Here is a 143,720-nt window from a genome sequence, read left to right on the forward strand (position 1 = left end):
TGTCCACTTGTATGCGTGTTTTTTTTTTCAATAGCAAGTATTACATACTTCATGATCCCCAGTGTGTTGAATCTGCGGATGCGGAATAGCGGGTATAGAGGACCTGCTCATGCGGAGGAGTAATCATGGATGCCAAGGAACCGCGAGTGCAGGGAAACCACGAATACCGAGGAACTGCAGGTACAAGGGGATGGCTGTAAGTAATATTGAGTTTTGTTGTTGTTGTTGTTCTGTTTTATTTCATCGTGCGGAAGGTCGGTGCTCCTGACCCAGGTGTTGTTCAAGGGTCAACTATACTTTTCTGTAATCTCCTAACATTTCTACAACGAGTTGGTATGACTTGTTGGCAGAAGCTGCTAACAAAGGCACTTTGGAATATGTTGCTCATGCACCATTAGAGCTCCACGGAGACCCATACCTGGAGGTGTCTCTTACCTCTCAATCCTCTAGGGGTTTACAGACACACTTTGCTGCCAGCTGTACCTGGAGCAAAAAGTTTTAGTTTCTTTGTTCAGTGTAACTCAGTTACATTGAAGTGCACGTAAGTATTTATCTTTCCAAGGATAATTGTTTTATCAGCCCAAAAGTGTATATATATAATGTAAAGTATCCATATACAAAATAAAATAGAAGTGATAATCCTGAAATCAGGAGGAAAGAAGACAAGGATTTCTAGTACTACTTTAAGCTTTAAGTACATCAGTAATTTCTTTGAAATTTACACCTGGAAAAGCCTGTGGATTTAGTGTTTTCTTCTCCTTCAATCTATGCAATATTACTATCTAACAACTTTAATTTTTTTGAAGAGGTTTTTATTATGAAAAATGGAAAAAGAAAAACCTCGCATCCTCATGGATACTAGTGGGGTGTGTAAACCACTGAGCCACAATGGGAACTCCGAAACATAATTGTATTTTATTTATTTATTTTTTCTTTTGTCTTTTTCAGGGCTGCACCCATGGCACATGAAGGTTCCCAGGCTAGGGGTCTAATCAGAGCTGTAGCCTCTGGCCTACACCACAGCCACAGCAATGCAGGATCCGAGCCACATCTGCGACCTACACCACAGCTCACAGCCACCCACTGAGCAAGGCCAGGGATCAAACCCGCAACCTCATGGTTCCTAGTCGGATTTGTTAACCACTGAGCCACGATGGGAACTCCCCAAACATAATTTAAAATAATTCTATTATTAAACATGAAGCAACACTTGTAAAAGACATGTCTCATTATCCTGCTAATCTCTAGTTAATCAAGGCCTTATTCAGTATCCAGTATGGACTCAGCACCCCCAAAATAGTTTTTAATGATATACAAAACCAGATTCAGTTAAGGCTTTGTTTTGATTGTTACATGTTATACTGCTATACTGTTATGTTATTTTTTCAGAGCTATATGGATGCATATTAGCTCAATATTTCTGTCTCACTTGATGGAAAATAAAAGTTCACTCATCTATGAAAAGGAAGAGGCAAAAGACAAAAATTAAAAAAGAGACATTTAGCACTGATCAAGACATGAGTCTCAAGGAGTTGACCTGTATGGCTCAGCAGGTTAAGGCTCAGCATTGTCACTGTGTTGGATTGGGTCACTGCTACAGCACAGATTCATCCCTGGCCCAGGAACTTTCACATGGGGTGGGCATGGCCAAAAAAATAGACATGAATCTCAGAACCTCTTTTTCAGAAAAATAGCAGTGGAAATTAGCAAGAATGGAAATGAAAGGATAAGAAAATTGATATTAAAACAATTCCTAAAAAGTAAGTTAATCAAAGGCAGCTTTAAAAGGTGTTTGTTTTCGGGGGGGTATAGTTGATTTACAATGTTGTGTTAGTTTTAGGTATACAGCAAAGTGATTCAGTTATATATTGACATATATCCATTTTTTTCAGATTCTTTTCTCATATAGGTTATTATAGAATATTGAGTTGAGTTCCCTGTGGTATAGCAGGTCCCTGTGCTATAGTAGGTCCTTGTTGATTATCTATTCTCTATATAGTAATGTATAGTATATACATTAATCCCAAACTCCTAATTTATCTCTCTCCTACCCCTCTTCTCCTTGGATAACCATAAATTTGTTGAAGCCAGCTTTAAAAAGTGGTGGAGTTCTTTGGTGACCTATCAGTTAAGGGTCCAGTGTTGTCACTGCTGTGGCACAAGTTTAATCCCTAGCCTTCAAACTTCCACATGCCACAGGCACAGCCAAAAAAAGGTGGTGAATGGATTAATACCAAGAACCAGCCCAACCCCTTCCCCACACTGGCCACCCATAGCTGAGCTACTTCCTACTGTCCAGCACTCAGCTCTCCCCAGGACATCCCATGCTTCCACTCCTCCTGCCTCTTCCATCCCCTCCTCAGGCTTCCTCAGCAGGGAAACAGTATGATTAAATATCTCACCCTAACTGGTGAAACACTGGTGGATAGGCTTAATCCCTCTTGCTACACATTAGCGCCAGATAGGTTATTCACTATAAGGAATGGCTTCCTCCATCTACATTCCTCTCTCTCTCAAAGAACAGGAAACTGAGACGTCTGGGACATTCAGGAGGAAGCAGGGTTCCAGGGATGTCTTTTGGATTCTCCACATCTGACTCCCAACTGCTTTCTTCTCTAAAGCACTTTTATCATTGAGCAGAGGATGCTGTGCTGGGCTGTCACTGCAGATTCAGCATCATCCCTCCTCCTCTCCCAGAAGGGGAAATACACACTGTCCTATAATCCACGGCCAGTGGGATCTGATTATGAGTCCCCAGTGAGTGGCACCTGCCTGAGTTTCGGAGGCAGGAGAGAATCAGCAGCCATCATTCACCTCTGGACAGAAGGGTGGGCATTCCGGGGGTGGCGGTTGCTTGTTATTCCTGCACTGGAATGTGAGTTTCAGGGAGCCCCTGCCACTCTCTTACTTGGTGCCATTGACTTCGTGGCTTCCTGAGATTCTCTCACTTCCAGATTTCTCCAAAGCCAGCAGGGGTGTTCCTTGACCTTCACCTCCCCAGCCTTTCAAATGATGGTGGAAGCACATGCTCCCTCCCTGCTTTCTGTTTCCCTGATGGAACTCTGCCCGTTAGAGACCCTTTTGCTGACATGCTCATTCTCTGCTGTCAGTTGTTTAGTTTTCTAACCAAGAATGCCATGCAGTGATGACTCAGGACATGCTTCAAATTTGTAATAAAGAACACTTCTTGGTATTTCCTAGTCACTTTATACACTTTTTTGGGAACTCTCCCATCTCTCTCCCAGAAAAACTCAACAAAACAAACAAAAGCACCATCATTATTCTTTAAATGTTTTCTTTTATCATAGCTGCTATTCTTGTCATCGTATCTTGCTTTATACCAGAATTATGACAAAGGGCAATTAGTTTTAGAGAAAGTGAAGAAAGGTAGGAAGGTTGCTTTAATTTTTCCCAAACGTGGCTGGAGGGGAAATTCACACATCCTTCCAGTTTGTTAAACAGGCGTCGGATCTTTATTAAGCTGGCCAACAGAAGAAGGTCATCTCCATTCAGGTATCGGAGTGCTGGAATCTCCTTAGGGTTCAGCAGCTTTTCAGCAAAGAGAAAGAGAAGGGAAGCTCAGGGTCTAGTGGTGGAAGTGGTGACCGTGGAACCAGGAGGTGGGAGGGGGTGAGAGGTGGCACTAATTTGAGGTTGGATTCTCTTTTGAGTCTAATTACCTATAAACAGTCGTGTTAATCCTAATCTGAACAGAAAGGAGCTGAGATGCTGTGGAGATTTGAGAGACTAGGGCAGGCCAGACAGACCAAACAGAATTTGGATTATTTCTTTCAAATACTTACAATTTATTCAAGTCACTTACCAGCATGAAATGAGATGCTGCAGGCTCCCCCTTCCTGGGAGCGTGGCCCAGATGCTAGTAAGGTCCCTAGGGGCAGCCTTCCTCAGAGAAGCCAGCACCTGAGCTGGACTTTCCAGAAGGAAATGTCTAAAACATTTGATTAAAACTCCTTTCCGGAGTTCCCATCGTGGCTCAGTGGTTAACGAATCCGACTAGGAACCATGAGGTTGCGCGTTCGATCCCTGCCCTTCCTCAGTGGGTGAAGGATCCGGCGTTGCCTTGAGCTGTGGTGTAGGTTGCAGACGCGGCTCGGATCCCGCGTTGCTGTGGCTCTGGCGTAGGCGGGAGGCTACAGCTCCGACTGGACCCCTAGGCTGGGAACCTCCATATGCCGCGGGAGCGGCCCTAGAAAAGGCAAAAAGACAAAACAACAAAAACAAAACTCCTTTCCCTCTCCTAAAGTGTGCCACTACCTCCAGGATGCTGGTCCAATTAACCGCCCCATAACCCTTCCTTGCCTTTTGCGCTACCTGCTTCCTCACAGCCTCTGGCGATGTAGGCCGAGGTCTCCTCGCAGCCTCAGGAGGGTGAAAGGTCTGTTAGGCCAGCCTTTCCTAAGGTGTTTCCAGGCTGCGGCTTCAAGACCAGCCCAGGAGGGGGCGTGGCCTCAGAGGGGCGAGCTAAATGCAAGCCCGACTGCTACCTTATGGCCGCAGAGTGACCACTTACCTGCCAAAGACCTGAAAACTTCCAGTATCTTTCTGCATTTTCATCCCTCCCTGCGTGGGAAGGAAGGAAGGAAGGAGGGAAGGGGGAAGGAGGATGAGATGGCTGGGAAATGAAGAATGGATTGCCGTTTTTAGTGTTCCTTCAATCCCAAATCCCATAAAACGGCAGAAAACGTTTTCAGAGAGTAAATCAATAATGGTTCTAGGAAATAGGAAAGATTTTTATCAGCAGGAATAATCCCAAGGAATTCCTAAAAACCAAGAAGCACCTGGGACTGCATCCATAGAGAGATAAATAACCAAATGGAACCACTAATCTAAAACATGCATATTCTGAGCTCAAAGTCCATAGCAATGGAAGAAGTTGGGAGGCGGCCCCTCCCCTCCCCTCCGTGTTCAGGCTGGTGCCCACAGGCTGAGACTGGAAGCCTGGTGCTGGGGCTCTCCTTCCACCCCTCAATGGCACATGCCTCTCTCCTCCACAGTTAGCAGAAGCACACTTCAGTAAGCAGAACATGCAGGAAAACAGGGATTCTCAAAGACAGGCACCAGTTCACCAATCAGAGATGCTAATACTCAAAGGAAACAGAATTAGTAGCCAGAAAAGGACCTTAGAATGTATATAGTCTATATATAGACTTGAGAAAATTATTTTTGTCAAGGAAAATAATTAACTAGAGGACTTGGAACTTAGTTCTATGCATACGGAAAAGACATTGTAACAATTTTAGAATAACCAGTAAAATATAACGTATTAAAAGATCGAGTCTTTTAGGTTGAGGAAAAACAAAACCCACTTTATTCTGTTTGCCAGAGACACAGCTAACTCAAAACTACGGAAAACGGTTGAAAATTAAGGATGAAAAAAAAAATGAAGCCAATGCTAACTAAAAGAAAGCAGATGTAGCAATTAAATATCATATAGATTTAAGGCAAAGACCACTAGGAGGAAAACTGAAAATAATACATATTGATGATTTAAAAAATTTTTCAGAATAAAAACAAAACCCTCACTGATAACACTGACTCACGTGATGGGCACAGCTGAAGGGCAAATAAGGGAGTGGGATAAATGGAAGGATTATTAGCAAGCAGATGGTATACCAGGACCGGAGACTAATGAAATCACCTAGGGAGGGAGTGTAGATAGAGAAAAGATGTGCCCAAGACAAGCCCCAGAGCCCCTCAGTATTTAGAAAAGGGGGAGGTGAAGAAAATTAGCAAAGAAAAGTGAAGAGTAACCCCTGAGGTGGAAGTAAAAGCAAGGGAGAGCAGGTCTTGGAAGTTGGGGAGGAAATTCCTCCAGGAGAAGGAATTAAGTAACTGTGTCTACTGCCACTGAAAGGGCAGTAGATTCAGCATAAATAAACTACAATAGATATGAAATGTTATGTGACAATTAAAATAGAGTAGACAAATATGCTTGGAAATGTAGACATGGAGAAACCTTTAATACTTGTAAGTTAAGTGGAAAACAAAAACAGAACAAGCCTAACAATATATTCAGTATAGTCTGATCCCATTTTTATGTAAAAAAGATGTATGTGAAAAGAAGAGAAACACACACCAAATTTTCAGTGGTGATTACCTTTGGGAAGAGAATTAGAAAAGAAGAAAGGATTGAAGGGGGAAGCTCATTTTTGACTCTCTGTATTTCTGTTTCATTTGAATCTTCAAAATAAGAGAAGGTATTCATATGTCGCTTTTGTAATATTAAAAACTGAAAGAAAGGGCGATGATGAGAATGAGAAAAGCAAATATTTTTTGACATCAAATTCTTCCTTTTGTGTCAAAATGACTTTTTCTGATTATTGCAAAAGAGGATAGTGAGGAGAAAAAGGGAGAGCATTTTTTTTTAATATTTCTGTTAAGAATGCATTTATCATTAAGTGTAATATAACAAAAAGAGGCTATGCTGTAAATTTATAACCAAGAAAGAAGCTTGTTTGGAGCCTTACAGCTGATTGCAGTAGCTAGACTGACTGGAAGAAGCTCAAAGAGAGCTGAGCATGTTGTAGACCCTCACTCTGTGTTGGCTGAAGTCTCAGTTTGGTTTGGTGTTTATGAGATATTCCTGTTTGTGCAGATCCCTGAGGTCATATGGCCACTTACTTAAACCATTAGACTTTAGAGGCTGAAGACATCTTTAAAGTTTGGAGCACTTTCTTCCTTTAATAATTGATGAAACAAGGTCCTCAGAGTTTAGGGAGCTTACTCAAAGTCACATGCTGTATATGCTCAATATGTATACATAGATCTCTGTCTGTCTACATGTGCACATATATTTCAGCTTTACTGAGGCATAATTGACAAATTCTACATCTCTATTGATCTATCATTTACCTAGTTCTTAGTCAGTCCCAAGCACCAAGCTAAGTACTTTGCATTTTCATTACATCTTCAGAGCCACCTATGAGAGAAGCCACCAAAATGGGATTCATCATCCCCATTTTGCAGATGAGGAATCGAAGTTCAAGTTTACCCACTTAGCCAGGTAGCAGAGCTGAGGTTTGAAACTATGTCTTGGTGTTCCCATAATGGTTCAGTGGAAATGAATCTGACTGACATCCATTAGAATGCAGTTCGATCCCTGGCCCGCTCAGTGGGTTAAGGATCTGGCGTTGCTGTGAGCCGTGGTGTAGGTTGCAGGAAGAACAGACAATAAGGGCTGCCTCAGTTCCATTTGAAATTTTCACTATTTGTTTTTTCATTGAATTCCAAAATTCACAGGAGTACACGGATTACATGCAAGTATGATCTATCAGTAACAACACTAACAAGCATTATTTTACTCTTATTATTCCAAATGCTTTAAACTGCTTCTAAAAATGTACCTACCTTCACTTTGGTTCCAACACTGATTCTTGCCTGTTGGCCCATTGCTAGAAAAGTGATTGAAATCTTGTCTTGTTCTAAGATGCGGATTCCAACATGATGGTTCAAAGCCAGAAAGACAGGTTTAAATGAAACAAAGGGTGAGGAAGTGATGGAACTTGACCAATTCCAAGCCCTTATTCTGTTGCCAGCTTGATCTGAATATTGACCACCCAAGATATTGATGTATACCCTGGGCAGAAGGGAAAGTAAAAATCATAAACAGTAACATTATAATTCAACCTTGAAAGTAGCCCTGCCACTTGCTAACCATGGGGAGTAGCAGTTTATACTGGCCAATAGCATATGAATGGTGGAAAACCTCAGGTAATCTTAGGAGTGGTTATACTGTGACTGAATTCTATACTAATTTGATGTACTGGGTATAATTTAAGACTTACTGATAAACCAAAATGGGTCCAAAGAGTGAAACCAGGATGGTAAAGGGATCTGGAAGTTAGGTGCTGGGGAGGCTGAAGAGGGGGCAGGGAAGGTTTTCTCTGGACGAGAAGAAATACAGGTGAGCAGTCTCTGCCCGGAACATTATTATCTAAAGACCACTAATTTAAATACATCATCTTAAATCCATTTTTGTCATTTAAAAGCAAAGAACAGGGAGTTCTGTTGTAGTGTGGTGAAAACGAATCTGACTAGTATCCGCGAGGATGTGGGTTTGATCCCTGGCCTTGCTCAGTGGGTCTGTGAGCTGTGGTGTAGGTTGCAGGTGCAGCTTAGATCCCATGTTGCTGTGGCTGTAGTGTAGGCCCTCAACGGTAGCTCTGAATGGACCCCTAGCCTGGGAACTTCCATATGTGGTGGGTATAGCCCTAAAAAGAAAAAAAAAAAAAAAAAGCAAATAAAACTTAATAAAACTTTTGGTTATAAGATTAATAAGTTCTGGAGATCTAATGTGTAACAGTGACTATAGTTAATACTTTATTATATACTTACGAGTTGCTAAGAGAGTATATCTTAAATGTTTTCAACACAAAAAAGAAACGGCAATGATGTGACATGATGCAAGTGTTAGCTAATGCTATGGTGAGAATCATTTTGCACCATATAATTGTATCAAGTCAACACTTTGTACACTTTTAACCGACACAGTAAATGTCAATTATATCTCAATAAAGTTAAAAAATAAAAGGAAAAGTTGAATTCTACAAAACCCAAAAAACTAAATGGAAGCAGAAAGCCTACCAGACATTTCCATTGGGGTGATAGCAGGAACTTCTTCCAGAAGAATCTAGCACTGCCAGGATTGCGGGGTTAGTGGGCACATCTTCTTGGACTATACACGTGAAACCATTTATCTTGTTGGGCACTCGGATGATGGCTAGGTTTCCAGATGGATAGCTGAGATCAGATAAGGTCATTTGAGTTGTTCTAATTTTTTTAAACTATTCTAGGAATAAATTCAATTTATGGTAGAGATCTTTGAAACTATAAAGCATTCTGAAAGTGGGAGGTATTGTTATTACAAAATAATTTTATGCTTTTTATGGTGATCAAAATATATCTATAAGACACAAAAATCCTCAACAAAATACTAGCAAATGGAATCTAGCAACACACAGAAAAGATTATGTACCATGACAAAGTTGGGTTTATCCCAGGAATGCAAGGTTGGTTTACCATCTAAAAATAAATTAATTAAACATACTATATTGATAGAATAAAGAGCAAAAAAATAAATAATCATCTCAATAGACACAGAAAAGGCATCTGATGAAATCCAATACCTTTTCATGATAAATGACTCAGTGAACTAGGAATAAAAGGGAAGTTTCTCAACCTGATAAAGAATTTCTAACAGAGGAGTTCCCGTCATGGCTTAGTGGTTAATGAATCTGACTAGTATCCATGAGGATGCAGGTTAGATTCCTGGCCTTGATCAGTGGATTAAGTATTCAGCATTGCTGTGAGCTGTGGTGTAGGTCACCGATGTGGCTCAGATCCTGTGTTGCTGTGGCTGTGGCATAGGCCAGAAGCTACAGCTCTGATTTGACCCCTAGCCTGGGAACCTCCATGTGCTGTGGGTGTGGCCCTAAAAAAACAAAACAAAACAAAAAAACAAAACAAAAAAGTGTGTCTAAGAGAGTCCCACAGCAGCTAACATCATAATTGATGATGAAAGACTAGATGTTTTCCCTAAGATTAGGAACTAAACAAAATGTCCATTCTTTCCACTTCCATTCAACATCATGCTAGAGGTTCCGGCCAGGAAAATTTTATGAAAGAAAAAGAAAGGAAGACATCCTGGTTGGAAATGGAAGATGTAAACTATCTCTATTTGCAGATGACACACTCTTGTATATAGAAAATCCTAAGGAATTCACAAAACATGTATTAGAAACAACAAAAGAGTTCAGTAGGATTGAAGGCTAAAAGATCAATATATAAAAGTAAATTGTATTTCTATACACTAGCAGTGAACATTTTGAAAATGAAATTAAGAAAATAATTCCACTATAACAGCATCAAAAAGAATAAAATATATTGAGGATATATTCACTATTAATATTCAGTCCTATCTATCTAAAGTCCAGAGGTAAATACAAAATTGATTCTGAAATCATTTTGAAAATCAGGTGTAGCCTTCAAGGGAGTGAAAAGGGATTAAAGCCAAGACAGGAAATGATAGCTAATAGTACAAGTTGGGGAAGTTATTTAAAATTTATTAATATAGGGAGTTCCCGTCGTAGCGCAGTGGTTAACGAATCCGACTAGGAACCATGAGGTTGCGGGTTCGATCCCTGCCCTTGCTCAGTGGGTTAACGATCCGGCGTTGCCGTGAGCTGTGGTGTAGGTTGCAGACGCGGCTCGGATCCTGCGTTGCTGTGGCTCTGGTGTAGGCCAGCAGCTACAGCTCCGATTCGACCCCTAGCCTGGGAACCTCCATATGCCGCGGGAGCAGCCCAAAGAAATAGCAAAAAGACAAAAAAAAAAAAAAAAAAAAAAAAAATTATTAATATAATTAAAACAAAAATATACACTCCTTCTAGGGCCTGGGGAATTAAAACTTCATTACACTACCCATGCCACTAGAGTCATTTTTCTGGTTTATTACTGGGATTTGACTAAATGTTTAGGCAACTATGACTAAAAATGATTTTCTCTTACAAAGTCAGGCCCTTGGTTCACCAGAAGTTGTCCTCATTTCATTGTTTTGTTTTGTTTTACTTTCCTGGAGATAGTAAGTGGCCTTTATGTCGAGATAGCAAATGCCTGGCCATCAGGCAGAAGTTCAAGTGATCAATAATTTAGTGTTCCATAAAATGGATATTGAACTTTTGTATTAAAAAAAACATGCTGCTCAGGGATGTGTAAACTGGCACACAGTTTCTGGGGGGGCAAAATCTATTAAAGCTTTAAAAAGTCCATAATTTCTTACCCAGAATTTCTCTTCCTTGGTATTTATTTCAAGGAAATAAGTGATAAGTATGCAGCAAAGTATGCAGAAAACTGTTTAGCTGTTGTATATAACAGCCGAAAATTGCGAAACCACCTTTGATCAGTATTAGGGGATATGCTAAATGAATTATAGCTCTTCCCTATGATGGAATAGCCTGTGGTTATAAAAATGGCATCCTATCTCTGTATTTATTACATATTATATACTCACGAGTATTTATTGTATGATATTATGTAAAGGAGGCAGGTCACAAAACATTGAATAACTAGTTGAAGAGAATTAACTTTTAAATAATTATATATTCTCTCATAGAAAAAAGTATGGAAAGACATGTACAATGATGTTAATAGTTTTTCTCTGGGTGGTAAGATTAGGTAGTATCTATTTTTTTTCCTTCATATATTTCTGTCTTTTTTTTTTTTTTTTTTTTTTGTCTTTTTAGGGCCACACTGGCAGCATATGGAGGTTCCCAGGCTAGGGGTCGAATTGGAGCTGTAGCTGCTGACCATAGCAATGCCAGATCTGAGCCACGTCTGTGACCTACACCACAGCTCAGGGCAATGCCAGATCCTTAACCCACTGAGTGAGGCCAGGGATCAAACCTGTGTCCTTATGGATGCCAGTCGGATTCGTTTCTACTGAACCACTATGGGAACGCCTATCTATTTTTTCTTTATTCTTCTTTCTGTGAAGAAATAAAGCTAACGATAATAAGTTGTTGAAAGAAAGGATACAATATTTGCGTTGTCCCATCTGGAAATGAAGTCAGAAACTTGCTCCCATGTTTGTAGTGCTTTTCAAAGAGCTCATTCGTCATGATCTATACACCATAGAAAACAAAAGGACAGTTTTATGATGACCACAGACTTCCTTTGCTTGCTAGACAGTGATATGAACCATTTCTTCATATAAGTGTTTGGTCCTGCATCAATAACAGGGAACAATCCTTAGGAGTCATTATAGATTTTTTCTAACTCCTGCAGATAACTTGATGAAACCTTTCTAGCAGGAATCTAACATTACATATCTGTTTGAAGGGTGTTTTTTTGTTTTTGTTTATTCATTTTAAAATTTATTTTTAATAGGACAAGTTGGAAGAGAGTGTGCAGGCTTCAGTCAGGATTTTATTTTATTTTTATTTTTAGAGCCACATCTGTGGCATATGGAGGTTCCCAGTCTAGGGGAAGAATCGGAGCTACAGCTGCTGGCCTACAGCACAGGCACAGCAAAGAGGGATCCAAGCTGTGTTTGCAGCCTACACCACAGCTCACGGCAACACCAGATCCTTAACCCACTGAGTGAAGCCAAGGATCAAACCTGCAGCCTCATGGTTCCTAGTTGGATTCGCTTCCACTGCGCCATGACAGGAACTCCCCAGGATTATATTTTAACTCATCATCATCACCATATCAAATACTTAAAAAGAACTTATCATATGGTAGGTATTTTTAAAAATTGAAGTTAGTCAATATACAATATTATATGTTTCAGGCAAGTAACAGTGATTTGCAATTTTTAAAAGTTATACTTCATTTATAGTTACTATAAAGTATCAGCTATATTCCCTTTGCTGAACAACATATCGTTGTATCTTATTTATTTTATACATAGTACTTTGAATCTCTTAATCCTCTACCTTTACTGTGCTCCTCCCTGCTTCCCTTTCTCCACTAGAAACTACTAGTTTGTTCTCTATGTCTGTTTTCTTTTTTGTTTTATTTACTGGTTTTTTTTATCTTTTATATTCCACATATAAAGTGCTATAATACAGTATTTGCCTTTCTTAGTTTGGCTTGTTTCACTTAGCAAAATACCCTCCCATCCATGTTGTTACAAATGGGAAAATTTCATTCTTTTTTATGGCTGAGTATTATTTCATCATACATCTGTACCACATCTTCTTTATCCATTCTTTTATCTGTTAATGGATACTTAGGTTGCTTCCATTTCTCAGCTATTTTAAATGATGTTGCTATGAATATGGGGGCGCATGTATCTTTCTGAATAAGTGTTTTCATTTTTTTTCAGATATATTCCCAGGAGTGGATTTGCTGAGTCACATGATAGTTCTATTTTTAGTTTTTTGAGGAACCTCCACACTGTTTTCCTTCAAATCTGAATGAGAGCCTTGCTGGGTAAAGTAATCTTGGTTGGAGGTTTTTTCCTTTCATCATATTAAGTATATCATGCCACTCCCTTCTGGCCTGCAGAGTTTCTGCTGAAAAATCTGCCGATAACCTTGTCGGGTTTCCTTGTACGTTATTTGTTTCTTTTCCCTAGCTGCTTTCAAGATTTTCTCTTTGTCTTTAATTTTGGTCAGTTTGATTAATATGTCTCGGGGTGTTCCTCCTTGGGTTTATTTTATATGGTACTCGTTGTGCTTCCTGGATTTGAGTGAGTGGTTCCTTTCCTATGTTAGGGAAGTTTTCGGCTATTATCTCTTGGAATATTTTTTCTGTCCCCTTCTCTCTCTCTTCTCCTTCTGGCACCCTTATAATACGGATGTTGATGCCTTTAATGTTGTCCCAGAGTTCTCTGAGACGCTCTTCATTTGTTTTCAGTCTTTTTTCTCTTTTCTGTTCCACATCTGTAATTTCTACTAATCTGTCTTCCATCTTGCTTATTCATTCTTCTGCCTCCTGTATTCTGCTGTTTGCTGCTTATAGTGAATTTTTTATTTCAGTGCATCTCTTCTTGTTTTTTATATCTTGTATCTCTTTGCTCAGCGTTTCCTGTAAGTTATCAATCTTTGCCTCCAGTTTATTTTTGATGTCTTGCATCATCTTCAGTATCAACCATCTAAAGTCTTTTTCCTGCAGGCTGAGACTCTCCTGATCACTTAGCTGATTTTTTGGGTTTTTTCTTTCTACCTCATCTGAGTTATAGTTCTTTGTCTTTGCATTTTTATAGGTTTTTGGCATGGTGACCTTTTTACAGATAATAGAGTTGTAGCCTCTCTAACTTCTGGTGTCTTCCCCCTTGTGACTGAAGTCAGTATGGGGGCTTGCTGGAGACTTCCTGATGGGAGGGGCTGATGCCTGCCCACTGGTAGGTGGAGCTGATTCCTATCCCTCTGGTGGGTGGGGCTTTGTCTCTGGGTGGGATTAGAGGTGGCTGTGTGCTTGGGGGGTCTTTAGGCAGCCTCTTTACTGATGGACGGGGCTGTAAAGCCACCTGGATTGCTGTTTGCCCTGGGGCTTCTCAACACTGATGGGTGGGGCCAGATTTTCCCAAAATGCCACCTCCAGAGATAGGCACCCACTGATGAATATTCCCAAGAGCCTTGCTTCCAGTGTCGTTCCCCCACAACAAGCCACATTCACCCCTGTTTTCCCAGGAGATCTTCCGAGAACTGCAGTCAGGTTTGACCCAGATTCCTATACAGACTTTGCTTTGCCCTGGGACCCAGTGCACATGAAAGTCTGTGTGCGCCTTTTAAGAATGGGGTCTCCATTTCCCCCAGTCCCATGGAGCTCCTGCTCACAAGCCCCACTGGCCTTCAATGCCAGATGCTCTGGGGCTCTTTCTCCCAGTGCCAGATCCCCACACATGGGAGTTTGATGTGGGGCTCAGAACTCTCCCTCCTGTAGGTGAGTCTCTGTAAACCAGTTACTTTCCAGTCTGTGGGGCTTCCCACCCAGGAGGTATGGGGTTGCTTATATCACGTAATCACCCCTCCTACCTCTTGATGTGGCCTCCTCTTTGTCTTCTGGAGTAGGATATTTTTTTGAAGGTTTCCAGTCCATTTGGTTGAAGATTGCTCACCATTTAGTTGTAAATTTTGTTGTTTTTAGGAGAGAAGTTGAGCTCCAGTCCTTTTATTCTGCCATCTTAATCCCATCTCCAGAAACTCCTTAACAGACAGGTCTCTTAACTGTGGCAACTTAAGTGGTGATGAGCTTAATGCTGAGTGCTCTCCAACAATTATAAAGTGATATGAAAACATCTCTGATGACTGTTGCTGAGAAAGTCACAGGTACTGCTAAGATTCTTGGGATCTGTATTCATGCATTAAAATTCGTAATGAAAAATGCTAGATTTCAGTTAGTTTTCAGTCCCACGGCCTGCAGACTGCAAATAGAACCTGCGCCAAGGGTCAGCTCAGGTTGACCTCCCTTTGGCAGGTCAACCACATTCCCGATCCAGCCCAGTGCCTTCCAGACCTGTTCGCCCTCAGGGGAGAGAGGGCACACTTATTAAAAGGGGATGGGGTGGGTTTAGTTGTGAGAGCATGTAAAGTGTTCCTGGGGACAAATGGTTAAGAGCATTGTGCCCAGCTCCCCACAGAGCTACACGCTAGGCTCCAGCCAGCCTGGACCCCCAGCATCTCTGCCTCGCTTGCATAGCCACAGGCCCTCCATATTGTTTTCCATACTGGCCGCACCAATTTACTTTCCCACCAACAGTGTAGGCAGGTTTCCTTTTTCTCCACACCTTCTCCAGATTTTTTTTTGTTTTTGTTTTTGTTTTGTCTTTTTGCCTTTTCTAGGGCCACTTCCGTGGCATATGGAGGTTCCCAGTCTGGGGGTCAAATCGGAGCTGTAGCCACTGGCCTACGCCACAGCCACAGCAATAAGGGATCCGAGCCGAGTCTGCGACCTACACCACAGCTCACGGCAAGGCTGGATCCTTAACCCACTGAGCAAGGTCAGGGATCGAACCCTCAACCTCATGGTTCCTAGTCAGATTCATTAACCACTGAGCCACGACGGGAACTCTCAGCATTTATTATTTGTACACTTTTCAGTAATGGCCGTTCTGACCAATATGAAGTGGTACTTCATTGTAATTTTGATTTACATTTTGGTAATAATTAGTAATGATAACTTTCATATGCCTTTTGGCCATCTGTATGTCTTCTTTGAAAAAATATCTATTCAGGTCTTCTGTTCATTTTTCAATCAGGTTTTTTTTTTTTAATTTACTTCTACTTTATATACATATTACTACACAAACAAAAGAAGATTAAAAAAAAAACAAGCCCTAACACAATGGGGATAATCTATATCCTGATTGTAGTGGTGATTACTAAAAGTCAAAATTATAGAGATGTATATCTGAAAAAGGTGAGTTTTGGAGTTCCCCGTGGGGTGCAGTAGGTTAAGAATCCAACTGCAGGAGTTCCCGTCGTGGCGCAGTGGTTAACGAATCCGACTAGGAACCATGAGGTTGCGGGTTCGGTCCCAGCCCTTGCTCAGTGGGTTAACGATCTGGCGTTGCCGTGAGCTGTGGTGTAGGTCGTAGACGCGGCTCGGATCCCACGTTGCTGTGGCTCTGGCGTAGGCTGGTGGCTACAGCTCCGATTCAACCCCTAGCCTGGGAACCTCCATATGCCGCGGGAGCGGCCCAAGAAATAGCAACAACAACAACAACAACAAAAAGAGAAAAGACAAAAAAAAAAAAAGAATCCAACTGCAGTGGCTCAGGTTGCAGCCATGGCTTGGATTGAATTTCTGGCCCAGGAGCTTTCTATGGTGCAGCCTTAAAAAAAATTAAAAAGATTAGTTTTGCTATAAATTATAAATTGCCTTTACACCAGTATAAGTTGCAGCATCTGGTGTCTTTTCAAGGTTGCTCTTAAATTTTATTTGAGCAAAACACTAGTGGAGTACAGGAAGATGAAGAAAGAAAAACAGAGATATTTCTTATTATATGTCTTAGCTTAGCTATTTGATTTTCTATGTAATACTCAATAGGGAAATGTATTATTTGTACCCAAAAATAAACTGAAGATTCAGTTTAGTTCTATTTCTTCCTAATCTTGAATTGTAATAAAATAGATAAAAGAAATCCTTGGGCTAAACAATGAAACAATCTAAATTTTCATGTAAATGTTGCCATTTATTTGGAAAGATAATACATTATTTTCACTCTTATGAAATACATTCAGATAAGTGCTAAAATATGCTGTTTTGTTAATGAGTAATTATGAAGTGAACAGCCATATTATCACCATCTGGGTCAAGAAACAGAACAGTGCTGATACTCTAGAAGTCTCCTGTGTGTCTATCCCAAAGTCAATGTTCTGCTGTCCTAGACATAATAACCACTAGTCTGATTTCATAGTAATTGTTTTCACTTTTATAATCTCTAAACAGTATAGTTTAATTTTTCCCATTTTGTATTTTACGTAAATGGCATCATCCATTGTGAACTTTGAATATTTAGTGTTTTTTTTTTTTTTTTTTACTTTTTAGGGCCGTACCTGTGGCATATGGAAATTCCCAGGCTAGGGATCAAGTTGGAGGTGCAGCTGCTGTATGTCATAACCACAGCAATGCCAGATCCAAGCCATGTCTGTGACCTATACCACAGCCCACGGCAATGCCAGATTGGATCCTTAACCCACTGAGTGGGGCTAAAGATTGAACCTGCAACCTCATGGATGCTAGTTGGATTCGTTACTGCTGAGCCACAATGGGAACTCCTAATATTTAGTTTCTTTTGTCAACATTATGTTTTAAGATTCATACATTTCCCAGTGTGTATCTGTAGTCCAGTAACTTCCATTTGTGTATAGTAGTCTATTTGTATGACTTCATCATTATTTTTTCATCTACTCTACTCTTTTTTTTTTTAATTAAAAATTTTTTTTTGTCTTTTGTTTTTTAGGGCCATACCCAAGGCATATGGAGGTTCCCAGGCCAGGGGTCTAATCGGAGCTACAGCTGCCGGCTTATGCTAGAGCCACAGCAGTGGCAGATCTGAGCTGCATCTGTGACCTACACCACAGCTCATGGCAATGACAGATCCTTAACCCACTGAATGAGGCCAGGGAATGAACCTGAAACCTCATGGTTCCTAGTCGGATTCATTTCTGCTGCGCTACGACGGGAACTCCTTCATCCATTCTACTCTTAATGGATATTGTGTTGTTCCAATGGATATTGGTTGTTCCAATGGATATTGGGTTGGCTTATGTAACAGTGATACTCTGAACAGTCTTATGCATGTATGCTGATACCCAGTTCCTGTCAGACCTTATACCCAGAGGTAGATTGCTGAATCCCAATATATGCCTGTCTTTCACTTTATGAGATACTGCTAAAACTGTTTTCAAGTTGTTATACCAATATGTATTCCCACTAGAGGCAAATAATAGTGACTTTTTCTGTATCCTTTCCAACACTTAAATATTAACAAATGTTACAGTTTTTTTTTTTTTTTTTGCCGATATGATAGGTATGCACTGATCTCTAATTGTGGTTTCAATTTTCTTCTCCTAGGTTATTAATGAGATTGAGTGCCTTTTCATATGTTTATTGATGATTTGAATTTTCTCCTTTGAGAAGTGGCCAAGTTTTTTTTCTTTTGGTCCATTTTTTTTTTCCCTATTAGATTGTTTTTTTCATGTCGATTTATCAAAATTCTTTTTTTTTTTTTTTTGGTCTTTTTAGGGCCACACCCACAGCATATGGAGGTTCCCAGGCTAGGGGTCGAATTGGAGCTGTAGTCGCCAGCCTATGCCACAGCCAAAGCAACAAAGGATCTGAGCCATGTCTTTGACCTACACCACAGCTCACGGCAATGCCGGATCCTTAACCCACTGAGTGAGGCCAGGGATCGAACCTGCAACCTCATGGTTCCTAGTCAGATTCGTTTCCGCTGTGCCGCACTGGAAACTCTGATTTATCAAATTATTAATGCATTTAAGATAAAAGCCCACTGTATGTTATATATGCTGCAGAATGTCTTCCTTCTTGGCTTGTCTTTCAAATTTTAATTTTAATTTTTCAAATCCTTTATGGATACTGCTTTTTAAAATCGGTTAGTAAATCTTTCTCTAGCCTGAAGTAATAAAATTATTCTGTTTAAAAAAAGCTTGTCATTTGCATTTCACATTTAGGTCTTTGATCTATTGAGAATGATTTTTATTTATTTATTTGTATTTATTTATTTATTTATTTTTGTCTTTTGTCCTTTTTAGGGCCACACCCATGGCATATGGAAGTTCCCAGGCTAGGGGTCTAATTGGAGCTGTTGTTGCCAGCTTACACCACAGGCACAGAAATGCCAGATCTGAGCTGGGTCTGTGACCTACACCACAGCTCACGGCAACGCCAGATCCTTAACCCACTGAGTGAGGCCAGGGATCAAACCCTCACCCTCATGGTTCCTGGTCGGATTCATTTCTGCTGGGCCATGACAGGAACTCCTGGAAATGATTTTTATATGATGTGAGGTATGGTTCCAATTTCATTAAAAAATATGGAAATCCAGGGAGTTCCTTTGTGGCTCAATGGATTAAGGACCTGGCGTTGTCACTGCAGTGGTTTTGGTCGCTGCTATGGTATGGGTTTGCTCCCTGGCCTGGGAACTTTCATATGCTGTGGGCTCAGCCAAAAAAATTATATGGATATCCAATCGTCCCAGCACTATGTATTGAAAAGATTTTCCTTCCTCCATTACCGTGCAGTGCCAATGCTGTCATAAATCAGGTGTCTATGTTTGCATAAGTCTGATTACGAAGTATTCTGTATCAAGGATTTCTTTGTTAAATCAGGTATCTATGTTTGCGTAAGTCTGATTATGAAGTATTCTATATCAAGGATTTCTTTGTTTCTCCTTCCCTGACACCACTCTGTCTTTATTACCATATTTTGTAATAGATCTTATTATCTGATAGAGCATGTTCTCCTCCCTTCCAGGCTTCTTCTTCAAGGAAGTCTTGGCTCATCTAGGTTCTTTATATTTCCATGTAAATCTTAGCATCAACTTGTCAAGACCTCCCTTCCCCCAACACACACCAATATCTAATCTTTATGATTTACAATTTGAGTTTGCAACTTCATTGGGTCTATAGATCAATTTGGGAAGAATATCATCTTTAAAATATTTAATCCAGGATTTGCTCTTGTGGCTCAGTGGTTACGAACCCAACTAGTATCCATGAGGACACGGGTTTAATCCCTGGTCCCGCTCAGTGGGTTAAGGATCTGGTGTTGCTTTGACTGTGGCATAGGCTGGCAGCTACAGCTCAGATTCAACGCCTAGCCTTGGAACTTCTATATGCCACACATGCAGCCTTAAACAAGACAAAAAAAAATTTAATCCATAATTCCAATCTATGTACATTAGGTCAAATATGTTAAATGGGTTGTTCAAATATTCTATTGTATTACTGCCTCTCTTTTCCAGTCTAATAGTCCTCTCAATTATTGAGAGAAGAAGGCTAAAAATATCTCATTATGGTTATGGATTAAAATTTTTTTTCCTTTTACTTCTGTGAAATTTTTTTTTTAATATTTGCTGAGGCTGTGTTAATATGGGAAAAATATTTTGTAACATTATACCTTCCTGGTGGATTGAAACTTCTATCACTATGACAGAAGTGGTCCCCTATCTTTAGTGATATTCTTTAGTGTTTTCATGATACATCATTTTTGTTTATTTATATTTAACCTTTTTGTATCCTAATGTTTTAGATATGCCTCTTTTGTTTTTTTTTTTTTTCATTTTTTTAATTGTTATTTCCCCCATACAGTTTTTTTCTTACTGTACAGCATGGTGACCCAGTAACACGTACATGTATACATTCTTTTTTCTCACATTATCATGTTCCATCATAAGTGACCAGACATAGTTCCCAGTGCTACAGAGCAGGATCTCATTGCTTATCCATTTCAAAGCCAATAGTTTGCATCTATTAACCCCAAGCTCCCAATCCATCCCATTACCTCCCCCTTGGCAACCACAAGTCTATTCTCCAAGTCCATGATTTTCTTTTCTGTGGAAAGTTAAATTTGTGCCGTATATTAGATTCCAGATATAAGTGATATCATATGGTATTTGTCTTTCTCTTTCTGACTTACTTCACTCAGTATGAGAGCCTCTAGTTCCATCCATGTTGCTGCAAATGGCATTATTTTGTTCTTTTTTATGGCTGAGTAGTATTCCATTGTGTTTATATACCACTTCTTCCTAATCCAGTCATCTGGCAATGGACATTTGGGTTGTTTCCAGCTCTTGGCTATTGTGAATAGTGTGGCAATGAACATGTGGGTGCATGTGTCTTTTTCAAGGAAAGTTTTGTCTGGATATATGCCCAAGAGTGGGATTGCTGGGTCATATGGTAGTTCTATATATAGTTTTCTAAGGTACCTCCATACTGTTCTCCACAGTGGCTTTACCAGCTTACATTCCCACCAGCAGTTTAGGAGGGTTCTCTTTTCTCCACACGCCCTCCAGCATTTATTATTTGTGGACTTATTAATGATGACCATTCTGACTGGTGTGAGGTGGTATTTCATGGTAGTTTTGATTTACATTTCTCTAATAATCAGGGATGTTGATTTCTCCTGTGCCTGTTGGCCATCTATACATCTTCTTTGGAGAAGTGTCTATTCAGGTCTTTTGCCCATTTTTCTATTGGGTTGTTGGCTTTTTTGCTGTTGAGTTGTATAAGTTGCTTGTATATTCTAGAGATTAAGCCCTTGTCCATTGCATCATTTGAAACTATTTTCTCCCATTCTGTAAGTTGTCTTTTTGTTTTCTTTTTGGTTTCCTTTGCTGTGCAAAAGCTTGTCAGTTTGATTAGGTCCCATTGCTCTAATCAAATTTGCTTTTATTTCTGTTGCTTTGGGAGACTGACCTGAGAAAACATTTGTAAGGCTGATGTCAGAGAATGTTTTGCCTATGTTCTCCTCCAGGAGTTTGATGGTGTCTTGTCTTATATTTAAGTCTTTAAGCCATTTTGAGTTTATTTTGGTGCATGGTGTGAGAGTGTGTTCTAGTTTCATTGATTTGCATGCAGCTGTCCAGGTTTCCCTTGCTGAAAAGACTGTCTTTTTCCAGTTTTATCCTCTTGCCTCCTTTATCAGAGATTAATTGACCATAGGTGTCAGGGTTTATTTCTGTGTTCTCTATTCTGTTCCATTGGTCTATATGTAGGTATGCGTCTTGTAATGAGTATACGGTTGGAATTTTTCATTTAAAAATTGTCTGAGTCTTTGATTATTAACTGAAGTATTTACTCTGTTTATATGTAACTACTGACATTCCTTGATATGTTCTGTTTGTCCCATTGTATGTGTTTTCTTTTCCCTTTTACTTTCTTGTCTTTTGGGAAATATTAAGATATTCTTTTTTTTTTTTTGCTCTACCTCTGATAGCTTGGAAGTTATACTCTCTGCTTATATTATTTTTCTGGCTCTCACAGAAATTTCATCAAGCAAACTTAATTTGTCAAAGTCAAGTAAGCTATGTATTTGCCCTTCTCCCAAATGAAGGACTTTTTAGAACACAGTAACTACATTTAGCCTTCTTCCCAAATCATGTGCTATTTTTATTCTATATTATTTCTTGAAACTCCATGAGCATTGTTATTGTTTTATTAGCCAACTTTTTAGTTTTATCCATATATCCCATTAACGCTTTTCTTTGCTCTGCATCTTTCTTGAATCTCAGACCATGCAACTATACAAATTTTTTAGAATTCTCTTTAGTGAGAGGCTACTAGTGACAGTTTTGCCAGTCCCTGTCTTTTGGGGGCACATTTTCTTGAACAATATTTTAACTGTGTATAAGGCTTCTAGATTGACTGTAATTTCCTTCTGGCACACTGAAGACATTCTACTGGCTTCCATTGTTGCTGCTGGGACCTTATCTGATTTCTAACTGTTCTCTTTTCAATGTAAACAGAACTTCTTTTTCTCTGCTGATTTTTAGATTTTCTTTTCATCTTTGGTGTTCTATGGTTTCACTATGATTTGTCTAGGATTTTTTTAAAATTCATTCTGCTTGGAATTCACTGGGATTCCAAAATCTTTGAATTGGTCTTTTTTTATCAGTTTTAGAAAATTATCATCCATTATCTCTTCAAATACTGCCTCTGACTGATTATCTTTTTCTTCTCCTTCTGAGGTCTTGAACAAATACATTTGGACCCTCATTCTATTTTCATATTCTATGTACTCTTCTGTGTTCCTTACCTTTTTCTTTTGTCCTCGTGGTAAATTTTGCTAGTTTTTTATTTGTTTGTTTTTTGTTTTTGTTTTTATTTTTTGTCTTTTTGCCATTTCTTGGGCCGCTCCCACGGCATATGGAGGTTCCCAGGCTAGGGGTCGAATGGGAGCTATAGCCGCTGGCCTACACCAGAGCCACAACAATGCAGGATCTGAGCCGTGTCTGCAACCTACACCACAGCTCATGGAAACGCCGGATCCTTAACCCACTGAGTGAGGCCAGGGATTGAACCTGCAACCTCCTGGTTCCTAGTTGGATTCATTAACCACTGCGCCACGACGGGAACTCCTTGCTAGTTTTTTTTTTTTTTTAAAGCCTTTCTTTCAGGTCATTAGTTTTCTCTTTAATTGGATCTAACCTGTGTTTAACTCTCATCTTTTAGGTTTTTAATTTCAGTTGTATTTTTTTCATTTCTATAAATTCATTTTTTCTTTTCAAATGTGTTATGTCACATTACAGTTTTCTGTTCCCTCCATCCGTCTTCAAGCTGATCTTTTGTTATTATAAACAGATTATTTCAATTTTTGAAGTTTTTGTAGGTCTTTTCCTATTGGACAGTAATCCTCTGGGTTTTCAGTTTGGTACTGAGTTTCCTTGTGTTCATAATTATTTCTCACTGTGTGCTGGTAATTGAACTTGAAAGATAACTTGTAGGAGTAATTTGAGGGCTGCATAGGTGACCTTCCTTCAGACAGGATTTGGATTTGATTCTGTCAGGCACCTCAGTTCATTGCCATCCCCTAAATTCGGTATCCCCCAAGAGAAATAAAACTGGTTCCAGGCATTTAATTTCTAAGGATCTATTCTGGGAACTCTACTTATATAAAAATAAATTTATACACAAACATATTCAAAGCAATATTATTTAGTATAGCAAAAGAAATGTTAATGACCTTTATGTCCAATACCAGTGGGATAGTTACATAAACTGTATGAAAAAGCACAAAAGAGCACATAGATATTAAAATGATGTTAATATAAGCTAAATGATATCATGAAAAATGGTTAATAATTAAGTTAAAAAGAGATAAAAATTACATAGTTATATAATTATAAATGTCCTAACAAAAACTTATGCTTAAAAACTGTGGAACAGTGTTATCTAATGGAACTTTTAGTAACCATAATATTTTTCTATATCTTGGGAGTTCCCATCATGGCTCAGCAGTTAACAAATGAGACTCGTATCCATGAGGACGTAGATTTGATCCACTTGTTCAGCGGGTTAAGGATCTGGTGTTGCTGTGAGCTGTGGTGTAGGTTGTAGACGTGGCTCAGATCCTGTGTTGCTGTGGCTGTGGCGTAGGCCAGCAGCTACAGCTCTGATTGGACCTCTAGCCTGGGGACCTACATATGCCGTGGGTACGGCTATAAAAAGACATAAAAAAAAATTTCTGTATCTGTCCTACAATATGGTTGCCATTAGTCACACACAGCTGTTTAGCTCTTGAAATGTGGCTAGTGTGACTGAATAATTATATTTAAAATTTTAATTTTAATTTTAATTTTGGATAGCCATGTGGAGTATTTGTTGCCATATTGAACAGTTCAGATCTAGATAATATTGAAATACTAATAATAAATTTGGGGACATGGAAATCTGGTGATTTTCTCCCATTCTTTTTAGTTTTCTAAAGGTTTCCAAATGTTCCTTACTATACAGAGATCACATTTTAAAGTAAAAAGGCTTTAGTCAAAATAGCCCTGCATAAAACATATGTAAAACATTGTCATAAAGTCTAGTAGAAGTTAAAAGACCAAGTCTATACCAGATCTTTTTTTCTAAAATCATCAAATATGCCATGTAGCCAAGCTGCTGTATTCATCATCACAGTTTTTAAAACTGATTTTTAAAGAGTAGCAAATAAAAATATTACAAGCTGGAGTTCCCGCTGTGGCACAATAGGATCAACTGTGTCTCTGCAGTTCCAGGATGCAGGTGTGATTCCTAGCCCAAGACAGTGGGTTAAAGGATCCAGCATTGATGGAGCTCAGGTCTGATCCCTGGCCCCCGAACTCCATATGCTAGAGGGCAGACAGAAAAAAAAAAATTACAAGTTGATTACCTTTCCACATGCTATCCTGGAATCACAACAAACAATGGATACATTTTTTTTGTCTAGTTGAGAATCAGCTAGTTCTTCCTTATGTGACTCTTCTTTTGGAATATCCACAGAAAGTTGATAAGAAATTGTTTTATAGTGTTTTGCATCTAACGGGAAAAGAAGCACATGAAAGTACATATATGTTTAAAATTTTCTAAAACCTCTCTTCTAAAATGAAATTTCAAAACTCGCTTACAAATGCATTGATACATCAGACTTTTTTTTTTAATACAAGAAAAATGAGAAGTTCCCATTGTAGCTCAGTGGTAATGAACTTGATAGTATCCATGAGGATGCAGGTTCAATCCCTGGCCTTGCTCAGTGGGATAACGATCTGGCCTTGCTGTGAGCTATGGTGTAGCTCGCAGACGTGGCTGCACTTTGACGCCTAGCCTGGGAACTTCCATGTTCCTTTGGTGCAGTCCTAAAAAGCAAAGAAAAAAAGAGAGAGAGAGAGAGAGAATATCCCTTTGTTGAAAGAACAAAAATGATGATTTTCATTACATGGAATTTTCTGGCATACGTTTAGTAGGAAGAAGTTGACTACTAAGGAACATTATATTAGGGATTTAATTAAAAAAAAACTTCTCTAAGTATCTTTTCAATAGTGAGAGGAGGAGCCTGATGCTCCAGAAGATTAATTTACCCCCAGTTAGACAGCCTACGAGGAGAAGAACAAGGTTATAAATCCTGAAGTTCTGATGCTCCCTCAGTTGAGGCAGTATCACAGCTACACTGGCCAGCTGACTGATAGGGCCTGTCTGTAAGGAAAGAATCTGATTTATGTTTGACAGATTTTCCATATCCAAGCTTGAAGACAAAATGGAATGCATGCTTGATTAAATGAGAGACCTTGCACTCAAAAGCTCTTTCTGTAAAGTGCTCCAGAGATGTCGCTGATTTATTTCAATCGATAACAACAGTGGGTTGAAGCCTAAAAACAGCGAGTTGAAACCAGACAATGGAAAGGCCAGATTTTCTGAGCCATTTTGACTAGTGCATTGAGTGAAATGAAAATTTTAAATGTGTGGGGTTTTTTTGTTTTTTTTTTTTTGTTTGTTGTGTTTTTTTTTTTTTTTTTTTAGGGCCACACCTGCAGCATCTGGAGGTTTCCAGGCTAGGGGTCGAATTGGAGATGCAGCTGCTGGCCTATGCCACAGCCACAGCAACGCAGGATCTGAGCTGTGTCTGCTACCTATACCATAGCTCACGGTAATGCTGGATCCTTAACCCACTGAGGAAGGCCAGGGATCGAACCTGCATCCTCATGGATACTAGACAGATCCATTTCTGCTGAGCCACAATGGGAACTCCTCTTAAATGTTACTCTTTATGCCAATTTTAGCTCAAACATGTGAGCTTTCTGATGTGTAATTTTCTGATCTACAACATCAGTGTTGATGAACTTACCTTCTTCAGAAAAACTAGTTTGTTCTTTTGTTAATATTTCATAGTGCTTGGCCATTTGTCGCTCCTGTTTTCTGCAAAATCAAAAAAATATGATGCATAAGTCTGAAATGTGTTTGAAGGTTAATATATAGTATATTATAAATTTTTACGGTTTTAAATGCCATTCCTTGTTCTACTGTTATTACTTGTGAATCTAGTCATTTGATCAGTGCACATGTGTTTCTACTCTGTTTAGTGGACAAATATCTCCAATATAGGAATTCTGAATTGCCCTGAGTATCAGAAATCTTTTGGCTCTCATCTAGCAGGAATTGCAGTAGGTTTGCTTTGGCCAATTTTAATTTCTTCACTGGAAGCATATCTTGAAAATTATCTATTTTGAGAAAACAAGGTTCATTTTACAAAAAGATCTCTAATTAGGTGGGCCTCGCTGAGTTTCAATATCAAAGACTCAATATTACCTCTGCAAAGCTTTTTCCTTTGCTTTGAGTCTGTCAGCTTCACTGCCATGGGCAGCATGAGGGTCAATACAGATTAATTCAGCTTTAGAGCTTTGGGTTTTTTGTTTTTCCTCATAGATGTAGTCAATCAGATTTTGGAAATAACTACAACAGTAGGTCTGAAAAACAAAGAGGTCATTTTTATCTCATCAGTCCTAGAGGAAAATAATTACAGGAGGGAAAAATTAAAAAAAAATGGCTAATGGGGTTTTGGATAACAATCTAGCATAGCATTTTTGGTAACAGTTTTATTGAGATATAATTCGCATATCTTATAATTCACCCATTGGAAGTGTACAATCAATGGTTTTTAACATATTCACAGAAGATCAATTTTAGAACATGAAACCTGTGCCCATTAACAGTTACTCCTTATCCTCAGCCCCTGGCAATCACTGCTCTATTTGTTGTCACTATGGATTGCCTATTCTGGACAGTTCGTATAAATGGAATCACATAACATGTGATCCTTTATGGCTGGCTTCTTTCATTTAGCATAATGTTTTCACTTATGCTATAGCATGTATAAGTACTTCATTTGTTTTTTATGGCAGAATAATATTCCACTGTATAGAACAGATACTCCACATTTATTTGCCCATTCATCAGTTGATAGACATCCAGACTGTTTTCAGTTTTTGGCTGTTACAAATTGTGCTGCTATGAACATTTGTATACAAGTTTCTGTGTGGACATATATTGTCCATTTTCTTGGCTATATAAGGAGGAATGGAATTGTTTGTTGGGTTATATGTTAATTGCATGTTTCATTTTTGAGGGATTGCCAGACTATTTTCCAAAGTGGCTGAATTACTTTATATTCCCCCTCATCAGTGTATGAGGATCCCAGTTTTTCTACATCCTTGCCAACACCTGCTATTATCTGTCTTTTTGGTTATAGCCATCCCAGTAGTTGTGAAATAGTATCCCATAGTGATTATGATTTGTATTGCCCCGACTGCTAACACATAACTCTTTTAAGAATGGTATTGCAGTGGAAAGATGCAGAAGCAAATACTACTTGTGTTTAAAAGAATGGCCTTGCATGGAAAGATGCAGAAGCAAATACTACTTGTGTTAAAAAGAGTTCCCACTTTGGCTCAGCAGGTTAGGAACCCAACACAGTGTCCATGAGGATACAAGTTCAATCCCTGACCTCACTCAGTGGGTTAAGGATCCTGAGTTGCTGTGAGCTGTGGTATAAGTCACAGATGCAGCTCTGATCTGACATTGCTGTGGTTGTGGTATAGGCTGGTAGCAGCAGCTCCAATTTCAACCCCTAGCCTGGGAATTTCCATACACTGTGGATGCGACTGTTAAAAGAAAAAAATAAACATACATACATTCATAAATAAAAGTAGTGTCTAAAAATAACACTGTTTCCTCAGTAAACTCTCTTTAGGACTTACATGTTCCATGAGGTCAGAGGTGCTGTAGTCAGAGGAGACATCCATGTTGGAGAGGAATGTTCTTAGGTCACTGCCACAGAATTCACACTTGGGTGAAATCTCCTCCTCTTCTTCCTTTGGAGAGGAGAAAAAAAATGAAGACATGCCTACAGGGAAGCCCAGAGCCTCTCAGAACAGGAGGAGTCAGGGCCCTGGGCAGGGCCAGCGAATGTCCGGTCAGACAACAGGGGTGAGGAGGGGGGCTGGTACGTTCTGAGGAGACTGAGGTGGGGCTTGGGGTGTTCTGTCTGGTGCAGTTCATCGGGGTCAGCTGAGCCCATCAGGAGCTCTGTGGGTCCTTGAGATGCTTCCCAGTGTAAGAAGAAAGATGCAGACATGACTACTGTGGACATCAGAGTCCCTTGTTGAGGAGGGGATGTATAGTGTGTGACTGGATGCGAGGGACACAGGATAACACGTACTTGCTTTTGTGTAAGTGGTCTAAGGTGCTGGAATGCCATAAGCTCTTTCAAGAAGTATTGGCTGGAAGTTCCCGTTGTGGCGCAGTGGTTAACAAATCTGACTAAGAACCATGAGGTTGTGGGTTCCATCCCTGGCCTTGCCCAGTGGGTTGGGGATCTGCCGTGCTGTGAGCTGTGGTGTAGGTTCCAGACGCGGCTCAGATCCCGCGTTGCTGGGCTCTGACATAGGCTGGTGGCTACAGCTCTGATTCGACCCCTAGCCTGGGAACCTCCATATGCCATGGGAGCGGCCCAAGAAATGGCAAAAAAAAAAAAAGAAGGATTGGCTAAGAAAAAGTTTTAACATTACTATGTAGGCCACTATTTACAATGATCAACCTTCTAAAATAGAGTCATTTCTCAAGGAAAGCCCTGAATTCCTTGTCTGTTGTGAAGGTAATCCTGTGGGGAGAGGGGGGCTGGGGGAAGCAAGAGGAGACTGGGAGTTAGGGGTCAGGTGACTCGGTGAGGGGTGGACGCATTATGTCCCTATTAGTGATCCGAGAGCATGGCTGTGACTGCAGAGGCTCCTGTGCAGGTGAGCAGCCAAGCCTCAGCACAGGCCTCCAGAAAAAGACCCAGATCATGACTTGCAGGTCATGAAGCTACCCGGGCATCTGTAGTTGCAAAGGAAACCACTCTCTGGGCCTGGCAAAATAGCTGCCATGGGGTCAGAGGGTGACTGAGAAGGATGGTACAGCCAGGGATCCTAAAGTCTAATATCTTTAGACCACTGAAAGTAGCCAATAATAAATACTGCACATCGCTAAAAGCAGAACACTTGAGAGGAAAGTCTTGTACTAGAGAGATGGTGATAACAAATCTAGGACACCTACCAAGTGATGGAATGGGCAGAGAGAGTGCGGCAATGCCAGGCCAGCTACAGCCTGTTACATGCCAGTGTTTTTGTAGTGAACTCCTCAGCCTGTGGCCCCTTCACCTGAGGGCAAAGCAAGTAGAGATGCTTCAGAAGACCATGAGTGGGGTTGGACTCTGCACCTCAAGGGGGTGTGTCTGAAATGGGGAGCTGGCCAACCAGGTGCTGCCGCCCTCGAACTAGACCAGTGTCAAGGCCCATTTTAGACAACTGGAAAGGTCTGCTGGGGATGTAGGCAGAGCCGGCCCTGCCTAGGGGCCAGTGCAGGGAAAGCTCTGTGCATGGGAGGCCACAAGGCCCTCCTCATGTGCAGGCTCATCTCTGGGTGTCAGAGGAGGAAAGCTCAAGAAACTTTCTGGATATAAGCCATAGTGCTTCAGAAAAAGAAGGATGCTGTGTTAAAGAAAGAATTTGTAAGAGTCTATATGGTGAGGGAGTTCCCTTTGTGGTGCAGTGGAAACGAATCCAATTAGAATCCATGAGGATGTGGGTTTGATCTCTGGCCTTACTCAGTGGGTCAAGGATCCAGCATTGGCATGAGCTGTGGTGTAGGTTGTAGATGAGGCTTGGATCTGGCATTGCTGTGGCTGTGGTGTAGGCCAGTGGCTACAGCTCCAATTCGACCCCTAGCCTGGAAACTTCCATATGCCACAGGAGCACCCCCCCAAAAAAAAAGAGTCTATGTGGTGAGCATAATATTTTGAAACCTGGACAAATATAAACAACAAAGTTTGACTCATATTACATCACATGATGTATTTAACATGTCACAGTGCATTACAATTGCATAGTTCAAGGTGCTGCACAAAATGGTAGTGATCACCAGCCACATTCATGCATCCATACAGCATGCCCATCAACTCCTACACACACCTGTGCTGCCCTGTCTCACATGACTGGTGTCTCTTATTTTCAGTGAACAAGCCTGCACTTTAGTGTGCACAGAAAAAATAACCAAAGAGGTTCCAGGCTGGGCCCACCTGGCAGTGCCGCCCAAGTTTGGAAATAATCGTGCTATCAGTCAGTCCCTCACCTCTCTGGTGAGGTGGGGTGGTGTTCATCCTTTGGAATTACTAAGATGATCTCTCTCTTGCCCATAGAACGCTGCTGTTAATCGGTCACTCAATGTGATCAAATACAGCTAATGTTCACCTATGCTTCCAGGCCTTATGGCCACTCTTAGGGGTTGAATTGCATTCCCCACAAGGCTATGTTGAATTTCTAGCCCCTGGTACCTGTGAATGTGGCCTTACTTAGAAATGGGATCTCTGCAGATGTAATCAAGATGAAGTCATTAGGGTGGGCACTAATCTGGTATGACTGATGTCCTTGGAGAAGAGGGACATTTGGACAGAGACATGGAGAGCACACTGGGACAACGGAGGCAGAGACTGGAGTGATGCAGCTGCAAGCCAAAGGATGCCAAGGATAGATGGCCACCACCAGAAGCTTGGAAGAGGCAGGAAGGGATGCTTCTCTCCAGGCTGGACTTGCTGACACCTTGGTTTTGGACTTCTAGCCTTCAAAACTGGGAGACAATACTTTTCTGTCACTGTCAGCTACCTCGTTTGTGGAACTTTGTTACAGAAGCCCTAGGAAGTGAATACAGCCCCTAAGTGCTCTTCCAAGTAAATGAGCCTTTTTTTTTTTTAAAAAAAGAATGCTCATGCTATAAAATTGGGTTGTGAGGATCGTTGTACAGCTATAAATGTAATAAAATTCACTGAATAATTAAAAAAATAAAAGCGAGTGACAGTAAAAAAAAAAAAGAATGTTTACTGTCTTTTGTGCAAATCACTGTATGGCTTTTTACACCATTTATTACCATAAAAATAAAAAATAGTATGAATGAAAATCACCTTGAATGTAATGCCTAAATTGGAACTCTCCTGTTTGAATGTCAGAATGGATGGCGGCCCGATGCTGGGTAGTGTTCTCAGAGATGGTTCAAAGAGTGTTATGAAGTCTTCCTTAAACTAAATTTTAAAGAGAAAGAAAGAAAAAAAAAATCGAAGATTCAATAAGTGATTTTTACCATGAATACAGTATGCTAGTTGGACTGATAAACATGTCTTACCTCCAGCTCACATAAAATACTTAGTTTTGGCTCGTCTGGATTAATTATCCATTTTTCTAAAGAGAAAAGGATAGGTTTAGAAGGAAAGTTTACACTTGTGCAGTCTATTCTATTGTCTCTAGTTTGAAAACCCTAGCCCCCCAATTCCCCTCCCCACCCTGCCCCATCTAAGTGCCCAGAAACCCTGCCTTCACCACCTTCTTGCATATATTCTTAGGGGGGATTGGGCAGTTCCCCATGGGCAGTTTGCCTTTGCCAGCAGAGGGGATGATGCTAAACATCCAGTTACCTCTCAGCTTAGAAGCTAGATTTTCAGGTTCATCTTCCTTCTTTACAGAGGGCATTCCCTTCTCTGCAAAAAGAGTGTACATTTGTCATTAACTCTGACAGAGGAAAGAAAAGAAGCTCAATAGAAAATAAAATATGCCTCTTGGAAAAGTAAGTGCCCTGATTGTGTGTTTTATCTTTTAATTTTTGGCCTTTTCCCAAATAACATTTTATCAACAGTAAGTAATGAACAGAAGAGACTCACTACTAATGTATCACATTAAAAAAATACTTCTAGGGGAGTTCCTGTCATGGTGCAGCAGAAACGAATCTGACTACGAACCATGAGGTTCAATCCCTGGCCTCGTTGAGTGTGTTAAGAATCCATCATTGCTGTGAACTGTGGTGTAGGTCGAAGACTCAGTTTGGATCCTGCGTTGATGTGGCTGTGGTGTAGGCCAGCAGCTGTAGCTCTGATTTGACCCCTGACCTGGGAACCTCCATATGCCGCACTGCGACCCTAAAAAGAAAAAAACACCTGAGAGTTCCCTGATGCCTCAGGGGGTTAAGGATCTGGCATTGTGACTGCTGAGGCTCCGGTCACTGCTGTGGTGCAGGTTTTATCCCTGGCTTGGGAACTTCAGCATGTCATGGACATGGCAAAAAAAAAAAAAAAAAAAAAAAGAAAATTCCTAGCTGCTTTCTGGTCTTAGAATGCAACACAAATGCATGTTTTGCTTGATTATAATCATGGTTTGCAGACTCTTTCATGTTCTGCCTTTTAAAATTACTGTTCTGGGGAGTTCCCATTGTGGTTCAGTGGTAATGAACCTAACTAGTATCCATGAGGACTCGGGTTCAATCCCTGGCTTCACTCAGTGGGCTAAGGATCTGGCATTGCCATGAGCTATGGTGTAGGCCGCAGACATGGCTTGGATCTGGCATGGCTGTGGCTGTGGCTGTGGTGTAGGCTGGCAGCTACAGCTCTGATTTGATCCCTAGCCTGGGAACTTACATATGTGGTAGGTGTGGCCCTAAAAAGACAAAATAAATAAATAAAAGTACTATTCTGTCTTATTTATGACTATTATTCTGTAAAAGATTTTTCAAGGAGTCTTGGGGGAGAGGGACAGTTACCAGTTCAAGACAGTGAATTAAACCCCCAGAATAGAGGGGATTAAGATGGCGGAATAGAAGGACTGGAGCTCAACTTCTCTCCTAAAAATAACAAAATTCACAACTAAAGGCTGAACAATCTTCAACCAAATGGACCGGAAACCTTTAAAAAGCTATCCTACTCCAGAAGACAAAGAGGAGGCCACATCAAGAGCTTCTTCCTGAAACATGAACATGGACACCAGCTATTCTTGTAAGGACCCAACCTCCAAAATCTGCTTGACTGCTTAGGATTTGACTTTTTTGGAATGAGAAAGATACCCTCAGGAATTAAAGACTGTGTTTGCTGCTAAACTCCAGGAAGTTCTGAGTGAGTGAAGTTTTGACAAACCACATAAAGCTAACTCTGTCTTCCTTGTGCTTAGGGCTACTGATCCTGCTTGCAGCGGGGGTGGGGGGGGTGGGGGGTAGGGGGAGGGGTCTGACAGAGGCAATCAGTCCCTTCACAGCCTTTCATCTGTATGTGAGATATTAAATATCACAACCCAGTTCCAACTTCACTACCAGGAAAAAAAAATCTATGTTACTATTACATGATTAGACTCAACCATTCACTCTTCCTTTCTAAAAAACCTGAAACCACCTGGCATTACAGATATTTAACTGCAACATACATGAGTTGCTAATATCTATGTATGGTTTATGCATAGTATATGTAGCTAGTATCTATGTATAAATTCTCTATGAAAGATTTAGGTGTAAATAAATAAATAAATAAACCCCCAGAATAATTCCCTCTGCAGATTCCAGGGCAGTAATGAAAATAGGGAAGGCATGAGCCACTTTGTCTAGAAGGTAAAGCAGATAAGATTGGAATGACGAAAAAACAATCAGAATAACCTAAAATGGGACAGAGGTAAAGGAAAGGGGCATACCCATTTTCCCAGCAGAGCCAGGGCTGCTGCTGGAGAGACAAGCTTTAGATGACAAACTTCCTGGAGTTCCTGTTGTGGCAAAACAGAAATGAATCCAACTTGAGGATGTGGGTTCTATCCCTGTCCTCGACCAGTGGGTCGAAGATCTGGTGTTGCTATGGCTGTGGTGTAGGCTGGCAGCTGTAGCTTCAATTCGACCCCTAGCCTGGGAACTTCCATATGCCACGACTGTGGCCTTAAAAAGCAAAAAAACAAAAAACAAACAAAAAACTTCCTATGTGGAATAGCCAAACAATTTCAAAATATGTTTTAGGCATTTTGTCCAACAGAAATGCCAGCAGAGATATAAAAAAAAATGAATGAACAAAGATTTTTCATTGAGGCATTATTCCATTATTCATTACAGAGAAGAGGTCAAGACACAAAACCAACCCAAACCAAACAACTCTGAAACATCTCACAACCAGATGTATTACATAAGTCACAGTAACTATATGTATGTAAGGGAATACTATTCAGTCATGTCAAAAAATTAGATCAATCTTTCCTAACCTGGAAGGATGTCCATGATACACTGCTATGTAAAAAAGTTTAAAGAAAAAACTGCTGTTATTCCCAAGAAATGTCATTATCCAGTAGACTTTCAACTGATAAACTATTAGAATGAGAAAGTTCAGCAGTGTGGGGAGGTCAGATACAAGATACATACATTGAAATCAGTAGTTTTCCTAAACATTGACAATAACCAGTTAGAAAATGTAATAGGATGGAGTTCCCTTGTAGCTCAGTGGGTTAAGGATCTGACGTTGTCACTGTTGTGGCTCAAGTTTGAAACCTGGCCCAGGAATTTCTGTATGCTGTGGGCATGGCCAAAAAAAGGGCAGAAAATGTGACAGAAAAAAGATTCCAATTGTTACATTAATAAAGGACAACTATAAAATATCTAGAAATAAACTAATAGGAACTGCATATGAGTTCTCTATTTTAAAAAACCATAACTATGAAAGAAGATCTGAAAAAATTGAAAAGGTATGTCAGGTTCCTGCTGTTCAAGTAATCAAATAAGGGGGCTCTAATGCCTGGGTAGCCAATCATAAGCAAAGTGAAACCTAAGCCAGAATCAATTCCTCAAGGTTAATGCCTTAGGGTTAAGACCAGCCAATTACAAACAGCCAACAGGGCTTTCCCAAACAATGCAAAAGCAACAGCCAATCAAATAAACTTCTTTGTTCTGCTCCCACATCTCTTGAAAAACTTCTCCTTAAGAAAAGACAGCCTGTTCAACAAGTGGTGCTGGGAAAAACTGGACAGCCACATGGAAAAGAATGAAATGAGAACACTCCCTAACACCATGCACAAAAATAAACTCAAAATGGATTAAAGACCTAGATATAAGACCAGACACTATAAAACTCTTAGAGGAAACCAGAGGCCAAACACTCTCCAACATAAATGACAACAACATCTTCTCAGATCCACCTCTTAGAGTAATGACAGTAAAAATAAAAATAAACAAATGGGACTTAGTTATACTTAAAAGTTTCTGCACAGCAAAGGAAACCCTAAACAAAATGAAAAGGCAACCCACAGGATGGGAGAAAATATTTGCAAATGAATTGACTGACAAAGGATTAATTTCCAAAATTTATAAACCGCCTCCTACCATTCAATACCAAAAAAACAAACAAGCCCATCAAAAAATGGGCAGAAGATCTAAACAGACGATTCTCTGAAGAAGACAAATAGATGGCCAAAAAACACGTGAAAAGATGTTCAACATCACTCGTTATTAGAGAAATGCAATTCAAACCCACTATGAGGTACCACCTGACACCAGCCAGAATGGCCATCATCAAAAAGTCTACAAAGAATAAGTGCTAGAGAGGGTGTAGAGAAAAAGGAACCCTATTACACTGTTGGTGGGATTGAAAATTTGTGCAACCACTGTCGAAAACAGTATGGAGATTCCTCAGAAAACTAAAAATAGAACTACCATTTGATCCAGCAGTCCCACTCCTGGGCATCTATCCAGAGAAAACCATGACTTGCAAAGACACATGTACTCCAATATTCATTTCAGCACTATTTGCAATAGTCAAGACATGGAATCAACCTAAATGTCCATCGACAGAGGAGTGGATCGAGAAGATGTGGTACATATGTACAATGGAATATTACTCAGCCATTAAAAGGTACAAAATACCAGCATTTTTAGCAACATGGATGGACCTAGAAATGATCATGCTAAGTGAAGTCAGCCATACAATGAGATACCAACATCAAATGCTTTCACTGACACGTGGAATCTGAAAAAAGGGCACAATGAACTTCTTTGCAGAACAGATCCTAACTGACAGACTTTGAAAAACTTGTGGTTTGCAAAGGAGGCAGTTTTGGGGGGGATGTGCTGGGGTTGTGGGATGGAAATCCTATAAAATTGGATTGTGATGATCATTGTACAACTATAAATGTAATAAATTCATTGAGTAAAAAACAAACAACAACAAAAAAACTTCTCCTTGGATCTTGTCTGTGGAGTGCTCCTAACCACTTCCAGTTTGGCTCTGCCAGATTCCAAGCCTTGTCTGCCCAAATAAACTCTTAAAAATTTGAATATGTCTCAATTTATCTTATTATTTTTTTTATGGGCCACACCCGAGGCTTAATGGAGGTTCCCAGGCTAAGGGTCAAATCAGAGCTACAGCTGCTGGCCTACACCATAGCCATGGAGGATCCAAGCCATGTCTGTGACCTACACCACAGCTCACAGCAACACTGGATCCTTAACCCACTGAATGAGGCCAAGGATCGAACCCGAAACCTCATGGTCACCAGTCAGATTCGTTTCCCCTGCACCACAATGGGAACTCCCTCAGCTTATCTTTTAATAATGCAAAGCAAGACCAGAGTCAACATGTCAAATTCCATTGAAAAACCTCATCACAACTACATTGACTGTGTAGATTAATTTGGGAATAGTTAGCACTTTTTAATGTTAGATTTAATATTAATATTAATTATAAATTTAATTTAACATTTTTATGTTCAACTATGTGCAGACCCTCCAGTGACTTCCCATTTCATTCCCACTGAATGAGATTTGGTCCTCATTGTCTCTCTGACTTTATCCCATAGGATTCACCTCATTATTTACTCCACCACAGCCACACGGGCCTTGTTCTAAAAGGAAGCACTTGGAGTTCCCATCGTGGCACAGCGGAAACGAATCCGACTAGGTCCCATGAGGTTGCGGGTTTGATTCCTGGCCTCGTGCAGTGGGTTAAGGATCCGGTGTTGCTATGACGGCTTGGATCTCTCATTGCTGTGGCTCTGGTGTAGGCCGGTGGCTACAGCTCTGATTAGACCCCTAGCCTGGGAACTTCATCCCCAGAGAAAATCATCACTCACCTCCTTGAGGTCTTTAATTCAGATATTTCAGCTTTTCAGTAAAGATTTCCCTGAGCATCCTGTGTATGCTTGCACCTGGCTGCCCAACATTTCCCATCCCTCTCTCTGCTTTATTTTTCTTTCTTAGCACTTACATCATCTAAGGCATAATATATTTACTTATTTTGTGTATTATTTATCTCACTATCCCCTCTGCCTCCCACAATTTAATTGAAGGCCACTGAGGCAGGGTTTGTCTGCTTTGTTCATTGCTGTTTCCCCAGAGCAGGAAACTGACCAATGACAGGTGTTTGGATGTATGTGCTCAGTAAATATCTGATGAATAAGTGATGCAACATAAAGCATACAGTAAAGTTGAAAAGAAAGGCTGTCCATAGTGATGACTTCTGAGGGATATATTGGGATAAGTTAAGAATTTCATGTTTCTATTATATTTCTCTTAATGGTCTGACATTTTAAAAACAGCATGTCTGTTACTGTATAATAAAAAAAGATATGTATCAAAATGTGATGGCAGATTATTTCTTGATGTCAACACAAATGCTACCATTTATGAAAGACTCATTGCCAAGGAGTCTAAATATGGAATCTCATTTTGATCTTCATAACAGTCCTGTGACAGAAGGATTATCATGGCCAACAGAGGAAGAGAGTCAGCGAGGGGGCTAAGTGACTTGCCCAGTCATTGCAGTAGTTTGTGCTGAGGCTAGGGTTCAGTCCTAACTGTTCTCCTGGATGCCTACACCAGTGCTCTGTCTGGCGTGCGATTCCCATCTCCCAGCAAAAGCTGTAAAAACAAAATACTCACTCAGTTGCTGCATGCCAGACAATTCTTGTAGCCAGCTTTCTTCTGTTTGTACTGATATTGGAATTCTTGGATGCAGATTTTGATAGATAGCTCTGAAATTTAGACAAAATGTTAGTTTTGTCTAAATATACCTATATAGTTGTTAGCAGTTCTTTTAAATATAGTATATATATATATATTTTTGTCTTTTTGCCTTTTGAGGTCCACTCCCGTGGCATATGGAGGTTCCCAGGCTAGGGGTTGAATCGGAGCTGTAGCCGCCGGCCTACGCCAGAGCCACAGCAACTCAGGACCCGAGCCATGTCTGCAACCTACACCACAGCTCATGGCACTGCCAGATCCTTAACCCACTGAGCAAGGCCAGGGATTGAACCCTCAACCTCATGGTTCCTAGTTGGATTCGTTAACCACCGAGCCATGACAGGAACTCTTAAATATAGTATATTTTAACAAACAAATAACAGCTGTTCCTAGAAGATCCTGATTTCTTTTTTCTTCGAAATATTTTCTTACATTCTTATGTCTTCAGTAACGAAGGGCGCAGTATATTTGCCACGTGTCTGTTTTTTGCAAAGTACTCCTTTCGCAATCCTGGAGGCTCCCAATACTGTATTACTTCCCCCAGGAGTAAATTACTACCTCTGTATCTGTGCATGTGTGTTGGTAGTGGTAGCGGTGATAATGGTATGCGCGTTTAAACATTTATTTGAATTTAAATTCGAATGTAGTGTTCATTTTAAAATAGCTTTAAAAATAATCCCACCTCTTTTTAAAGAGTTGAAGTTAAATTCATTGTAATTAAGCAATCTGTATTCTTTCCACAAGTAATCACTTATTATTGACATGATAGGAAGCAGGAATTTACTGACTTTTACTAGCTAAAATGACTGTTATGGTAACAAGTACGTAATAACTATTGCTTTTCAAGTTCCTTTGGCTCTTTGAATTTCAGTTTTTTGCCATAATTTGCTGGCTCTTCTAAAATTATGAAGCAATTTTTTTCCAAGTAACTTAGCCAGCTTTAGGATTGTCACTTTTTCACTTTGCTCAGTCCTGTTTGTCTGACCTCCCAGGGAAAGTGATGGGACCAAAAATAAATCCCTAAACAACATTTTACATTTGAGTTTTTTTCCCCAATTCAACAGTTAACAAAATTACTCCTAAACTCATTAACATTACTCGTCTAAATCTCTTTGCTTTCCTTAAATCAACAAAGACTTCTTTTTAAATTCTTTGTGAATACGGCAGATGACTGAGGATAGGAACAGAATTAACATTTCCTGAAAGCTTACTGTGTAGCAGTATATACATAGTAGTTGCTTTACTCACATTATTTCACTTAATCTTTACAAAAACCAATCAAGGTAGGAATCAGTATGCCCTTTCTACAGGCAAGGAAATCGAGGCTCTAGGGAGTCCTCTCAAAATCATGCAGATGGGGCCCAGACCTGTTTGGCTGCAGTAACTGTGTTTCTTTGTATTCAGCTGCCTCCTAAAGTTTGCTCCATTTTCAATCAGAATAGTAACAGGGCAATTAAAAGTAGAAGCTGAACCAATATTTGTTGCCATTTTTGTGACTTTTCAGGACAGATTTTCTTAAATACACAATTTCCTCAGATTCACCAGAGAATGCTTTGAAGTATAAAATAGGTATCTTCTTGGAAAGATTTATGAGCAGAAATTAAGAATTAGATCTAGGAAAGCGAGGTTCACCTATAGTTGAAAGTCCAGGTCAAGATGGCACTTGAACACACAACTCTCCCCTCATTTCCTTCCCAAGATCTTGCAGAGCTAACAAACACTTAAGAACACAGACAGGCGGTAGCCCTGGAAAATAAGAAAGGTCACCAGTAGACAAGTACTATTGAAGAAGTCCTTAAAAGAAAGAAAGTTAATGGCCTCAGGTTGATGGAAAACTAGGGTAGAGACCACCACAGCTCAAGATGAAAGAGGTAAGTAAAGTTATTCTGAAGGGAACTCCTAAGACTCTCCCGGCTCAGACTCGACCAGAAGCAGAGAGGAGGGGGCTGGGGACTGTCCTCAGTGCAGTTCAGGGAGTGAACACAGAACAGGTGGCCAACAGGCCCCTTCCTTCCTTCTTACACAGGGCAGTTGGCATCAGTCGTTTCTATTTCCAGATGACGCTCAAAGCACTGCTTTCTAAAAAGGGTGGTCAGTCTGCCTGGGGAGGCTTTAGGTCTGAAAGTGAAGCAAGGGCAGGATGAGGTCACTCAGGAGCTGCCCAACAGGCTTGGGTGAGAAAGGAGGAAGGGAAAGTCACCCAGGGAAGAAGTGCATGAGGAACTCCAGCCACATAGTAAAGTGGACTTGTTCTAACTCTAGAAATTGGGCTTATCCAGCTGGATGCTCCACAGGAAGCTGGCAGTGACATGCTCCACCCACCCACTCAGGACTCCCAGTCAACCTTCCTCTGCCAGCCCCAGTAGGAAACAGAACTCTCAGCTGCAGAAGGACCCCATTTGAGGTACCTACCCATAATTCATTGATATATACACATGGATAATGAAGGATTACCAGTCACTTAAGGTCAATAAGTATCACAGAGAGTTCCCGTCATGGCACAGTGGAAATGAATCTAACTAGGAACCATGAGGTTGCGGGTTCCATCCCTGGCCTCACTCAGTGGGTTAAGGATCTGGTGTTGCTGTGAGCTGCAGTGAAGGCTGGCGCCTGTAGCTCTGCCTGGACCCTTAGCTTGGGAACCTCCATATGCCGCGGGTGTGGTCCTTAAAAGACAAAAGACAAAAAAATAAAAATTAAAAAATTAAAAATTAAAAAAAATAAGTAGCATGGAATAGATGGAACAAGATGAACAGAACAACTGATCTTGAAAGAAAAAAGAAGAAATTGGTTATTGGTTTTCAATTTTTAGAATCAATCTCTGAAGCACTAAGAGCTAATTATAAATTACGAAACATACACATAATAAAGCTTGGCAGCATAACATGACTATATGATGTATATTGTGATAAAATTTGTTATATAATTTGTTGTTAATTGGGTGAGGAAAAGGTGAGAGGAGAAAGAAAAAGAAGTAGAAGTGCATTAAGATACTAATTTTTCAAAATAGAATTAATAATCACTAATATTAATAAATCAAGACGTAGAGTAGGACTTAAAGTCCTAAAGATTAAAAAACTAAAAATAATCTAACTACCAAAAATGGAGAAGAGGAGAAGTGGTATGAGTTACATTCCTCAACTTTCATGGTGGGAAAGCAGTAGCTATGTCAAAAATTAATAAATCAAGGGATAAAAATATGCTATTTAAATTATGCTGGAAACAAAGCAAAATGCTAAAGTTTGGTGAGTGGGAGTGGGGAGCGGAGAAGGGTACGGAGATTTTAGACTTTATACTTTTGAGTAGTTTAATATTTTAACCATATACACATCTTTTATTAAAATGCTGAAGTAAAAGGATAAATAAAAACATGTAAGTGGAATAGAATAATTCTCCTGCTTAAAAAATTGAAAGTTTCTTATAAAAGCAAAACTTAGGTGAACAATAATGTGAGATTGTGGACTCATGTTTGCTTTGAGATTTCAGTGAAGATTTATAAAGATGCCCTAAAAGGTGTTTTTCTGGTGTCTTCCTATTATAGTTAAGAGTGCTTGAAGGCTAATAGCAAGAACAGCCACAAAAAGAAAAGATTGTACTTTTCGACTCTCCTCCATGAGTGTCCCTGACCACTCTTGAATTTAGCCAAAATAGACTTATGTCCTAAAGTTTCATAGCACTTACTATTGTGCACATGACATTCAGTTACGATTTCATGTTATACATGAAAACAGACATGTCATCTCTACAGGTAGATAAACTGGAGATGGGCAGGGACACTGTCTCTTTCTCCAAAGTGTCTAACAGTGTAGATCACCAAAAAAAGAACACTTTTTGAATAAATTACTTGTAAATGCCTTGGATGATTTTTACTCTACTTCTTGATATGTTTATCCAAAAAGTAAACATCATCAGCTTTAAAAAATAATATAAAAACTGAAAACATCTTACCTATCTAAACTCATATCAGACGTGTCTTTCCTAAATGTCTGAAATATCTTAGGAAAAGCTGTTGAATGAAGCAGTAAACAATTTAGTCATTCCCTTTAAGTCAGTGGTTCTCAAAAGGACAGTTTTGCCCTCCAGGACATATTGGGCAATGTCTAAAGACATTTTTGATTGTCACTAGCCCGGTAGGGACCAGTGGCATGGTCAGAAGTAGAGGCCAGGGATGCTGCTAAACATGTTGTAATGCAGAGGACAGCCGTGTCCCCCTGCCCTCAACACGTGGTCGCCCCAACAAAGAATTATCCTGACCAAAATGAGATGGATAAATCTACTCTAAATAACTGTTCTGCCTCTGTTTTTAAGGAAGTGGCTGGGGTGGTTTCAGTATAGGAAGTTAAGCATGAAAGTGAATTCTTTTTTGCAGGGCTGTCTCATTAGCAGAGCACCCTTAAGGCAGTACTCCTTCAGTGGTGTGTGTGTGTGCGTGTGTGTGTGTGTGTGTGTGTGTGTGTGTGTGAGTGAGAGAGAGAGAGAGAGAGAGAGAGAAGGGAGAGAGAATGAATATGAGAGGACGCAGTCATTGAATGCACGCGGAAGCGTTATAAGATGAACATTCGGTACAGCTCTGCCTGCTTCCAGTTTTGTGATGCTTTCCCTCTTTATCCTAAGTTGTGAACCATCACCGTTCAGCCAAGATTTTAGTGTTTTTGACAGAAGGGACCGAGATAGGGCTATGTGTGAAGTGAGGTCTGTATTTGGAAAGAGACACCCGGGTAGACGAAGACTCTAAAATAGTTGGATCAGCTCTCCCCCGGACAAGGAAGGCTTAGAGGAAGGGGAGGGGGGTGGGCGGTACTTTTCTGGGAGGAGGTGCTGGACGATGTGCTCTCGCTCTGCTCCGGCGGTGTCTGGCTCCACGTCAGACTCGGCGTCCCGCTGAGCGGCGGTGTCGGGCTCAGACTGGGGCTGACGATGCTGGTAAAGCGGGGGCGAAAGATTTTCGATTCGTCCTCATCGCCATCACTGAAGTCCAGAAGGTCCCACAAGTACTCTTCGCTGAACCTCGCATGGACCTCCAGTTTCTTCTCCGCTTCCGCGTCCTCCTCCATCTCCCTTTCCTCTTCCTCCATCACCTCTATCTCCTCCTCTACTTCCTCCTCCATCTCCACTTCGTCTTCCTCCTCGTCCTCCTGTCCCCGCTCCTTCTCCAGCTTTCTGATGCTGCGACGCGAGTGCATGGTGGTTGTGGCGGAGGAGAAGCGAGATCACAGCTAAGGCAGGGGACACTGGCGGGTCCAGGCTTGCGGCGCGCGCCCTCTAGTGCGTCCGTCTCCCGGGGCAACGGGCAGCCTCGCGGCCCCACAGTCTGGACTTTAACGCCGCAGGACCCCTCAAATGGGAGGACTGGCGCTGGCAGGAGAGGGGCGGAGGGGCAGGCAGCGGCCAAGGGCACCACTGCAAGCTCTTTTTGCACCTGCTCCCGGAGTCTTAGAGAACCCAATCGGTCTACCTCGAACGGATCTCCCTTTCCAATTTTTCTTAGCTCCTTTGGAGCCAGACTTCTAAAATATTTTTTTTAATTTAAATATAGTTGACTTACTATATTAAGTTGTTTCTGGTATATAGTATAATGATTCAAAATTTTGTAGATCTTACTCCATTTAAATTTATTATAAAATATGATGGAGCTAGTTTTTTGCTTTTGTTTTGTTGTTTTCAGTGAGGGAGGGTGAGTGGCTGCTAGCGATAGACACCTATAAGGCCACTTGGTTTTGCCAATGCCAGAGTTTGGTTTTGGAGTGGACAGATGCTTGTTGGAGCTTACGATAAAATTTTATTTACAAAAGCTGGCACCAGTCCGTGGTCATAGTTCGCTGGTCTGAGTTTTTAAAATATTGCCATAAATGCTATTTATCTCGTTTAGTTAGATTTTTGGCGCTCCACACATTTTGCACTCAAGACAGCTGCCTTGCTCTAGTCTGGGGCCTGACTCTGTTCCCTCCATCTACCCATCCTGGAGATGGAAAAGACCTGAGGCATCTGGCCACTAAGGCATAACCCGTGTCTTTCTGGAACCTTGTTTTAGCTCATCATACTTGTTACCAGCCTGAGCAGGAAATGAACTCAGATTCAGCAGCTTGTGGCTCAAAAGTCAATTTTGGAGAGACGAGGTTTGGTGGAAAAAGGAAGATGTTTTATTCAGGGAGTGGCAAACTGGGGAGATGGTGAACCAAAGCCATCTCCCAGTTGCCAAATCAGAGGGCAAGAGTTTTTAAAGGATGTGTGGGAGGTGGGTTGGGGGGTGGTGGTGGTGGTGATGGTCTATGTGAAGACCTGATTGGCTCCAACAATCACCTTGAAACTGCTCCTGCAGTGGTCTGGTCAGCATCATCCTGACTGTTTTAAAGTGCAGTTAATCTTCAACTTCAGGGCTGGTTTGTTGCTCTTTTCTTGAGGCCAGTTCCTGGAATTATGCTTGCCATAAATTCAGTACTGCTCAAGATGGAGCAGTTTATGTCATGGCTACCGTTTGGTCATCATGCTTTTTCTCTCTGGTGACGGTTAAAGCAACGGAGGAACAGGTCTCAGATGCTATTATCTATGTCCTTCAGGGAGGAACTAAAGATTCTGTGACTGCTATATGGCTGATTTCCTGTTTAAATTGTTACCAGTTCTCTAGGCCTAATTGCTATTTTTGTCACTACATGGCTACATTCTTTCAATCATTAATTCTTGAGCCAGATTTTTGTGACTCCTGGTAGGCCCCTAAGAGACTAAAGCCTTTTTCTACAAATAAAAACAAGAGACACAGAAGGGCTTTAGTACCTGGGAGGGTACTGCAGGGTCCTCTCTGTTTCAAACCTACTAAAATTTGTGTAAAATATTTGCATATACCAAAAAAGGTATACAAAATAATATAGTGGACATTTGTTTATCTACTACTCAGATTGGAGATGTAACTTCACTGTACAGTTCAGCTTCATTTTAAAAGCCCCTCAATATTGAGAAGTGTTTCTGGTGGGAGGGACTGTGTTCCTGCTGTTTGACTTCACTTCTAAGGTAATGGAAGCCAACTAAAATACTGTGTGGCTGAGGACATCTGGGTGTTGTGAAAAGGGTTTGGATGACCCTTATAATAAGTGACCGGAGCTAGGCTTAGATGCCTCATTGTATGATCTCTGCTAAATCACCTTACATCTTTCAGCCTCAGTTTCCCTGGAAGTCAATTGGGAACAATAATACTTACCCCCTAAGATGTATGAGAAGACAATAACTGTGAAATGACCGCCCACAACTGTCAGGGAATTTCAGCCAAAGTCTACCAGTAACGGATATGTATTTAAATAAGTTGGATTTTTTACTGTTGAGCAAGGTATCTTAGTAAGTGGATGTAAGAAAGAAACTAAAACAGGATTTTAGGCTTTGGTTAGATGACTTGGGAGAGGGTCTCAGGGGGCAGGGTTTTGCTGTGAATTGGATGCTGTCAGAAAGTGGGGCGTTCTGTGATGGGATATTTTGTATGGTACAGTGACTGCATTTTTGTCTATGCTTAGACAAAAGCATGAAGTGGCTTTGTGTTTCATTTTATCACGGCATCAGAGGAAACATGCCTTACTTTGTTTGGGCTGCCATAACAAGTTATCATAAACAGGGTGGCTTATAAACAAATTTATTGCACATTGTTCAGGAGGCTGGGAATTTCAAGATCAGGGTGGTGGCAGGTTTGGTATCTGGTGAGAGCCCACTTCCTGGGTCATAGATCTCTGCTTTTTGGATCTGTCCTTACATGGCAGAAGGAATGAAGCAACCCTCACAGCCTCTTTTATGAGGGCACTAATCTCATCGATGAGGGCTCTGTCCTTATGACCTAATCATCACCCAAAGGCTCCGCCTCCATGTACCATCACATTAGAGCATGGGTCAAGAGTCTGGCAAGCTCTCGGGCACTGGTGCAGAACAAGGCAGGTGAGAGGCACGAAACTGCTCTGCATTCCAGAGAGTGGGAGAGAAAATACACACAGAATATTGTTGGAAGAAGAGCTCTTGCAGACTGTCGGAATAGTCAAACAGATGAGAGGACATTTGATCTGCTTTGGAAGGAAGGGTAAATGTGGTGTTTGGAAAGGAGAGTGAAAAGCATTCAAAAGCATTCTAGCACACCCAGGGTAGGAAAGGGGGCCAGCACAGGGAAGTATGGGTGGAGATGTTGAGGTAATATTAAGATAAATGGATTAAAAAAAACACCCCATCCCTTTCCTGGGCAATAAAAGCATTTTGATGCTAAAAGTCTTCCATCCTAGAGGTCATGAAATTCAGCTGGCCACTTCTACTTAGGGGAAGTGACTTGTTTGAGGAAAAGCAAATTTGTTTGTTTCTAGGGTTGTCAGAGAGCACACTGGGAATCAGTTTTTTTTGTTTTGTTCTTTTCATTTTTGTCCACCCCTCAGCATATGGAGTTCCTGGGTCAGGGAACAGATCCGAACCCAGTGATGACCTAAGCTGCAGCTGTGGGCAATGCCGGATCCTTAACCCGCTGTGCTGGGCTGGGGATTGAACCCGTGTTTCAGTGCTCCCAAGACGCTGCCTATTCCCTTGTGCCACAGTGGGACCTCCACACACTGGGAATTAGGATGTGTGTTGAGATGGAGGCTGGGAAAGAAAAAAGGTAAAAGTGTTTATTCTGAGCTGCCTGTCCCTAGCTCAATTCTGTGATCTATACAGCATCTTCTCAATTGTGTGGTGAATTAACTTGTTAAAGGGACCCTTATTTAGAACTTTTGTGAAGGCTTTTTTTTTTTTTTTTTTTTTTTTTTTTTTCCTTTTCTAGGGCCGCTCCCGCAGCCTATGGAGTTTCCCAGGCTAGGGGTCCAATCGGAGCTGTTGCTGCCGGCCTATGCCAGAGCCACAGCACTGCAGGATCCGAGCCGCGTCTGCAACCTACACCACAGCTCACGGTAACGCCGGATCCCCAACCCACTGAGCAAGGCCAAGGATCGAACCTGAAACCTCATGGTTTCTAGTCGGATTCGTTAACCACTGTGCCACGATGGGAACTCCTGTGAAGACCTTTTTGAAAGTCTTAGGAATCACCTTCTCTTGGACCTACTTACTCCACAGAAAACAATTTCTTATTTCCTCAGAATGGAATCACTCTCTTGTTTTGGCCAAGATGATGTGGGGCCTTTTAGTGTTATTCCCAGCTCCTCCCTGGAGTTGAAGGGTTGGGATTTAAGAGCCAAGCACCACCCTCACAGTGTGACTCTGAGCTTACCAGGTCTCATCTCCCTCATCTGAGATCCCTGAGCTACATACTTCCTGGGCTATTTCAAGCTAAAGTTGAATTATTATTTTTATTTTTGTATTATAAATACATAATTATATGTTATTTTCTTATTGATAACTGATCTTGTATTTTATTTTTAAAGACCACATAGTTTTTGTTTTTTTATTGAAGTAAATTGTTTATGGAAGTTATTTATTGAAGTAAATTGTTTATTGACGTAAATTGTTGATTTACAATATTGTTAGTTTCAGATGTACAGCAAAGTGATTCATATATATATAATATATTCTTTTTTATCAATTCTTTTCCATTATAAGTTATTACAAGATGTTGAACATAGTTCTTTGTGCTATACAGTAGGTCTTTATAGGTATGTGTTACTAGTATGTGTCTGTTTTTGTTTGTTTGACTGTTTGTTTTCTTTTTTCTTTTTAGGGCCACACCTGTGGCATATGGAAGTTCCTAGGTTAGGGGTCGAATCGGAGCCACATCTTCAGGCCTATGCCACAGCTACAGCAATGCCAGATCCAAGCTGCATCTGCGAACTTCACCGCCTTGTAGCAACATTGGATCCTTTAATCTAGGGATTGAACTCGCATAGTCATGGATAATAGTCTTGTTCTTAACCCACTGAGCCACAGTGGGAACTCCACTAGTGTGTATCTGTTAATTCCATACTCCTAATTTATTCCTCTGCCTTTCCCCTTTGGTAACCATAAGTTTGTTTTCTGTGTTCATGAGTCTGTTTCTGTTTTACAAATAAGTTCATTCATACTATTTTCTAGAGTCCACATTGTGATATCATATAATATTTATCTTTCTCTGTCTGACTTACTTCATTTATTTTTTTTTTGTTTTGTTTTGTCTTTTGTCTTTTGTTGTTGTTGTTGTTGTTGCTATCTCTTGGGCCGCTTCCGCGGCATATGGAGGTTCCCAGGCTAGGGGTTGAATCGGAGCTGTAGCCACCGGCCTACGCCAGAGCCACAGCAACGCGGGATCTGAGCCGTGTCTGCAACCTACACCACAGCTCACGGCAACGCCGGATCGTTAACCCACTGAGCAAGGGCAGGGACTGAACTCGCAACCTCATGGTTCCTAGTCAGATTCGTTAACCACTGCGCCACGACGGAACTCCTGACTTACTTCATTTAATATGATAATCTCTAGGTACATCCATGTTGCCACAAATGGCATTATTTCATTCTTTTTAATGGTTGAGTAGTTTTCCATTGTGTATCTACACCACATCTTCTTTATCCATTCAACTGTTGATGGACACAGGTTACTTTCACATAAAACCACATAGTTTTGTTTAGGAAATAATATTTGTTCTATGAAATAAACTGTAAAATAATGTTTTAGGTGCTTCCAGTACAGACAGCTTTAAAAAAATGTTTTTTCCTATTGAAAGTTCTCTGTTGTCATCATTTGCTGTTTTGTTTCCCATCTTCTCTCTGAATACTGCCATGAACAGAGTTACTTTGAGAAGGGCAAGTGAGTGAATTTTGCTCAGTGAAAACTTCTTATTTGGATGCAAAATCTTTTGTTTTATTTTTTGGCTACACCTGAGGCACGCAGAAGTTCCAGGGCCAGGAATTGAACCCTCACCATGGCAGTGATGACACCAGATCCTTAACCCTCTGAGCCACCAGGGAACTCCTTGTGTGCAGAATATTTTGATAGCTCTCTGGGAAGAAAGTGTAGGGTCTTTGAAATGCTTTTGCTAAGTTCTCATTCATAGTGGAAGAACAATATCATCTGTAAAATGGGAAAAATACTTAGTCTTCCTGACAAGCTCATGAAGTAGGCACTAATAGTCCTTGAAGGCTGGTCATGAGGGTTCAGCGAGTTAATATACACAATAACTTAGAATATCTCCTGGCACATTGTATTATCTCTTCACATTTTTGAGTGCTCATTGGCAGTGAGAATGTAATCAAAGTTTGTGGATGGAGGCAGCCAGGTAGATGCTCCTTTCAAAGCTTGTCATTGATCCGAAAAATAAGCGAGACAGTTAAGAAGAGAGAGATGTAATAGGCATAGATCATAAGTACCCAGGTGTATTTATAGACTGAGAAGGAAGCCACAGCTGATGGGCAACTCCTTGTGGAATCAGATTCTCCTCCCTACAGCTGTTAGCTTCCTACTATCTGAACGTTTTTTTAGCAAATGAGTAACTGAATAAATGATAGCTGACCCTGCATGAATGTTCCATGCGGGAAGAATATAGAGGTACAACATCTATGAGCAGGGAGATATGCACAGCTTTGCTCTTTCTTTTCTGGATCATGGTTTTTTTTTTTTTTTTTTTTTTTTTTTTGTCTTTTTGCTATTTCTTGGGCCGCTCCCGCAGCATATGGAGGTTCCCAGGCTAGGGGTTGAATCGGAGCTGTCGCCTCTGGCCTACGCCAGAGCCACAGCAACACGGGATCCGAGCCGCGTCTGCAACCTACACCACAGCTCACGGCAACGCCGGATCGTCAACCCACTGAGCAAGGCCAGGGACCGAACCCGCAACTTCATGGTTCCCAGTTGGATTCGTTAACCACTGTGCCATGACAGGAACTCCCTGTTTTTTTTGTTTTTGTTTTTGTTTTTTTAAATTTTCATTCTTACATTCAAGTAAGTGCTGATAACTTACCAGGACTTGGACATCCAAGGGTAGTTGGCCATGGGGTTAAAAATCTTGCTTTACTTCCTAATGCAGCTTTAATGAGGAGAGTAAGGCATACAGCTTGTGGGTACAGAGTAGGCCCTCTGAGGTTATCTCAGGAGTCTGGGTCATGTTTCCATACAAGTCCTACCAATGACTTATATTGGTGACCAGGGTAGCCAGTGTTTGGGTGGAGGCTGATTTATTGAGCTGTGGTCCTACTTCCCCAGCTGTGTCTCATAAGATTTTTACCTGATCCTGCGTTCAGGCCCTACTGAATGTTTGCATTCCTTGAATCCACCATGTGCCTCTCCCCTCAAGGCTTTTAGCACGTGTTTCTACTACCTGTGGGCTCTTCCCCTTGCCTCACCTGGGTGACACCTCCTGTCTTTCATGATTTCCATTGTCCCTAATGCTACCCACTTCAGAAGTGGCACAGCCCACAGGCATTTCTGCTGTATATATGTCTATTTGTACTTATTAGGTTGTAAGTCCCGTCAGGACAGGAAATGTATCTACCTCATCCTGCAGTGTGTCCTCAGGGCCTGGTAGATACTTAATGAAAGTAGCTGGATAACATAAAAGTAAGCGGATTTAGGTATAATTGAAAATAACCTTTAACCTCACAGGTGAACAACGCTGGCTCAGAGACACTCAGCCCAGAGCTAGTTAGAGGCAGCATGGGAACTAGAACTCAAATCACCTGGTTCCCAGGGCAATGCTATCTTCACAAAATATCCACATGTTCTTAGCACTATTATGATCAACTTGGGGCAACATTTAAAAACGCACTTTTAATTAAAATACACCTGGAGAGAAGTGTATAACTTGTAACTGGACAGTTTGGCAAATTTCATGAAGGAAACACATTAGGACAAGTTTTTGTTTCTCTTTTGTATTCAAGATCTTTATTGCTTTAACTGTAATAGCAATGGTTAGTGAGAATTTAATTTCCCCCCTAATTTTCCCAAATACTTGTTGGTTTGGGAGGACAGAAAAACAAAAAACAAAAGAAATTAAGACAAGTTTTAATGACTAAACATTAACTAAAAATAGGTACAATTAGTATAAACTTCTCCATAAGCTTGGTGTGAAAGTGGTCATACCCATTTTATTTTCTCAGTTAATCACTTAAACCCTTTCTTGCCTGGTTGGCACAAACTCAACTGCACAGGCTACTGTGCTGAGCTTTCCAGAGAGGCTAATCCACATCCTGGTTGGTAAGTGCCTCTCTGCTTAGGTTCACAAAGTCACAGCTCTGATCCTGTTCTGTTTCCATCATAGCTGCCCCAGACTAGGTCTCAGCATCTAACACCTCTCAGACTCAGGACTGCTGTCTGTCCTTCTTTCCAAGCTCTGGCACTGAGGGAGGAGATTTTGTTTCCCTTAAACACCCAGAGCACAGAGAATCTGAAAAGGAGGTATGCCTTTCCCTTAGACACTGTAGCTTCTTGTCCTTGTAACCCGGTGATATGGCATCTCAGAGAGACATCCCAAGGAATTGCCAGATGCTCTACACATGCGCTTAGGGAGTCTGGTCCATTGAGTAAGTGGCTATAAATTCCTCCCCTCCCCTCCTCGATAACGTTAATTGTAACTTTGCTGCTTCTCCCCTCAAGAGATGAAGAGTCCATTGCTCCACTCCCGTAAGTTGGTTCTGGTCACGTGATTTGCTGTGGCCAATGGGGCGTCAGCAAACGTGATATTACAAAAGCACTTTCGCCTTGCGATGCTTGCTTGTAGCTGCTGCTGGGAACCTTGAGAGCCTCTTGTGTAGAAGCTTGGGCTAAGCTGCTGAGGGATGCGAGACCCCGGTGGAGCCCTGCTGAGCTGCTGGAGCTGAGGACCTTGCACCCACCTGTGAGCCAGCCAGCTGCCTGTGAAGGAGCCCTCCAGCCCAGGCGCCAGCCCACCGCAGGGTGAACCGGCTGGCCCAGAACAGAAGAACCTCCCCGCTGAACTATAGATTCGAAACAAAGTAAAATGGTGAGTGCTGTGTTTTGTTTTTAAAGTCACTACTCTTTGGAGGTGGTTTGTTGTATGGCAAAATATGACTGAGTTAAAAGTGATTTTCTCTTCTAGCCTAGAAAGTGTAGTAGCTGAAACTTCTCTAGAGAAATGAGCAAACACATTTGATACCCCTCAGGTGCGGCAGGCTGACCCCTGATACAGACGGGGATAAACACACGTGTATGCATACATGCAGAAGAGGGCTTGGTTGTTGTTGCTGTTGTTTCTTTTAGGGCTACACCTGCGGCTTATGGAGGTTACCAGGCTAGGGAGTCTGATTGGAACTCTAGCTGCCACAGGCACAGCAATGCAGGATCTGAGCAGTGTCTGCAACCTATGCTGCTGCTCATGGAAAGGTCGGATCCTTAACCCACTAAGCGAGGCCAGGAATGTAACCTAAATCCTCATGGTTACTAGTCGGGTTCCCAACCCGCTGAGCCACAATGGGAACTCCTAGCTGTTGTTGTTTTTAATGTTAAAAACAAATTCCTCCAGGGATTGGGAATGAATTGGGATGATGGAGGAAGTGAAGAAGTCCTTAAATTTAGCTCTATGTAGACTTGTATGTAGATATTTTGCAACAAGTATGAACTTACAGTATACACAAGTTGTTTTTAAAGGTAAATAAATACCCCATATCATACTGAGGCACTTTCATAATGTTCCCAGCTTGTGGCCTGGAGGACTAAGTCCCCTTGCCTCTCAGTGACAGCCCTGTGGGGGTTCCCCTCCCTAAGGAGGTGGGAGGAAATGCACCTAAACATGCCTCAACATGGGAGGCCTCAGGGTGGCTGGAAGCTCTTCCAGTGTCCACTGGTGGGAGTAGGGTAGGTGGTCCTTGTGGGTTTCAGAGAGAAGATGGGAAGAAAGGGATGAAGGATGAAGAAGTAGAAATGTGTTCTGCTATTTCCAGACACAAAGGAATAACCTCAGGTCAGGTGCAGCACTCAGGGCCTTGTTCCGATCAGTCTGGTCATCCCCTTTGGTGACCCAGAAGCTCTTTCCAAACCTCACCAGATGGCTTAGTGGAACAGTTATAGAAGCTGGGATCTCGAATGCAGAACACTTGCAAGCAGATGGGGTCTGCCCTTCCAGAGACCAGAGGAAAAAAAGCAGGGAGTTGTGTAGGAGAAGAATGCAGCTGAGCAGAGAGGAGATCGAGATTGCTGAAGTTCTGCACTAGGATTGAGTTTGATATGGAAACTTTATATTAAAAGTTCCCGTTTCCCTTGGTTAATTGTATGAGCTATCTCCTCTCTCTCTGATACCAGGAGTTATAAAGCGCTTGGGTGGACAGTGATTGTTGAGGTTTCTTCTTTCTACTCCTTCCTTGTGGGGAACCCATTTCATGGGGTTTTGATAATCTCTCAAAGCCTCTCTCCATAATCGGGTCGGCACATGGTTTCCTAACTCTAGAATTTTGACTGGGAAATTATATGGCATATAGAATATATATTAAAAAAATCTCTGCTCTTTTAAATATTTTAATTTCTTTTATTTGAAATTTTCAGCCTCACCTTTTGTCTCTTTTAGCATTGTTTAAGCATAGTTATTTTTAAGTCTATGTCTGATAGCACCAATATCCAGAACCCTCTTGTGTGTTCCTGTCATCTCTTTTTCTGCTCATTTGTTGTTGTTATTGTATATATAATCTTGTCACTTGGTTATTTATTTATTGACTTATTTTTGCATGCCAGACATTGTTATTTGAAAAAAATATAGAAGTAATTTGAGATTTAGGATTATCTTTCTCTGGAGAGGAATTAAGTTTGCTGTAGGAAGGAATCTAGGAGCGCTCATAATCCAGGATCATCTTAATCCAATTTCAGTGATTATAGTAATTCAAAGCAAGGTTGCATCCCTGCAAGGGTTATTTTAACGTCCACTTCACCCTGTGCTTAGAATGCAGCCTTCAGGGTCCTAGACTCTAGTGTGGGGGTTACCAGCACTTCTCTCCCAGACTTGGTGGGCTTGGACTCTGTTTTTTTTTAAATTCCTTTAGCCCATTCAAGGCTGTCCAAAATCTTGCTCACACTTTCAATCACCTCTTCTTGGATTGGCCATTGCCCAGGGAAATAGCAAGTCCAAACGCACCTCTTTGGAGTTCCTTCTTTTCTGTTAGATTAGCTTAGTTATTTTAATTGCCTTACTAGTTCTTCAGTGCCTTTAAGGAGGTTTTTTTGTTTGCTTTGTCTTTTTAGGGCCAAACCCATGGCATATGGAAGTTCCCAGGCAAGGGGTCGAATCAGAGCTGTAGCTGCCAGCCTACACCATGGCCATAGCAATGCCAGATCCGAGCCACGTCCGTGACCTACACTACAGCTCAAGGCAATGCTGGATCCCTAACCCACTGAGCGAGGCCAGGTATTGACCCCACGTCCTCATGGATGCTAGTTGGATTCATTACCGCTGAGCCACAACTGGAACTCCCAAGTAGGTTTTTTAAATTAATTGCACGTGGCTGTTGTAGAGGTCCTCAGTGGGAAAGTTGGTCCAGATTACCTAGCTCATCATTACTGGAAGTAGAAGTCCTTTATGTAAAGGGACAACAGTTTTGGATGGGAATATATATAAAGGTGGGTTTATGAGAACAAATGCATGAAATCTCAGCATTAGGAAAGGAAATAGCATTATAGCATTATAGCTCTAGGAAGGCTTTGCCCTCTAAAGAAGGTATAGGCTAGGTTACAACAAAGAGAAATATGTAGTTCAAACAAAGTCACAGTGTGTTTATTTCTCTCTAACATAAAAGCCCAGAGGAAGGTAAAGTTCTTGAGGCACTTCCGATCTAGGAGCTTCCAAGGACCTGGGAGCTTCCAAGGACCCAGGTTATATCTGTTCTGTTGCTCCACCAAAGCAATGGGGTCCTCACCCTCAGCCAAATACTGTATTAGCATTGAAGCAGGGGAGAAGAAGGGGGAGGCAACCAGGATTTTTTTTTTTTTTTTTTTTTTTTTTGTCTTTTTGCCTTTTCTAGGGCTGCTTCCTGCGGCATATGGAGGTTCCCAGGCTAGGGTCCAATCAGAGCTGTAGATGCTGGTCTACTCCAGAGCCACAGAAATTCGGGATCTGAGCTGCGTTTGTGACCTACACCACAGCTCACGGCAATGCTGGATCCTTAACCCACTGAGCAAGGCCAGGGATCGAACCCACAACCTCATGGTTCCTAGTCGGATTCATTAACCACTGTGCCATGACGGGAACTCCTGGTTTTGTTTTTTTAAAGCTGTAATCTGGAGGTTGCATGCATCCCTTCCATTCCTATACTCTTGGTCAAACTAATTATTTGCAGAGCCATATACAGAGGCAAGAGAGGATTGGATACGTAGTTTCTTACTCGTATTAGTAGGAAAGAGAAAGGTGGAGTGGATCCTGAGAAACAATTAATAGTCTCTGTCATGCGCCCAGGTTAAGAGAGGTAGAGAATGACGTCTCATAGTAATGGGCCAAGGAAGAACACCAGTATGAATTCACATAGAAATAGGGGTGCCCGATGTTTCTCTGTGTTAGGGAGGATGAATTTGAGTGGTGGTTGTCAGACTTGAGTATGCATCAGAATTATCTAGAAGGCTTGTTAAAATGTGTATTGCCTGATAGTGCCTACCCAGTGTTTTGTTTCTGTGGGCCTGGGGTCGATCTGAGACTTTCCATTGCTAGCAGGTATCTGGATGATGTTGACATTACTGGTCCAGGGGTCACACTTTGAGAGCACTGCATCTTGTGCTGACCTAGTTTGGATCAGCTTTGTTTCTAAGAGTTTACAAAAAGGGGTGTGTGTAATAATATAATTGGGCCCTGCATTTTTAGTTAAGTTCTGGAATCCTTCGCCGGCCGTGGTATTACTGAAGGGATTATCCAGTCTGCACTGGGTAAACTCCTTAACATAGATGAGCATAACCACTTTACTTTTGATTTCCTAATACCCACTTTCTCTCTCCCTGCTAATTCCAGTAGAATACCCTGGAAAGCCGCTTAAAGCTCTCCACTTGAAGCATCTCTGATAAGTAGATTTCACTGTGTTTACTTCACTAAGATATGTGTGGCATATTATTTTTATACCCTTGTGTTTGTATCTTAATGAGAATTTGATGAATATAGGTCTTGGTTCTTCAGGACAAAATGAAACACTTTATTTAATTGCTTCCTCCCCTTTAAAAAAAAGGGGAAAGATGGAATTTACAAAGTGAGGTACCTAAATTTCCATATACTGGTCTATAGAATTAAATCGAAAACAGGGCAGATCAATTAGAATATAATTATGTTTCCTGATACATGATTTACCAAAAACTGGATAGAATCTATTTATAGGCTTCATTTTTGATTATTGATGTCTACCACTTGGCTGAGCTTTGGGTTGTTTTATTTTGAATTCCAGGTGGCATTTGGCAGGCAGGTGGGGGAAAGAGAGAGGGGTGATTTTTAACCTTGTGGTATGTAGTTGACCTTAGGTGGGACATTAGGGCACACAACTGGGAAAGTGGGGAGGAGCCCAGGGCTGAAGAGAATAAGAAATGTGGGACAAGCAGGGACAGAAGCAAGGCCCAGGGAGGAGGCTGCCATTCAGGTCAGCTCCCAAGCAGCACATGGCTCACCCAGGGAAGTTCTCATTTTCTCAAATCTAATATGGTGGACATCCGGCATGGTAGAAACAAACTGGGGGTACATGTAGTTTCAAAGAAAATTTGGTGAAGTTCTTTATAGTCGGTTCAGAGCTAAGTTACTGCAGTCATTCTGTCAGAAATTCAGGCAAAGACCCTGGTTGGAGAGAAAAATAACATCAAGAGACCCAGGCGGGAGACGGTCATGAGGACTGCAGCCACCACCTGACATTGTCTCTGAAACATTCAGGAATTTAGATACCATGCAGAGAAGTAACTGTCAGCTGAAGCTCCACTCATTTTCTAAGTGCAAACACGTTTCTTGGGGCAGACAGATGCTGTCTCAAATGCTCCTGGACTGACCAAGTGACTCTCTCTGGGGCTGAGGTGTTTTGGATACTCAGGCTGAATCAGAAAGATGCTTTCTTTAAAGCTACCTATACAAATGTCTTACATACATGGAAGACCTCAAATCCGAAGAAGACTCCAGAGTCTTTTCCTCTGAAAAGTGGTACCTCTTTAACACCTTTCATGGAGTCTGGGGTGATTACCTTTGTAGAAATGATATGCAAACCTATTGCTGCTGTGCATTTCAGAATGTATTTACTTCACTAACCTGATAAAGGAACTTGAACATGAAAGATGACTGTGGAAAGTATCAAGAAGTATTTTTTTTCCAAATATATATATCCTTCATTGAATGTTCTCTTAAATAGATTATTATTAAAGTACATATTAGCAACAATCCCTCAACTCCCTTTTTTGTCCAACCCTCCCCCACTTCCATTCACTACCCAGCCTCAAGGAGAATCCCTAATATCTAAAAATATTGATTTGTTTTGTCTGTTGTTGTCCTTTGTATAAGTCAAATTGTACAACACATACTCTTGCATCTGCCCTCTTTTATTTTTTTTCACTGTGTGTAGTTATGGATGGTGCATTCTTATTGAATATATACTATATTGGTATATACTATATTGAATATATAGTATTCATTGTCTGAATATAGCAGTTTATTTACTGATTATTCTGTTGGTGGATTTTTGGGTAGCTTCCAATTTGGGGCTATTTTTAGTCAGGCTGCTGTGAACTTTCTACTTTATAATTTTCAGTGAGCACATTTTGACATTCTGTTGGTACTTTATTTTTTTGGCCCCACCCGCAGCATACAGAACCACTGCAGTGGCAACATTGGATTCTTAACTTGCTGCCACAAGGGAACTCCATGTTGGTACTTTATTTTTAATTGTAGAAATAGTGTATCATCACCAACATCCTCTTTGAGTCAGGAAGTATATGGTAGGTGCTGTGAAGAATTAAAGGGGGATTTCCTGTCGTGGCTCAGTGGAAACAGATGTGACTAGTATCCATGAGGGCACAGGGTCGATCCCTGGCCCTGCTGAACAGGTTAAGGATCTGGCGTTCCCGTGAGCTGTGGTGTAGGTCACAGACATGGCTCAGATCTGGAGTGGCTGTGGTTGTGGTGTAGGCCAGCAGCTGTAGCTCTAATTTGACCCCTAGCTTTGGAACCTCCATATTCTGTGGCCCTAAAAAGACCAAAAAAAAAAAAAAAAAGAATTAAAGGAGAGCAAATGGGTGTCTCTAATGGCAGACCTTGGGTGAGGGGTGAAGACCGTCAGTGTGGCTTTGGAATCCTGCACTGGCAAAGCAACTCTATCCAAACCTCAGCCCTTCCCATACATTCTTTTATGTAACCCTCCCAATGGAAGTTCCATTTCCTCTCCATTTTACAGATGAAGAAACTGAGGGATAGAGAGCCCAAATAGCCTGCCCCAAGCCATTTAAGCTGCCAGTGGAGAAGCCAGACTTGAACCCTCTAGAAGCCAAATTCTTTGTTACACAGCTTTTTGCCTTTCTGTATCATCATTCTCCCATCTCTACAAATACAGTGGATTCTTCTCATTCACATTTAAATATGCCTCATCTTGCCATCTTAAATCCCACTCTCTCTGGACCTCATATCTCCTTCTAGCTATATGGCCCTCTTCTTCCCTTTACTTCCATAAGAAATTGTCTACTTGCACCTTCTCTATTTCCTCCCCTCCCTCACACTGCTCACTTCACTGCAGCCTGGCTTCTGCCCCTACTTTACAAGCCACGTTAGGTCTTGCTAAAGTCACCAATGACCTCTGCTGCTAAGTCCAGTGAATATCACATTGTGCCAAGCAGTGGTTTCGAATAATGTCTCTCCATGAAACTCCCTTATCTCTTGACTTGAATAACTTTTCCCATTTTTATCCTACCCGTTCAGTCTCTCCTCAGCCTCCCTCTTCTGCTGGTGAATCCTTTTCTATATGACCTTTTTTTTGGTCTTTTTAGGGTCACACCTATGGCATATGTAAGTTCCCAGGCTAGGGGTCGAATTGGAGCTGCAGCTGCTGGCCTATACCATGGGCATAGCAATGCCAGTTCTGAGCCAAGTCTGTGACCTACGCTGTAGCTCATGGCAATGTCAGCTCCTTAACCCACAGAGCAAGGCCGGGGGTCAAAACCTTTGTCCTCATAGATACTAGTCAGGTTTGTTACCGTTCCGTTTGGGAAGTATATTGTTCCTATGTGACCTTTAAATGTTGTGTTGAAACATGCCTCATCCTTGGGCTCCCTTCTCTTCTAATTCCATACCTTTTCTGTAAATAAGCTCATCTCCACCCAAGGCCCCATTTACCGCCAACACACTGAGCCTCCCACATGTGATTCTCTAGCTTGGATCTTTCCTTTGAGTTTTGCACTTATATATCGAACTGCCTAGGCCGTCTGTCCACCTGCTGTTTCCTGGGCACCTAACACTAGTTTCTCAAGAATGAACTCATGATCTTCCCCATCTTCAACCTGCTCCTTCCCTGAGGTTTCCATGATCAAGTCCATGGCCCCATCATCTATCCAACTGCAGAATCATCCTTGACATCTTCCACTTCCTAGCCCCCAAATCTAATCATTCTCTAAGTTTCTTCAAAATTTATCCTAATTATGGGAGTTCCCATTGTAGCTCAGCGGGTTAAGTACCGGACTAGTATCCATGAGGATACGAATTTGATCCTTGGCCCTGCTCAGTGGGTTAAGGATCCAGCGTTGCCATGAACTGTCGTGTCGGTCACAGAGGTGGCTCAGATCTAGTGTTGCTGTGGCTGTGGTGTTGCCTGGCAGCTGCAGCTCCCATTGGACCCCTAGCCTAGGAATTTCCATATGCTGCAGTTGCAGCCCTAAAAAAAGAAAAAAAAAAATCTCCTAATTATCTCTTAAGTCTCCCTACTGTTTCCAGCCCTAGACTTAAGTTACCTTCTCTCTGGCTTGGAATAATTAACATCACTCCCTGAAAGGTCTGCTTATAGCCCTTTGCGTTCTTCAAATTGCAGCCTGAGTGATCATTGGAGATCCTATCCTATCCAACCCTAACACCTGCTCCCCAACTTAAAACCCTTTAAACAATGACTTCTTACTGTTCTTGGAGAAAAGGTCGAAGCCCTGAACACAAATCATAAGGCCTTGCATGACCTGGCTTCTTCTCCAGACTCTCCTGGCCTTGGTGTCTGCACCACAGCCACACTTGTCAAATTATGTCACACCTGCTCAGCCCCACTCCCCACTGGCCCCCAGCACTTCAGCACCCCCTCATACCACAGCGCCCCTTCCTGTGACAGAGAGCTTATCCTGCAGATTTCCACTCACCTTCCTCTGAGAATCCTTCCCTGGGCCCTCAGGCAAAGGTAAGACCTTCTGTTATGTGTCTCACAACCTCCGTTGTTATCTTTCTTTCACAGCGCTTTTCTTGACTGTAATGATTTCATTATGTAAATAGTTGCTTAGTCAGTTTCCCCTGACTATTAAACGTCAGGAGGGCAGAAACTGCCCCCCATGCAGCTGTTCACCCAGTTCCCAACACCCAGAACAATCTCTTCCCTCTATCGGACTCGAATGAATGAATGACTTGCCATCTTCAGAATTTTTAAAAATTATTTTTATTTCTTTATTTTTTTGCTTTTTAGGGCCACACCCACAGCATATGGAGGTTCCCAGGCTAGAGGTCAAATCAGAGCTACAGCTGCCGGCCTACACCACAGCAATGCCAGATCCAAGCCACGTCTGTGACCTACGCCACAGCTCACAGCAACACCAGATCCTTAACCCACTGAGTGAGGCCAGGGGTTGAACCTGCCACCTCATGGTTCTTATTCGGATTCGTTTTCACTGTACCATGAGGGGAAGTCCCATCTTCAGAGTTTTTGATTCCATCTTTTATGATTATTCTTTACTCATATTTTATTTGAGGTGTTTGTTAATAAAAGTAAAACTAGATTATGTTAATTTGGCCTGTGTGGCTACTGTGTTACTAGTATCAAAAAAAGTGGTTTTAGGGAGTTTCCTGGTGGCCTAGCAGTTAAGGACCCAATGTTGTTACTGTTGTTGTGCAAGTTTGACCCCTGGCCTAAGAACTTCCTCATGCAGCAGGTGTGACAAAAAAAGTGGTTTTATACACCCAACATCATTAGTCATCAGAAATATACAAAACAAAACCACAGTGAGACACTACTTACATTTACTAAGATGGCTATAGTAAAAAAAGACGTGTTGGGAAGAATGTGGATAAATTAGAGCTCTCATAAGCACTTATGGGACTGCAAAATGGTGCAGCCGCTTTGGAAAACAGCCTGGCACTTCCTCGATATGTTAAACATGGAGTCACCAATGACCCAGGAATTCCCCGGGGTCCCAGTGGAATGTATATGCCCAAGAGACCTGAAAACATGTGTCCACACAAAAACCTGTACATGAATGTTTATATCAACATTGTTCATCATAGTTAAAAAGTGGAAACCACCTAAGCATTCATAAACTGGTAATTGGATAATTAAAATGTAGCATACCTATGCAATGGAATATTATTTGGCAATAAAAATAAATATGGTACTTGCACATGTTACAACATGGATGAACCTTGAACACAGTAAGCTCAGTGAAAGAAGCCAGTCACAAAGGACCAGATATCATGTGATTCCATTTTTATGAAATGTAGCATGGGCAAAATAGGCAAATCCATAGAGACAGACAGTAGATTAGTGGTTGTCTAGGATGAGTAGGTTTAGGGAAATGGGGATTGACTGCTAAGAGGCATGTGGTTTCCTTAAGTGATAATGAAAATGATCTGAAATTAATTGTGGTATTGAGATAATGAAATGAAATTAACTGTGGTGTTGCACATCTCTCTGAACATGCTAAAAACCACTGAATTGTACCCTTTAAAGTGGATAAATTATATAGCATGTGAACTATATCTCAATAAAGCTGCTAAGAATAAGATGGTTTCCTTTTTTGGGGGGAGGGGGTCTTTTCTAGGGCTGCACCCTCGGCATATGGAGGTTCCCAGGCTAGGGGTCTAATTGGAGCTGTAGCTGCCAGCCTACGCCACAGCCACAGCAACACCAGATCCAAGCCAAGTCTGCGACCTACGCCACAGCTCACGGCAATGTCAGATCCTTAACCCACTGAGCGAGGCCAGGGATCGAACCTGCAATTTCATGGTTCCTAAGTCGGATTCATTAACCACTGCGCCAGGATGGGAACTCCCGATGGTTTACTTTTAAGGATAAACTGAAAGCGCACTGCCCAGATGTTGTTAACAAGAACCAGTGACTCATCTAATAGTAGCATGGAGCACTGACCCTGCCGTCTGTGTGTAGTTTTTCACTCCAATGTCCTTGCTCTGTGTATCACATGCCCTTTTGCTTTGTTTTGATGGGCATTTTATGTCCATCCCCAACGTTGAATTGTGAGGCACTGCACAAGCTCAGAGCAACTCAGAATTCTCCCTTCTTAGGATTATTGTGAGGATTAAATGGGTTAATACATGCAGTGCACTTAACATTGTGTCTGGCACATGGGAAGTGTACAATAAATATTAGTTGTTATCCCAATCAAAAATTAGCACATTTTATATGGTTACAGAAAATATAGAGCCATGTATTGTGTTTTTCAATTTAAGTGGTGATTATTTGAGTGCTTTTGACAGTTCTATCACATGTCCAATATGCTAATTTTTTCCATCTGGGGAGTTGAGGAGGCACAGAAACCTCCGTTCCATCCTCACCCTGTTACAATAAGGTGCAATAATATAGATGAACACTAGGGGCAGCATGCAATTGCAGTTAAAAAATATCACGCTTGAAACTCAGATCATAAAAAGATATTAAATGTATCAAAGGAAAGTGAAATGTCTTCCATTAATATAGTGTCTTATGGTGTTCTTCTATAGAGGGAAAGAGTATTACTATACCAGAGGGATGTTGCTTCTGGAAGGATGCTTGCAGCATTGCTAAGATTCTACCTGCATGTGAAGGCAGATAACCATTTCTTCTCATGCCATCAACTCTTTGTACCAGTTCTCATGAGAATTTTTAGGTTCTTTTGTGAGTAGGTCCCAAGGATGGGAAGTGTTTGAGAGTCCATGTTACTTCAGCCCTGCCTTTCCAAGCACTTTAACATAATATCTGGTCTCAGGGAAGCCCTAGGCTTCAAATCCTAGGCTTCCCCGAGCTTTCTGTTGAGTTCCTATGTCCCCACTTAAAATGAGTCCCTCCAAGGGGAGGGGCCATACTCCATTTCATCTTTGTGTCCTCAAAAGTTTGTAATGCCTGGTACGTTCCAGCGAAGCTGGATCAATGTCTCCTGGACTAAATTGCTCCATTAGCTGAAGCTGGAAAAGGGGGGAATTAGGACTACCTTGTGTATGAGCCATGGTACTCCCCCCAGTGAAGTTTCTATAATTACTTTTTCTATGCTGTAAAATCAGTTCATGCTCATAATGGAAAAAGCAAGCCAAAAAGAACACTTAAATACTTGTCCCATCCATCTAAACCTGGGGATACCACAGATTCTTTTCACTTTGTGTCAGCATAATATATGAATATGTGTGTGTGTGTGTGTGTGTGTGTGTGTGTGTGTATAGTATTTACATTTATGGCAGCATGGAACATAGTATTCCATTACATGATGGTATTATCTTTAACAAATACCTCCTCTTTGGGGAATTCAGCCTATTTCTAAATTTTTGCTCTTTTCAGGAGCAGCCTGGTGAATAACCTTGTAGCTAAATCTTACCCCACATTTTTTTATTAGTTCCTTAGGATAAATTCCCAGAAGCAGAATTGCTGGCTGATAGGTAATTTACATTGTCACGAACAGTGACAGTGCCCTTGATCAGATGAAAAGTTTTAATTAAACATCACACAGAACTCTATAATCTTGTCTCAGTAGTGTCATCACCACTCAAAACATTTAGTGAACTCTGTGTTTGGTGATCTAGGCAATGACTCAAATGAGAAAAATAAATCTTAATCGCTCATCTTGCCTTTGATCTTGGACTGTTCAGGAAAATCTAATTTACCACAAAAGGACAAAGAAAGCAACGGTGGAGGATATTCATATAAATGTGCCACTAGAGTCAGGAGGTAAGATAAAGAATTGCTTCCTACAGTGGAGCAGGGGACACAGCAGAGTGTTAAGTGTTCAGGGCCCCAGAAGCCAGCTTTCATCATACATGTCCTAATAGAATTGCTATTACTTTCTTTTTTGGCTGCATTTGTGGTGTATGGAGTTCCTGGGCCAGGGAGCAGATCTGAGCACAGCTGCAAATTATACCACAACTGTGGCAATGCTGGGTTCTTTAACTCACTGTGCTGGACCAGAGGTTGAACCTACATCCTGGCACTGCAGAGAGGCTGAAGATCCTGCTGCACTACAGCAGGAACTCCCTGATAGAATTATTTAAGAAGTCATGTCATTGCACCCTACACACCCATACACTCTCCAGGCACATCTCTCTTGATGCTTTTCCAACTTGAAAATTCTTTTTCTTTCATCCATCATATTTCTAAGGTTTTTTTTTTTTTAATTTGGATGAAATTGCTGCTTTATCATCTGAAGACCCCTTATAAGTCGAATGAAGGAAGGCCTTCTTAACTGGTTTCTTCCTTAAAGGTTCCCAAGGTCCTTTTTTCCTTAGATCTTAAAGATATACATAAATCGAGACTAAACATTTAAACATATATTTACAGGGAATTCTTCATGGAAGGAGGGAGAGATGGCAGCACTCAAGTGGGGCTTCCCATTTCTACTTGGAGGGGTTTAGGTGTGGTTCTTGATTGATGGCAGTAGAACAGCAGACTTGCACTACTGATATATGATTACATGTTTGTTTGGAGAAGCCTTGTGAAAGAGCTGACTATGTTATGGAGGAAGGGAGCTGAAACTAACTCAAGCCACCCCTTGGTGTTGCCTTTATATTACCATATTGCATGGAAATCCACAGTGGCTCTTGGTAGCCAGCCAAATAAAGCTGTATTGCTTGGGCCAATGTGCAAGGGCCTCCACAGTATAGTCTTCGCCCTCTTCTCCAGCCTTAACATCTCCTATTCCTCATACAGACCTGTGTGGATGCTCTGTCTTTCGGCCCAGCTCCTTTCTGTGGCTGCTGCTGGGGCAGCCGGCTTGGTGCACGTGTGGCCCGGCAGCCCTGAGTTTAGCTACACAGTAGAGTTGTTCACTTCCTGACTGACATCTCCGTGATTGCTCTGTGCAACACAGACACACTGATCTCCTGGTTGCCTTCTGGACGTTCAAGGGACGGACTGTGTGTGGGGCAGCCTCTGACAAGTGGGGGATGGGAACTGGAGGGCAAGGACCCCCACTCCTGTCTAGGTCCTTCCACTCAGCAACTCAGAAGTCCCTATGTTTAGTTCCCATTGTGGCAGAGCAGCAACAAATCTGACTAGTATACATGAGGATGTGGGTTTGATCCCTGGCCTCGCTCAGTGGGTTAAGGATCCGGTGTTGCCATGAGCTATGGTATAGGTCACAGACGCAGCTCGGATCCCATGTTGCTGTGGCTGTGGCATAGGCTGGCAGCTGTAGCTCCAATTTGACCCCTAGCCTGGGAACCTCCATATGCTGCGAATTTGGCCCTAAAAAAAAAAAAAATAGTCCCCATGAGATTGCGCGTCGATGCCCACAGGGGTGCCCAGCTGAAAGCACCGCCTCCACCCACATGCTGGCCTTCCCTCCTTACCTGTTCCCCTCCCGCCAGTCCCTCCCTCTGTTCCCTGGGATCATTTCCCCAAATACATGGCATCTAAGCCTCTTCTCATGCTCTGCTTGCTGGGGGGGTGGGTAGGGATAGGGAACGACAGACCTATTTTCTGATAGTGTTCCTTGTTCTTCCTCTCTTCATTTCCTTAATACTTATGCAGGGAACATCTAGAATGTTCCTTGTCTGGGGAAGGCCCCAAATAGAAAAAGGAATCAGATCCAGGCCTTGCTCTTGGAGGCGACAGGACATCTGATTTGGTTTGGGGTATCTGGAGAGGTTTTCTCCAGAGTGCCTTCTGAAGGGTGAGTGGGGAGGAGTTTGCTGAGAGGAAGTGGAGGAGAGTGGAGGGCATGGTTTGGGCAGAGACAGAGGGTGGTGAGCACGGTGTTTGGTGTTCGGGGACTGGGAAAAATGTGCACAGGGGGCTCTGCCACGCCCTGAGTGGCTCCTTAGTGCCTCCAGCCTGGCTCTGTTGCATTCTAGGTGGCCCCGCCTGGCTGTGGCTGCTGACCAGGGGTGTGCACAGGGAGGGACAGGACACAGGCCTGAGCCCAAGTCTGCTTTGGGTGCCCCTGAAAGCTGAGTCTCACCTCCCCTTGCTTGTCTTGCTCCCGTGTCCTGCTCGTGGGGAGAGCTGGCCTCGTCCACCCTTTGAAGCAGCTGAGAGGCCCAGGAGGGTCTGGCCTTAACCCCATGAGAAAGCCCCAGAACAGGCTGTGCAGTGTCCTGCTTGTGTTTTCTTGGAAACAGTTCTGCCCTGGGGCTGTGGCTGTCTTTCAACCGAGCCTGTCCCGCTGTGGTAACCATGCTCTCCTGACTTAGGGACAGATCGGCAACTTTTAGAGTGAGGTAGGCTGCCTGGTAGCTGCCCCATCAAGCAGAACCTCTCTTGGGATCTTTTTTTTTTTTTTTTTCTTCCTTAGGGCCAGGCCGAAGGCATTTGGAAGTTCCCAGGCTAGGGGTTGAATTGGAGCTGCAGCTGCCAGCCTATGCCACAGCTATAACTCGGGATCCAAGTCGTGTCTGATCTGAGCCCACACTACAGCTCATGGCAATGCCAGATCCTTAAACCACTGAGTGAGGCCAGGGTTTGAACCTGCAACCTCACAGATACTGGTTGGGTTTGTTACCTACTGCTGAGCCACAATGGGAACTCCTCTTGGGGTCTTTATAAAGGACACACAGAGAAGGCAGCAGGCCGAAGCAATGAGCTCAAGGCAGAGAGAGCAGAGAGAGAAGCAGGGTGTTGGTAGAGGACGAGCAGAGAGACTGAGTCACAGAGTTGCAGCTGTTAACTAAAAAATTATGCACAACCTAAAAATCGAGAGTTTATGTTTCATTCAGTGGACAAAACTAAGGACTAAAGCCTGGGAGGTAGCATCTCAAGTAACCCTGAGAAAACTGCTCCAAGGAGGTGAGAGGGGAGCTAGGATACATAGGAGTTTCGTAACAAAGAGCAGCTGGAATAAAAGGCTACTTTTTTTTTTTGTTTGTTTGTTCAAAAAAAATTTTTTTTTTTTTTTAATTTTTAGATGCGGCATTTGGAAGTTCCCAGGCTAGGGGTCGAATTGGAGCTGCAGCTGCCAGCCTACACCACAGCCACAGCAATGCAGGGTCTAAGCTGCATCTGCGACTTATACCATAGCTCACAGCAATACCAAATCCTAACCTACTGATAGAGGCCAGGGATGGAACCCACATCCTCATGGATACTAGTCCAGTTCCTTACTGCTAAGCCAGAGTGGGAACTCCCAAAGGCTATCGTTGATAAAAGAAAACTAGGTATCTCAAGTTAAGAAATTTAGCACTTTTCTGTGTGTGGGAAGGTACAGAAGTCTGGGCTCACTGAAATGATTCCTTTGATGTGCACCTCAGCTATCTGGGGCCTCCATCCTGTGTTTTCACATCCTGAGGGCTCACCATTGGGAGTGGCTGTAGTCTGATGGCCACTAGATGGCAGGTATTCTTAGTGTCCACCCCAAGTTCCCTCAGGGCTCACCTACATCAAAGTTGGCTGCTATCACTGATGACTGTGACATCCTTTGTTTACTGATGTGGCAGGTGATATTTTCTTTCTCACAAGTGGGAGCCATGGTATCCCCAGAGGGGCCTGGAGGGTCTTTCTGTTTCTCAAGCCACATGCCAGACTCCAGAAACCTGTGCTTCCTGAAGCAAAAATAGACACATTCACTTTCCTGGTCCTTTACACATCCTGATGGTGTATTGGCAGGCACTGCCCTGCTTGGGTTTGAATCCTGGCCCTGCCACTTACTGTTGTATAAGGTCAGCAAGTAATTGACCTCTCTATGCTCCAGTTCCCTCCTTTGTAAACAGGGCTAATACTGGTGTCTATATCAGAGGGTTGTTGAAAGGACTGAATTAATGGATACAAAATGCAGAAAGGAGCCTGGCACATATTAAGTGTGCTATTCACGGGTGGCAGTCTGGGCTGGGCACCCAGTTGGGTAAATAAGGCAGGTGTGAGGGACCATTTAGAAAGATGTGGGTAAGATGCTGGGACACTGACAGGATCGTGGAGCACCCTGGGGCTGTACCTGCAGGGCCGTTTCCATTCTTGGGCCTGAAGGGGTGAAAGAAGCTGGCAGTTGCCAGCTACCCAGCAGTCACAGGAAAAGGTGCAGACAGGAACTGTGGGCTGTGGCCAGGAGTATAGCTGGGGGCCAGCCTGCAGGGCAGGAGTGGAGGGGATACACACCCCCAAGGCCTTCTCCTCCCTCGCTCTGATCTCCTGCCTCTACCCACCAACAGCGAGTCCAGATGGAGGCCAGTTAGGTGGGTGCAGAAGCCAGAGGTCAGCCTGCCAGGGCCCAGGGCAGACTATAAAGGGTGAGGAGCCGAGGGGCAGACCATGGAGCCCGTCCAGCACCACCGCTGGCTAATGTGGCTATGGCTGTTGTGACAATAAATGCCTGTCACTTTGAAGCCTTGACAGATTGCCATTCCTTGCAGAGCAGAGCAGCCCAACACAGAAAGCAGAGTGACAAGGCCTGTGGGGCCACCCAGTCTCATGGTGCACAGAATGTGACAGCTGGCCCCCCTCATTCTGTGAGGGGAGGAGGGAGGCCTCTCCTGCTGAGTGCCCAGTGCAGGGCCAGGTGCTTGTCACTGAGGCCTCTGTGGGGCCAGAGCTGAAGGACCCCTGGAGAAGCATCAGGCCTTTTTATTTATATCGTGAGCTGTTTGATTCACCCTGAAGTAATACTTAGGGATGAAGACTCTCACAGCCAATGTTTCACTGTATTTATCTATTAGAGTTTATTTTAGCAATCCAAAAAGTGCCCTCTGAGCGCTCCTGGGGAAGATTAAAATAAAAGATAAAAGAGCAAAACTCAGTATATCACCTGTGGCGGTGGGTTTTTCTTCTGCTGCTGGGGCAGCTGGCTTCCTGCAGGAACCAACTAAAACTCTTGGAGACAGGCTCAGAGAGCTGAGTCACAGAGAGTGTGCTGGCTGCTGTGGGGAGGCGATTACTGAAGGAAAAGTGCTGTGTGAGTGTGAATATTTACGTTTTGGCACATGTAGGGGTGGGGGAGGAAGTTGAGGGCATTGCCGGGTTTGGATCAGGGAGGAGGCCAGGCCCAGACCAGGCTCATGGGGGCCCTAAGTTCACAAAGCCAGTGTCACTAGAGGTGTCTGCCCTTGAGCTCAGATGTACACTTCCCAAGGCTGGGTTCTTGGTCACTGAGTTTGTGTTTCCAAAAGCAGAGCCATTCAAGCTGCCATTAGAATTTTTACCACTTCTGTGGATTGCCTGCATTATCATTTACTTAATATTTTTTTTGAAGATGACACTTTTGGGGGTGCTGTAAACAATTTTGTTTGCAAAGGAAACTGCATCAGTACCATGAATGGAGAGCTAGACTCACCTACAATAAATCAAGTAACCGTCGATATAAATACAAAGGAATTCCTGGCTTCCAGCCTGGCTGACTCTGAATTCTAGAGCAGAATGATTTTGAATTCTTTCCATTCCTTTCTGCGATTTGGCTGCCCTGAGAAGCCTCTCTCTCCTCTGTCTGGTCCCTAAGCTGATCTGAAATTGGTTTGCGTGCTGGTAGCCAATAAATGTTTAATAACCGGTCTTCAAAAGTAAATGTATTATAGGCATATGTAGTATAAATATCTTACTGATGTCAATGACTCATAGGGCACACAATTTACAAATTAAAAAGCCTCAAATACAGAGTTCTCTTATGGTGCAGCGGGTTAAAGATCACTGCAGGGGCTCAGGTCACTGGCGCGATGCAGGTTTGATCCCAGGCTCAGGAACTTCCACGTACCGCTGGTGCAGCCAAAAAACAAACAAAACACACACAAAAAAACAGTGTTCTCTACTGTAAATTCTATCTAGGCAGTTGATTCCTTCAGAATGTTTTCATTTCTTCTTATTGAATTCTTCCGTCTGTGGCCAACCTGTGGTTGAAATTGATGAATGAGAGTGTTAAGACATGGCTGTTGTGGATATCATCAAGGTTAAAGTGAAGCAACAGACGCATTTGTCAGAATTTCACTAGTTCGTCTTTTGTCATCAATGATGAGACGTCTTTGCTGAATTGGGTATGAGTTTTTAAATCCTGGGAAAATATTTCATCGCTTTTTTTTTTCCTCCTCTTTGCAATGTAGTAGATCCCAAATGTGACATTTTTAAGTGAAAGCTGAACTATTAACACTTTCTCCTTCATTTCTTAAGTCTGGATAACAAGACAATAAAATCAAGCCCCAATTTGTAGCATTCGCCATTTTCTTTGGTATAAATACTCCTACCATGCCTGGTTTCAGTAATTGATGTGTGAGTTCCCTGGTGATTCAGTGGGTTAAGGATCCCGTGTTTTCACTGCAATGGCGCAGGTTCCATTCCTGGCCCAGGACCCAGGAACTTCTGCATGCCGTAGGTGCAGCCAAAAAAAAAAAAAAAAAAAAAAAAAAAAACCCACTGAGAGTGATGCAGATGCGGGAAGAGAAAGGCAGAGCTCACCTTTTATGGTATTTCCAACATATAGCTACAATAGACATAAATAACCATAACATCCTAGATAGTAGTTAGATGTAGCAAAATAATTGGCAAGTGTGAATACTTAATTTTTTTTTTTTGTCTTTTTGTCTTTTTGCCATTTCTTGGGCCGCTCCCGCAGCATATGGAGGTTCCCAGGCTAAGGGTCTAATCGGAGCTGTAGCTGCCAGCCTACGCCAGAGCCACAGCAACACGGATCCGAGCCGCATCTGCGACCTACATCACAGCTCATGGCAACGCCGGATGGTTAACCCACTGAGCAAGGGCAGGGATCGAACCCACAACCTCATGGTTCCTAGTCAGATTCGTTAACCACTGCGCCACGACGGGAACTCCAGTATTTTTGTTTTGAATATAATTTATTTAATTATAAATTGGTATAACTTAAACTTTTTTCTCTTTATTTTTTAAGGCCACACCTGCTGCACGTGGAAGCTCCCAGGCTAGGGGTCAAATTGGAGCTACAGCTGCCGGCCTATGCCAGAGCCACAGCAACACCAGATCTGAGTCCCATCTTCAACCTACACCACAGCTCAGGGCAACACTGGATCCTTAACCCACTGAGCAAGGCCAGGGATCGAACCTGCATCCTCACGGAGTCTGTGTCAGGCTCCTAACCCACTGAGCCACTATGGGAACACCAGTATAACTTAATTTTAAGTAAGAGCTGGGTATCAACTGGATCTCCAGAAGCCTTAAAAAATTCTGTCTCACCACTGGTATGTGTCAGCGGCAGTACACCAGTGATTGTAGCCTTATCTAGAAACCAGGCAAGCTGCATCTGTGCCACTTGTGGGGCCAACATCCAGAATAACCTCTGCTATTTTTAGATGTACACACCCCACTATGCCCCACCTCTACGGAAGAGCAGAATTTGTTTCTCCCTTTACTTCTCTAATCTCATATCCTCTACTTTCCTTCTTACTGACTCTGCTCCTTAGATGTTCCTTGCATACGCCAGGCACGTCCACCTCGGGACCTTGGCACTTGCTGTTGTCCCAGCCTAGGTTGTTCTTCCTCTTCCAGCTGTTTGCATGCTTCACTCGCTCACCTCCAAATGTCACTTGCTCGTGGAGGTTTTCCCTGCCCGCCTTGTTTATAACTGTAGCTCCTCCCTCCCCTAGTCCCCTGCCGACCATCCCTTTTCCCTGCTTTATTTTTCTCCGTACCTGCAGTTGCTTTCAATGTATTACACTGTATACAGTCCTCCTATTTATTTTCTTCATTGCCTCTTTTCATCCATGAGAATGTAAGCAACTCAAAGGCTAGATTTTTTTTTTTTTGCATGTTTTTTGCTGGACCCTTTGTGTATAGAACAGAGTCTGACACGGCATAGGTGGTCAATATATATTTGTTGAGTAAATGATAGAAAGTAGATGCCCAGTAAATATGTATTGAATAAACAGATGAATGAATGAATGAATGTTGCCTCAAGTTCTGGAGGCATCAGATACCAGGGGGAGATTTTAAAGCCATATATGTAACAGCTTTATTGAGATCTAATTCACATACCATTCAGTTCACCCCCTTGATATATGCAATTTAATGGTTTTTAGTGTATTCAGAGTTGCACAGTCAACAAATTGGACTGGGTCATGTCAGCTGTGGCCTGCTTTGGGGGTTTGTGGGTGTGTGAATTATTGAGTATTCGCATGGAGATTTCCTGGAACTATGGGCCAGATAAATTCTCTAGAAGAGTAGGTTTAACTGTGGATAGGGTTGGCCATGGAAGTTAATATAGAGATATATTTGAGAAAGGAGAGACTAGAAATAGGAGACCAGGACATTGTTGAACTCAGGAAACCCTCACTTGGCACTTTCTACGTGTGTGGCCTTGGGTTAGGCCCTGGGAATGTAGGGATAAAGGAAACGTGAGAGATGGAAAGCCCTGCCAAGGGGGATGGTGAGGTAGGCAAGGCTGGGTCTCGGCCCTGAGTCGATGGGGGTTGGTCAAGGAGAGGCCGCCTCTTTCTCTTTGCACATCCTCCCAACAGAACAGCCTCAGCCCTACAAACCCCTCCTGTCCTGTCCAACTCCCATTGGACACCCTGCTCCCTCCAAGAAGGATTTTTTTTTTTTCTTGGTAGGGCCTCACCTGTGGCATATGGAAGTTCCCAGGCTATGGGTTGAATTGGAGCTGTAGCTGCTGGCCTACACCACAGCCATAGCAATGCGGGATCCTAATTGCATCTGCAACCTACATCATAGTTCACAGCAATGCCAATCCTTAACCCACTGAGTGAGGCCAGGGATCAAACTGGCATTCTCATGGATACTAGTCAGGTTAGTTACTGCTGAGCCGTGACAGAAACTCCCAAGAAGCATTTTCTGATCTCCATAGCAATTTGTATTTCCTCTTACCTTAATTTACATTGTAATGATATAGTTTAGGTAGTTGTAGTTGTGTGTGTTTTGTGTTATTGCCTCTTCAGTCTTTTGCTTTGAGACTTCTTCTGGGCTGCAGAATCCCTATCCTAACCACATCTGCAGTCAGGCAGAGCTGTTGGGAGGGCCAGAGTCCTCGGTTTGAATCCCATTTTCACCACTTGCAAGCTGTGTGACTTTGAGCAAGTTGCTTAGCCTTTCTGACTCTTCCCCCCCTTTTGTTAAGTGGAATAATAATACCTCAAAGTGTCTTGTGAGGATTAACTACTATCAAGGATGTGAATGCACAGGACTGAACACAGAGCAATTGATGGATGTGTATTGAGTGAGGAGAAGCAGGCATTGAAGGGTGAGTACCTTTAGCTTAGTGGGAAAGATGAGAAAGACAAGAGAAAGAAAAGTGCATACCCAGCCATAGCCCTCCCTCTGGGCCCTCAGACGACAGGTGAGAAGGTGGGGTGGCTAGGCAGAGGGGCCGTAAGCATGTCACATTCTGGACAAGACCTCTCTTTGTGTTGTCAGCAGAAGCCACTGTAATTGTAGGACTTGGGTGGCCCCATGCCCTCATTCGGTGTAATGGAAACTGTCCTCTGAGCTGTGGTGTGCCCCTTGCTTGATATCTCTGTCCCAGGACCCCAGTTGCCAGTAACTAGGGCAGGACATGGAGCTCTGCTCTCAGGAAAACTGCATGGGACAGTCTTCTCAGCAGTGTTCGACAGCCACCCATCTGTTCTCCTTGAAGCCACTATTTTCTTGGGGGACTTTGTGACACCACATTCTCTAGGATTTCCCTCTACTTTGACAGCCCCTCCTAGATGTCTCATTTCTGGGCTCTGGTTCCTCATGTCGCCTCTACAAGGTTGGCAGTCTTGGGACAGGGGTCTGGGTCTTTCTTTTTCATCCATATTATCCCTGCAGGTCTTCTTCCAACAGCTCAAATACCATACAGATGGGGATGATCCCAAGTGGTACCCCTGTCCTGGCCTTCCCCAGAACTCCAGGCTCAAATAAACACCTGTCTGGCCACTCCCTTCAACTATGCGTCTCTCTGGGTTTCATCTCTGAAGTGGCTCTTTCAACTCAATATGTGGAATTTCCCTAGTTATTCAGGGTAAAAACCTAGGAGTGAATCCTTAGTTCATCCCTTTTTCTTATTTCTGTAACCACTATCTCTCCATCCAGTCCTTTAGCAACTCCTGATGACTCTACCTTTAAAACAGAGCCCCGGAGTTCCTGTCACTGCTCAGTGGTAACAAATCCGACTAGTATCCACGAGGATGCAGGTTCCATCCCTGTCCTCGTTCAGTGGGTTAAGGATCCGGCATTGCCATGAGCTGCGGTGTACAGACGTGGCTCGGATCTGGTGTTGCTGTGGCTGTGGCGTAGGCTGGCAACTGCAGCTCTGATTCAACCCCTAGCCTGGGAACTTCCATATGCTATGGGTGTGGCCCTAAAAAGACAAAAAACAAAGCAAAACACCCAAAACAGAGCCCACATGTGCCAACTTCACTTCAGCTCTCTTCCACCCGTCCTTGTCCAAGCCATTATCCTGTTTCTCCTGGACTAAAGCAACGGCTTCCTAAATGCTTCCATTCCTGCCCACTACACTCATGTTTCCTCACTGAGCAGCTGGAGCTAGTTTAAAAAACCCAAATCGGGTCATTTATGCCCCTTCTTAAAATTCCCCGGTGGCTTCCCCTTGCATCTGAAAAGAAATCCACCCCCACCCAGCTTTTGCCTCAAGGGCAAGGCTCTAGTTCCCTACTGACCTCCCCACACCCCATCTCCCCATGCTCACCTCGCTCTGGCCTTGCTGGCTGGCCCTGCCTTTGGCCTCCTGCACCTGCCCTGCTCCTCTTGCTGCAACAATTTCCTCCAGGTGGCTTTGCATTCCTGTGCACTCCTTGGCCTCCTCTAGCTACTCCATCTCAAGTAGCCACCTGGATGTTTCTAGTATATCACCCCATCCCTATTCTCTGCAGAGTGCTGCTCACATCTTGGTTGTTTCCTCATCCGTTTGTCTCCCTCTTTCGCCTGGATCTTCTGAGAGAACAGGAACCAGGCTGGTTTTGTGCACTGCTTTAGCTTCAGGACCCAGTATGGGGCCCCAAGGTGCTCTCAGGTCTAGAATTTGATTCTCTAGCCTACAAGCTAGTGGGCTAGCCTTTCACTATTCCATGAATGCTGACATGAGACTCCAAAGTTGGAAACAAAGGACTTTCTTACCCCCGAGATAACAAGCAGCATGTTTGTATCAGGTTTCCCTTGCCCCCATTTCTCATGGAGGACACATGACCTGGGCTAGATGGAGTTGGCATATCCAGTGAATTTGTGCTCTAGGTGAGGAACACTGAGCTGGGGGAAGTCATGACTTTGATTTTGAGTAGTCAGCAAGCCTGCGCTGTGTCCCCAAGGGAGACATTACCTCATCCTTCAGGGTTGCTTGCTGACAACACAACCCTGAGAAATGGCCCAAGCAAAGAATAGTCAGGCCCTGCGTCCTTGGCACACCCAGCAAGTTGTGTGGGTGCATGAGAGTCCTGTGGAGGAATCTGGTAAATATTTGTTAAATGAATGAATGAAAGAAGCCTAGTACCACGTATTGATGTCTGTAGATGGTCTCACCAGAGGTCAGTACCTGCCTGGATGCCTGCTGCTCCTTTGCTCTAGGATTTCCTTCCACTACTGCTCTTCTCAGCCCTCACCACGCCTCACTCCTGCCCGCATTCACTGAGACCGAATGTTTGCCGAAACTGGTAGCATCTACTATCGCCTGAGCCAGATGCGATCTTCTGCCTGCTGGATGGCATTTCCCCCGGGGTCTGTGGCTAGTGTCTCCTCAGAATCTGCCCCACACCACCTCCATGTCACAGTGCTGTTAAATGGCCCAAGACTGGCCCCGTCCCAACATATGATATGAGGCATGTTAACAGTGGTGCTCTGATGGCATTTGCTGGTACATCCTAGGCGTGTAAGAGCAGGGGTGTCTGCTGTAGTCTTCTCCCTCCTCACCCTAGAAAGTACTCTTTGAAATGGCATTATGGTGAACTTCTCATAATCCAGGGTCCTACTTACAGTTCTGGAAAGTTCAAGTTGATAGTGTCCTGGGTTGACATAATTTAGTGATGCTGATTGACCAATAGAGCTCTCAGAGAGTGAAGAAATATTTAAAAGCCAATTAATGTAATTAGTGGAAAGGTCTGTCAGACAGAGAGTTGGAACATTGACAGTAGTCTACCCAGAACATTCTTACCCTGTAAGCAAACTACATGGGAAGTTAAATTCTATTCAGAAAGTGGTCTGGCAGGCACAGAATCAGACCCGGCACTAATAAGGAGCTGGTCAGGGAGGGTTAGTGGCATCCTGCTTTGACGGACTGATGCATGTCTTCATTCCTGCCTGTGTGAGCCTGATCGTTAACCAAAGAGTTCTTATTATGAGGTGATATTTCTAAAATATTTCTAGGGTTGACAATTCTCCCTTTTTGATCAACACATTCTTTTTCTTTCTCTGGATTTTACTCCCAATTATTTTCAATTCTTTGACTATGTAACTAAGGCGTGAATACATTTTGTTGTAAAAGATCCAAGCAACACCTCTATAGAGAAGAAACACATGAAAGGTCTCTGTCACATCCCTGCCACTTCCCCTCCTGTCGCGCTTTCAGTAGGACACCACGAAAGTAAAGGACCTGAGATATGGAAAGAACTAGACAAGACCTCGGTATGTATCAGTGACTATTTCTGGGAGAGGAGTTTGTTGTGAATTTTATTTTTATTTACATTTTTATGTTTTCTTAAAATGATCACTCATATATTATTTCTATAAGAGAAAAATGTTTTCTTAAGAAAAAGATAAAAAAGAGCATGAGGAGTGCCCGTTGTGGTGCGGCAGAAACAAATCTGACTAGGAACCATGAGGTTGTGGGTTCGATCCCTGGCCTCACTCAGTGGGTTAAGGATCTGGCGTTGCTGTGAGCTGTGGTGTAGGCCAGTAGCTGTAGCTCTGATTCAACCCCCTAGCCTGGGAACCTCCATATGCTTCAGGTGTGGCCCTAAAAAAAAAAAAAAGAAAAAGAATGTGGCCTTCAGAATCCCTAAGACAGGGTGTGAATGCTGGCTCTGGTCCTTTCCCTTTCTGTGGCTGTGCACACACTACTTTACCTCCTTGCGCCTCAGTTTCCTCATCTGTAAAGAATGGGTATTAACATCCCCTCCCTCAGGGGGTTGTGATGAATAAAGTCTGTGAAAGCACCTCACACATGATTGTCATTCACTAAATCAGTTTCCTCTCAGAAGGAAATGTGTGTTTCCTTGAGAGCCCTTGGCAGATCATTTTTAGTTTTATATGTGAAATGTTCCAGAGCTGCAAAATTATGAAGATACTGTGAATGCATATGTGTGAGTGTGTTCACAGAGAAAAGGAAGGAAGTATTAGAATAAAACTGTTAAAAGGATGTACAACTCTGCTAGTGTCCTTAATACCACTGAATTGTACACTTAAATATGGTTGGAATGGTATAAATTCATGCTCAGTAAAAGAGGAGAGTGAGAACACCTCTTTTTTTTTTTTTTTTTTCTTCGCTTAGGGCCACACCCCTTGCTTATGGAAGTTCCCAGGCTAGGGGTTGAATTGGAGCCACAGCTGCTGGCACCAGCGACGCAGGATCCCCGATCCACTGAGTGAGATCAGGGATTGAACCCTCCTCCTCGTGATACTAGTGGGATTCGTTTTTGCTGTGCCACAAGAGGAACTCCAAGAACACCTCTTTTCTTTCTCACACACTTTGAGCCCTGGACGGTCTCAGGTAAAGATGCAAAGCCACATTCTGTGTTTTCTTATAGAGTTTCAGTCAAAGGGGCTATTTCTACCTGTGTTAATTCCACTATGTTAATTCTAGTAAATACAGATCAAAATGCAATATGAAAAGTGGTTTTGTACATTTCAAAAATAAATAAATAAATAAATAAATAAATAAATAAATAAAATCACCAACTCAGTGATTATAAGTCTTTGACCACTGGCACAAGCTGATTCTCCAACCAGGGCAGCAAGCCAGGGCAGGGGACAGAGCAGGGCTAGAGGCATGTGAGGGCTTGAGGGTCAGTGGGAGCACATGGAAAAGGAGACTGTCTTTGCCTTCTTTCCCCTGGACCTCACTCTCAACTGGTTCTTCTGCATGTTTTCATCACAGTCTTAATAGAGGTCATATCAACACTGGCTCTGCACGGGGGAAGGAACTGCAAGGCTTCCTTGGCCCACCATGGGTTGCTGCCTGGAGTCCTCTGACTTGGGCGGTCACAGTAGCGGCATTTATGAGGGTCCTGCCACGCACATGCGCAAATGGTCCCTCTTCCGTGCTTTGTGTGTTTCTCACAGTGACCCCCTGAGGTGGACATTATTATCTTTATTTTATAAATGTGGAAGCTGGGGTCCAGGGAGGCTAGTGTTTTGCCTAAAGCCTCACTGCTAGTGAGTGGCAGAATCAGGATTCAGATCTTGATCTGTTTAATCTATAAAGTCCCCAGTCTTTTCATCATGCTTGGTAGGTCACTTCGCTTGTTTTAACTGTAGTATGAAAACAAGGGGAAAAGGAAAGAAGGCAGGGGGGTCGGACTAGATCAGTGGTTCGTAGCTCTGTCTGCATGTTGGACTCTCTCTCCTGGGAAACTTGGAAAAAAAACACAGACATGCAGGCCCACTGCCAGGGATTCCAGCTCAGGTCCTGGTATGCTTTAAACTCCCCAGGTGATTATAAAGGGCAAGTGGGTTGAGAATCTCTGGTCTACACCAGTGCTTCTCAAACTTGAATTGCATCCAGACCATTTGGGTTTGCGTTAAAATGCAGATTCTGATCCAGTGGGTTTGGGTATGGCCAGAGAGGCTATATTTCTTTTTTTTCTCTATTTTTTTACGTTTTTTTTTTTTTGGCTGCGACATGGTATGTGGAAGTTCCCAGGCCAGCAGTTGAACCTGTGCCACAGTTTCGGCCTGTGCCACAGCTGTGGCAGTGTCGGATCCTTAACCCTCTGCGCCACACAGGAACTTCTGAGATGCTGCATTTCTAACAAGCTCCCAGGGGACGCTGCTGCTGCTGGTCCATGGACCACATTTTGAATAGTGAGAGTTTGACTGATCTCTAGGTTTCTGTCTTCTTCTAACATGCTGAGACAGTGGAGAAAACAGTTCTAAAGCACAGGTGTTCTGTTCTGTATCTGTATCCCGCATCCCTATATCCTGTCATCCTTATCTGCTACAAATGAGCAGCATTTCTGTAGGTGGTCAAAATATGTGGAAGCCAAACACCTGCACTGAAGGACCAAGGGACATGAGGAAGGGGCATGGACTAGGCAATGGGTTCCTATTCCCATTCTGTTTCTTACCAGCTGTGTGAGTTTAGGCAAGTTACTTAATCTCTCTGAGCCTTAATCTCCTCAACCATTTCTAAAAGGAGGATAAAAAACCCTTCTTGCATGGGGCTATGGGGAGGATCGAATGGGGTAATAGAGACAAAGCACTCTGTACCAGTAGGTGCCCAGCAAACGGCAACTGCTGTTATCTTGGTGGGCTTTCCAAGCTAATCTAATCTTGTGATGCAGCCCCCTGCAGACTGGAGAAACCTTGACTTGTGCCCTCTGCACAAAGCAGACCCTGCCTTTGATCTGAATGTCAGGTGACACAATGACATAGGTGACACTATGATATAGGGCCTATATGACATAGGATGCTGTAGCACAGGGCCTTTGGGCCAGCGTCCTTGCCTAGAGAGTGATGGGGCAGAGAAACCCTTTGTCTCCTCCTTCCTCTGGATTGTTAGATTATCTTCCTATCTCTGTTCCCCGTCTGCCTGTGGAAGCTCCCCAAGGATTTTTGGTATAAAAACAGAACATTCACTCTTAAAGTGTTGGCTCAGTGCTGCCAATGAATTGTTAGCAGTAATTTATTCAATCAGTATTAATTGGGTGCCCAGGTGACAGGGAAAGAAGGACAAAACAAAAACTCCACAATCTCTCTCACCCTGGAGTTTGTCCAGGGAGGGCACAGACATTGAACAAATAAAATATACAATGGCCATTGTGGAAAATGCTGTGAAAGGAAAGAACAAGGTTTCCTGAGAGAAAATACTGAAGTGCTTGTGGCACCATCAGTCTTCATTTTAAAAGAGCCTCATGATTGTCTGCGTGTAGAAAGATTAGGAGCTGGGAGGGAGGGAGGCAGGACAGGCAGTTAGATGCTGTGACGGGTCCTGGCCCAGGTGATGGATGGCAAGTGGAGCAGTGGATCAAGGTTGGGGGGGGGTTCCTTTCATTTGTCTTCATAAAAGTGTCAGCTTATAGTTTAGTTTTATAATTTTCCCCCTTTTGCTCGAATAGAAGACACCATGTTGTCATCACAGAAAATCTAACTAGTTGTGTGGTTTTAGGCCAGCAGCTTCCCCTGTGTATGTCTCTGTCCGTCCGTCCATCCATCCATCCATCCATCCGTTTGTTCTCTAAAATAGTGGTAGCAGGTATTGGTATCAACAGGGTCTGATGTTCTTTCTTGCCTTGTCATTTGGGGACTCTGAGACAAATTAAATGTATTCACAAATAAGGAATTTTAAGTTTCAAATTAGGAGCCGAAGCAAAAAGCTTAATACTGAGAGCAAGACTTCCTATGTTTTTAAGAACTCTTGACACCCTTTCTTCCAGGCCAGTGAAATGGTAATCATACTTTAAGCACAGGATGCATGAGTCAGGGAAGGTCAAGGCCACAGGTCTCTCAAGCCAGAAGTACAAAGCACCATCTCTGGCTCTAAACCGTGGGAATCTGAGAGGCAGCTGGAGTGTGACTCACCTGCTTAGTGACATACGTGGGGTCACAATTATCCCTGAATCAACACATACACAGCCCGGCTGCGATGACTTACACACCTTAACTTTAAAAAGCTCAGTTGTCTCATGGAATCAGAACTAGAGTCCCCATATGACAGGGCAAGAAAGAACATCAGACCCTGTTGATACCAATACCTGCTACTACTCTTTCAGAGAACGAACAGATGGATGGATGGATGGACGGACGGACAGAGATATATAGAGGGGAACTAGGACAGGAAAGAGAAAGGACAACTTTTTTAAAAAATATGGTACATAAGAGGACCATGTGATGAGTTTTGCTTATCACTGTTTTAAATTTCATTTGCAATTGAACTACATAAAAAGATTTTAATTTACATATTTTTTTTTTTCTGTTTTCACTTCTTAAAAATTAGAGAACAACCTGGAGGTTTTTGTTTGTTCTCTGGCAGAAAAGCTTAGTTTCAAAAAAAAAAAAAAAAAAGAGGGAGTTCCTGTCGTGGCTCAGTGGTTAACAAATCTGACTAGCATCCACGAGGATGCAGGTTCCATCCCTGGCCTTGCTTAGTGGGTCAAGAATCCAGCATTGCTGTGAACTGTGGTGTAGGTGGCAAATTCAGCTTGGATCCTGTGTTGCTGTAGCTGTGGTGTAGGCTGGCAGCTATACTTTCGATTCAACCCTTAGCCTGGGAACCTCCATATGCCGCAAGTGCGGCCCTAAAAAGAAAACAAAAAAAAAAAAAAAAAAAAAAAAAGAGAGAGAGGTTAAGTTTACGTATTTCCAGTGACAGAGGTTAAATGAAACTAGATAACTATTGGAAAGTTAAAGTTCAAAGTTTTGTTGCCTAAAACTTTATTTTCATTTGTTATGTTCTAGAAACATGTTTGAATGGGGAGTCAGGAAGTCTGAATTCTAGAATTAGTGCTGCCACTAATGCGTTGTAGCCCTGTTGGCCGATCACTTTACCTCTTGGGGCTGAAAATCTAACTTTTTATGCTTTTTAAATAACTTGATTCCACTATCTATACCTTTACAGTCTTTTGGTTATAGTACCTCATTGACTAATTGGTCCTGATTTCCTCGGTCAAATATAACAAGAAGGGCTAGATAAGGACACAAAGGGACGATGAGAAGCTAGACTAGTGTATACACAAAATGCAGAGCTGGGGTGCCATGTGTGCATGGGACAGCTACACCTGGACCAGCTCTGCCTTGAAGGCCAAAATCCACCTGCTTCTGGATCTTAGTATCACTTTGATGGATCCCTCTACAAATTGGCTTGAAATGTGACTTTCATCATAATAGGAATTGCGATTTTCACTCACCAAACACATCTCAAAGCAGCTTCTTTTGTTCAAGGTACTGCTCTTCACGTTTATATGAAGAACAGCCTCAAAGATAAGTTACTCTAGCAATTCCTTAACTGCCAGAACTCTTTTTCTGGCTAAAACCTCAGCCCTGCATCTCACCTAAGAAACAGAAGCAACTGTAGGAGTTCCCCCGTTGTGGTACAGTGGAAACAAATCCAACTGGTATCCATAAGGATGCAGGTTCGATTCCTAGCCTCTCTCAGTGGGTTGGGGATTCAGCATTGCCATGAGCTGTGGTGTAGGTTTCAGATGCAGCTCAGATCCTATGTTGCTGTGGCTGTGGCCCAGGTCAGCAGCTATAGCTCTGATTTGACCCCTAGCCTGGGAAAGTCTGTATGCAATGGGTACAGCCCTAAAAAGAAAAAAAAAAAGAGCAACTCTAAATTCACCACATCCACCTGCTACTTCTCTATGCCATCAGCCACTAACATGAGCAGTCTCCAATCCTCACTGAGCTCTCGGGGCTAATGTGTGAATTCCTTTGAGAGTTCAGGGTCAGGATTGAGGGAGTGGGCCACTCTGGCTCAAACCCCATACACGGCCCTCAGCTCTAGCCTTCTGATTCTGTAAAGCAGGAGAAATTCTCTCCTTCCACAAGGAAGAATGGCCCCAAGAAGGAGAGCACAGCCACACCAATGACACTGTGGTTCAGAGGAGTGAGTTCTGACCCCCGTGCATCCACTGACAAGGGCCATGACCTTGGACAAATGAATGTTTTTTCACATGGAAAGTGTGACAGCTCCAAGCCCAGGGTAGGTGAAGCTTCATAGCACCTGCACACAGCAGTCATCCAATAAACACACTGTATTCCACCCAGCCGATGATGCAGGATATTCATTTCTGGAAAATATTTATTAAAAAACTAAAGTGAATGTGGCAAAAAAACAAAACACCCAAAAGAAAACCAACCCAAAAACTCCAACATGTACCTTTAAATAGCAAGCATACGACACTGGTTATAAAGCTTTTCTCTCTACTGATCTAGTCTTTCCCACTATCTAGGTCAAGGAGGGCCTCTGAGGGAAGCCACGTGTAAACAGGTCATCTGTATTAGTGACGAGCAAAAACGAACTCTGTGAGAACCATCAACAGCCATCCAGCTCACTTTCCTAGGCTGTCCACCCCCACACAAGAGGGTGACCAGATCTCAGGAGTGTATTCCTGAGAATCTGTGGTTCTAGTTTTAATTTGGGGTTGGGGGATGGGGCGGATGAAACAGTAGAAAGACAAATAGTATCAGTAGAGGGCAATCAATCATAAAGCACCTTTAAAGTCTGGACCCTCTCCCACAGCTGAACCCAGGAATTCTCAAACTTTACTGTCGAAAAGGATCCCCTGATGAGACTGTTAATGTTACAGGCTCCCCACCCTCATGTTTCAGATGAGCACTCCAGGTGATTCCACGGCATACTGAGGAGCCATCCAGTTTGAGAAACACTGTTCAAAACACATGAAAACCATTCCTACCCCTGAAACACAAGGTAAAAGTTAAGGAATCGACTGACAGTCACTGTGCTTTTGTCACCTCGGAGGGACCAACAGAAGGAGGCAGGCAGGAAAGCACCTCCAATTCCTAACATACTGGTCTAGAGCAGCCTGAGCAACCTGTCAGGTGCCGTTCAGGAAGTAAGTAAAATCGAATAATAAAGTTGATTTTTTTTTTGAGCATGGAGCGGCCTCCAAATGACTAACAGGCCAACCTCATCCATCCCAGTTTAATGAACTTTTGTTGGGCCAACGCCAGACGGGAAGCTGCTGTTCGAACAGAACATGGGTAACTGTGGGTCTTGACTTGTGACGACATAGCGAATAAAACATCTATAAAAACCTTTATTAACCATAGAGTGTTCTGCCCACATCATTTCGGTGCATCACGGACAACAGGTAGAAATAGTCACATTGATTCCAAGGTTCCCATTATCTGCAAAAAGATGCGCTATGGCTGTGTCGAACACCAGGCAGTCGCTGTTCATGATGGCTGCAGACACGCCGTCGTGGATGGAGCGTGGCGTGGCCTCCCAGGTCAGTCTCCTCCGGTTCCCGTTCAACTCCAGTCTGTAGGCGAAGTTCTCGGCCTGCTTGCGGGTGCCAATGAGCAGGACGATGGCAAAGAACTGCTGGTGGCCCTCGTACTTCTCCTGTTTCTCCAGCACCAGCATGAAGTGATGGCCGAAACACGACTGCATCATCACCCAGTCCACGGCCCCTGGCAGGTTAATGTCTGTGGCCAGAAAGACGATATCTTCCCCCTGTAGGGTGGTGATGCTCTTATGGGCGTGCATGAGATGGGACATCACGGCTTCCAGGGACCCCTGCCACTTGCAGGAAGCGCCAGGACAAGGGCAGGAGTAGGGACGGTATTCACAGATGTCTTCGTGTTCTGGTTTCTCCGTGTGGTGCAAGGTCAGGGAACAGCCCGTGGTGGCATACTGCGTGGACAGAAAGAATCACAGTGAGACACTGGGCCTTCTCAACCTCTAAACGCACTCAGGCGTCTGAGACTTACACTGTATTCTTATTTCAGCTGTTTTTGCTCCAGATGAGTTAAATACTGATGACTTAAAAGTCTCAGCACCTCTTCATCATCAGTACTGCCCTGCATAAAATCAGGGGAACATCTCGAACCAGCAGTGAACTGCATGTCCTGCCCCTGTTCCCACATTGTTAAAAACATGAGAACTCAAGGGCTTTTACCATAAATGTCTCAAACAAGATTGTGGAACTAGCCCTGGGAAACCTGGCATTCCCCTCATCTGTGAATTTAAAGATTTTTTAAAAATTTCGAATTGCTTAGGGGTAAGGACAAAGAATATGTTATCTCCAGACCCATTTTTACCTACAGATAACTTTTGCAGATGGTATAACTCTTCTCCGTTGTCCCTGCCCACTTCTTCCTGGCTCAGACTGTGACTGGCATGCAGGCTAGGCGTCCCTGTGGTTTCCTGCTCTTGCTGTTGGAGTGACCAGCAAGTGACAGAAGAGGGCTGGAGACCCCTCACATTGCTGGAAGTATGACCTCACCTTCTTCACCTTTTACCTTCCCCCTCAGGGAGGGCTTCGAACTTACTTTGTGGGAGTTGTTGCGGGCGGGGAGGGGGGGGGAACACCTCCAAGAGTTCCTTAACTAAGTCAGGAGGCCACTAGTCAATTTGGTCCCAGCCAGTGGGGTTAAAATGAGAAGGGCCTCAGCCTCCTCTCAGAGTCCGTTACACTTTCCCCAGGCCCCTTCCTCAAGTTCACGTGTGCATCTTCATGATCGGGTATGTCACGTCCCCATGACAGGCCTGGGAGGAAGGGGAACTAAAGCGGGTCCTGGAGGGAGTGCTTGTCCTAGACAGGTATTCTGACACAATCAGTCCACCCCTTGAGCCCTGCCTTAATAGGGTGGGAACAAAACCATTTTCTCCCTTGCATTTCGGATGACATTCCTGGTGGATAAGTCAGATCCATCATGAGAAAAGACCATGCCAAAAGGAATTAGACTTCTACACCCAATCTTCACCAGAATGACCATGTTAATTCCTAGATACCGGATGGAGAATCAGCCCACAAGTAGACACCTGCCCAGAGTATTGTGCTGTTGTTATGTCAGGAATAAGGAAACATGAATGACCTTTTCAGGTAAAACTAGAAGGCAGCTTCATCTCCCTCGAGCCCAGGATGAGGGGTACACTGGCTGGGTTCCCCCACCTGGGCTCCCTGATCCCTGGTTAAGACATGAAGACCCCAAGCAAGGGCAGGGCCATGCTGTTTTTTTCTAAAGATGCTATGTCCATTGCTAAAAAACAAACCAAACCCTGCAGCTGTTTTTACTCCTCCCTAGCCTGCCTTTGGGAATATACCCCTTCTAAACTTGAAGTAGGTCAACTTCTAATCTTTACAGTTGAATCATCACTAGCAACAAGCTGGCCCTGAGCAACCTCTCCTTACAAGACCCTAAGCTGTAGTCCTTGAGCAGATACCCAGCTGCGAAGGCTGTCACCACCTTGATGGAGATGAACCTCCCCTAATAAGGAAGAAGAGGGTGGCTTAAAGAGGGAACTGCAGCTCATCCCTCCTCCGTGCCTAAAGTGAATTATAACGGTCTTCAGTAGAAATTGGCAGAAATGGTTCACTGTTATTTACTTTGCCCACAGGAATTGCTTATTCATCTTTCAAGACCATAGACTAATTTTAAGAGCATGGATATAAAAAACTGAATCAGAAGAAGAAACAAATTTATTTATTCACATGTTTACAGTCTGTGTTCCTAACAGTGTAAGCACCCACCCCCCACCCCCGCAAGAAAACCAAATCTCTATTAACTGTGTTTTAAATCTTGGGTGAGGCTTGGAACACAGAGCCTTCTGATGCTCTTCTGTGAGTGACAGGTGAGGCGTTTCTGCCGAGTGTTTAAAAACACACATCCACACAATAAAAATAGCAAGAATTAGCCCAGAGCCTGGCAGATTCCCTGGGTGAATAAACAAGCCCTCAATATTTGGATCTGAAGACCTTTCAGGATGGGCTGTTTACCATGGCTGCCCAGGAATAATTCCAGGAACGAAATGAACTTTGGCACAGAGTGTACAGAAAAGTACCACCTGCTCCTCTTCCCCAGCCCAAAGCCCCAAACCACTCCACGTTCACCAAGTTAGATGTACAGTAAATATTTATTATCTAGCAATCATTTTAGAACTTTTTCTTGTGTAACTCAGGAATATTTATATTCTGAATTACTGGTTTGTCTTACAAGTCGAACACTCTCCCTTCAACCCAAATATAGAGAAAGGGGACCCTCTCTCAATTACAGAAAAAGAGAAGGCATTACTGAGCATCTGTGTGACAATGACCTCATGAGAAAAGGTCTTGCTACAGCCTCTACTAAAATATAATTTTAAAGTGTTATGTGCTTACTCTGGTTTTTCTAAACAAGGTGAACTTTAATGCCAATCTATTCCTTCTCTTTTCCATCATGGGTGAGAGAGTGTCTTCATGACCACTGCACCACTGTTAAGATGACTGGGTTAGAGATGATCTCTAACAGAAAAGATTTAAACTTGAAACGTGGGCACGCACGCGCGCATACACACACACACACACACACACTCATGCATGCACTCTGGTGCCGCACTTCATACTTGGAATAGTTGCCATTGTTCTGGAATCACGTTCTTGTCACCTACACTAAGGGCACTCCTCCAGGGAGCAGAGGGTCTGTGAATTCCCCGAGACTGTCTAGGTGCCTCTGAGGAGCAAACCCTAATTGCGCTGGTCCCTGGGCTTGTGTATTCCTGATAAGCTCCAAGGGTTTCTAAGGGCCACCCGCCTCTGTAGCACAGACCCCCATGCTGTCTGCCCTTACAGGGGCCATACTAGGCAGCAACCGACAGCTCAGATACATCAGAAATACAGGTGACTTTGCAAAGGAAGACTGGGGAGAGGGCGACAGGTGATTTCAGAGTGAGGACAGGTTGAGGAAGAAGGGGTAAGGGAAGCTACACTGTGGATGAAGCACATTGTGGATGGAATGATTCCATCCAGTTCCAACACAGGGTGAGTGGAGCCAGCAATGGGGTTTTATAAAGCCTAAATAAATGAGAAGGCAGGTCTAGGTTCTGTCAGGGACATCCCTGACGATTTAGTTTGTTTTGGGGGTTTCTCTCTAGCAGCACTATTTACAAGGACCAGCTGAATCTTGGTTTGGGGGGCTGTGCTGGGCATTGGAAGGTGTTGAGCCTCATCCCTGGCCTTGACCCACTAGATGCCAGTAGCAGCCCCTCCCCCCCTCCCATGCTGTGACAACCAGAAATGTCACCAGGCACGGCCAAATGTCTCCTGGGTGGCAAAATCACCCCAGCTGAGAACCAGTGACCTCAGTGAGTGACAAGACCTGGCTGGGCAGCCACACTTGCAGCTGTGAGCAGGGGCTGCACCAGGAAGTGGGTCGGCTGGTCAGTGCCCCGCCCAATGGGCACTACCCAGGGCAGCTCATGGAGGCCAACCCTGACACACAGCTAGACCTTGATGGTTTGCAAGGCGTGGAGGAAGGCTGGGGCACTGGGTCCACCCGTTTCACGGACTGACTGACTCATTTTGGCCACGTGGTCATTTGTGGCCACACAAGGTCAGAGTCCTGTGCTGCTGTTTCTCTGCTCACAACAACTTAGGAGTCAGAAAGAACCAATCTTTTGAGAAAAAAACAATTTCCATCTGCCTTGATCCCCCTCAGCCCTCAATCCAAGACACATACAAAACCCAGGGGTCCACAGATGTACCACTTCTGGAAGCGGGTTCGCACATGAACTTCTTCCTTGGTTTGCAAGGAAAAAAACAGCCCTGACAGCAGCTCTCCCTAAGGAATGGGTTGGCAGCACCTTACAAACAAGTAACCAGTAATTAGGCCCTCCCAGCCTTCTCTAGCATCTGGCAAGAAAGTCCTAAGGTTTCACTTCTCACACTCTGGCTGGGGCCTGCCCATCAAACAGAGGGTTCAAAAGATGCCCACTTTCCAGGAGACGCCCTGTTCTTCGCTGTGCACTCTCGTTCCTGAGATGAAGCACCTGGGCTGCTTTGCAAAGGGCTGCCTGCGTCCTGAGACATGTCCACGGTTATAAATGAGATTTCTCCGCTGGGAAATAGCTGCTCATCCCCCCTGGGGGCTGAGGTGGGATTTGCTTTAAGTAAAGCTCTTTAAGGGAGGGGTGGGGGCAGGGGAGACACGACCACACACAGGAGCCCAAAGCTAAAGAGGAATGTATGGGCAGGGGAGATTGCCCAGCAGAGTGAGAAACAAAGCCATGTTGAAATAACACTTCTGACCTCTCTTTAGAAACTTTTCACGTTGCAATGGCTCAAAGGTCCTTGTGCAAACATGTTCTGCTGTGAAAAGGCAATGTGTGACCCGGTGCCTCATTATGAAGTCTTTGCAGAAAGCAGTAAACAGTGCCAATTCTTTTCCCGGATATGGAGTTTGAAGGTTGTTTTATTTAAGCTGGAATTTAGACAAGGTTTTACCCTTTTTGGCAGAGAAACCCCCGACACACAAATACACATGACAAGGTACGTCAAAATCATAGTCAAACACTAGACACCTGTTATTTACCTAAGAAACACAGACATTATATTTGTTTATGGAATGAGTATATTATGAATTCTTAGCCTGGGTGCTAGTGAAGGACATGGATCCTGTGACAGGTTTAGAACAAGTCTTTTAACCTGTTTAATTAAATTTGAGTCCACGCAATTCAGGACGACCTGCTCATCACCAACAATCAACAGTCCAGGACAATGGAGGCGCCAGGAACAGAAGCAGGTCCCCCCCTGGGACTGAGCTAACCACCCTGCCTCCACCTGCTTACCTCCTAGGAAACAGGGAAGTGTATTAGCAAAATACCTGCCAGCACCTCAAAGGAGAAGGTCTCCGGAAAAACAAAGCACAGTAGAGATTTTGTTGTTGATGCTTATAAACAAAGCACGGTAGATATTTTGTTGTTGATGCTTATAAACTTTCGAATCAAATCCAAGAAACAAACTGCACTTTCTTTCCATCTAAATACGCTGTAATCATCACAGAATGCACACTGATGGCCAAATGCAGTGTATGACCCTGGAACGAGAAACCAAAATTGCTAGAAAGGGCATTACTGGAACCACGACTGAAATTTGAATATGACTATGGATTAGATAAGAATATCTACTGCATATCACATTTCCTGATTTTAATAACCATATTATAATTACATAAGAAAGTGTCCTTGTTTTTAGGAGAAACATGGTGAGGTATATAGGGGTAAAAGGGCAGGATGCCTGTAATGTATATATATAAATTGAGACAGCACAAAAGATAAAGCGAGTGGGGCAAAAAGGAAATAACTGGTGAATCTGGATAAGGGTATATGTGGAGGTTTTTTTTGGTACTATTATTGTAAGAGTATAGATCTGAAATCATGTAAAAATGAAAACATTAAAGAACCCAGGACTAAGCATATTTATCTCCATGGGTCAGAGATTCCTTTGGCAGAGTTGGTTGAATGAATTAAATTTTATCATATTAATGTTTTTTTAAAAAAATATACTATTAATTTCATATCTACATGTAAATGCAAAAAATTCATAGTTTCCCTTTTACCAGAAGCTCTTGGGAGTCATTTTAGTGAACCAATACAATTTGGCAGTGAAGACACCAATTGTTATAATTCCCAGCACTTTTTGGGCTCCCTAAGAAGAGAAGCCCATTGCTCCTCTGATCCTTCTAAAGGTTTATGAGCACCTGACAAATCTATGGCCCTGGACTGTAGTTTCCATTCTCTCTCTCTCTCTTTTTTTTTTGTTAGGGCCATACCTGTGGCACATGGAGGTTCCCAGGCTACGGGTCAAATCAGAGCTGCAGGTGCCAGCCTATGCCACAGCCACAGCAACTCAAGATCTGAGCTGAGTCTGCGACCTGCACCACAGCTCATGGACATGTCAGATCCTTAACCCACTGAGCGAAGCCAGGGATTGAACCCTCATCCTTATGGATACCAATCGGGTTTGTTAACCATTAAGCCACAACAAGAACTACTAGTTTCCAGTTTCATTATCCACCACCCCCAGTGGTCTGAAGGAAACTCCTACTCGATTCCAGACCACATCTGAAAGAGAAATTCCTAGAGTGAAACTTACCCACACCCCTTTCTTATACAGGCAAACCCCTTTTAGCGCTGGGGAGGTGACCCCGGGGATGGAATCAGAGTTGCACGAGTTCAACAAGAAGGGTGGATTCCTGGCAGTAAAACTTACATGCGGTCAGCAGACAATAAGGTTTGAAGTCTACCTTCTCAATATTCTTTAGACTCCTTTAAATGTGAGCTGGAGCTCGACCTAGTCTAGACCCACACTGCAGTAAAACTTACATTTTAACCAGCAGTTACACTTCAGTTTTACCACTTTCCAAAAGGACTTCCAGCAATCCAAACTAGCTCTTTTGTGACTAAGCATGTTTTTAGCTGCCCTCCCCTCCCAATATCACTAACTGCTCACAGGTTATTTTCCAACTAATTTATGGGCCTATGAATTTTGTTCATTGATTTACTGATTTATTGCCTGCTTCCTCTCCACCCTGTACTTGTTGGTAAATGAATAAATATTAGGTTTATCTGCAGAGGATGATGGTTCTCCACCATGTTTACATTATTTTAATGTAAGTCTTAAAATAGAATTAAAAAAAAAAATCAAGAGACCTTGAGATCACGTAAGGAAAACTGTATTTTAGACTTCAGACACTATGGGTTTGTTCTCAAATTTTTGACAAAGGCACTTCCCATATTTTATTTATATAAATTACTTGGGTGGGAGTGTTTATAGCTTTTCTGAAATCTTATATAGATGGGGAAACATGATGCTACTGTCATTTTGACAGTTATATGTCCCTCTTGTTTAAGATGTGTTTACAACTGGTGGTTGAGTAGCTGTGATTTGAATCCAAGTACCAGTGTCCTGTGTGACCTTGGATTGAGCCTACCTACCATGTCGCCTCTGAGTGAGTCTATAAAACTACCTTTAGCTCAGCCCTTGACTATTATTAACAGTAGAGAAGTTCAGACTTAGGCAATAGAAGAAAGTGAAATTTCTTGTGGCTTAAATGTAATACTCACCTTGCCTCTGTCTAGCATCCTTCCTCTAAGAACTTCAGCGGATTTTACTTAAATGGTAAATTCCTCACTTCTGCTATGAGGTAGTGCAAAGACATAATTATCAAGCTACAGTGCATCCAACAGTTTCGCTGATGATGAGAAAACAGTGTCACTCAGTGGAACAGTGGTCAGGCTAAGAAAATAGTGACATTTAACGTTATAAAAGTTTCTTCTGGAGAAATTAAAATCTTGGGCTCAAAAATTTTTCCTTCTTTGGAATTCTCATTGTGACTCAGCAGGTTGAGAATCCAACCTAGTTTCTATAAGGATGTGGGTTCAATCCCTGGCCTCGCTCAGTGGGTTAAAGATCTGGCGTTGCCACAAGCTGAGGCGTAGGTTGCAGATGTGGCTTGGATCTGGCGTTGCCATGGCTGTGGTGTAGGCTGGCAGCTGTAGCTCTAATTCAGTCCCTAGCCTGGGAACTTCCATATGCTGCAGGTGCAGCCCTAAAAAGAAAAAAAAAGAAGTTTTTCCTTTTTGCCTATGAAAACTCCATGTGACTTGGTGGGAAGATGCTGGTGCCATTATCATTGCAGTCATCTAAGAACATCCTGCTCTTGGAGATGGGGTGTGTGTGCATTTGGCCTTACAAGGCTCCTTGGGCTGGCAGGGATTCCTTCCTTCCTTTTTCTTTCTTTCTCTCTTTCTCTTGTCATGTCCATGGCATGAGGAAGTTCACCAGCCAGGGAATGAACCCAAGCCACAGCTGTGACCCGAGCTGTTGCAGTGACAAAGCTGGATCCTTAACCCCCTGTGCCATAAAGGAACTCCAAGGGATTACTTTATAATCTCAGAAATGTTAAAGTTGACTTTTCACCAAGTACACTTCTCATCTGACCATAGCTTGACCTAGCAGGCAACTAACCCCACACTGTCTTGGAGAACCAGTTTTGTAAGATCTCTTAGGAGTCTCTATTCAAGCAAATGAAAGCACCTTAAAGTAGGAGCTGAGGTTGGAGGCTTTATACCACACCACCAGGGCCTTGACCAGCCTTTCTTAATACACCTGTCCTGTTTTGTGCCAGGCTCCTACCTGCATAACCACATTTACTGCCCTGCCTACCCTTCAAACAGGGCTACATCCCTTAGGATGCTTTCTTCTCAACAAAAGCGACTGAATCCACAAGAAGACTGAACTGGTAGGGTTGCCCACTTAAGCAAAGGAAAATACAAGTAGCCCGGTATGTCCCAGGCAATATTTGGGGTATACTTATACCAAAAAAATAAAAATAAAAAAAAATAAAAAATTACTTCTCTGCAAATTTAACTGGGCATCCTGTATTTTACCTGGCAGCTCTGATAAGAGGCCCCTTTTAGTACCATGGCCATCCCTCCCAAAGCCGTTATGTGAGCCTGGGATGGGAAGGGGGGTGCCTGTTTCTCAGCAGGGTGGAGAGGGTAGCAGAAAAGGCACTGTGAAATTACTAGGTGCATTTTGGAGTTTCTGCTCCCCAAACTTACAAACTTTGGGCAAATCTCTTGGGGGGGGGTGCTGTGTCCTATTTCCTTTACAAAAGAATTAGGAGGATAACATGAGATAAAATACACAGTTCAGACCAAATAAATGACTTTCTCTGCAAGCACTGGCTTCCTACACAACCTCATCAGGATCTTCCATCCCTTCCTTCTCCCTGGGTACACTGATGCTCATCCTTTTTTTATTTTGTTTAAAATCGAAGTATAGTTGGTTTACAATGTCATCTTAGTTTCAATTGTGCAGCACAGTGATTCAGTTATACACATACATATTTTTTTCTTTTTTAGGTTATTTTCCCTTACAGGTTATTACAAAATATTGAGTATAGTTCCCCGTGCTATATAGTAGGTCCTTGTTGGTTATCTATTTTTATATATAGTAGTGTGTATATGTTAATCCCAAACTCTTAATTTACCCCTCCCCCCACCACTCATCCTTCTTAATGCAGCTTAACCACCACCACCAAGGGAGGTCTCCGGATTCCTCTGCTCCTACTACTTCAGAAGGACTCTGCTGGAACATCTATCTCTAGAGTTAGAGTTTCAGAAGGATGAGGTGAGAAGGGAGGCACTGGCTGGCTAGGTAGATGGTTTGTAGGAAGAGAAGGCTTGGGGCTGCAGGAGATTCTGAGGCAAGGATGGGTCTGATGAAATGTTAGTGGATCATCAGGAGGAACCAACTCTGGCCTGAGGTTACATCAGGGAGGAAAAGCAGGCAGTAGCATTAAGAGAAGCAAAATGATAACATCCATTGCTGGAGATGCTGGAGAAAAATGGGCACTTGATTGTCAATGATTCTAAGTGACAGCCATTAGGCTGTAACATCAAAAGCTTCTGATTTCTGCACATACCCTTTGGCCCTACTATTTAACTTCTAGGAATTTGTCATTAGGGAATAATTATTTTCTTATGCACAGGGATGTAGTTATAGCAGTACATTTTTAAACACTGTCAGAAAACAGAATGATTTAAATGACCACAAACAGGAGTTTGATTAACTCTGACACATTCATAACCAATGTTATGTTCCATAACATTCTAGAGTTATGGAATTGTAATACTATGCACTCATTAAATAAGACCTTAAAGACTACTTATCAATGTGGAAAAGCAGTCACAATGTGTTAGATGAAAAAATAGATTATGAAACAGTGTGGGGATTTCCCATCTTACATGTTTTTTTTAAAGAAATATTTTAAAAGTGCCATCACTGAAAAACCAAGGCTAGGGCCAACTTACCCAGCTCTATGAAAACCATATAAGATTAGAACCAGGGAAGAGAAGCTCGGTGAGAGAATTGATGGGAGAAAATAAGATTTTTTTTCCTTTTATTTATTTTTATTTTTTAGTGAAGTATAGTTAATTTACAATGTCATGTTAGTTTCAGGTATACAGCAAAATGATTCAGTTACATATATATCAGATATACATTCAGACATATATGTATTTACTTTTTCAGATTCTTTTCCCTTATACATTATTATAAAATATTGAATACAGTTCCTTGTGCTATACAGTAGGTCCTTGTTATTGATCTATTTTATATATAGTAGTGTGTATATGTATATAATCCCAACCTCCTAATTTACCCCTCCCCTGCCCTTCCCCTTTGGTAACCTTAAATTTGTTTCCTATGTCCATGAGTCTCTTTTTGTTTTGTAAATAAGTTCATTTGTATCTTAATAAAGTATCTGTAACTCAACCTTAGGAGCTTTATACAAGTAGCTCCTCAAAGAGACTGCCTTAGTCTGTTCAGGCTGCTATAACAGAATGCTACAGACTAGGTAGCTTATACACAACAGAAGTTTATTCCTTACAGCTCTGAGGCTGGGAAGGCCAAGACCAAGGCCCCAGCAGATTCCGTGCCTGATGAGGGTCCATTACCCGCTTCACAGACAGCTGTCTTCTCACTGTGTTCTCACATGGCAGAAGGGGTGAAGGAGCTCTCTGGGGTCTCCTTTATCAAGGGCATGAATCCCATTCTGGTTTTTTTTTTTTTTTTTTTTGGTATGATCTTTCTTCTTTTTTTCTTTTTAAAGTGTATGCCTGGACCTAACCTCAAACTCTGGCCATTTGCTCATTTGCTTTCTGTTAGTTTCTAACTGTGCAAATTTATTTGGTGTTTACTGTGTGCTGGGGCTGTGCTGGGCACTTTGCCGGAGTTATTACCACATTTGATCCTCACGACAACCCAATCATCACCCCATTTTACCTATGAGCCTTGGAGGCTTGGAGAGTCACCAGCCAGTCACAGCGGGGACAGAGTAAGAGATAGCCTTGGGATGGGGGGAAGAGAGGAGTGACTCAAAGACACTACCATCATTGATTCAAAGTTTTAAAATATAGAGCCCAGGTCCACACACACATGTACCTTCCATCCATCTCTATGGTGTTTGTGGCTGAAAACTGGGAAGTGGGTGTCTCACAGATACCATATAGTCTAAAAATCACTACAATAAAGACTTTACCCAACTGGAAAGGAGAATCACAGTTTACCAATTTGTAAGAGACTACTGGAAAAAGATGGACATCTGGGGGCAAAGTTGCTAAAATTCTGCTAGAGAATTTTCTTTCTTTTTTTTTTTTTTAGGGCTGCACCTGTGGCACATGTAAGTTCCCAGGCTAGGGTTTGAATTGGAGCTGCAGCTGCCAGCCGACACCACAGCCACAGCAACATGGGACCGGAGCCGCATCTGTGACCTACACCACGGCTCACGGCAAAGCCAGATCCTTAACTCACTGAGCAAGGCTGGGGATCAAACACGCATCCTCATGGATACTAGTTGGGTTCGTCACCATCGAGCCACAGAGGGAACACCTGCTAGAGAAATTTCAGTCTCTCTCATAAGCCTTAGAAAGTACACTCAGGTTTGGAGTTCCCGTCATGCTCAGCGGTTAATGAACCTGACTAGCATCCATGAGGATGTGGGTTTGATCCCCAGCCTTGCTCAGTGGGTTAAGGATCTGGCATTGCCGTGAGCTGTGGTGTAGGTCAAAGATGGGGCTCAGATCCAGCTGTTGCTGTGGCTCTGGCATAGGCCAGTGGCTACACTCTGATTGGATCCCTAGCCTGGGAACCTCCATATGCCTCGGGTGCGGCCCTAAAAAGGCAAAAAAAAAAAAAAAAAAAAAAATGTACACTCAGGTTTAATGTAAGAACACACTGGGTCAGGAGGACTTTTTGCTTTCTAATTTTCCTTTCAGGATGTCCAAAGTGAAAGCACGTTGCTAGTGGCCCAGGTCTGGTCTGCTCTGCATGACTCAGCAGCAATACCTAATGGCCCTGAATGCTGGTGTTCACCTGGGCAAATGTACACCTATTATGTGCTCTTTTCAAGGAATGAGGACCTTATGGGTGTGAGAAGTGCTCCTGTTCACAATTTTGTCAGATGTGCAACTCTGCCTCTTAAGATATTTTATATTGAGGTCTTAGTGACAGTCATATGGATATAGTGCTTTATAAGGGGCTTCAAAGAAAGGGCGAATCTAATCCAATCCTTTATAGGCCAGACCTGGTTTACCTTTTGATTCTCCTCCGTTCTGGTTGTACTACAGATCAACTTTCAATGACAATGATTTAAAAAAAAAAATCTGTGAAAAATCCTGGGCCAACCCTACGTAGAATCAGCATTAAACTTTAGTATCTTTCCTAGCCTTCTAGTGCTTCTCGTCTTGATTTTCACACTCCAAGGCTGTCCACTTTGTTCTTGAGAATCTTGAGTCTCACCATAAATGCTTGCGGACCTCGGTGCTTCCCAGCACAGGCTTTTCGAGCCAACCTGGTCAACTTCAGCAGGAGTGAGGATGGCAGGGACAATTTCCAAAATAAATGATTTTACCTTAGGGAAATTTTTGAGGTTAAGGAGAGCTCTTGGAAATGGTTTGACACATGGGTTATCCCCTCAGACTTTTAGGCTATTGATCACCCATCACCTAGCAACCATGCTCATCTCACCTATCTTCCATTTGGGTGAAGCAGAAGCCCTCTCCAGCACTTCTAATTTGATTGAGAACACCCACCAGTGAGGGGTTATCTCTGTTCTTTTCTAACCTGATGAACAAGCAGGCTCAAGGAAGTAGTGACTGGACTGAGGTCATACAAAACCAAGATTAGAACTCTGTTCTCTCTCCCGCCTAGTGCCCTTCTCCCTTGGACAGCTAACTAAATTCCAAAATTTTAAGGCAACAAAAGATCCTTGGAATATTACTCAGCTATTAAAAAAGAATGAAATAATGCCATTTGCAGCAACATGGATGGACTCAGAGATTATCATACTAAGCAAAGTTAGAAAAAGAAAGGCAAATACCATATGATATCACTTCTATGTGGAATCTAAAATGTGACACAAATCTATAAAACAGAAACAGATTTAGAGACATAGAGAACATGTTTGTGGCTGCTAAGGGGGAGAGGAGTGAGGTGGACAGGATTGGGAATTTGGGATTAGCAGATGCAAACTATTAACATGTAAGATGGATAAACAACAAGGTCCTACAGGGAATCATATTCAGTATCCTATGATACACCATAATGGAAAAGAATATAAAAAATCGACATGTGTATAACTGAGCCACTTTGCTATACAGCAAAAATTGACACAACACTGTAAGTCAACTATACTCCAATAAAATTTTTTCGTTAGTAGATGTAAACTATTGCATTTGGAGTGGATAAGCAATGAGATCCTGCTGTATAGCACAGGGAACTATATCTAGTCACTTCTGATGGAACATGATGGAGGATAATGTGAGAAAAAAGAATGTATATATATGGCTGGTTCACTTTGCTGTACAAATTGACAGAAATTGACAGAACAGTAAATTAACTATAGTAGAAAGAATAAAAACCTAAGAAAAAAAATTTTTAAAAAGATCCTTGGTATAACACTTTAGTCCAACTCTCTCTTTTAAAAGCACTCAAAAAAGTGTCTTTAAGTGCAAAGAAATAGACTGACTTACACAAAGTCAAACATCCAGTCACTAGGACAACAGTTCTGGTCTCCCAAAGGCCAGAATGTTAGTATTCTCCCTGCCAAAACAAAGATGAAAAGAGAATAAGCTTTAACAGTTGGGACCTATCAGAGTTCCAAAGTTCACGTATGCTCAGAGTTAAATGAGAACTTCCAGGCTCAATGGATGCTTTCTGAAAGAACCAGATCAGAGGGTACATACACACTGGCAGCTGGAATTTGGTCTGCAGAAACGGTTGGCTTGGCCTGCAAGTGCTATTTTTACATTTGAATGTGGCCAATGTTAAAAAAAAAAAAATGAGATATTTAACATTCAAAAAATCCAGGTTTCTGGCTTTTCTTGAAAAAAAAAAAAATCTAAAGGTCTGGCATGGCTGCATCTACTATTGCACCTCTACCAATCAGCCAGCACTGTGCAAGAGTTGCCCTCTTTGGAGGTGGCATGTGTTGTCCAATTCCCAGCCATTTCCATGGCCCCTGAGGTCATCCAAACCCTGAGGTCACATGACAGATGCCTCTCTCCCTTGCATTATTTGTCCCTGCTGGTATTTAGAGTTTGTCCCCCTTGGACTGGATGAATCCATAGCGAGGAGCTTTTGCCTTTCACTTGGGTTATCTGACTTGTTTGTTTTTTAAGGAATACAAACAACATTGTCACAACCCAAATGCGGGGAAGACTAATCTGTCTGAGGCTTTCTAGTTCAATAATTATTTGGAGATAATGCTGCTAGAAACTTGTCTGTAGAGTAGACAAAGAGTGGAAAGAAAATGTCTCAAGAGTGTAAGTGGGCTGGAGTGTTTGAGCTTTGCCCAACTGTGGAAAGAAATATGTGGCTGATATTAAACACACTGCTGAGTGGGGGCACAAATGTGTCAGCCTTCACTTCTCCTTCTACACCCGGCCCCCCCTGAGGTGGTGGGGGGTTTGAGATAAGGGAACAGGATGTCAAAACCCCTTAGGTGTGGAACAAGACATAGAATGGACTAAAAATACTACAGGGGGAAGAGAGCACTCTGATAGATCCTTTTTTTTTCAAAGGAGACCTGGGCTAACAGTGCACTCGGTACCCTCTAGCCAAGGTGCTGGCAGCACTCTAGCCTTTAATTATGTGACCTCACACCTACGGAAGGAAGCCATTTGGCAACACATCCATTCTGGGGTCAAATGAAGCATAAGCAGTGCAGAGCTGTGATGAAATCCCCCCACATATGAGGTTTGTAGGCCCCACCCCTCATCTTCTCACCCACAAGCCCTACAGGATTCCTGCCAAAGAATTTTAGAGCGAGCATGAATGCTGTCTCATTGGGATGTGTCCATCCAGTGAACTCAGGCAGTTGGATGATCTCGTTACTGGTATCAACCCCAAGTTATGATCTGGGGCCTTGGAGTGTAACCTCAGATTGAAAATCCCTACGTAGTGAGAAGTACAAAGGGTGTGTGCCTACGGGATGTGGGTTTATATGCCGGCCCATGGTGTGATCTTGACAAGTCATTTAACACGTAGCCTTTCCACAGGCACTTGTTTCCTCACCTGAGAGAAAGAAAGGCAAACTTATGAAAGGTGACCTACTCAAAGTAGCTGGCAGGCAGAGGGCCTCACCAAGCATTCTGCACAGCCTCCTTTCTTTTCCTGGAATGCCAGAAGCTACAGGTCCTTAGAAGTGGAGCAGTCCAGTCCCCTCATTACTGATGAGAAAATCAAGGCCCCCCGAGGGTGTCTCTCAGGCATACAATGGCAGCACCAGGCAACTCCTGACATCTGGCTTCTGGTGTTTCACCCAATGTGGGTTTTCTCACATGAGCTAGCCCATGAGAGAGACTCTGAGCAGGTAGGGACAGTGACAAGGCAGTCCCTATGATTTCCAGGACAAGTGTGGGCCAAAGGTCTGGCTAAGAAGACCTGTTTTGCCTAAGTTTGCCAAAGGCCTCACCCCTGAAATTGCTCTCAGCCTTCCCAACTAACATATCTTGGTTACTTGCTGGGCCTCTGTATACATCCAGGTTTGGTTGATCCAAACTAACTGGCTAAGCTATAGCCAGTCGGGATTACTATCTATGGTCTGGATTACTGATCAACCAAAGCTGAGGCAGGCATACTTCAGCTTTATAAATCTCATACATGCAAAAGTGACCCCTCCCCACCAGGTCACTTTCTAAGCTTGGTTCCTGGTCTGTAAGGGGATGGGTGACCTTGTTTAATTTCAGCTGCCAAGTGTCCGCTTCATCCAACTGCAGTCTGACAGAATGGGAACTTTAAAAATCACTGACAGATACAGAAACGCTGGGTACCCTTGATTCCCAAGAGAACTCTTCTTCCAGAGAGACTTTATTAGCGTGTTACATGTTAGGAAAGAATGGATGCTTCAGTAGGTACCAGAATTCTGGATCCTGAAAGTGAAATTTCACACTTAACACAGCATGTAGTAACTGTCTCCTTCCCTTTCTCTTGGGAGAAACAGTGTTCTTATGATATTGCTTTAAAAAAAAAAAATTAGGGGAGTTCCTGTTGTGACTCAGCGGGTTAAGAACCTTACGTAAGTCTTTCTGAGGATGCCGGTTTGATTCCTGGCCTCACTCAGTGGGTTAAGGATCCGGGGTTGCCGTAAGCTGCATCACAGATGCAGTTCGGCTGCTGCTGTGGCTGTGGTGTAGGCCGGCAACTGCAGTTCTGATTTGACCTCCAGCCTGGGAACTTCCATATGTGGCAGGTGCGGCCCTAAAAAGCAAAAAATAAAAAAAATAAAAATATTAGGGATAGCTGAATCAAATGCTCTTTTGTGAACTGTAATTCATCTAAAGGCATTTCTTCTCTTGGCCACTGAAGGTTCAGGGGAAAGTGAAGGGTGGAGAAGATGGCTCCCCAGAAACCCTGTGGGGCATCCCCCACCTCCTCACCCAGCCCCTACAATATAGTTCAAACCTCAAATTCAAACCTCTTATGTCACCTATCACCAAATCTTCTCATGATCACTAGGTTCCCACGTTTTCATGACCCTAAGAAAATTCTACAACTATTTTGTCTAAATTTCATGACAAACTACTACTAGACTGGGGAATTAGTAAGCATTACATGAGGAGTGGTTGAAAGCAGAATAATTTATTAAGGCTGATGAAAAACCCCAAACATGGATTCAGACCCTTATTTGAGTATGCTATTTTAAACTTGACTTGTGGCAGGGCACAGACCAAATTAAATCACTCATTTTACTGACTTAAGTCCCAGCCTTCAGTTCTCTAGTGGATTATTTTTAATTTAAAAATAAGCTCTTGTCCTATAAAAGTAAGCAGCACCAAGGAGAAACGCAATACAGCCTAAATGGCCCAAGAGGCAGAGTGCTCACTTTTACAAACAAACAAACAAACCCTCAAAAGTATTAACGACATTAAGTTTAGAAGAAGAACTTTATGGTCAACATTCTACATTATAATGAGGTAATATAGATAGGTATTTCTCTGAAATGGCTCCTGAAGATTTTTAAGTAACAAGACATTACCATATGACCACACAATGCTGTATTATACAGCCTCTAAAATACAGTGAGGTAGAGCTATGTTTCAGACATAGAAAAACACGATGATATGAAGTTAAGACAGCAAGTTGAAGAAGCCATTTTTGGAGAAACACTTATGTCTGTGTGTGCATATATAAACCTTCCCACACTGACATCTAGGGTTCTAGGGTTCTATATTCAGCTGCGGAGAGTATATTTATATATGGTTAGAAAAAGCCTATGAAGATGCACACTAAACCTGACACTGGTGGGAGAGGAGGTGAGAGGTCTTGGTCTTTCACTTGTTTTTTCTTGTCTTAGTAGTTGGCTTTTTCTTTTTTTTTTTCAAGAGCATGGATAACTTTTTAAACTGAATAAAAAATAAACCAATGTTCTTTAAAGAACTGTAACAGCTCCTGAATGCCCTTCCTGTTAAATTCCTGATCAACTCTTGTTTTCACCCCTTAGTAAAAAACAAAACAAAACACAAAACTCTGAAGGCTAGGAGAGGGAAAGGCATGGCTTAGAGGGTTTTCTTATTGTTGGAGGAAAACAGGCTATAGGTACCCTTTTTTTAGCCTCATTCCGGAGGGCTCCCACGTGTCAGGGGTGTGCAAAAGGCTCCCATGTGTCAGGGGTGCGCAAAACCATGCAGGAGGAATCTAGTACCACTCCTTCCAAGGCCAGTGCTGGTAAAGGGTGCGTTTAGTTTACCCTTTTCCCCTTCTTCAATCCCTCACAGATGGTCAGCTTCCCGATCCAAGTTTTACTTGAGCGGCCCAGCTCTACCAAGCACACCCAAGTACACGTCTGCAGAGTACGCAGGCTCCCGGTGGGAGAGCTGTGATGTGTTCGAACAGCGATCGCGTGCCAGTTAGGCTGGGGTCAGTGATCGGGCAGCTGTCACCCCAAAGCTACTCCCAAAGTGGACAGGTGGGCATGGGGGAGGGTGGACAAGGTGTAAACTTTTGTTGTTGTTGTTGTTAAAATAAGAGAGATGCCGCCTGCCTCCCAGCGCCTGCGAGTGGTTTGGAGGATAAGGGAGTTTCAGGTCGCCGGGAAAAGTGCGCAGCTGGCACCTGAGCTTACCTTGCAGGGAAACAGGACTGCCGAGGCCACCTTCTCCATAGCCAGGTTCCTGATGCTGGGCGTCAGGGCGCCCCTGCACGTCGGGCAGCAGCTCAACTTCTGGCGGCATTGGTTACACACCAGGTGCCCGGCCTGGCACTGCAGGATTGGGGGCAAGACATAGTCAAAGCAGACCGGGCACTCAAAGAGCGAGGTCAGCTCGTGGTGCTGCGGGGACACCGGGCCAGCCCCGCCGCCGCCTCCGGGGCCCGAGATCACCGCCGCCGCGGCGGGCACCGCGGACGAGCCGGGGCCCGCAGCCGAGATGGTGGCGGCGGCCGGGGGCGCAGCCGGGGACGGAGCGTGCTGGGGCTGCGGCGGCGGCTGCTTGTTGCAGGGTTTGTTAGCGCTGGGGCCGGTGGAGGACGGGCGGCTCATCGCGCTCTGAACCAACCATGGAACTGCGGGCGCCTGCCTGCCGCGGGGCCGCCGGGGTCAAGGCGGTGCGCGCCCCGCGGGCGGCGGGCTCCGGGGCAACGCCACCGCGCCCAGCCCAGGACCAAGCAGTGAAGACAGTCGGCGCCGGGCAGGCGGGGGACTGGACCACGCCGACGATCTCTGCGGCCCCGGGAGCTCCGAACTCCCCTCCGCACCCCCAGACTCCTCCTCCCCGCGGCGTCGTGGCCCCAAAGCCGAGCTGTACGCAGAACCTCGGCCCACCCGCTACCGGAGCAGCAGCTGACGCAAGCCCCGGGGGCGCGCGCGGACGTGACGCCTGGACACGTGTGAGGCCGCCCAGGCGCGCGGGGACTGGCGGAGCCACCCTGCGCTGGGGCGCCGGCTCCGCCCGACTCCAGCTGGCAGCGCCGGGGGCCGCCTAGCGCGGGCGCTTCCTGCCAGGGCTGCCGGCCCGGCCCGCGCCAGTGAGCATGCCCGACTCGCCGCCGCCGCCGCGCGGGATCTGCCTTTCCGGGTTGCGGAGGGGGCCGCCCTTCAGAAAGGCGTCGCTGAAGTCCTTTAGCCACACCCCGGGGAGACACGCTGACGCGTCCCGCGGGCGCAAACCAGAAGGGCAACTTTAGGCGGGGCTGGGGCTTGAGTGGTGGGCGGGGCGGGACGCGGGCGTCCTTGGACTGGTCGGAAAAAAACGAGAGGTTAGTTACGCTTTCCCGGGTTGAGTCAGCAGAGAGCTGAGAAGGCGTGCGGCGCCGCCAACCTGGCACTTAGGATGGAGCTCTGGGTCGAGACACGGAGCTTTAGGCATGGAGCAGGACGAGGGGCTTGGATCAGGTCTGCAGCGGCGCAGGATCTAGCGCTGGGCGCTTAAGGATGTGTTTGAACCACTTCTTGGTCCTGCTGCCTAAGGCGGGGAGGAGGTAAACTATTCCTGTTGTCATCTGACCTGCCGAAGCCTTCGTTGAATTCAAAGCATCTGACTTGCTGGCAGGCCCGGGAGGCAGTTCGTGGTCAGTGTTTGCTAAAAAGAGAGTTCGAGATTGCCAGATTCTAGGAGTGCCAGAAATGTGGCTTGGGTCTTGAAACACGCGACGACAGTGGGTGACCCCCTCCAATACAACACAGCCTCATCTTTGAGACCCGTCAGAAGTGCACAACTTTGATGCAAGATGTGGGTACTCGTTTTGCACGCCAAGCCGAAGCCTTAGAGAAGGGTGGTAGCCTGGAGGGAACCACGAGTTAATGTGTACTGAGTTAAATTGCTTTTCTGCTTACTTCGAGCCCCTGACCTTGGAACTGGGGGAAGGGGCTACGTAGCTGGGAATCAGGCGATTCCTTGCAGGAGAGACAGTGGTAAGGAACAACAGTCAGGCCTGGGTGAAGAGCGGTGTCCTCCGCTTACCATCTGTGTGACTTTGGACAAGTTCTTTATTTCTCTGCGTCTCAATTTCCTTATTTGAAAAAGTGGAATAAAAACAGTACCTCTCTAGGAGTCCCTGCAGTGGCACACTGGGTTAAGAATTCCACTGCAGTGGCTCCCGTGGCTGGGGAGGTGTATGTTTGGTCCCGGTGGGGCAGTGGGTTAAAGGATCCTGTATTGTCCTGCTGCATCCTAGGTCGCAGCTGCAGCTCGGACTCAGTCCCTGGCATAGCATAAAGGATGCAAGGGTGCAACGAAAAAAAAAAAAAATCACCTACAGCCACCGTAAACAAAAAAAACAAAACCCCAGTGCCTGTCTTATAGGTGGGGTGGTGAGGGTTAAATGAGTTTGACTTATGCCAAGAAACTGGCCCATCATAAGCACTGCTTAAACGTTAGCTGTTATTATTTAAAAATGTTATTAGTGAATTTTACCGTTAGTAAATATTAGTGAATAAAACTTGTCCAAGAAATACTCTATTAGAGCCCAGAAGAAAGTTTAATCTTATACAGGGTATCTAGAAAGCCTACGTGCTTGAATTGGTGGAATTAATCTAAATCATGAAAAAAATTAATAGATGTGATGTCATTCAATCATTCAGTAGATATTTCCCAAGCATTTATTATGTACCAACCACTGTTTGGGCTCTGAGAATGGTTCTCCTTCAGTCTCATTTCTAGTAAGGGAGCAATGCCAATAACCAAACACTTTTGGAAGATTTCAGAAGAACAGGTGCCATGGGGTGGGGATGAAGGCATTGTAGCAGCAGCTAAAGCAAGATGCACTGGGGCTTGGTTAGGGGGGCAGTGGGGATGGTGCATGGGAGTCTCAGTTGGCCTGATAAGACCTTTATCTCAGTGACAAGGAGTAACCCCTGTAGGTATTTGAAAAGTGCTGTGAGGTGGTGGCTGAATCTGGGTTTTTGGAAGGATGCTCCAGGGGAATACAAAATAATAATAACTGATATTTATTGAGTGCTCACTGTGTATGGGGCATGACTGGTTCAAAGGACTTCGCCCCAATCCTACTTGCTAGGTACTATTGTTATCTCCATTTTATAGTTGAAGAAAATGAGACTCAGGGAGATTAATTTGCTCAAGATCATACAGCTGATCATATTAGAAAAGCTCCAGAGCCCTCCTTCTTTTTTTTTTTTTTTTTTTTGTTGTTGTTGTTGTTGCTATTTCTTGGGCCACTCCCAGGCATATGGAGGTTCCCAGGCTAGGGGTTGAATCGGAGCTGTAGCCACCGGCCTACGCCAGAGCCACAGCAACGCGGGATCCGGGCCGCGTCTGCAACCTACACCACAGCTCACGGCAACGCCGGATCGTTAACCCACTGAGCAAGGGCAGGGACCGAACCCGCAACTTCATGGTTCCTAGTCGGATTCGTTAACCACTGCGCCACGACGGGAACTCCCAGAGCCCTCCTTCTTAACTACTAATCTGTATCCCTTTCAATTGTACCTGACTCTACTTATTATCTGGTTAAGGAGTTAAGATTAGCACACTCAACACAGTTTAAAAAACATAAACACTGTTATAAGCACTGAATTTTGTGGGTACATTTTGCATAAATTCTTTCCTTAGCTGGCAGTGACAAGAAAACATGTAATCACATTCTGTTTATTCCATTTTTTACCTTTTATAGCTTAAAGGATGCAAGAGTGACAATGACAGAAAAGAAATCATCTATGGTTTCACTTTTGTTGTAGAAAATATATTTTCCACTTTTATGTATTTATTATTTATTAATTTTTGCTTTTTAGGGCCACACCTGTGACAAATGGAAGTTCCCAGGCTGTGGGTTGAATCTAGATCTTCAGCTGCTGGACCTACACCACAGCCATATCAACATGGGATCTAAGCTGCATCTGCGACATACACCACAGCTCATAGGATCCTTAACCCACTGAGCGAGGCCAGGGATTGAACCTGCGTCCTCACAGACACTAGTTGGGTTTGTTTCTGCTTAGCTACAATGAGAACTCCAGTATTTTCCACTTTTATTTTTTAAATTTTTTATTTTTTTGTCTTTTTGTCTTTTTAGGGCCACACCCGCAGCATGCGGAGGTTCCCAGGCTAGGAGTCCAACTGGAGTTTTAGCCGCCAGCCTACACCAGAGCCACAGCAACGGGGGATCCAAGCCAGTCTGTGACCTACACCACAGCTCACAGCAATGCCAGATCCTTGGCCCACTGAGTGAGGCCAGGGATCGAACCCGAAACTTCATGGTTCCTAGTCAGATTCATTTCTATTCCGCCACGATGGGAACTCCTTTTCCACTTTTAATTGAAAACTCAAGCAAGTGAAATTTATTACCAGAATTTATTTTCTTTCCCTCCACCCCTGGCTCCCATTCACAGCTTTTATAAGCTCACTGGAGAAGCAGGGTCCCTACCCTTTCCATATTGACATGAGTTTTCAGTGTTCCATTGAGCTAGGCCCTGGTTGTTTAAAAAGAAATTTGTTTTTGGAGGTGTGGAAACAAAAAAGAGGAAAAGCAGTTCTCTGCAGGAAGAATTTGGTTTATTTTTCTAAGAATACAACTAACCCATCCACTCTTACCCTGGCAGATGCCTTCCATGGTATGGAGACATTTCTTCTTGATTCCTCCTTCACATCATTGTGCTCCTGATTAAGTTGACCAGGGTAATTAAAAAATAAAATCTCTGGGCAGGTGCTGAGGATGAGTGGGATGAGAGTAGATAGGCCTGCTGGTTGACCCATATCACTGACCTCCTCAGGCTGCCAGGCTGGCCTTTCTAGTCCTCTTTCCTTCTTCATCTTTCCTTGGGGCTTTTGAATCAGACAAAGGTGGCCTTTGCAGACTGGGCACTGTGAACTAGAGTGCTCTATCGGGAGGGCACATGTGCTGAGCTGTGTTTGTTTGCCCTTGGGAGTTGCTGCTGTTGCTGGGTGACTTTGTGGCCTGGGGAGGACACGGGGGAAGGTCCAACCTTTTGTTGTTGTCTGCTTCATGGCCCATTTATCCATCTGCTAGATGACACACTCGCTTCCTCCCTCCCACCTCCCCACTAATCTGGTATTGCACAAAAGGGACTTGTGTGAAGCAGAACACTGCTCCTCAATTCATCAACCCTCTGAACTACCCTTTAGTTAGTTCAGACTAGGGCAGCCCTCCTTTCCGTAAAATACCTGGGTGGATCTTGTTTTGAAAAACGCACAGGTAGCCCCTAATCTCACTAAGCTGCTGAGCACAGTGAGAAATGCTCCAGCTATGCAGACAAGCTCTCCCTCTCCTTTCTGTAACTTACAAATTGTGCGGTATTGCAAATTGAGCAACTTCTGCAATCAGGCAAATGGTGTGCCTTTTCAGAACGAAGTGTGGTCGGTTTTTTTCTGTTTAGATTTAGGGATGACTCAGGAGTGTATTGGAGCTTGCTGTGTGGAAACTTCTGATAAGGGGAAAGCTTGTGGGAAATTTAGAAGTGACTGTGAGTCCCTTTGCTAATTATGGTAGGAAGTTTAGAAAGTACTTTTGTTTCTGGGGTAATTTCCATGTGCTCAAACTTCTTTTGAGTAATTATGGGTCATTTGAGGCAGGTCTTTCCTGAACAAACACTGTGGACTTAGTAAACTTAGTAAACTAATGGTATGTTAGTTTTAGGTGTCTGCACAGAGTAGGTTATGCATTTGCATTATTTTTGTACTTATACTTAGCTAATATTTCTCTAGTGTTCACCATGTGTCAGGTACTGTTCTTGGCACTTACATATTCTTTTAATTCTTTTACACTTTACATACTCTTTTATTCTCATCATGTCTCCTATAAGGTAGATGTTTACAAATGACAAAACTGAAGTACAGAGAGGCCAAGTTACTTGTAGTAAGTAGCTTTTAAGATGACTCCAATGGGAGTTCCCTGGTGGTGTAGCAGGTTAAGGATCTGGTGGTGTCACTGCAGTGGGTTTGATCTCTGGCCAGGGAACTTCCCCATGCCTTGGATGCCTTGGGTGTGGCCAAAACTAAATGACTCCAAAGATCCCTCTTCCTGTTGTCTTCTTCCAGTATAATTCTGCCCCCTTCAAGTCAGAGCCTGACATGCTGATTTATTTTTATTAAAGTACAGTTGATTTATAATGTTATGTTAGTTTTAGGTGTACAGCAAAGTGATTCAGTTACACACACACATATATATTCTTTTTCAAGTTCTTTTCCATTATAGGTTATTACAGGATATTGAATGTAGTTCCCTGTGCTGTACAGTAGGTCCTTGTTGTTAATCCTTTTTATATATAGTAGTGTGTATCTGTTAATCCCATACTTCTTATTTGTTCCTCCCCTACCTCCTTTGAATGAACATATATGGCCAAAAGGATAGAATGCCCATTCTGAGATTAGGTTACAAGAGACTAAGACTTCTGTTTAGTTCTCTGTCTTTCTCCCCTGAAGCCCTTTCTGTGTGTGAAGCCAGCTGCCACATTACAAGTAGCCCTGTGAAAGGCCTCACACCACAAGGAACTGGTATCTCTGGCCAACAGCCAGCACAGACTCCAGGCTGGCTGACAATTTCATTGCACTTGTGAGACCCTGAGCCAGAGGATCCAGCTGAGCTAATGTATAGAAACCGTAAGATAATAAATGCCTGTTGATTTAAGTCTCTAAGTTTGGGGTAATTTGTTATACAGCAGCAATATATAACTAGTGATCATTTATGTGATGGAAGATGTGCTAAAGTGAAATTATCATGTAATTTAGAAACAATCTCAATGTCCATCGACAGGAAAATGAACTATGTAAAGCCATCCATAGAATCCTCTGCAATTTGGAAAATGTCTCTAACACAAGTTACTGTATGAAAAAAAGCAAGCTGCAACCAAAATACCCCTAAATGATCCACTTTATATAAAAAGAACCAAGAAAAACAAAACTACTGTTTCTCTACATGTGCAAAATGGCATAGACAAGTCTGGAAGGAGATAGTGTACTGATGACAGTGATGGTTTCTGGGGAAAGCATGTGTATGATGTGGGGGGAGATTTGATTTGTACTTTCCATGTTTCCGTAGTTTCCTTTTTTTCTTTTGTCTTTTCTTTTTCTATTCCCCTCTCTTTTTTTGGTAATGAGAATTTATTTGTGTGTTTCATGGGTAATTTAAAAAGAAGAAAAATCATTGTCCTTGCTTTCCTGGGGTTATTTTAGCATAGAATTTATTTAGCTGTAGGGTTGGTGCTAAAATGAATGATACACAAAAGATCAGCCAGCCGGCCAGAAGAGGAGGTCCTGGTACTGCCATGGGGAGGACCAGAGCTTTGGTCAGGGCTTTGAGTCTGGGAGATGACTTACTGAAATTGGTAATTTAATAAGAATAACTCAAAAGCCGTGTATGGGTAGAATTTGGAGACCCTGGAGAGAAGGGAATAGACAGGCTGGGGAATCTGGTGCTCTGAGGAATGCTTCCTGGGACAAGCAGAAGTTGAGCCCTGGGACAGAGGTGAGGGTGGAGCTGTGAGCCACATAGTTGGGGTCATCGGTCAGCTGACCAAGTACAAAGATTTCTTCACATCAGTAATGTCATGTTTGTAGGCCCAGGGTAAAATAAAATCCAGGCTTGGCTTCCTGTGGAGTTAGTAGCCCAGAGGGCAATAATATGAATGACAGCTCATTCTTACACAGTGCTACTATACATCTGACACCGTTTTAAGCACACAATGTCTTATCCTCATAAGAACCCCATGAGGCATGTACTTTTATTCTATTTAATAGATGAGGAAAGTAAGGATCCTGGAATTGGTACGTGGCAGAACCAGGATTTGGCAGATGGTTTTAACTCCAGTATCTGTGCTCTTAACCACTCGGCTGTCCTTCTAGGAATTCTTTGGAAACTCCAGAACAGTATGATAAATACCAAAATAGAGTTGGGAAAAGAGAGGTGGGTAAAACTGGTGCTTTCTGTACAACTATGAAGACAATAATAAGAAAAAAGGACAGGAGTTCCCTGGTGGCTCTCTAGGTTAAGGATTTGGCTTTGTCACTGCAGTGGCTCAAGTCACTGCCGTGGCCCGGGTTCCATCCCTGGCCTGGGAACTTCTGCATGCCTTGGGTGCAGCCAAAAAGACAGAGAGCGGAAAGAAGGACATTATTTGAGTCTTGAAGTAAGAATGTGATAAGCAAAGAAGGGGGTAAAGAATGAAGCCCAAAGAGAGAGAACAGTAAACATGAAAGTGGGATATATTGCATTTACTTATGGTGGGTGGCTCCTGGCCTCTCTCCTTGCTAATTAGACCCCTGCAGTCCTCCTCTGTCTGAACTCGATGTTGAGGTAGAGTTGCATACCAGGCACCTCTCTGTTTATTCTTAGATCTCTACCTCATGAGACAAAGAACATTCAGTCCTTGGTGAGATGTGAAGAAAGGCAGAAAAAGAGAGTCCTCAATCCCCTGCTCCCCTTCTTCCCGTGTCCCTAGGCCTGATCTGGGATTCCCCAGAGAGAACCTCATCCACAGAGGGCCCAACATAGAATGTGGATCACTACAAACCGGCAAACTTGACATAACCTTGAGGCCTCAAATAATACATTCCTCTCCTTCAACATCAGTTTCGTCAGATTAAAAAATCCAATAACAGGCTGTTGTTGAGTCTGAGAAAAGAGATGGTTATAAAATGCAGAATCTGATTCCCTAATGAAAAGCAGGTGATTTTTAAATTGGTTTTTCCAGCTGCCTGTGCTACCGAAATTCAGAAAAGGCAGAAAAGCCTGTGCACGTCACTTTCTTCCCAGTTCTCCTGACTTACCCCCATACATTCACCTTCCCCTTCTGTTTCTTGGATTTGGTGTTCACGGCCTCATTATTGTGCTGTTTGCCTTCCTGGGACTCACTTCTCCCTCCTACTGGCTCAGCCTAGTTCTCTCTTCAGCATCCCACAGCCTGCCCTCCACACCATCCCTGAGGCCCTGAATAAGTCATCTGGGGACTCTGCCTCCTGCAGCCCTGTCACTGGCCTCCCTCCTCCAGCACCTCTTTTGCTACCTCTGAAGCACAAATATAAATAACCCTGGCAACTGAATGGCTGAATACCATTTAATAGCATGTAAACTATTTACCTTATCATTACATTCACTGAGTATAAAAGTAAGTGCTTGCTGTGTGCCCTACTTTGGTTAGGTTGACCAAGACTCTTTTGATTGCATGGAATTTATTTCAGACTAATCCAGGGAGTTTCAGGTGGGAAACAAGGGTGGGCAGTGCTAGCAGGTCTTGACATTGGAAATAGAAACTCAAAAGCCTCCTGTCTATTTTTCTTCCTCTCTCTGCAAACTGGCCCTCGCTGCACAGGGTCAAATGTAGCCAGACTGCACATTTGGAACTGATGGTCTTCCTAGTCTAGTTCCCTCCCCTGAAAGATGAGGCACTGCTAGATCTCAAGCCCTGAGTCTTAGGAGAGAATCTGATTGGCTCAGCATAGGTCAGCTGACCATTCCCTGTCCAATCACTAAGGCCAGGCTGACAGCCTCACTCAGTGCAAACATGGCCACTATTTGTTCACCTTTGTCTGGGAGGAAAGAATTCTGAGAAGGGGAGTTTGGGGCTGGCCAGATGCTCCTAAAGTTGTCTGTTCTCTGTTTTCTGTAAGGAGGGGCATGACCTCTAGCTTTTAGCACTTAAGCTCCATTGGGGAACTTGAGTGGTGAGTTGGGGTTACTTAAAGCAAATATAAAATCTCTGATTTTGTGGAAAGAACTTTGGAGTTTCTGATGGAAGTGGAGACTTCAAGGAAGTAAAAGTCTGAGTTTTGGAGAGAATTGTTATTTCAAATGGGAAGAATGAAAGGATCATTGATTCCTAACTGGAATCAGTGAGGGCAGTAAAGATTCCTTCCTACGATAGACTCTGTTCTGAATAGTAGAGTTGATTTAGGTGGGTAAAGTGGGAACATTCACTGGAAGGATTTGAACACCAAATAATAAATAAGCTCATACTTAAACCCATTAAGGACAGTGAACTGGGTTGTTAAATGGAAATTGTGTGTTTTGGAATCAGACACCTCTGCATTTGAATCTGTCTCTTGTAGTTTATGTGATTTGTGTAGGTTCCTGAACTATAGAGTCTCAGTATCCTCATCTAGAAAATAAGGATAATCGTACTGGCATGTAGTGGGCCCCTGTTGTTTTTATATGCCCAGCATCTATTCTCACTCCTCATCTCCTTGGTGTCACTTTGGGGAACCACTCTGTGGTTTGGATAGGACTGACCCTACCTCCTAGTTTGGGGATGAACCAATGATTCTGGCCAGTGTTACCCATATAGCACCTTCAAGACATTTACTTCTACCTGTTAGAAATTATTGTAATTTACATACTGCAGATCTATGATATCTCGTATGAATGGTGCCTCCTACATGTGGTGGCTTATGTACTACATAACCTGACTAACTGTACAAATTGCTCTGATCCTGGTCATTAAAACAGTCTACCCCTTGGCCACAGGTCAGGGAAAGGAGAGTGACCCAAGCCTGTCCAACGGGAGGTAATTTTACCTCATAAAGAGACTGTTGTAGAGTAATGTCAACACTGCAGGGAAAAGAGCCAAGAGATAGAGAAATAAATTTATTATGTGAGCTCTTTGATCCAGCTATGCCTGAAGCCATAGAGTTACTACTGGAATTTATCAGTGACATTATCTAATAATTGTTGAGAGACACAGTCCTCCATGGGTCCCTCTTACTATCATAGGTATTGTTGAGTGTGCCAAGGACCCAAAGGCCATTTCTCACAGTTATGTTTGTAGCAAACAACATTGAAGGATGAGGTGATGTCTATCTCTAGGACAAGCAGCAGACTTTCTTATGTCTTTCTAGAAAAGTGATGGATTTTCCAAGCTCAGTTTTCCTCAGCTATGATACAAACCTACTATGTGCAGAGCATCCCTCTGAGCATCCCTCAAGTCCTTTATTTCACCCCCAAAGGACTTGGGGTCAAGGGAACCAAAGTAATATGCCGATGCACTTGCTGCTTGCTGTGCCATGAGTAGTAAAGTCCTTTGTCTCTGATACAGGAGTCTTATGTCTTCTGCCAGTGTTCATGGAATAGTTATAGGCTAACCTAATAGCTTGTAAGTAGGGTAAAATTAAATACTGGACCTGAGAATAGGCCTCTCCTTATTTTTGTTTTTTAAGGCAGAAAAAAAAATTGAGATTTTGTCACTTGCAACAAAAAGTTCTAACAAATTGTCTCCTACATCAATTGCAAAAATTTTTCATTTATGCCAAGCTCCCAGGTATGAGTGGTTCTGTGATAGATTGTTTTACTAAACAACTTTATTGAAGTTTAGTTGACATACAATAAACCACACATATTTAAAGTGTATAATTTGATACGTTTTGACGTATGTAATGTACCAGTGAAACTTTACCACAACTAGGATAATAAACCTAAAGATGGATTCTTTTGCCTGTTATCACACCTATTTTCAACTCTTTTGTGATGGAGATATTAAAACATACACAATAGTAGAGAAAACAGTACAGTAAATGCCCAGGTACCCATCACATCAACATTCTGCAACTTTTGTTTCATTTACCTCTGTCCTACGTTTTTTATTTTCCTATCATATTTTAAAGCCAATTCCAGCTATGATACAATTTTACTCAAATAGCTCAGTAACAGATAAGGACTTTTTTCTTTAAATATAGCCACAACAGCATTTATCACAGCCAAAACTAACAACATTTTTTTTATTATCATTCAAAAGATAATCTCTAGGAAGTTCCCATTGTGTTGTAGTGGAGGCGAATCTGACTAGTATCCATGAAGACTCGGGTTTTATCCCTGGCCTTGATCAGTGGGTTAAGGATATGGTGTTGCCCTGAGCTGTGGTTTAGGTCCAGACATGGCTTGGATACTGAGTTGCTGTGGGTGTGGCATAGGCCAGCAGCTACAGCTCTGACTCGACCCCTTAGTCTGGGAACTTCCATATGCTGTGGGTGCGGCCCTAAAAAGCTAAAAAAAAAACCTCTGGTATTCATTTTCTCTGAATGGCTACAAACATGTAGCCATTTATCCAGTTTGGTTTTTGAAATCAAAATTCAAACAGAGTCTGCAGATTGCAATTACACAGATAATATGGCCCTTAAGAATTCTTTAATCTATAAAAATTTCTCCCCCTCTTTATTTTTCCTTACCATTTATTTGTTGAAAAAACAGAATCCTTCACATAGAATCTCACAAATTCTAAATTAGGTTAATTGTATTTTTTGATGGAGAGAAGTGTTCCTCTATTTCTCATATTTCCACAAAACTGGGAGTTGGGTCTAGAGCTGCACTGTCCATATGGTGACCACTAGCCATATGTGGTGATTAGGCATTTTCAATCTGGTTAATCTGAATTGAAATGTGCTGTAAGCGTAAAATCCATGCCAGATTTCAAAGGCTTACTATGAAATAAGAGAATATAGGACAATTTATTAAGGTTTTATATTGATTACATGTTAAATGATAATATTTTAGATATAATAGCTAAATAAAATACACTGAAAGTTAATTTCACCTCTTTATTATCATTATTTTTTAAATGTGGCTACCAGAACATTTTAAAGCACCTATTTAGCTTGTATTTTCTTTCCACTAGACAGTGCTGGTTTAGAGGCTTAATGAGATTCAAATTCATTTTTTTTTCTTTTTTGAAAAGAATAATCCCAAGGTGATGTGATATACTTCTTGCATCACCCCTGGAGATGCATATTATCTAGCCACCCTTCTTTTAATGATGTTAGGATTCATCAGTGGTGAGAAAGAGAGAAGCAGCTCCTGCTGGGAATGGGCCTGGCATTCACAGCTAAAACTTTGGTGTTTTGTTGAGCATCAAAAACTTCACAGAACATCAGTATCATGTAGGATCACTCTGTGACCGCAATGGAGTCAGAGAAAAATCTAAGCATTCCAGAATCACGTGTGAGCATATATAATAAGAAGAATATTATCCAAACCACAAAACGCCCTTCCATAGGCGCTAATAGGAGTGTCTTGTCTTCTTTACCATTTAAAGCTTAAGATTTACTTTGTTCTTTCTCCCTTTTAGATGAAAATTATTAAAATACCTAGGAATAGGAGTTCCCACTGTGATGCAATGGGATCAATGATGTCTCTGCAGTGTCAGGGCAAAGGTTTGATCCCCGGTCTGGTGCAGTGGGTTAAAGGATCTGCCATTGCTACAGCTGCAGCATAGGTTGCAGCTGTGGCTTAGATCTGATCCCTGGCCTGGTCATATCCCTTGGGGCAGCCAAAAAAGAAAAAGAAAAACAAAAAGCAGTAATAGACTCATCCTGCCCTTGACATCATCCAGTTAAGAGCAAAGCCTGTTTCCTTGAACTGTATCCCCCAAATCATTACCCAGTCCAAATCTTATCAGTCCTTTCTGATACCCTTTTATGGATTCCTCCATGTCTTCTTTTGATGTGGGTTCTCCCTTGTTACAATAAGACAATAAATGTGACTTTGTTCAAATGCAGTGTGTTTTCAGTAGACTTCAGCTAGAAAGCATTGACAGTGGGTTTAGGTAGAGTCAAGTTCATCCTTCCATTGTCAAGTTTGTTGAGTAGATTTTTAGGCAGGGGTACAACTTAATACAATTAGGTGCTTTGGAATTACACAGTTTAGTAGCTATAGATAACCTTTGAGGAACTGGACTTTTCAGTCCAGAGAATTATTGAAGCCTTTTCACAAATAGACCTAAGACTATCTGGTCATTGTGTTTGTTGAAGCTGCTATAAAGAAGTAATAACACTCTCATTGCTGTCTCCTAATTCTGGAGGGCAGAAGTCCAAGATCAAGGTATTGGTAGGTCTGGTTCCTTCTGAGGGCTGTAAGACAGATCTGTTCAGTGCCTCTCCCCTGGCTTCTGGTAGTTCTTAGCAATCTTTGTGCTGCTTGGTTTATAGACACATTACCCTGATATTTGCCTTCATTTTGTGGGTTCTTTCTATGTCTATATCCATCTCCAAATTTCCTCTTTTTATAAAGACACTGGTCATGTTGCATTGGAGCCCATCCTAATGACATCATTTTAACTTTATTACCTCTGTGGAGATCCTGTCTCCAAATAAGGTCACACTGTGAGGTACTGGGGGTTAGGACTTCATAATATGAATTTTTCAAGGATACGATTCAACTCATAATAGTCCTTCACAACTATTAGATTCTTTCTGATAGGCATCAATAGCTGCCAATCTTAGATGTCATTTACAGTGGATGCTTCCTGACAATCTCACTATTACTAGCTTATACTCAAAGTGAGTCTTTAGCCAAATTCTGCACGCATGTGGACATTTATTTAATAAATATGTATGGAAAAATAGAAACATTTGCCACAACCTTTTCTAAACTCTCAGAAAATCCCAGTTCTCCTCTTTTTCAGAGCTCTAACCACATCCTATATGAAGGATCTATATGAGACAGATACCCCAGCTGGAGGCAGGATTCAGCTAACCTTGCAGTGGGAGCAGCCAGTCAGAATCCTCTGAAATCAGGGCTGGATATAGGTCCATTTCCGATTCTAGCTCTGGGCGTCATCCTTATGGACAAAGGTGAAGGGTTCACCTGGCTTGTGAAAGGTGAGGAGCATCTCTAAAACATTTTATCTTGAGCAGCACAGATTTCACCAATGGCAGTCAATTTCTAGTATCCACTGTCCTAATAAACGAGTTACTAATTTCACCAATGAAAGCCCATTAATAACGTTTATTATAATTAGCAAAGCCTCTGGTGTTGATTGAAGGTAGCTGAAACCTTTTGGTGTATGGCATTTTGATTAAATGCCAGCTGTGAATTCTTGATTAGGGTCAGAGTATGCATTGAAACTAGCAGACACACACAGCCTGAGCTCAAATGTTTAAAGGAAAGTACAGACATCATAACCTGGCCACACTATTTTCAGAATGTGCTTGGGAGGGTGCATAGTAAATGAATGCCCCTTGGAGTGTAAAGTCTATGGAGCCCAGTCAAGGGTGCCCTTGATCAGCAATCCTTGTGACCTTGAGCAAATCATTTAAATTTGCCAGGTTTCTGTTTGTTTGTCCATAAAATGAAAGCCCTGGATTAAATGATCCTTTAAGTTCCCTTCATCACTTAAATTCTACAATTCAATTCCAGGAGCTAATTCAACAAGTATAAAATAATATAAAAGAGACTGAATACACTCCTGCTCAGAGGAAATGATATAAAGGTGAGACTGGATTAGTCATGGAAGACTTTTTGGGGAAGTGAAGCAAAATCAGTTACCAGTGAATTATTTCATTTGACTGTGTGTGTGTGTATTTTTTACCTATAATAATAAGCCCGTTGACCTGTGTAGATCAAAATGACTCTTGGCATTGTAAGATTCACAGGCGGAATATAAGGTGACTTTGTTAGCTTTAGAATTTGTGGTTGGTGAGGAGACAGAGTATTGGTTTTCCTTGCTTGCAGTTGACAAGTTCCTCCATGCAGGTCTGTGTGCCAGCCTCAACTCAAAAAAAGTCACGTGTGTGGAGTTCCTGTTGTGGCTCAGCAGTAACAAACCTCACTAGTACCTGTGAGAATGCAGGTTTGATCCCTGGCCCCACTCAGTGGGTTAAGGATCTGGCATTGCTGTAAGCTGGGGTCTAGGTTGCAGTTTTGGCTCAGATCTGGCGTTGTTAGGGCTGTGGTCTAGGCTGGCTGGCAGCTGCAACTCTGATTTGACCCCTAGCCCAGGAACCTCCTTATGCCATGCGTGTGGCCCTAAAAAGCAAAAAAAAAAAAAAAAAAAAAAAAAAAAAGTCTTGTGTCCTACCAGTTAAGCTTTTTGCTTTCTCTAGTGACAGCTGAGTAAAAGGCCATTTGCGTGACCTTTTTGGTCAGTAAGAAAAGGGAAGAGCATACTGATTTCATATGCCTTGATTAAAGCATTTAAACCTTAAACATTGCCATAGGCACACAATTCAGATGAACCCCCACAGGCAAATTAGATGTGCTTAGTTGGACAAGGTGGGCTTCAGGGACTTTCCAGACTTCCTGCCTGGCGATGCTGGAGGAGAATATAGCTACTTCCCTTTGCCTGGGGGTAGACAGAAAGGAGGATAGAACAAACTGCAGTGTCCAAAGGATCAGGCAAGTAGTCAGCAGATGAAGCCAGGTGATAGTAGTCAGTGGGATATGAAGGGGTAGGCCTGGCCCTATCAAAGGGGTAAGGCCACCAACCAGCCCTGTGGGCAGTGCCAGTGGCACCTGTACATCCAGGGTTGCCAGATGTTCTGGCATGTCCGGAATTGCCAGATAATACAATATTTTATCTTTCTCTAATTCCAGAAATCCAGATTTTTCTGTGACAATTCTTTTTTTTTCTTTTCTTTTTAGGGCCTCACCTGTGGCATATGGAAGTTCCCAGGCTAGGGGTTGAATCTGAGCTGCAGCTGCCGGCCTATACCACAACCACAGTGACAACACATCCGAGCCTCATCTGTGACCTACACCACAGCTCACAGTAATGCCAGATCCTTAACCCACTGAGAGAGGCCAGGGATTAAACCCTCATCCTCATGGATACTAGTCAGGTTCATTACCACTGAGCCACAATGGGAACTCCATGTGACAGTTCTTGATTGTTGAATGTATGTAATGAATTCAACCTTTTTAAAGCTTAATAGACTTTAGGAAACTTCTATTGTGCAATGTGGACATTTAAGTCATTGGTTTTTCATGGAGAAAACAAAGGCTTTAGATATACCTGGGAAAAAACTTCAGCAAAATTACTTATTGGCTACATAACACTGGTAGGTATTTAAGATATCTGAACCTTACTTATAAGTGCAGATGAAGATATTTTTACCTATTTAGTAGGATTATTGTGAATGCTGAATGAGAGAAATAATATGACAAGGCATGCAAATACACCTGGCATTTATTTCAACAAAAGAGGTACTTGTGTTTATTCTTTTCAGATACCTTTAGCCAACAGATGTAAATTGGGTGCCCATAGGTCAAATTCAGTTCACAAATCTCTGTTTAAAAAATTGATATATAATTAGCATACAACATGTTGGTTTCAGGCATATAACCTAGTGATTTGGTATTAGTATATAACCCTGATTATATATAAATATATATAACCCTAATTTTACATCTATCACCACACATAGTTACATGTTTTTTTTCACGTGATGAAATATTTAAGCAGAAATCTTTTTTTTTTTTTTTTGTCTTCTGTCTTTTTAGGGCCACACCCATGGCATGTGAAGGTTCCCAGGCTAGGGGTTGAATCGGAGTTGCAGCTGCTGGCCTACGCCACAGCCATAGTAATGCAGGATCTGAGTCACGTCTGTGACCTACACCACAGCCCATGACAAAGACTGGGTCTCCAACCCACTGAGCAAGGCCAGGAATTGAACCCGAGTCCTCATGGATTCTAGTTGGGTTCATTAAGCACTGAGCCACAAAGGGAACTACTTAAGACACAAATCTTAAAAAAACTTTTTGGGGTGGTAATATTTTTTCTCCTGGGTTTTAGCATGCCCTCCACCATTCTGTTCATTCCCAAGACTGAGAATAAATAGGGTAGTTTGCCCAGAGGAACTTCTGTTTTCTTTACTCACGGTGATCTGTCTGTGTTTCAGGTTGTCCAGTAATTGTAACTATAGCCAGTGATGTAACATTGGAATGAAATAATATAGGCTACTTATGAAACTGCAGGCTGCTACTGTGACAGCCCAAGATACAGGAATTGCCTTGGGGTCATTATTTTAATCCTGATGTCAGCCTGTTGAAGACTTTGCCCTCTGTCTCTGTGCCTGCGTATGGATATGCTAATACTTTTGACTTTCTTAATTCTTTGTTACATCAAAGTGAGAGCGTCTTCTTTTTAAAGAGCAGAATCCCATGGCAACTTTATCTCTGAATTACTAACTAATGACATTGAGGGCGTGTAAACAGTGCTGCTGAACACAAGCCTAGGCAGTGTATAGTAACCTATCCTTTTCAAAGTTTTACAGGGCATGTTTCAATATTCCTATCTCATTTGAACTTGAAAGCAAGTCTATTTCTATCCCCACTTCACCATTTGAAAAGTGAAATGCAGTGAAGAAACCAGACTTGCCCATGGTTGCAAAGCTCCTGAATCCCTTTTTAGGGCAGAAAGTCAGCCTCCTCCCTTGAAATGAGGCATGAGTTCTTCTGTTGGTCACTGCCTCTGCCAGTCTGCTATTTTCAGTTTTACAACATGCCTGATCCCTTAGCCATCTGAGTTTGTGACCCCAGCATATAAGATATTCACTTGACCTTGAATGCCATTTAGTGACTTTGACCATCATATTTCCAATCCCTATTGCATCAAATTGTTCAGCGATAAGATGCTTAATACTGCTGACTATGGAGAATCAACAGAGACATCATTACCTACACAGAGACTGGCCAGGGCAATCAGGATAATAGGAAATTCAACCAGGTGGTTTTATATGGCTTCAGTCAGCCATGGCACCAAAGCATAAATGTTCATTTCCCTGGCATATTCTGTGCTAAAAGTATGATATAAAAATCCAGCAAATAGTGTTTTCCTCTATTAAATAATAATTAAAACGTTCTGTCTCAGGGGTTTGGGCAATATCATGGCTTCCCCGGGAAATGGGTATGGAAAGACTTCCCCCTGTGGCTTGACAGTAGGCAATACAGAAATGAATGCAGTGGCCATGAAAATATGCACAAGTCCCAGCTCTTGGGCCTCAGTGAAATATAACGGGCGTCTGGTGAATCTTCACATTTTGGAGCCTCGAAAATTGTGATGTGGGGAGTTGTACGCTGTTTATTCTTCCTAGGGTAGAGTTTGTAATTTGTCTTTGGGGCTCTATCAATTAGAGTCATTTGGTGTGAGTAACAGACTTTGGCTGCTTTTAGCAAAAGGGGTTTTATTGGGAGGCGGTAGCTTAGAGAATAGGAACAAAAATGTTCTTTGACAGAACTGGGAAACAGGTGGCAAGAGCTACCAGATGGTCTCTCTGGGACTCCTTTTGGGGTGAATGTTCACTCATCTTCAGTCTCAGAGTCACTCAGCTCAAGGTTCAGATTAAGGGAAGAATGTTTGATATTCTCACTCACACCTGGGAGGAAGTGCACGTTCATTGGTAGTCTCACCTTGACTGCATGCCATGGTACTGCATAATCGAAAGCAAATTCCGATGCTGATTCCAAAAGATGAGGGCACAATGCCAAGAAGGCATCTTACCTTTGTTCCAGGAGGGACCACTACCCCAGACCTATTGGTTAAGACAAATATCTACTGTTTAGGAGGATGGGATTCAACCAGATATGTCAGATTCTCAGGGAAAAGCATCCAATTGTCCAAGGTTGGGTCAGATGTTCCCTCTTGGTTCAGGGTCACTGCTATAAGCAACTTGTTGCCGAAAGAGATAAACTGAGTGATTAAAAAGCTTAGAGCAAGGTTTTGTAAACGGTAACTAACTCAGAGGATTTTTGGTCTTGGCAGGAACCCTAATTCATTCCTCTGGAGGGGAGAAAAAGTGAATTCTTTTGGTCTTTTTGCCTTTTCTAGGGCTGCACCTGCGGCATATGGAGGTTTCCAGGCTAGGGGTCTAATCGGAGCTGTAGCTGCCGGCCTACACCACAGCCACGGCAACTCAGGATCCGAGCCGCGTCCGCGACTACACCACAGTTCACAGCACCGCTGGATCCTTAACCCACTGAGTGAGGCCCGGGATTGAACCTGCATCCTCACAGATACTAGTGAGGTTCGTTACTGCTGAACCTCATGGTTTCTAGTCAGATTCGATAACCACTGAGCCATGACAGAACTCCGGAAAAGTGAATTCTGATTGCTGAAGTTGAGAAGGGGATGGGCAGAATTCAGCCTCCCCTTTTTCTCTGGAAGCCAGTTGGCAAATAGGAAGCCAAAGTGAATCTGGCATCACCTTCCAGCACAGAGAGTTTTTTTTTTTTTTTTTTTTTTTTTTTTGCCCTTGTCCATGGCATGTGGAAGTTCCCAGGCCAGGGATGGAATCCATGCCACAATAGTGACCTGAGGCACTGCAGTGACAACACTGGATCCTTAATCTGATGCACCACAAGGGAATTCCCCAGAGATTCTTAAAGTACAGTCCTCAGAACACTGGGGGTTAGCAAGATTAGATGTATTCTCATAACAATGCTAAGATGTTATTTACCTTTTTCACTGTGTTGACACTTGCATTGATGGTGCAAAGGCAAAGGTGGGTGAAACTGCTTATGTCAAAATATGAATCAGAGCAGAGATACCAAACTGTCCTAGTAGTCATTGTATTCTTTCCTGCCATACACTCTGGAACAAAGAAAAAAGAAGATTTCATTTAAGAATGACTTTGATGAACATTGTTAACTTTCTTACACCAATGGTTGGAGGTACTTTTGCTGTATACCAGAACACAATACTTGTCTGGAGGAAAAGCATTTGTACTACTGTTCGAGTTGTGAACTGAACGAGATTTTTTTTCCCTCCAGAACATCATTTTACTTGCCACTCATTACTGACAAACTTCGGTTATTCATACTTGGATTTGGCAAACATTTTTTCTTATGAAGTGACTGTAACTTCAAGGGAACTGACGGTATTTGTTGCTAATGCTTGTGCTTGTATTTACAAGCAAAAATTTGAATTTTAGAAAAGTTGTCTCTGCCACTGTAGGCTTGGCAGCTTTCCAATACTTAAAGACTTTTCCAGTGATATTGGTGGTTATATTAATGAATGTGAGTTTTGGATACTATATAATGAAATGATACAACATTTGGAAATCTATTTGACTCAGTGAAACAAAACTTTAAAAATATTCAATGCATATTACGAAGATCCATTCAAGCTACAAGATAGGTCAGAGAATTTTAATGTAACAGAGTTTATTAAAGGTCATTGACTTAGCTTTATATTTCACGTTGCAATTAACCTTTAAGAAACTACCACTTGTTGAGTTTTGGTATAGTAACAAAGAATATCTGCAATTATCTGGAAATATTAAAATACTCTTCCCTCTTCCATACAAATGTTTGTGAGGCTGGATTTTGTTTTGTTTTGGTTTTTGGCTATGCCCATAGCATGCAGAAGTTCTGGGGCCAGGGATCAAACCCACATCACAGCAGTGACAACACTGGAACCTTAACCTGCCAGGGAACTACATTTTTTTTTTTTCTAGGCTGGATTTTTCTTGATATACTTCAACCAAAACATATTACAAAACAAACTCAATGCAGGAGCCACTGAGAGAATCCAGCTGTCTTCTACTAAGCCAGATGTTATAGTTGTGAAAATATGTAGCAATTATACTCTTATTTTAATTTTTTAAAATTAAAAATATAATTCATAATTATATTTTAATAATTAATTAAATAATAATTATTTTTAAAATGAAAAATAGTTAAAATATAATTATTTTTGATGTTTTATTTATGTTAATATTTAATGGATTTATTATTGTTATTTAAAAATGAATTAATGCATAGATGTTTAAAATTTTATCAGTTTTAGCTATAGCCATAGATATGACCCCAATAAACCAAAACTTTAAATCCTCAATAATTTTTAAGAATTTAAAGGGGTCCTGGAGTTCCTTGGTGCCTCAGTGGGTTAAGGATACACCATCATCACTGCTGTGGCGCCAGTCACTGCTGTGGCATTGGTTTGATCCCTGGCCTGAGAACTTCTGCACTGCTGTGGGCATGGCCAAAAAAAATTTAATTGGGTCCTGAGACCAGATAGTTTGAGACAACTGTTCCAATAGAATTTGTTTCACATGGAATGACATATTAGGAGTAGGAAAAAAGATTTCTATCTTTAACAAGTAAGGAGCCTATATCAGGAGTTCTTTTGAAATACACTTTTTTTCCCCTTATTTATTTATTTAGCTTTTTAGTGCCACACCCGAGGCATGTGGAAGTTCCCAGGCTAGGGGCTGAATCCAAGCTATAGCTGCCGGTCTATGCCACAGCCAGAGCCACAGCAACTAGGGATCTGAGCTTCGTCTGTGACCTGCACCAAAGCTCGCCGTTATGCCAGATCCTTAGCCACTGAGTGAAGGCAGGGATTGAAACTGTGTCCTCATGGATACTAGCAGGATCCGTTTCTGCTACACTGCAACAGGAACTCCTTTTTTACAATTAAAAAAAAATTGTATTGGGGTATAGTTGATTTACAATATTGTATTAGTGACATGGTTACAACAAAGTGGATCAGTTATACATATACATATATTCCTTTTTTTTTTTTTTGGTTTTAGGGCTGCACCCGCGGCATATGGAGGTTCCAAGGCGAGGGGTCCAATTGGAGCTACAGCTGCTGGCCTACCACAGCAATGCCAGATCCGAGCCATGCCTGCAACCTACACCACTGCTCATGGCAATGCTGGATCCTTAACCCACTGAGCGAGGCCAGGGATCAAACTGGTAACCTCATGGTTCCTAGTCAGATTCATTTCCATGCGCCATGCCGGGAACTCCCATATACATATATTCCTTATTCCCTTCCCGTAATAGGTTATTACAGAACATGGAGTTAACCTCCCTGCACTATACAGTAGGCCCTCCTTAGTTATCTGTCTTATATATAGTAATGTATATATGTTAATCCCTTCCTCCCAATTTACCCCTCCCTCCTCTCCCGGCCATGATGTCCCCTTTGTAATCCTAAATGTAATTTTGAAATCTTTGAGTTTGCTTCTGTTTTATAAATAAAGTCTTTTGTATAATATTTATTAGATTCCATATACAGGCAATATCATGTATTTGTCTTTGGCTTATTTCACTTAATATTATGTTCTCTAGGTCCATCCATGCTGCTGCAAATGGCATTATTTTTTCTTTTTTTATGGCTGAATAATATTTCATTGCATATGTGTACTACATATTCTTTACCCAGTCCTCTGTCAATGGACACTTAGGTTGCTTCCATGTCTTGGCTATTGTAAATAGTGCGGCAATGAACATTGGGGTGCATGTATCTTTTAAATTTTTCTTTCTCTGGATCAGTGCCCAGGAGTGGGATTGCTGGATCACATGGTAGTTCTATATTTAGTTTTTTAAGGTCCCTCTGTTCTCCATAATGGTTGTACCAATTTACATTCCACCGACAGCATAGGAGGGTTCCCTTTTTCCACACCCTCTCCAGCATTTATTTTTTGTAGACATTTTGATGATGGCCATTCTTACTGGTAGGAGGTGATATCTCATTGTGGCTTTGATTTGCATTTCTCTAATAATTTGTGATATTGATAATCATTTCATGTGCTTTTTGTCCATCCATCTGTCTTTGGAGAAATGTCCATTTAGATTTGCCCATTTTTGGTGGTTTTTTTCCCTAACATAAAGCTGTGTGAGATGTGCATATATTTTGGAGGTGAATTGCTTGTCAGTTGCTTCATTTGTGAAGATTTTCTCCCATTCTATGGGTTGTCTTTGTTTTGTTTATGGTTTCCTTTGCTGTGTAAAAACCTTTAAGTTTAATTAGGTCCTATTTTTTTTTTTTTATTTTCATTACTATAGGAGTGGGTCAAAAAAGATATTGCTCTGATTTATATAGAAGAGCATTCTGTTTATGTTTTCCTCCAGGAGTTCTATAGTATCTGGCTTTACATTTAGATCCTTGATCCATTTGGGTTATTTTTGTTTATGGTATTAGAGAATGTTCTAATTTCATTTTTTTACATGTATCTGCCCAGTTTTTCCAGCACCACTTATCAAAGAGACTGTCTTTTTTCCATTGTATGTTCTTGCCTCCTTTCTCATGGATTAGTTAACTATAGGTGCATGGGCTTATCTCTGGCTTTCCATCCTGTTCCACTGATCTATGTTTCTGTTTTTGTGCCAGTACCATATTGTTTTGATTACTGTAGCTTTGTAGTATAGTCTGAAGTCTAAGAATCTGATTCCTCCAGTTCTGTTTTCTTTTTCAATATTTCTTCAGCTATTCAAGTTCTTTTGTGTTTCCACACAAATTTAAAAATTTTTTGTTCTTGTTCTGTGAAAAATGCCATTGGTAATTTGATAGATTGCATTGAATCTGTAGATTGCCTTGGGTAGTATTGTATATCATTTTGACTGGAATTTTTGATTGGTCACCGAGAGTCATTCGGCATCTCACAATACAGGCTGAAAAACCAGATACTTATTTTCCAGATATCCATTGTAACCAGAGGTAGTGGTATGATCTAGTTTTAGACCCTAAGACTGTAGAAGATGCTTTGGTGGCCTGTCTAGCTCTCCTTGAGTGGGACAATGTACCTGTCCCCCAGCCACTGTGAATTGCCCTCAGCCAGAGGGAGTCTCCTTGCTTGGAAATGACCAGGAGAGTATGCCACACACCCCCAGCAGCCTGCAACCAATGGCTGACCAACACGAGGATTTGAAAGCCAGAACCATTACCTCAATATGAGATAGCTCTGTGGTGGGATCAGGCTGAGGTGAGATTTCAGTTGAACCCACTCTTTGCCTAGCTTTTCTTCTCTACTTTCTTTTCTGTCTAAGAGTTTTACTGAAAACACTCCCTCAGGAAGTCACTTGCACAAGAACTCCCATTTCAGCCTCTAGAGAACCCAGCCTATGACACACAGGAGCAGAAGTCAGTGGGAGTGCTTTTCTCGGAAAGCATTTGCTTTCATGACTGAAAAAAGAGAAAGGGGAACATGTGTAGTGGGCGAGGCTTCTTGCCTTGAACACTGCTTTGATGTCTGGAACTAGAACTCCCTTCTTGTGGCTAAGAGGTAATAGACATAAAAGAAAGTCTAAGAGCGTCCTAGAGCCAGTGCCAGCCGTTCCTACCTCCAGACTTGTGAGAAAAATAAATCCTATTTTCTTAAGTCACTTTAGACCTAGTGTTTCTGTTATTTGGAACTGAACACATTATTAGTACCTGACAGAGTTGTTGTGAGAATGCAATGAGAAAATAAGGGGCCCAGCATACATGCAAATATCATAATTTTCTTTCCTCCCATTTCTTCCCAAATTCATTTTCCTGGTTGGAGTATATGGAAAGCTAAATGAGATTACACAATAGCTTTGTATGTTATACATCAAAATTAACCTTTTCTGAGTGACTTACATTTTTGAACCAATGCCCTGATTGAGAGAAGGATAACTAAATAATAGGAAGGAACAATGCATTGTGTCTCTTCTTTTTACATTTCAGCAGTGGATAGTCGTGTGTGGGGAGGGTTGATCTACCTCATTGCTTTAATATCTCCTAAAGATGCAAGAAAAAATACCTTTACATGTTATAAAATGTTATCATTTCAGGTTCATATTGGTTAACCTTCAAGTTTATAGTAATAGCACCAATATTTGTACCTAAGTAGAAGAGTAGAGTTTAATGGCTTCGGTGTCAGGAATAGTGGCACCTTTATTTGAATTGCAGTCTCATGTATGTATCACAGCATCTCTTTGTTTTTTTGGGCCGCTATTCATGCTCTGTGCATATGTGTCATATTATTTATGGATATAAAGCTTGTCCTTGGAGTAATGAATCTCCTGGTGACAGGGACATATTGTTTGAAATACACCGAATGCCTTAGGTTTACATGCTGTTAAATAATGCAGTTCAACCTGACTCAGCAAATCTTTATAGAATGTCCACTGTGTGCTGGGCACCGTGAGGCCTGTGGCCATGCATCAGACTTGGTCAGCCTCTTTGGAAGCAAGATCTGTGGGGTAGCAGTTGTATGTATATACAGCACACTTGGATACAGGGTTTGTGCTGCAAAAAATGAGGCTAACAAGGTTCTTTGAAATTTTGAGGGAGGGAAGGAGAGATTCATTTCACTTTGGGGGGTTGAATAAAGACATCTAGATGTCAAGGAGAAAAGCAAATGATCTCTATGCTTATTTTTCTTTCATCTAGTTATGTCTTATGATTGTTAAAGTATAAAATCTTTTCATGTAGTCTAACTTAAATAAATCCTTACACCACAACCACAGGGTGAGTTTGTCATGTAAATTTATTCATAAAGGGGTAAACTGAGGCTCAGCAAATTTTCAGGCGCTCATGTAGCTTTGAATGATAAAGAACCCAGGTATTCTAACTCCAGCTTTGGTTCTTTCTCTGTAGACCAGTGGGTTTATTTTTCAATTTTTTAAAAAAATTAAACTATAGTTGATTTACAGTGTTGTGCCAATTTCTGCTGTACAGTGTAAATCAGTGGTTTTTACCATCCACATCAGTACTTCTCCAACTGAGGCTGTACGTTAGAATCTCCTGGGAGGTTTTAAAAATCCCCCAGGCCCACACTGTACTCAGGCCAATTAAATGAGGCTGTCTAGTAGGGGGGAACTCTGGCCTCAGTGGGTTTTTTTAATCAGTTAATAAACTAATTATTTTTAAGTTGTGGATACAACAAACTTTATCATCTCAACCATTTTTTTTTTTTTGCCCGCACCTGTGGAGTGCCAAAGTTCCCAGGCCAGGGATTGAACCTGAGCCACTGCAGAGCCACTGCAGTGACAATGCAAGGTCCTTAACCCACTGAGCCACAAGGGAACTCCTGAATAACCAGTTTTGAGTCTAACATTCAGTGGCATAAAGCATATTACTGTGCTACCATCCCCATTATCCATCTGCAGAATTCTTCATCTTGCAGAATTGAAATTCTGTACTCTTTAAACAAAAACTCCCCACTTACCCCCTCCCCCAGGCCCTGGCAACCATCATCCTACTTCCTTTCTCTATGGATCTGACCACTTTAGTTACCTCATGTATCTAGAGTTCTGTAGTGCTTGTCTTTTTGTGACTGGCTTATTTAATTTAGCATAATGTCCTCACAATTTATCCTTGTTGTTCCATGTGTCAAAATCGCCTTCCTTTTTGTGATCAAATACTATCCCCTTGTCTTTTTACACCACGTTTTGTTTATCCATTCATTGTTGATGGGCACTTGTTTTGCTTCCACCTTTTGGTTATTGTGAATAATGCTGCTATGAAGGTGGGTAACCCTGATTTCAATTCTTTTAAGTATATGTCTAGAAATGGAACTGCTGTTTCATTTGGTAGTTCTGTTTTTAATTTTTTGAGGACCCACCATATGGTTTTCCATGGTGGTTGCACCATTTTACATTCCAACCAACAAAGCATCTGCGTTTTTTTAAAGCTCGCCTGAGATCTCAGTGGACAACCAAGGTGAAGGATTCTTATAATAGACTGACCTCCTCAAGGACAAGGCTCTATTTTATCCAGCTTCGTATCCATAACACTCTGCACCATGCCTGGCAAATTGCACCAGGCACTTGTGTCAATAGGAATTCCTCCACATTGTGTTCATTTTATTTCTGTGTAAATTTTGTGATTCTGTAGCTAGACCTGTTTTCCCTATAGGGCAAAGGTATCAGCAAACCTCTCAAGTTTACTTCTAACATGACCACATGTCCTGCCCTAGTCACATTTATTCTTTGGTATTGTGGGCACCAACTGTCTGGTTGAAGGAGTTGCTTCTTCTAAACCTAATCGAAGAGGAGGAATAAAACAAGAGAAAGGCAGGCTGCCAGTTTTCTTCAGGTCTGTAGCACATGCATGCACTATTTTCCACAATTGACTAAAGATTTTCTAGATGTGGCTTCCTAACTAAATTTCTTCACCAGCCTCCTCCCCATCCTAGTTCTTATAAACCAGGAAGGAGCCTTCATGTCTTGAAACAAATAGTGTTTTCCTTGTTGGAAATGGACAACAATCTCCTCAAGCTAAGTGAAGTTTTGGAACTTGATCCATAATCATCTTAATCCAAGAGACTCTCCACCCCCCATCTTATTAAGATTGAGAGTCTGTGAGTTTGTGTGGAGAGGGTGACAGAGGAAGAGAGAGAAACACAATGGGGCTAAGGGGGAGGCCAAAAGTCATTGCATTCAGCATCCGTTTTCTCTCTGGGTTGTTGTCAAAAATGATTTATTTAATCATCTTGATTTAGAAGACTTTTAATGTCAGGGAACAGTCTTTTTTATTACTTCTGTCTTCTGTTGGCCCTTCCTGGGCTGCTTATATTTCCATCAAGCTATTGGCGTTCTGTCTGAATCAATAGCAGGCAAAAGTCTTTTTCTTAGGTATGCAGCACAATCTGTTCTACCTGGGATCAGAGAGGAAGAATTATAGTTGTTTAGAATTAAGAGAGACTTTGCAAAATGTGTTTCTAGTCCAACCTTATTTGGCCTACAGACACTGTGATATAGCTGGTTAGTGGCAGCATTGAGACAAGGACCCAAGTCTTCTCTCACTGAGTCCATTCCTTTTGCCATATTCTATTCTTGCATTCACTCATTTTTTCATTCAGTACTTATTGAGCATCTATTATATTTTAGACATTTTAGCTAGGCATTGGGGGAAGAGTATCAGAGACATGTTTCCTATTCTTATGCTCTCCAGTGGAAGAGATAGCTAATTAATCATTCAGTGTAGTACAAGGGGAGGTGAGATCAGGGGAGACTTCCTGGAGGAAGTGATACTTAATCTAAAAACTGATGAACAACTAAGCGTTTGCTAGAGGAAAGGTGGAAGCTGTCCCAGAAAGAGCAAAGAGAACATGTAAAGGCCCCAGTCAGAAAGGAATGGTGCTTTTGAAGAACTGAAAGAAATTCAGAGTGAGGATAGTAAGCAGGAACTAGATCAGGTATGTCTTTATAGATCATACTGAAGAATGTGGTCTTAATTCTGAGGCCAGTGGGGATCTGTTAAAAGGTTTAAGTGGGGTTTTAACATGATCAGAATTGCATTAGAGAAGGTTCATTCTTACTCACATGGAAAATGGTTTGGCATGGGCCGGAAAGTGAAAGGAGACCAATTAGGAGGCCCTTGTCGGAATCTAGATGAGAGAGGATGGTGGATGAGGGGACCATAAAGAAGTGAGCAGATTTCAGAGGTATGCCTGTGATGGACTGATCATGCGAGATGAGACAAATGGGTACCATATCCTGGGAAAGGATGAGTTCTGGAGGGTAAAGATGGAGACAGAGGTGGAGGGTGATGCTGAAATGTCTTTTGGACTCACACATCTTAAGCTGAGCTACCAAGTACATCATATATTAGAGCCCTAACTCTCCAGCACCTCAGACTATTTCTTTATTTGAAGACAGAGCCTTTATTTAAAATTTTTATTTTTTATTTTTATTTTTTTGTCTTTTTGCCTTTTCTAGGGCTGCTCCCACAGGATATGGAGGTTCCCAGGCTAGGGGTCTAATCGGAGCCACAGCCACCGGCCTATGCCAGAGCCACAGCAATGCAGGATCCGAGCTGCGTCTGTAACCTACACCACAGCTCACAGCAACACCGGATCCTTAACCCACTGAGCGAGGCCAGGGATCAAACCTGCAACCTCATGGTTCCCAGTCGGATTCATTAACCACTGAGCCTCGATGGGAACTCCCCTGAAGACGGAGCCTTTAAAGAAGTGATTAAAATAAGACTGTTAGGGGGAGTTCCCGTTGTGGCTCAGTGGAAATAAATCTGACTAGCATCCATGAGGACATGGGTTTGATCCCTGGTCTCACTCAGTGGGTTGGGGACCCCGCATTGCTGTGAGTGGTGGTGTAGGTTGCAGATGTGGCTCAGATTCTGTGTTGCTGTGGCTGGGACTGTGACTGGCAGCTGTAGCTCCAATTGGACTCCTAGCCTGGGAACCTCCATATGCCGCAGCAGCGGCCCAAGAAATGGCAGAAAGACCAAAAGAAAAAAAAAAGAAAAACCGAAAACCAACATGAGATACTTGAGCAAGCCTCAGAGTCAATTAGGAAGGGGCCAATTAGAAAGTGGGAAGGAATCATCAGCAGAGCCTAGTATCCAAGGTCAGAGTTGAGGGCTCCATTGCTCGGGTCAAGAGATGGGCCTTGCCCAGGAGGAGGGAAGCTGAAGGCCAGGTACCTCTCTGAGAGGTGGAGAGCCCATCTACAGAGAGCAGGGGGATGCAGGTGGGGGGGGGGTCCCCTGTCACAGAGAAGAGGAGTGTGGGGACGGTGTCCCCAAGTAAGGCAGGCTTTGGAGGGAGGGCAGACCCCACTGTGAGCCAAATGCTGAAGGTGCTTCACAAACATTACTGAAAATAATCTGATACATAAAATTATCCTTATTTTACAGATGAGAAATCACAGTCTGCAGAGGTCAAGATTGTGGTCAAAGTTACATAATTTATAAAAGCCCCTGGCAGGATTTAAACCCAGAATCCTTAAGCCTGGGCCCTGTGCCCTCAACACTGTGCCCTCCCTGCTCTGGACTGGATCCGACTAGTGGAGGCCTTGGCAGGCCAATAATTTGTTTACTCTTCAAACTTGAAATTTTCTCCAGGTTTTTTTGAAGGAAGTGTTGAATTCTGTGTGCAGGAAGGGCAGAGAAAAAGGACCCATGGTCCCAAAGCTGCACAGTCATCTCTGTGCAACTAAAGTTCTCAGGATTTTTGAGAATGCAATTCACAGGTTCACCTCTGGAATTTGATGACTGGCTGGGAGAGGGGATAGGGTAGGGCTTGAATTTTGAAGGTGGGAGGGAGTAGGGGAGCTTATCAAGTTGCAGATATTTCTTTATTTACAGTGGTTCAGGTTTGAAAAGGTAGTTCCTAAATCCATTTGTATGAAAGTCCAACTAGATGTTCATTAGACAAGCTTCCATCACAGAATCAGGGTGGGTGGGTGGTGGTGTTGCATTTCTTTACACCCACAGTGAAATATCAGAAAGGGAATGGAAACAAACAATCCCTTTTAAAAATCACAGAAAAGGTACTTAAGAATAAACCTTGCCAAGGAGGTGAAAGATATATGTGTTGAGAACTCCAAAATATGAATAAAGTAAATTAAGGATGATTAAAAAAAATCAAAATCTATCTCATGCTTTTGGATTAGAAGAATTAAAATTGTTAAAATGGCCACACCACCCAACGTGATCTGTAGATTTAATATGATCCCTATTACTCATGACATTTTTCCCCGAACTAGAACAAATAATCCTAAGATTTATATGGAATCATAAGAGACTCAGAATGGCCAAAGCACTTTCCTCCGACCTGTGGCTTTGTTTCTTTTTATCTAGGAAAGATTTAAAGATGTGTAGCATTTGTATTTCTTCCAGCCATGTACAGTGACCTCCCTAAAAGGAGTTCTGGAAAATTCTCTTTTTTTCTACCTTGTTATATTTCCAGTGACATTTTAGTGTCTTGGTGACATTTAGCACTACAGCTCTGTCCTGGAAAGTTGTCCTGCTGAACTGCCCACAGGCCAGCACTGGCCACACTGGACTTCGGTTTTTCACAGAGGGGCAGATAATAGACCTGACTTGTTTTGCGCATGTAGGCGGCTTACGGCTGAAATTCTGTCTCATGTTGTAAGAACCCATCAGAGCTACCATAACCATGTTTCTCTGAATTCCTCATGATTTGTCAAAGCCACATGATGATGCAAATGGCAGATCCTGAGGCGCTACCTTGATTACGTCTGAGAAATTTTCTTTTCTCATTATGGCTATTTCCACTGAAATAAAATCCTTACTGTTTGTGCCTTTTTTTTTTTTCAGTTCAGTTATGGGATGTAATGATTATTTTCAGGAGTAAAAGATTTAGGCAAAAAATGACCAAAGCTTCAGGAAGGGAAGGCTAGAGTAGTTTACTTGTACATTTGTAATGCCTCACAGGAATCTGTATTATGGAGCAGACTGGAGTATCATAGGGTGACCAACCCCCATATTTTGCCCTGAGGAATTTCCAGGGATACCAGACTTTCAATACTGAAACCAGGAAAGTCCTGGGCAAACAGGGATGAGTTGCTCATTCTACTTTGTTTTTTCTTTTTAGGGCTGCACCTGCAGCACATGGAAGTTCCTGGGCCAGGGGTGAATCAGAGCTGCAGCTGCCCACCTACACCACAGCCACAGCAACACAGGATTCGAGCTGAATCTGCAATTTATGCAGGGTGGATCCTTAACCCACTGAATGAGGCCAGGGGTCAAACCTGCATCCTCATATATACTAGTCAGGTTCTTAACCTGCTGAGCCACAACAGGAACTCATTTTTTAAAAAATAGACATTTTATTATAGAGTAGTTTTGAGTTTAAAGGAAAATTACAAAGATAGAAGAGTTCCCTTATACTCTAAATTCAGTTTCTTTTACTATCAATATGAGATATGTGTCACAATTAATGGACCAATATTAACACATTATTATTCACTAAAGTCTGTATTTTATTCAAATTTCCTGTTTTTAATCTAAGGTCCTTTTTCTGCTCCAGGATTCCATCCAGGGGACCACATTACAGTGAGCCGTCATGTCTCCCTTGGCTTCTCTTGGCCACGGCAGTCTCTCAAACGTCCCTTGTTTTTGATGACTTTGACATATTTGAGTAGTATTGGTCAGGTATTCTGTAGAATGTCCCTCAGCTGGCATTCGTCTGATGTTCTTCTCATGATCAGACTGGGATTATGGGTTTTGGGGAAGAAGATCACAGCAGTAAAGTGCCATTTTCATCACCTCTTGTCAAGGGTCTACACTACCAGTACATCTTGTCGCTGAGGATGCTAACTTTCACCATCTGCTTTGGGGAGGTGGGTCCAGTGTGTCACATGTCCTGTCCTTTCTCCCCCTTTCCACACTTTGGAAGGCATTCCCTACGTGCAGCCCACACTGAATGAGTGAGAGGTTGTGCTGTCTCCTTAACCAGGGGTTATTGACGTAAATTATTTGGAATTCTTCATCATTCGAGATTTGTCTATTCTTCCCAATTTATTTTTTTCACCACTTATTTATATCAGTGTGGACTTGTGGATATTTATTTTATACTTGAGGATATAGTCCAATACTACTTTATTGTGTTGCACTTCCCTAATGATAAATGGTACTGAGCATCTTTTCATATGCTTATTCGCCCTCCTTATATTGTCTTTTGTCCAATGTCTTTTCAGATGTTTTGTGCTTTTTAAAATGGGGTCATCCTACTTTTGAAAGCCATTTAGGACTTGAGGCCAGTGTGAGTGTGTGTGTGTGTGTGTGTGTGTGTGTGTGTGTCTACGTGTGTCTACTAGGAACCCCTGTCCACCGTAAATTTCCTCAGCTGTGACTTCTGAAACTCTTCTGGAGGCTTAGCCCATCTGGTTCTGAGTCAGATCTGACCAGGGCAGGGTGGGGTTTGGAGGCAGGCTCTGGAGGAGACCTCAGTGTGGTTCAGTCAAAACCATTCGCCTCAGTGTTCCATTTCTTTCTACCCCTTGCTGAATGCTTCATGAAATAGAACTAAGAACTAAAATATTCCACAATCCCACAAACTCCCATTGCCTTTCCTCACCATTTAGAACTAATTTAGGCAACATCGGCCACAAGACACACATGCTTTACAAGACTGAAAATATTCTGGTTTTAGCCTTTCCTATTTCACCAAGCCTTAAGAAGGATGAGTTCAGATGGCTGTGTGGACACATGGATGCTTCCTTATGTTGGATGAAATTCTTTACTTCTTTTTATTTTATTTTTTTTTAGGGCCGCACCCACAGCATATGGAGGTTCCCAGGCTAGGGGTCCAATCGGAGCTGTAGCCACGGGCCTATGCCACAGCCACAGCAATGCCGCCGGATCCTTAACCTGCTGAGCGACGCCAGGGATCAAACCCGCAACCTCATGGTTCCTTGTCGGATTTGTTTCCGCTGCGCCATGACGGGAACTCCTGCTTACTCTTTTTTAAAAAAGACAGACCTCGGGGCTTTTAAACCTGAGTTTATGGTCACGGAGGAAATCGATTCAGGAGAAATGCCATGTAGCACTCTCCCTGGACAAAGGATTGCTTGTGTTCTTTGATGCTTAGGCCTCTCTGGTAGTTTCTCTGAAGTTTATTTGTTTTGAAGACCCTCTTCAAGTTGGGGACCCATTACTGTGGTAATTTACAAACATCAGTTTTTCAAAGGGAGTGAAGCTTACCTGTCAGCAAATTAGCATTTTGACCAGCCAGCAAATAAAGGCAGCTGGTCTGGTACAGCTGAAGGCGGCGTGGCCACTAGGGGTCAGCGGTGTCCTGATAAGGGAAGCACAGTTTGGGGAGAAAAGCGTGGGGGTAGGGAGGAGAGGTGCCTGGCCAGCTGGAGTTTTCCAGAGAGAAAGATGTACACTCTCTTGGATGGAGCTGAAAAATGGGCATTTTAAGTTTTAGCAATGAGATGTTTTTTATTTGTTTTGTTGTGTTTTCTGGTTTGGAAGCCAATTCTCTGAAGAGAACCATAGATTTTATGTCTGTCATCTTGCCTACAATTTCTCTTCTCTGCAGATTTTCAAATATCGTTTAATTTCCCCTTTACCAGACCTGTCTGGCCATTCCTGGTGGACTTAGGGTGGGGAAAATCGCGAAGTTCCCTCCATTTCCCATAATATTTTAATTCAGGTGACTTCCAGATTAAATGAGAAAGGGTCAAGGAAGGGGAGGCAGGGTGGGAAGGGAGTAGGGTCATGCTGATCCCAGCAGCATCTGTGAGGAGGAGTGGGGAGGGGCTGGTGTTGAGGGTGCCCTCCTGCCTCCCACCCAGATCAAAAGAGCTCCTGCCACCCTAGAGCCCCTGCCGCCAGTCCCACTCTTCCCCACCTGAGGGCAGTATCAGGGCTTCCCCTGGTACATGCCCCCTCCAGATTCTTGTGCCCTTGGTACATGTGGCAACCGTGCCTACTCAATCTCTCTTCTCCTGAGCCCTGATGGGCTTCAGAATGCTTTTCAATCCCATGCTTCAGGCAGTCAAGATCAACTTCGCCTCTGTTTCAGGTTTGGCAATGCCTAGGTGTCAAAAGCATGTTTAAGTAGTTCTCTTGTGGTGCAACAGGTTAAGGATCTGGCATTGTCACTGCACTGGCTCTGGTCGATGCTGTGCCAAAGGTTCGATGCCTGGCTTGGGGAATTTCCACATTCCAGTGGTGCTGCCAAAAAAACAAAACACAAACGTGTTTATGTTGAACTTGGCAGTCATCTCGCCTGTCTGTGGTGATTTTGTTTGTTTGCATTTAGACAGGCTCTGCAAGGGTTTTGAGAGTCTTCCTTCAAATGGGGTTAACGTGTTACTACACAATGGCCAAAGTTTGGACTAGTTTTAGGCACTGATTGGATTCTGGCTAAAATGATATTCTAGACAACCATTCCATGTTACTTTGCTAGAGATTTCACCCAACTCTGTTTTTCTCATGAGCATATTATCTGTTCAGAGTAAAAGTCTGACCTACTAACTAAAGTTTAATGAAGAGTGAGATGGGAATTCCCCTCATGGTGCAGCAGAAGTGAATCTGACTAGGAACCATGAGGTTGTAGGTTCGATCCCTGGCCTGCTCAGTGGGTTAAGGATCTGGTGTTGCCAGGAGCTGTGGTGTGGGTCACAGATGCAGCTTGGATCCCGTGTTGCTGTGGCTGTGGCGTAGGCTGACAGCTGTAGCTCGCCTGGGAACCTCCAAATGCCACAGGTATGGCCTTAAGGAAAAAAAAAAAAAGAGTGAGATGAATCACCTGACTAGCATTCAGAAACACAAGTTAAACAATGTGGATACCATTTTGTCCTCATTAATTGGCAAAAATGCAAATGGCTAATAACTTACAGTGCTGTGGTGGGAAGGGAAAACCAGGCCACCTCATACTATAGCTAAAAATGTAAATTGTTACTATTTGGGGGAAATAGTATAATAATATTTATTAAAATTAGAAATATATAGTATTGCCTCACATCTCATTTTGGAGACTATATTCTTCAGATATGAAAGTGGGAGAATGTAATAAATAATCAAGGATGCTTCTGTACACGTTTTAGCGGCAAAACAATGTAATCGCGATACCTCCTGAATACCCCTCAATAGAATATATATTGGCATAAATATAATTTGGTATATCCGTAATTAGAGTGAGTGTAAATGAACGAACTAGATCTATGTGATCTGTTCTAGGGGATATCCATGGCAAACTGAGTGAAAAAAGGAAATTGTAGAGTCTTGAACATAGTATAATTCTGTTTATATGTGAACACAAAATTCAAACTCTCTGTGTAGGAATAAATGTTTGTACACAAGCATGATGAAAGATAAGGAGGGTGCCCACCAGCTGTTTGACCTCTGTGCGGTGGGATAAGAGGAAGGGTGTATGCTTGCGTGGAGCAGGAGTATTATGCATTTTTTCTTTAATGCATTTTAAAAGTAGGATGCATATACATACTTTTAGAATGAAAAAAAAATCAGATGAGGAAACATGGTCCCTAAAAAGTTAAGGCCATGGACCAAAGTCTTAACAACTGGTTAATGGCCAAGCAGTGGCTATGAGGCATGTCTGCTGAGCCCAGATGCCGTTGTTCAATCCCCTGTACAGGTTGCTGTTTAAAAACGTAGCTGCAAAACTCCTTACTGCTTCTTTTATTTGATGTTTTCGCCCCTCCCCTCCTTCTCTATTGAGTAGCTGAGCTGAGAAAGAGCGAGGTTTTAATTGTACCAGATCCTCTGCTGTTCATCCTCAGGCAGACACTTTCCTTTTGACAGGATAAGTTAATTTCCATGACTGGGCTAGCTATTGAATGACAATCCCCAGAGTTAAAAGGATTGAGGAGGTGACTGAAGAGTTATATATTTTCTCATTGTCCAGTCAAGACATTCTCCTTGATCTGGCAATTTTTCAGAAGCCAGCATTTTATTTCATTTCCAGCTTGACATAAAAGTGATTGTGTCCTTGGGGGTTATAAGAAATATAATCTCACCTGTGACCTCCCTTTCATACTGTGAGCTCTCCAAAGATTTCATGGAACCTGTGCAGTTTAATTTGGGTTTTGCTCAGCTTTTCTTTTGGTTGAAGTTAACCTGCGGACCCTTTTGAATAGTTTATCATTTAATCCAGGGAGAGATTGTTACCTATCAAATAGAACCTATTGCTGTATTCATTGAATTTTTTCTTTTTATTCCTGGGGAAACACCCCCCCCCCTTATTCTTGATTTCTATGTACGGTTTAGAAATCTGCAACCACAAAGTGTGACTGTGAGCCTGAGGAAGTTATGAGGCAGTTTGGGAGGCAGAATAATGTCCTCCGAAAGTGGTCCCCATCTAACCCCTGGGATGTGTGACTATATTATCTTGCAGGGCAAAAGGGACTTTGCAGCTGTGATTCAGTTAAGAATTTTGAGATGGAAAGATTAATCCATTACAGAGGTGAGCCTAATATGACATGGATATTTAAAAGCAGATACCCTTTACTGGCTGTAGTCAGATAATGTGACTATGAAAAATGGTCAGAGAGATGCAGCATTGCTGGCATGGAAGATGAAGGAGAGGGCCACGAGCCAAGGACTGCAGGAGGCTTCCAGAAGCTGGAAAAGGAAATAAAACCATTCTTTTCTAGAGCCTCCAGAAGGAATATAGCCCTGCCAACGTTTTGATTTTAACCCAGTCAGACCCATGTCAGACTTGGAGCTGCACAGTAAGCCAGGTGTGCTGTAGGTGTGGATTCCGCCTCTGTTTCCGCTCTTCTCTCAATGTTTCCCTCCTCTATGTGGAAATGACCTCAGGCCGCTTTCTCCAAAGGCAGCAAGATGATGATCATCTGTAGTTGGCCAAGAAACATCCTTGTTCATGTCCACGGATAGGAAAAGAAAATCTCTCACTGAAGCACAAAATAAGATATTCCCTGCAGTCTGATTAGACCAGTTGGGTCACAGGCCCACCCCTGGACTGGCCCCGGGAGTGCTGGCCGCTGATGGGCTAAGCCTGGCTTCTTGAAGCGGTCACTGGCAAGGGCGATACGGTGGCTGTGATGGCATCTGCATGGAGAAGGGAAGAGCCGAGGGGAGAGTGGGAAGTAGAGCTAGAACCTTCTTTGCAGCACGTTAGGTTCTCTGCAGCTAACCATATTCATGAGCTGTATTCATGAGCTGGAGTCTGGCATTGTTGCCCATTATTCAAGCCAGTTGAGCTGGGTTTCTCTACCACTTACTGCCAAAAAATATTCTACTAGCCACGTAGTCTCCTCACACAGTCCCCTCCTGCTTACTTTTTTTTTTTTTTTTTTCTTTTCCCCCTCGGTACCTGCCTGGCTCCTGCAAGCCTTTTAGTCTATGACTCCCTGAACTTGACCATATCTGAGACCTCCTGAGAACTGGCTTCCAGGCCCAGGGACAGCAGAGTGTGGCATGCCCAGCACCTCTCCCAGCCCCTCCTCCAGGGCTGGCATTGCTAATTGAGCCTGGCACCCCTTCTTGCTCGGTCCACACATGGCCTCACGATGTTCAACACTGCACTCCAGGAAGCCTCGACTGACTGATCAGGGCTGGCGCAGGGGATGGACCCAATTTGGCACATTAGAGTAACTAGATGTCGTCTTTTTTTCTTTTTAAGTAGTTGCTTTGCCTTGTCAGTTCCTATTGAGATAATGACCAATTACAACTCTCAGGCCTTCCTCCCTTGTCTATCTCCATAGTTCCCTATGCTGAGCTTGACACAGCCTGTAGGTACTAGAACTTAGATGGTTAGTGTTAAATCTTGAACCTCCACTGCACTGCCATTTTCATTTAAAATATTCTCTAGGGTCAATTTCCCTACTCCTAGAGTCTTAAATACTTTGTTTTTTGCAGTATCATTTGCACTGTAGAAAGGGAATATAATTCACTAGAATTTCAGATTGGAGGAGTGATGCTTCTTTCAAGAAAAATTTTCAGAAGTTCCCATTGTGGCTCAGTGGTAATGAAACCAACTAGCATCCATGAGGATGTGGGTTTGATCCCTGGCCTCGCACAGTGGGTTAAGGATCCAGCATTGCTGTGGATGTGGTGTAGGCTGGCAATTGCAGCTCCAATTTGACCCCTAGCCTGGGAATATCCATATGCTGTGGGTGCAGCCCTAAACGATTTAAAAAAAAGAAGGAGGAAAGAAACATTTTCAGAATAGGAGATGTGTGGTAGGTCCCAGGGGAAGTGTGGCCACTTATCAAGCTGTGTGGCTTTTGGAAGGAGGCAGTGCCTGGGCAGTGTGCCTCAGAGAAGGAGGAAACAGGTGAGCAGCTTGGTGTAGTGGGGACCATGTGCAGGACAGTGATGAAGTTCCTAACACCTGCTCGGAGCAATTCCATGCTGTTCACTTCTCAAGGTCAGAACATCGAGGCCCAGGTTTATGTGGGATTCAGTTGTTGTGTAGTGTTCTCTTTTCTGTACTTGAGCCCTCTTATTCTGTGTCTTAATAGTCGTGACTGCTTTTGAAGATTAGCAGACTAGGTCACCCCAAAATATGCCAGGTTGGCATAAGGATTATTTTGAACTGAAGGCAATTGAGAAGAAGCAGATATAAGAAGAGCTCTCTGCCCTCCCCCTATTTGTCTAAAAGCAAGACAGTAATTTGTAAAGGTGTCGGTCCCCACTCCTTTCTCTGCCATGAAAGACAGAAGTTAGTCATCACCACCAGAGACAACTCTTAATAGCCCAGAGTCTGTACCAGAGGAATCTACATAACAAATCTTACTAACTAGTCCTTACCTTCCATTAGTTCCCCCAAACACTCACCCTCCCATAATTTGCTGCCCTAGAAACTCAATTTTTTTTCCTTTGTCTTGTTGTTTCTCTAAAAATATATTGGTTTTCTTTTTAAGATGTTATATAAGCCCAAGTTCTAATAACCAACATTTTAGTTATTTATCACTGAATTCTCCAATGCACAATGCATGGGTTCATAAACTTATCTTGTTTTTCTCTTGTTAATCTGTCTTTTGTCAGACTTATCTGCAGGGCCTACACATGAAACCTAGGGAGATGGATGTAAAGTCAAAAAAGTTCCATTTTTCCTCCTTTTTTTTATTCCTTTTTATGGCCTCACCTGCGGCATATGGAAGTTCCCTGGCTAGGGGCTGAATCACAGCTGAAGTTTCAGCCTACACCACAGCCACAGCAACACCAGATCTGAATCTGTATCCAAGCTGCATCTTTGACCTACACCCACAGCTTACAGCAATGCCAGATTCTTAACCCACTGAGCGAGGCCAGGTATTGAACCCGCATCCTCACAGACACAACATCAGGTCCTTTTAACCCACTGAGCCACAACAGGGCGTGTGTGTGTGTGTGTGTGTGTGTGTGTGTGTGTGTGTATTATTTAAAAGCCTTTAATTTCTGACTTAAAAAAATTAAAATGTAGTTGATTTGCCAATTTCTGCTGTATAGCAAAGAGACCCAGTCATACATATATATACATTCCTTTTCGTACACTTTTTAAAAATGTGACTTTCTTTTAGCACACTTTGATATTTTTCCTAGCTTATATTTATTTGATCTCATTTTCTCTCTGCTTGTATTTTTTTTCCCTCCTCCATTATATTATAGTTTTTTCCATGTTTATGATTTTTAACTGGCTTTTAACCTTCTCCTATTTGTTTTTTGAATTGTTAAGTTTCCATTCTCTTGGCTTCCTCAGTGGTAAGTAAGAAGCTATGGCCCTAAGGCATCTTGACCCTGAAGAATCTTGGAATTCTTCTAGGCAGTCTTAGCATTTTCTCCATCGGCTCCATTTAAATGGAGGAGAATTCAGGAAACTCACAAACTCCTTCCCAAACCCAATAATGAAGATTGGTTTCAATGTACATCTAAATTCAGGAATGGAATTTCCTTCTCAGATCAAGCACCCAGCCATCCTTTTTGTGGGATTAATTTAGGTTTTTGGGAGAAAGTTGTAGTCCCAGGTGGGAAGACAAGTCCTATGTGAGGAAGCACATGAAGAAGTTGGGGCCATGGAACTGGCCAGCTCATTGGGGCACAAAACCAGCCCGGAGTTTA

General features: G+C 42.7%; 2 protein-coding genes and 2 long non-coding RNA genes across 4 annotated transcripts; 1 reads left to right on the forward strand and 3 right to left on the reverse strand.

Moving 5' to 3' along the window:
• Window positions 1,122–47,799, reverse strand: ERICH6 (glutamate rich 6). The gene is made up of 14 exons (XM_005657090.3): window positions 43,078–47,799; window positions 42,225–42,282; window positions 38,196–38,287; window positions 31,951–32,013; window positions 31,662–31,717; window positions 31,444–31,560; window positions 28,208–28,321; window positions 26,760–26,917; window positions 26,299–26,369; window positions 24,850–24,995; window positions 11,554–11,639; window positions 8,605–8,760; window positions 7,369–7,597; window positions 1,122–3,549 (listed from the first exon to the last, which is right to left on the reverse strand). Exons 1-14 carry the CDS (start codon window positions 43,457–43,459, stop codon window positions 3,286–3,288), a joined length of 1,992 nt encoding a protein of 663 aa, XP_005657147.2. The 5' UTR covers window positions 43,460–47,799; the 3' UTR covers window positions 1,122–3,285.
• On the reverse strand, window positions 84,300–104,040 carry SIAH2 (siah E3 ubiquitin protein ligase 2). Its single transcript, XM_003358611.4, has 2 exons — window positions 103,173–104,040; window positions 84,300–84,918 (listed from the first exon to the last, which is right to left on the reverse strand). The coding sequence occupies exons 1-2, from the start codon at window positions 103,587–103,589 to the stop codon at window positions 84,361–84,363; spliced, it is 975 nt and encodes a 324-aa protein (XP_003358659.1). The 5' UTR covers window positions 103,590–104,040; the 3' UTR covers window positions 84,300–84,360.
• Window positions 85,221–87,566, forward strand: LOC110256317. The gene is made up of 3 exons (XR_002337728.1): window positions 85,221–85,498; window positions 86,016–86,110; window positions 86,626–87,566. It is a non-coding gene; the product is annotated as an uncharacterized LOC110256317 (long non-coding RNA).
• LOC110255174 lies at window positions 88,813–101,182 on the reverse strand. The gene is made up of 2 exons (XR_002337729.1): window positions 98,581–101,182; window positions 88,813–90,077 (listed from the first exon to the last, which is right to left on the reverse strand). It is a non-coding gene; the product is annotated as an uncharacterized LOC110255174 (long non-coding RNA).

The sequence above is a fragment of the Sus scrofa genome, chromosome 13 (genome assembly GCF_000003025.6).
Source record: "Sus scrofa isolate TJ Tabasco breed Duroc chromosome 13, Sscrofa11.1, whole genome shotgun sequence".
NCBI classification, from domain to species: Eukaryota; Metazoa; Chordata; class Mammalia; order Artiodactyla; family Suidae; genus Sus; species Sus scrofa.

What these genes read in the sequence shown, in the direction of transcription:
- ERICH6 (XM_005657090.3), bottom strand. Translation starts at nt 43,459, where the DNA reads ATGCACTCGCGTCGCAGCATCAGAAAGCTGGAGAAGGAGCGGGGACAG. An exon ending in GATGGGACAACGCAAATATT is followed by an intron (nt 8,761 to 11,553) that starts GTATCCTTTCTT and finishes ATCTGATCTCAG; the next exon opens with CTATCCATCTGGAAACCTAG. An exon ending in GTGTTGGAACCAAAGTGAAG is followed by an intron (nt 3,550 to 7,368) that starts GTAGGTACATTT and finishes TTTGCTGAAAAG; the next exon opens with CTGCTGAACCCTAAGGAGAT.
- SIAH2 (XM_003358611.4), bottom strand. Translation starts at nt 103,589, where the DNA reads ATGAGCCGCCCGTCCTCCACCGGCCCCAGCGCTAACAAACCCTGCAAC. An exon ending in CAGTCCTGTTTCCCTGCAAG is followed by an intron (nt 84,919 to 103,172) that starts GTAAGCTCAGGT and finishes CTGTCCACGCAG; the next exon opens with TATGCCACCACGGGCTGTTC.